At 40.3% G+C, this 144,179-nt stretch overlaps 5 protein-coding genes and 1 long non-coding RNA gene across 11 annotated transcripts in view; 4 read left to right on the top strand and 2 right to left on the bottom strand.

The window, feature by feature from the left end:
• RSRC1 (arginine and serine rich coiled-coil 1) overlaps nucleotides 1-2,774 on the top strand; it is a 368,470-nt gene extending 365,696 nt beyond the window's left edge. Inside the window, exon 11 of the mRNA XM_043493111.1 lies at nucleotides 1-2,774. This exon is cut by the window's left edge and continues 912 nt beyond it. The gene's annotated coding sequence lies outside the window, so the exon portion shown is untranslated.
• A 21,337-nt stretch (nucleotides 2,775-24,111) lies between these two features.
• Nucleotides 24,112-55,354, top strand: MLF1 (myeloid leukemia factor 1). Of its 3 annotated transcripts, none has more exons than XM_038417606.2 (7): nucleotides 24,112-24,330; nucleotides 38,653-38,815; nucleotides 48,094-48,180; nucleotides 50,082-50,210; nucleotides 51,386-51,545; nucleotides 51,890-52,022; nucleotides 53,312-55,354. In XM_038417606.2, the coding sequence occupies exons 1-7, from the start codon at nucleotides 24,278-24,280 to the stop codon at nucleotides 53,421-53,423; spliced, it is 837 nt and encodes a 278-aa protein (XP_038273534.1). In that variant the 5' UTR covers nucleotides 24,112-24,277; the 3' UTR covers nucleotides 53,424-55,354. The 3 variants fall into 3 exon arrangements, with proteins under 3 accessions (XP_038273534.1, XP_038273538.1, XP_043349045.1); XM_038417610.2 differs by lacking the exon at nucleotides 24,112-24,330 and adding an exon at nucleotides 24,350-24,569; XM_043493110.1 differs by lacking the exon at nucleotides 24,112-24,330 and adding an exon at nucleotides 25,096-25,251.
• A 13,822-nt stretch (nucleotides 55,355-69,176) lies between these two features.
• Nucleotides 69,177-117,457, top strand: GFM1 (G elongation factor mitochondrial 1). 2 transcript variants are annotated; one of them, XM_043491832.1, is made up of 19 exons: nucleotides 69,323-69,460; nucleotides 71,245-71,411; nucleotides 71,789-71,941; nucleotides 72,530-72,662; nucleotides 76,116-76,320; nucleotides 77,154-77,270; nucleotides 78,732-78,882; nucleotides 82,447-82,601; nucleotides 85,052-85,136; nucleotides 87,497-87,634; nucleotides 88,498-88,599; nucleotides 90,282-90,338; nucleotides 90,948-91,085; nucleotides 92,470-92,552; nucleotides 103,109-103,271; nucleotides 104,524-104,668; nucleotides 107,563-107,723; nucleotides 109,243-109,296; nucleotides 112,311-117,457. In XM_043491832.1, exons 3-19 carry the CDS (start codon nucleotides 71,933-71,935, stop codon nucleotides 112,440-112,442), a joined length of 2,028 nt encoding a protein of 675 aa, XP_043347767.1. In that variant the 5' UTR covers nucleotides 69,323-69,460; nucleotides 71,245-71,411; nucleotides 71,789-71,932; the 3' UTR covers nucleotides 112,443-117,457. The 2 variants fall into 2 exon arrangements, with proteins under 2 accessions (XP_038271279.1, XP_043347767.1); XM_038415351.2 differs by lacking the exon at nucleotides 71,245-71,411 and having other exon boundaries at nucleotides 69,177-69,460.
• Nucleotides 92,588-101,893, bottom strand: LXN (latexin). 3 transcript variants are annotated; one of them, XM_038415353.2, is made up of 6 exons: nucleotides 101,540-101,890; nucleotides 99,681-99,743; nucleotides 98,778-98,955; nucleotides 98,131-98,267; nucleotides 94,049-94,111; nucleotides 92,588-92,931 (listed from the first exon to the last, which is right to left on the bottom strand). In XM_038415353.2, exons 1-6 carry the CDS (start codon nucleotides 101,666-101,668, stop codon nucleotides 92,833-92,835), a joined length of 669 nt encoding a protein of 222 aa, XP_038271281.1. In that variant the 5' UTR covers nucleotides 101,669-101,890; the 3' UTR covers nucleotides 92,588-92,832. The 3 variants fall into 3 exon arrangements, with proteins under 3 accessions (XP_038271281.1, XP_043347770.1, XP_043347769.1); XM_043491835.1 differs by lacking the exon at nucleotides 99,681-99,743 and having other exon boundaries at nucleotides 101,540-101,893; XM_043491834.1 differs by lacking the exon at nucleotides 94,049-94,111 and having other exon boundaries at nucleotides 101,540-101,892.
• Nucleotides 116,021-130,985, bottom strand: RARRES1 (retinoic acid receptor responder 1). Its single transcript, XM_038415352.2, has 6 exons — nucleotides 130,390-130,985; nucleotides 121,879-121,941; nucleotides 120,851-121,025; nucleotides 119,973-120,109; nucleotides 116,713-116,775; nucleotides 116,021-116,627 (listed from the first exon to the last, which is right to left on the bottom strand). The coding sequence occupies exons 1-6, from the start codon at nucleotides 130,624-130,626 to the stop codon at nucleotides 116,463-116,465; spliced, it is 840 nt and encodes a 279-aa protein (XP_038271280.1). The 5' UTR covers nucleotides 130,627-130,985; the 3' UTR covers nucleotides 116,021-116,462.
• Nucleotides 130,986-131,787: 802 nt separating this feature from the next.
• LOC119861018 lies at nucleotides 131,788-139,589 on the top strand. Its single transcript, XR_005294744.2, has 3 exons — nucleotides 131,788-133,709; nucleotides 139,173-139,234; nucleotides 139,342-139,589. It is a non-coding gene; the product is annotated as an uncharacterized LOC119861018 (long non-coding RNA).
• The last annotated feature ends 4,590 nt before the right edge of the window (nucleotides 139,590-144,179 follow it).

The raw sequence follows: 144,179 nt of genomic DNA, 5'->3' as shown, positions 1-144,179 counted from the left end.
TGCACCTGTACAGAAGTATATTGAACAAGACTAAAATGGTCTCTGCAGTTCTCAAAACTAGATGGAGAGAGTGTTTCAGAATATAAAGTTTTCAGTTATCCAAATTGCCCTTTAAAACACGTTGCTAATGAAAGATTAGTCACATCTGGGGTAGCATTCAATTTATGAACAAATTAAATCTAAAGTCATAATATTTTGGGGAGAATGAGGGAAAGCAGTACTAATGTTTTAGTACCATTTTTTGTTCCCTCTAGTGAACACCAATTAGTGCATTTCAGAACAAAATCTGAATTTCCATTCATTGTCCAGCAACATACCAGTCAGCTACATAATTAAATGCAAAAAATGGCATTTTTTGAGGTACCTAACACATCTGTAGTGAAAATACTTGTGTTAAAGGAAGAGAAATGTAAATCTAACATCTATGGACAAATCATCTGGAAATAACCTGCATCAAGCCATGGGCAAATGCAGTCACTTTTTCAGTATTACCTCTCAATAACCCAGACCTGTTCAAAAAGACATTATAGAGATCTACCCTTGGGTAGATTATACATTTTATCAGGGGATTAAAATATGCTGAGATGCAGTTTTCATTTTTAACAACAGTGAGACAGGGACAGGTCTCATTGGGACAGGTTTAAAATAATTGTTTACTTTTAAATGTATTCAAGTCTCCTGCAACTAAATGAAGAGAAACTGCATTAATTGTCAGAGAAGCAGTGGTCAAAATGAGTATTTTCAAAAGTTCTCTATTTGGCATTGTCCTCTTTCTAATTTAACTGGTAATGTCTTTTATAAATAATAATAATGTTCAATTTCCAAGCCATGTTCAGCCCAATATTACACAGTTCTATAACGTTGTTAATGTTTTTATTTTGAGTTAGATTTATTTGTTTTATAATTGCATTTTTACAACTTCAGGGTATTTTGAAAAGTTATAAAATCATTCAGTAATGGAAAAAATGGGATGTACCTGTATAGGCAGGGCTCCTTTGCTACTGATTATCAATCTACAGTGAAATATCAACCACAAAGTCCATGTTGAATCATAATAGGGAACTGGGTCTGGCAATTGAATGGGAATAGCTATCACTAAACCTGCAATAGAAGGAAAAGAAGTTGTTTAAAACCTTGTGCTGAAGTTCCCCAGACACCATTTGGGATGATGAGCACATCATTCTACAGTTAGATTTTTATAGCACCATTTGCAGATTACTGATACAGGTAATCAACAAAATACAGTAATTGTACAAAATTCTATCGTTTTAAATGTACCCCGCTGAATAGCCCCAATAGCGAGGTGGAGAGAGCTTAAATTAATTTAAATGGCATCTTCTTGTCCTTTAAGTCTTATGATGCAGTTAAATGTTAACAGTGCACTGGGAATCCTGCTGTGCCTGACTATTGGGAACATTCAAAACACCAAGCATTCTAAAGTTAATGGAACTTTGTAAAATTCCTGTGCCAGTCATCTTTAATGCTGTCAGAGGATGAACTTGGCATATGGTTGCTGTATGGACATTTGGGAGTCCGCACCATTTTGGGATCTTGTCTACACAAGGAAGCTTCATAGCCATAATTCACCAGTGGTATAGCTCCATTTGTAGCAACAGTGGAAGCTTAGTGTAAACAGGACTTGGGCATTTTTAGCACCGTAGACAATACAGTAAAAACACACAAGTCCTGTTTACACTACAATTTCCACCATTACTATAATCAGTAGTGAATTACCAAGTCTGATATTAAGGCACGGTCTTGGATGGTAGTGAACTCACTCTGCACACTGAGTCTGCTTCTAAATAGGCAAGTAAAGTTTGCTTAAGGCCAGAGTCTGAATCCTTGGGGTCTTAATAGTTGAATATTGTGGACATGACTTAAGATAGACTGCATGAATGAGGTTGTGTAAACTCCCCATATCCTATTTGTCTTGCGTTTACTGGATAATGTTCTATGAATGATTAAATAAATTATTCATTTTCCTGTCAATGTAAGGCAGATACTTCAGCCAGCAGAAGTAATACAGGAGGGCAGACAATAACATTAGAAAGAAATATTGGTCTATTACTAACCGTGAAAGAATAAGGACTACTTTGGAAATCTTACTGATTAAAACCATTTTACAAGACTGTTCCAGTATAAATATACCCAAAATATATCTATATTCTACAAAAGTTTGGTTTGTGAGCCATTGTCAGCTGAGGGAGAAACTAAATATGCTTCCAAATCAGACAGGCTGGCTATGAATTCAGATGCACCATGTACAATGTGGGCATGAAAATCAAATAAATGAACACAAATTAAGGTCTTTAATAGTCCAAAAAATAAGTTCTTCTAACTCCCCATGTGCTTCTTTCTTTTCCTGCTGCCAGTCAGGTATCAGGTCATACCTATACCTGCCCCTGTGACCTCACTTCCTTGAAAACATAAAAGCCACCTTTCATCCTGAACCTTACAAATCTCCATTGAGAGCTTCAGTTTCCTTTATTGATCTACTTTCCTCTCTGTTTTAGTTCCTTAATGCTGCTTTTGGAGGGTGGAACGGGTTCTGGACTGAGAAAGGAAAAGAGAGAATTGTTTTTTAAATAATTCTAACTAAATTAAACCATAAGAATTCTTGGTGAATTGTAATGTCTCCTGACCCTTATCTTATATGCACTTCTGATGACTCTTTATCACCCATGATTTGTGACAATAGTTCATGTATGCTGGTCCGTACTTATTTTTTTCTCTTGTTCTGCCTTTTGGATACAATAAACAATGTGATGTGATTATATACATATAGTTTATATATGGTGTGTCACCTGTTTTAGAGAATGCATTGAAATAAACAGTGAATGAATTTAGGATTTGTGAAAGATACCAGAGTGATGGCCCTGGAGACAGAAGTCTTATATTTACTTACAAAGTGGCCATAGTATGGTGGGCAGCAGTCTAACATTCCTCACATTGTCAAACCCCAGAGTTCCTTAAACCTTACCTGGAGAAATTGCATATATAGGGTGAGAGGATAGTTCAGTAACTTTATCCATTCAGATTCTGAGCTCTCTTCTGAGACTGCCAATAAAGTTATGATGCAGACATCTATCCCTAGGAATTACATTAACTAACACATTTCACTTAAACAATAAGGAGTCCAGTGGCACCTTAAAGACTAACAGATTTATTTGAGCATAAGCTTTCGTGGATAAAAACCCCACTTCTTCATTTCACTTAGGCTACCGAACAGCCATCATAACAGAGATTATTTCCATTATAATCCATCTTGGCTGAATTTGATTAGGTAATTTTTAGGTAAAATATTCACTATCCTATTGCCAATCTCCTGACTTATCTGGTGCCTCTATAGTTCACTTTTAAATAGGTAAATTGCATGAAAATTTACTAATAGCTATTGTTTTAGTTTTAGATAGAATTGCTAACATAACAATATTTTATTTCAGGGGAATTTATGGTGGTGCAATATTGACATCTTTAAAACTGTTGTCAATGGGAAGCGGTTCAAATTCAATGGCCTGGCCCTAACTTCTAGGGCCCTGAATGGACTAAGACTGGGCGATTTTGAAGACAGTTTCTCTGACTGGAACTCACCAACAGAACTATAATCACAGGGGAGGATGAAGTTGTAAAGTTGCAGGAGGCAAAGTGAATTCAGTGAGGGGTCCTATCTTTTGAAAATCTGTCACAACAGAGTAGACTAAGCCAAGCCTTGCTATATTCAGAATACACTGTAAGCACAACCTCTTCAAGCTGTAGCAGTAAAAATAGTATCATTAAATGTTTATATTACTGCAGGCCCCCAAAAGCCCCAATCCGGATTATGGGGTTCCCATTGTGCAGAGATAGAAGAGAGAGAATTTCTCCCCAAGCTGACAACAGGGCTGCAGAGTATAGTCTCACAGGAAGAGAGAAGAGGGAAACTTTACAACAAATAAAACAAATGGTAGAGAGCCGACTCCCACTTGTAAAGTATCTGTAGTCCTTACATTCCTACATACCAAGGTGAATTGTGCACTTTATAAATACATAGCTAGACACAGACACTAAACTGCAGAAGAGACTGAAATGTTTTGTTACTGGAATAGTAATTTTTATGTAAATAGTTAAGTCCATCTAAGCAATGATGATTTACAGGCCTTTATCTGTCTTATCAACTTTTAAGAGCATGTTCAAAAAGTGTGTATATGTATTCTTTTTCTTGAATATCTAGCAAATGTGACAGACATTTGAACTGTAGTTCAGCAGGGTTTCTTCTAGCTGCCTATACAGCTGAAAAGGTCAACAAGTCTGATTGTGGTTATCACTGCTGGCCTTAGTGCCCTTCCAGGTGGGGTGCAGTTTCATTAGACTGCAAGTCTCTCTAGTCAAGCCTTCCCCTGTGGAGAAAATTGGTTGCTCTAGATGGGTTCTTCAGACCTGTCCCCATCAATTATGTCCCCAATCTATGCCTAGCCCAACCCATTCTCCCAAGCCCAGTCACATGACTCTTTGAAAGCAACTAAATCATGTTAAGTTTTTTTAAAATTGCATTTCCCTATATAGATATAATTTAGTTTAGAAAAGCAATAAGGAGGGCTAGATGGCTCAGAGGACTGGTAATGGGATGAACAGTCTTTCAGCTCTGGGTCACCAGCCCGAACACATACCAGAGTCGGTAGTAACCAAAAGTTACCATCTGGTGGCTCTTGAGTTACCTATGTGAAATGTGGTTAATGGTCTCAGTCCCATCCCTAATAGATGAGTATCCATGTCTCCCTCACCCAACGATACAGTTAGCACTAACTAGGAACTTAGTTGTAGTCTCAACAAAGAAGGCAATAGTGTGTATGCATGAAGACTGAACATGCCTTCTCAACCCTAAAGGTGATCCCTGCTGATCAGATTTGAGGCAAGTTGTCAGGGCAGCATGGAGAAGTTTGCAGGTCATGTATCTAATGGCTTTCTAGAGGACCCATCCTATAGAATCTAAGAGCTACCCAGGTAAATTTATATCTGAATGGTGAGGTTCCTAGTGGACTTAAAGAAATTCTCTGCTCTTCTCCCCTCCCTGTCCAAAGAGGCATCTCTAGAACTCTGAATCTATTGCCCATCAGAGCAGCCCAAAGGAGACACAGCCAAGAGCCAGTTTCTAGCACATTATTGGGGATGGAGTAGGGGAGAATCATCTTTCTCTGTAAACAGTAGGTGTTCACCACTTCTGGAGGCAACTTGTATATTCTCTTGTTATACACTGTGTAAGGCAGGCACGTAGTGAACTTTATTAATTTCTATTAATCAAGACAGGAATAAATACATCTTACGTTTGCAGGTATGTTGTTATGTTTGAGGCCAGCTGAATAATAATTATTGGGTAATTTTTTCAGTGACTTTTATAATATTTTTTCAAAAATATTACTTGCCTTTTTTTCCATTCCAGTTACAGAGTTGGGTGACTATATCTAAATTAATACTATTTTTGAATAAAATACAACTTTTGTCATTATTTGCTCAGCTCATGTTGCAGTTGGCATTTGACTTTCATGTTAGTTTATTATAAACTGTTCATAAATGTATCTTCACGAAACACTGTGCATTTGTCTATTGGTACAGACTGAAATTAGGATCAGCCTTCTACCAGCACTGTCAAGAAGCCCCACTATTTCTCCTGAAAGCACATTTAAAACTCTAGAAAACTCATCACATCTCTAAAGCTGGCACTGTAAAAGCACTTAGATGTAAAAAAGGAGGAAGCAAGGATACCTCATTTTCACCAGTACACTTTAAATCTAAATAATAACAGCTGAGTCCTTATAAAACTGCATGGGAATTGGGCACTGTGCTCTCAAATTACCTTCAACCTTGACTCTGACATTGCTCTGTAGTAAGTGGGAATAGGACAAAGTGGAACTGATATGCAAATGCATCTAAACTTTTGTAACTAGCAGGTTTGCAGTGAATGTTCAGAAAAGCAACCTGTTTTATAATGTATGTTAATTCTCAGTGTTTAAGCAATGGGCCTGTACTTCTCCAGACTCTTAGAAGTTGAAGGTCACAACAAATACCATTAGAAAAGTAATCTTCCTTCGGTGTGAAAAAATCCTTAGATTTTATCTCTGTATGGATGGGAGTAACCCCCTGCTAGACTATTAAAATGTGAAAATCCTGCTCTCTGTTAGTGAAAACAGTTATTTTCTATGGATTTGTACTGCCACAGAATGTAGTTGTATGACTTTGATGTTATGGTGATTTGGTCATGCACACATTTCTTGAACGGCTAGTTTCACTGTAGTGATATGATGGGGGTTAGGCAAGCACCACCACCACTTCAAAGCTTTTGGGAATGACAGCCGCCTTCTTTCAGGCTAACTAAGGTAAAAATAAACAGTCAAATGGTGTAAACTAGGCACAGATATTTTTCTACCATACTGAGCACCTTTCTGATTTTCACCCCTGGAAGTCAGGTCCTTGTTCAGGAGCACATATGCACAACTATGAGAAGCCTCTGACTGTGGTCACATTGTAGATTTCACACAAATTTGACCAGACTTGGTGTAAACCACTTAGCTGTCAAGCCCCAAAAATAGTTTTTGTTTTGAACTGCCATGAAATTTGTATACACACATAGCTGACATGTAAATCAACTCTAGTTAGCCATTCAATCTTATGGGGCATGTGTTGATGTGCTTTTTGTACTTTTGTTTTCTTGATATTACAGCTGAGGTAAAATCTTGCCCTGTGCTGCATTGGTACAAAAGAGAGGACAGTCAAATTCTCAGCTGAGCTTCAGTGGAGTCTCACCCATTTAAACCAACAGAGAATTTAGCCCAGGGAGTCTATTTTCCCCTCTCATCCCAATGCAAGCAGCACCGTAAGATCTCTACATAGCGCTAGGAGAAATAGCCTGCTACCAAGCAGGCTTGTGTACAAAGTTCCCTTGGGGGTCTGCTCTTTTGTTGCAGGGGTTATGAGGATGTATAGCCTTCTGCGTGAGCTACTGCACCTGCTGCTGCTAGCAAGAAGCATTAGTAAGAGGAGCATCAAAGTGATCCCCGCAGGGCATTGCTCCCATCTTCAAAGAACAGTCCTTCGAAATGTCAGGATGCCAATAGAAGACTATGCATTGGCAGCATTTCTTCTCTGTCTCACAGTGCCAGCCAAGACAGGATTTAACTCTCAGTATTTAAGAAGTAAAATGTATCCACCCAGAGAAGACTTTCAAACGCAGCAACTTCTATGCTTATTTTTAGAACACCAAAGGGAATGGCAAATGATCCAGCCGCTATTCAGCAAAATGAGTCATGAACTGAGTTCACCTCTCCCTAATATCTTGATGTGTGGTGCCAAAGTTGTTTATAAATCAATAGCTATCTTAGACAAGTACATTGGAGCCCATTTAAACAAATACTACTTTTGGACCAAAGCCTGGTTCCATTGAATTAAGTGGCAAACCCTTCCACTGCAACCAGGATTTGGCTTTTAAGAAATAAGAAATATTTTTTAGAAAGCTTATCTGTTTCAGTTTTCTCTTCACCAACCATAAATATATGCTGTACTGCAGTGCTGTAAAAACAAGAACAAAGGACAGAGCAAATGAAATTAGAAGGTAGAAAATTCAAAACTGATTCAAGGAAATACTTTTTCACACCAGGAGTAATTAAACTATGGAACTCATTACCACAAGAAGTTGTTGACGTCAAGAATTTAGCAGTATTCCAAAGGATTGTCTAATTATATTCAGAATTATAATAGTTAAGGATAACAAACATTTCTGAATAGATATAAAACCTCACACTTGGTCTTAAACCAATTTCTATTAAATATTAAACAGAGGAAAATTTCATGGGGGTAGATTATCCTGCATCTGCCTGCTGTGGGGTTTCTTGCACTTTCCTCTGAAACATCTGGTACTAGTCACTGTCAAAGACAGGATACGGAACTACATGAACATTGGGTCTTATCCACATTGACTATTCCTATGTTCTTATGTATTAAATTAATAGATGGGGGGGTAAACTTTCATTGCACTTAGTTAATGTAGTCAACTAGTGATCTGAGGAAGGGAACAGATACTTTACACTGATGTTTTGGGGAAACCTAATAAAATATATGTATCAAAGATTTTTTAAATTAATATCAATTTTAATTTTGTTGCACCTTTCTTTTAATAGCTTGCTTTATGTAGTTGCAGCCTTATGGATGGCCTAAAAGATACATGTCACAAGCTGGTAATCTCTGGTGCAGTCTAAAGGACATTTGTTACACTGACTGCAGTACATAAGCATTATTTGCTTGTTTGTAAATTATTGATAATACTCTAATTCATGTTCGATGGAAGGAAGTGCATTTGCAAGTGCGTTATTAGTGGAAAATCATCAAGACCCTGTAGAAATCAATGATGAATCTATCTACAGTTAGTCCCAGTATATGTTCTACTTCTGCAACAATGATTGATAATGGATCTCCTAATGGAGATATTCAAATGTTTCTTGTTTATCATGTAGGACTTTGAACCTCATAAAATGTGTGTTTCTGTGGTGCATGTATTCCATAAATTTATTTAATTTTTTTCTATCAGTTCTAAAGGAAAAAACAGCAGTGTTTTTTAATATTTAAGAATATTTTACAATTGTATATACTGAGATTCCAAGATGACTCTCAAACGATGTAAGGTATTGTGCAGCAACTTCTGGTTGGGAAAGGTACACAACACACTAAGGGAGAATGAGAGATTTTGGCTGCATTCAAGGGCAAATGTGTACCATTTTGTGAGTTCAATGGAGTTAGCCCTCACTTACACTAGAGCAGAATCAGGCCCACTCATTAGTCTGAAGACAGCAGGTTTATCTCACAATGTGGATTAGATTACAATAGATGAGGCATAAAATCTTTTACTAATGGTCTCAGTGAGTGTCTGTTCTCTGAAAAGCTTCACTCAGGTCCAGAAAGTGCTGCATTGTTCTACTTGATCTGAAAGTAGTGTAGTACCTGATGGTGTGAGCTGAGTTTTGAGGGAGCAGAATTTTTTTTAACAGAAAGCCAATTAATGAAGAGAATACTTACTCAAAACTCTCATTTAAATCCAGGTTTCAGAGTAGCAGCCGTGTTAGTCTGTATTCGCAAAAAGAAAAGGAGTACTTGTGGCACCTTAGAGACTAACAAATTTATTAGAGCATAAGCTTTCGTGAGCTACAGCTCACTTCATCGGATGCATTTGGTGGAAAACTTTTTTGGTGGAAAAGTTTTTTCCACCAAATGCATCCGATGAAGTGAGCTGTAGCTCACGAAAGCTTATGCTCTAATAAATTTGTTAGTCTCTAAGGTGCCACAAGTACTCCTTTTCTTTATTTAAATCCATAGGCATTTGCATGGAGTAAGGACAAAATAAAAGCTGAGTAGGGACTTCAGCATAACTTTAGATAAAGTTATCAGGAGGGCTGAGTGAAACATTAATTACAATCATCAGACCAGGTGAAACTCTGCTAGTTTGGGAGTACAGTACAGATTCAAGACTCAACTGACCCTTTGATCAAGACTGAGCCCTTTTCCAATGAACTTAAGCCAATTAATGGTTCGCCTCAAACCCAGTTAAACTTTGAATCCCAGAAACATAGGGCTGGATGAAAAGTCATCAAGTCCAGCTCCCTGCACAGAGGCAGAACCAAGTAAACCTAGACCATCCCGGACAGGAGTTTGTCCAACCTGTTCTTAAAATCCCCAATGATGGGGATTCCACAACCTCCCTTGGAAGCCTGTTTCAGAGCTTAAATACCCTTATAGTTAGAAAACTTTTCCTAATATCTCACGTAAATCTCCCTTGCTTCAGATTAAGCTCATTACTTCTTGTTTTACCTTCAGTGGAGAACAACTGATCACAGTCCTCTTTATAACAGCCCTTAACATATTTGAAGATTATCAGGTTCCCTCCTCGGTCGTCTTTTCTCAAGACTAAAGAGTGTTTTTAACCTTTTCTCATAGGTTAGGTTTTCTAAACCTTTTATATTTTTTGTTGCTGTCCTCTGGACTCTCTCTAGTTTGTCCACATCTTTCGGAGAGTGTGATGCCAGTGCTCCACCTGAGGCCTCACCAATGCTGAGTAGAGCAGAACACTTACCTCCCCTGCCTTCCATCTGACACTCCAGTTAGTACACCCTAGGATATTAACCTTTTTTGCAACTGCATCACATTGTAGACTCGCATTCCATTTGTGATCCATTATAACTGCCAGATTTTTTTTCAGCAGTACTACCACCTAGCCAGTTATTCCTCATTTTGTAGTTATGCATTTTATTTTTCCTTCCTAAGTGAAGTACTTCGCACTTGTCTTTCTTGAATTTCATCTTGTTGATTTTAAACCAGTTCTCAGATTTGTCAAGGTTGTTTTGAATTTTAATCCTATCCTCCAAAGTGCTTGCAACCCCACCCAGCTTGGTGTCATGTGCAAATTTTATAAGTATACTCTCCACTGCATTACCAAAGTCATTAATGAAAATACTAAATAGTACCAAACCCAGGATTGACCTCTATGGAACCACACTAGATAAATCCCACTAGTTACTTGAATCAGCACTTTCAATCTTTTTGTTTGTTTGACCCCAAATCTCAAAGTGAAATTCAGAGTACAAAGCCCACATGAATTAAAATAGAAAAAGGTTGATTTGAACCCCCTGTGAACAGAAACCACTGAGCTTCACAAAGCTCTATGTATTGCTTTATCTCAACACTTCTTACATGAGATGTAAAGTCAAAAATGTTTAAAGTAAGTGATTTATCATGAATCATTTGTATGACTGTGCTTAACTGTACACAAAGTTGAAGACACAGACATACCAAAATACAAGAAAGAAGGTATAGAAAAGGCAAGTGGGTAAAGTCTTCTATAATTTTGGCTTAAGAAAATAGATATTTGGGTACAATAAAACCCAAAACAACAACTGTTCCATTTATCATGGTAATTCCATCTAGCACCAGAAGGTGGCCTTCAATAATTCTCTCTCTTAGGCTATGTCTACACTACTGCGGGGATCAATTTAGCGGGTCGAGCGAAGACCCGATAAATTGACGGCAAAGCGCTCTCCGGTCGACTCCAGTACTCCACCAGGAATTAGAGGAGTAAGATAAGTCAAAGGGAGAGCATCTCCCGTCAACCCAGTGCAGTGTAGACACCCGCAGTAAGTCAAGCTAAGCTACGTTATTCACGTAGCTGGAGTAGCATAACTTAGGTTGACTTACCGCAATAGTGTAAACATAGCCTTACATTTGTGTTTTAAACGGTTAGACAATATTATGCTGTACTTGTGACGGGAGAGTGATAGATATTTAAGATCCATTGTCTTTATTCTTGATGAAACAAGAAAATGTGTAAATTAACTAAAATAATTCTATTCTATTCTAGCCAAGAATATTACTTTTATAAAGAATGTTCCTAAAGTGGGTACTGGCTTCCATTCTCACAGTCCTGTTATATGCTGGAGCTTTGCCTAGTTAAATATGTATGTGTATCCAAGATCCGTAATGCAATTTTCACTTCTAATTCTAAAATATCCCTGCTGGTTAAAACTAATCCTTGTAGAAAAATATCAGCTGATGAGTGTGCAGACATACAATGAGCCATTGATATATTTCAGTGATTGCACAATGTACTTTTCAGACTTCTTTTAGTGTGTTTTTCTTACCTATGCAGTTCTATTTAACTTTATTTTTTTTAGCTTCACAGTTAATGATCTGTTTTCTGTGTGAAACAAAGATAATATATCCCAAAATGACATAGCTATTGACAAGTGTTGCACAGTATGTAGAACTAAGATGAACGGAGGTATTAGTAATAAATGTTTTGGGTAACAAACTAAACAAATACTTATGGAACCAAAAATAGAGAATAGAGTATTATAAATACCAACAAGATGTCAATATGGTAAAGTGACCTTTTGTTGTAAACAAGTATATTCAACAAAGGTGCAGAGTCGGAATAAGATTTAAATAGTCCTATTACCAAAATGAATGAGAATTAAGAAGGTAAATTAATTCCTAAGGGAAATCAACGTAGATCTCATTAGTTTGGGGACAAGATACCGTAAAACTTTTAATTAAAGATAATATTTACTCCAAATGAATAAGAGTTGGCAGGTTTCTGCAGAATCTATAATCTCATTTATGCAAAGATTTCTTATATTAAGGCAAACATCATTAATCTCATTGGAGATGCCCTCCAGACTGACAGTCCTATAGCACTGAGTTGATTTCCTACAGAAGCCTTTTTATCTACACAAAAGAACTCTAACTCAAGCAGACACAAACCGTAAAAAGGTCTGAGCAATTAGAGACATTACTTTGTGCAAATAGGGAACCGACTTCATCATATGAGTGATTCTCTCATAATGAGCTCATTTATAATAGAGCCCCTCTTTTCACTAGCAACCAAAATAAATTAACAATAGCTAGAACTCATCTTCCTTATTTGTCTGTACAGAGAACTATGTCTAGTTCTTCTATGACTTGGGAAGAAATTCTATCTTTAGAGTCTGAGTTAGTCTTCATGAAATTAGATAGGCAACCCTTAGACTAAATAATCAGCAGTGAGCAGCAGCTGAAAGGCACTACAATTCCATTTCATAATTGTATGGAAGAAAATAACTGGTTTGTTCTTACATAATGAATTTCACAGTAAGGCGAGACTGTGTTCTAGCCTAATTTATAACTTGAATCTTTAGTCATAATCTATTAATGAACTTTGTATGAATTACAGTACTTATTTAGGGGAGAAGACTGCAAAATAGTATAATCAAGCTGAAACGCAAATTTCTACAGATAACTCACCTAAGAGGAGGCGAGTTTGCAGAGCTGTTGAACTGCTGCTGAACATGCCAGGTATGGCCAAGTAAAACCTACTTGCTCTGCAGAAAAAAACAGATATGTGCTAACATGCCAGTACCCTGGATACCAGTGAAATAGTAATAAATAGCAAACACACCTGCTGTAATGGATGAGGAGCTGCTTGTAGCAATCTAAGAATAATGATATGTAATCATTTTGTGATTTATGTGACCTGGTCAGTGAGGTGAAGTTATAGCATACTGGGTTAGAAATCTTTCCTGTATGCATGTATTGATCGAGCTTGAGAGGGCTGTTGGAAAAGCAATCAAGAAAGCAACACAATAGTCCCAAACACACACATAAAAGACAATGGTGAAAATGTTACCTCTGAGGACCTTATATCCTGTCTCCAACCAAGTGACAAGCCCTGTTTTGGCAGTGCTGGGACCCAACAGAGCAAGGGGCTATAAAGAGTTAAAAAGTGACTTGTTCTCTGGAAAGGAGGGTGATCAACAGGACTAAGCACCTTTTAAAGAAGACTCTCCCTGAAGCAAGGAGAGTGAACTGGTTTGTGAGTTAAGGGAAGAGAGTGTGTGACCTAGACCCCAACTATCTTTGAGAGGGAAGAGGGTCTATAGGAAGCTTAAACGTACCAAAATCCCCATGTGGACCTTTGGTAAACTAGACATGCATATAGCCTGTTTTATTGTTTTAAAATCTGATTTCTCTGAAATGTTTCTGTCTCAGATAAATAATACTTTGCATTAAGAAAGTTATCTGGTCACTGGCTACCAGTATCGTTGCTCCTGGAGGGAACAGAATTGCAGGATCTAGACCTAAAGCAGACTTGTTGAAGTAATCATAGCTGACCTACCAGGATGCGTGATTTGATCCTGACAAAGGTGATGGCTCTAGGCCTGAGACTGGAGAGAGTATGCACTTGAGGAGACCAGAATGAGTCAGAGATGCAGTTAACCCAGTAGCTTTGATTGATGAAATGGAGGACCAGCAGTGAAAAAGATAAGGGATTAGCTAATTCTAATTTCTCTGCACATTGTTGCCACTTTTTCCTTCTTTAACTTCTCTTTTGAGTTCTAATGCTCTTAGGACTTATCTATGCTCCCATAAGGCCATTTCTCAGGAGACTTCCTTCCCTCCTTCCTAGGGGAAGGATAATCTTGTGGCTAACTCAGAGGAAGGCAGTCAGCAGACTATCATTCTATTCCTGGCTCTTCCACAGACTTCCCATGTGGCCTTGGACAGGTCAATTACTGAAAACTCTGTGTCTCAATGACAAAATGGGGACAATAATAATTCTTTACTTCATGGGAAGATTGCAAGATATAACTTGAAAATACTTTGAGATCCATAAATTGAAGGGCTATAGAAGTGTAAAGTATATTATTACTATGATCATTTTTGATCACTTTTTTTCTGTTCAGAATCCAAGATGGATTTTGCTTCTGAGCAATGCAATTTAGTATAATACCACAGGTAGCACAAGTTTCTATATAAAAGAGCCTCATAACTTTATAGTTACAGTTCTGTGACTACAGAATCACAGCCCTGTTTTGTTTTTATTTGACAGTCTTTCACTAGAAATGTACAAACGATTCACAGACTTCACTTGAATAATCAGTGGGTAACCCTTTCTCTGTCAGGCCTACATGCCCACCAGTCAATCACTATACACCTTTTTCCAATAGCAACTGTTTCAACTCAGAGTATATCCTAAGGCTGCAATATCACCACTTGCCTGATTTACAGAAAAGAGCACATCAGTGGACAGCAAAATCAATGCTCATCTGATTACAGATATTTTTCAAAAATATTGCTGGCTCAGTTCATTCATCTTTTATGTCAGTTTTCCACCTAAGGCCAAATGCTGGCATGGTAGCTTCTGCAGTGTGGCTCTCAGAGCTGCATTACCCCACCATCTTCCTCACTGCAGATGAGCTATGCCAATCCTGAAAGGTGATAGACCTTTTAGGATGGCCATGTAATTCCTATACTGCTGCCCAACCCCATTCCCACCCCAGGGTCACATTCTGTGACTCTGCCCTCTTTCACGGACACGTGTAACAATTGGGGCACTGAGGGAGGACATCAGGGCAAAGAGTGCCTTCTCCATTTCCCACTAGAAGGTGCAGGATCTCCTCACCTGACTGACCACCAGGGAAACTGAATGGGTTAGCACAACCGAGAGGCTGACCGCATTGAAAAAGAATTACCAGCAGGTCCGGACAGGCTTTGCAGCCATAGAACGTATTTTTCCCCCATTGGAATATAGCTTTCCCCGTCCCATAGTGAATAAAGGGAAAGAAGAGATTCCCACTCCACTGACTTCCACATACCATCTTCTCCTCACACATATAACTGATTTGTTGGGGTTTTTATATTCCTCCGCCAAAATGGTGATACCCAGTAAGACCCATTCCCAAACAGAAAATACAAACAATGTAACAAACTGAAAATGATACAAGGTTAACTATCTACATATGTGCAGTCTCTTTCTGATGATGTTTTTATATCACCGACCCCAATTGAATTTTATTCCCATCCAAGCCCCTCTGGGAGTTTTCACTTCCTCTTTCAACCACCAAAAGGGGCTTCTTTCAGCAGCCCCTGAGGAATGCCTGTTGTTTCTCTTGATTTTGCTGGCAGAACCTGCCCATTTTGTTCAAATGGGAGTTCACCTCTATAACAACTTTTCAAGCCTCAACTTCCATAGCTACAGTCTCAGATTTTGGGGGAAGGAAGGGCTGCCAATCTGAAATCCTGGCCCCCCCAAACTGCAAGCATTAGCACCTGTGTCCAATATGAAAGGAGGTTTGAAATATGGATAAGCCAAGAGAAGAACAGTCCCAAAAGCCTTTTTCAACTCTGACAATGCTAAATCACACTCTGCTCACCACTACAATGCTTTCCCTTTTTTACTATTTGCTGCCTGTCAGAAACATTCAACAAATGAACAAGGATCAATTATTATTTCAGATTCACAAGAGCTTAGACAGCTAAGATTGTCCTGTTTCAGAGTAGCAGCCGTGTTAGTCTGTATTCGCAAAAAGAAAAGTAGTACTTGTGGCACCTTAGAGACTAACAAATTTATTAGAGCATAAGCTTTCGTGAACTACAGCTCACTTCATCGGATGCATTTGGTGGAAAACTTTTTTGGTGGAAAAGTTTTTTCCACCAAATGCATCCGATGAAGTGAGCTGTAGCTCACGAAAGCTTATGCTCTAATAAATTTGTTAGTCTCTAAGGTGCCACAAGTACTCCTTTTCTTTTTAAGATTGTCCTGAAACTCTGGGTTTCAACCACTCCCCATCTTTCTCACGCCAGAAGCCTACCACAGCATATATCTGATATAATGGTTTCTGCCCCCAGGGACAGGACAATTGGATCACTGCAAACCAATTCCAACAAACCATTTGTCTCACCTGGGCCATACCTTTAAAGAGAATTTCCACAGACTGAATTTGAAAGACACCTTTCCTGGCACTGATTACACAGTTGTTAACTATAAAGAAATCCAAACCCATTATTAGCTCATCTATTTCAGTCACCCAGACTTCTTGCTCAAGTTCCAAAGGGCCAATCTTCAAACCCAATATTTGAATGGGTGCCCTTACCCCAATCAATGTCTCAATTTCAGTCCAATTAGGTGGTTCAGTTTGGATACATGATTCCCTATACTTTTTTAGTATGTCTGGTTTAATAACTTATATTTGAGCCAGTCTCGATCACTGCTGTGCATTTTATAGATCCTATTACACGCTCAGTAGCCAAGCTCCCATTGTTCTTCCGCTGCCCAGATCAACACAAAACGGTGGAGCTGCTTTTTGTGATTCTACCAAGTTTTGACCCTTCAGCTTTGTGCTCTCCATTTTCCCAAACTGGGAGACTGCCTTTCACAAGACACTTGTGGCAGTCTGTCTTGGCCTACCTTATATTTATAACAATCCTTTCTTCTGTGGCCAATTTTGTCACATTACTAGCATTTAACTGAACTGTTTCCTTTAATCTTTGCATTATTGCAGCTTTCCCTTTTTTTGCAAACTGAATTTATCAGTTTTTTTAATCATTCAATAACGTCATGGATGAAATCAGAATCTCCTCTTTCATCAGACATAGAGCTGTACTTACAGGGCTCTTGGAGATCAGCTTAGTTGCTTCCTCTTCTGGTGCACTGTTGCAAGGAAAGATTCAAGTTCTGTGGCAAATTCCATAGCCTCTTAGAGTGCCTTTTGCCTCCTTTTACTGATCTTGATCTGCAAGTTCAAGTCCAGCTAAGCATCTATAAATTGACCAATCACCAACTTATCCTGGAAGGCCTCGCTGGTGTCTCGGTATGCCAGGAACACAAGCCTCCCCAGGTCCTCTGCCAGTTGAGGTGGGGGTTCATATTTTCCTCTCTTAGCTGTGCCTGGCCAGCTCAGATTGATAGCTAGTTCCAAACTACATGTCAATGGCTTGTACCAGGTCTGGATAACTCATTTTCTTTTCTGGGTGAGTTCTGCAGCAGCATCAGAGCTGGGCCACCGAAATTGGCTGTCCCTTTCTGTTTTTCTTCCCAGCCATTCAAATTACAATGTTGAATTGAGCCAAATAAGCCTCACAGGGAGTTTTCCCCTCAAAGATAGCAGGCTTTTGCATCATCTGAGCTGGGACAGCCTGACCTCTCCCCTCTGCGCCTCTATGGATTACAAACAGGGTAAAAAACTGTTGTAAATATCCAGTCTCACTCAAGTCCTCTAACTGGTCACTTCCACATCCAGGCGGTTGTCTTCTACTGTGGTCTGTGACCCTTTGAGTTCCTTCTGGAGTTGAAATTTCAGCTCCTTAAGTCCTTGTATCTCATCTTTCTTAGCAAGTTCCAAACTGGTGAAAGCCTGCTTGGTCTCCACTATTTCACGGAAAAACTTCTGTTCTGTGGCAGTCAGGTTGCTGGTTACCTCATCAAGCTATTTTACCATTCCAGCCTCGCTGCATGGCAGTTGATTTCCAGTTTGTTTAAGCACTTTGTCATTTCTGTTCCAAAAGGGATCTTATCTCAACCTACAAATCATCTCTGAGCTTTTTCTGGGAAATTTCCAGCTCTTGTTTTAGGGCCTGTGTTAATTCCTTTTGCAAAATCTCCAGCTCCAGTTTTAGGTCTCATTTTAATTCCTGCTGGCCATTTCTGATTTCTGCAAGTAATTCTATTATACATTCCTGTGACCCAGGGAATCCCTCAGTGCTAACTAGTAGAGGGCACACCATACCACAACTTACATCAGGCCTGATGCACTCATTGCCCCAACACACTATTGTCATAGTCTGTATCTAAAAGGTGTCATGTCAGTTTTGGGGAGACTTGGGACTGGAAGGGCTTTTGGTATCACTCTGCAAGGAGTAACTAGGTTGATGGAATCCAGGATGAGGCCCCTATGCTGTATGTTGCTGGGGTCAGAGCTCCAGGTCAAACCTGCACAGCACAAACGCACCCAGGGTTACTAAACAGGTGGTGCCAGAACCTCTTACAGGTCTGGGTGGACCCCAAAAGCATCACAGTTCCATCTTGGTTCAACAGGAATACCAGCTCACAATCTCTCTCCTTGGAAACTGGATCCTACGGTTGACACCAGTGTTGCCCCCTTTTTGATCTGAGTAGTTAGTCAAAGTTCAGTGCTCTGGGGATGTTCCAGCTGGAAGTAAAAATTGATGGAGTCTGGTCTTTTCTTTAATGCAATCTTATTTAAAATGATGTACTAAGTCCTGCTTCTCTGAACAGAAGAGAAACTAAGAACAAAAAAAGCAGTTTCTTAACTTATAGACTGAAGCCTCTTTACCTAACATCAAACCCAAAAGTGCTCTCTTTAGTATTTCCAGGGTCACACACTGTGCTCAAAGGCTACTGCTTGGCTTTCTGGCTTTTTGTCTCTGCCTCACTTTCTGTTCAGTTTGTGTGTTCTGTTTTCTCTCTCACACACACACCCCTGGTCCCAATACACAGTGGAATCCCCTGCTCACAGAGTACTGCTAGCTTCTGGGCAGAATCTATAAGTCCTTGTTTATGGTGTGGCCCCTTAAGTGTCTCTTACAAATATCCTGAATGAAGGGTGTGTTCACACATCAGTTTGAATGACTTTTTAACTCAACCCATAACAAGATTTCACCCAGATCATAACAAATCACTTCCCTGATCTACTCTTGCCCCACCTCCTAAACATTCAGGCATGCAAAGATGCTGGGAGCCCTTGCAAAGCTGTGTTTCAGATCCTTGGGACTGGATGTTTGGTGTTCAGAGGAGCTCAGATGGGAAGAACATAAAGATGGCTGATCCTCAAGCTGCCAATCAGGTCCTAAGAAACAAATTGCTTCTCTAAATTATGCCAGATGACATTATCCACCAGGGACCATTCCAGCAGCTGCAGAAGTACACTCCAGTCATGCCATCTTTTCCCTAGCAACAGCCCCCTACACTGTGAAGCTAACTGTGCAGCCTAATTCCCACATACCAGTTAAAATGGATCAAAGTTTGCTTTGTACCACAAAAGTTAATGGTATCACAAAAACTGTCATTTTTTTAACAGTAGTTTAAATTCATCACTTCCAGAGACCTCCGTGACATTTTCCACTTCAGCACCAGGGCAGCTGGGCTGGAATGTTAAACCAGAGGAGCCCTGTAGCTCTCTGCTGCTGCAAGTGGCGAGCCCCTCATAGCTCCCAGCCTCCGCCCCAGAGCTCTGCGGCAGGGGGCCCCCTGCAGCTTCCAGCTGCCGCAGGCAGTGGGGAGACGCCACAGCTCCCAGCTGCCATGGGGGGCAACCTCAGTACTCTCAGCCCCCACGGGCACCTGTGGACCCTAGAACCACAGCAGCAGTGGGTGCTGGACACCCTCCTCCCATTTTGTCACAATTATTTTTAGTTGAAGTCCAAAACTGGTCAAGGGCATACGTGAATTTTTGTTTATTGCCCATGACCTGTTCATGATTTTTACTAAAAATAATCGTGACAACATCTTAGCCTTATTTACTGTTTCATTGTTACCAATATGTTCTGTTCCTAAATAGTGATTTTTCTCTTAAGAGATCTTTGCATTAGTATGTAGGGAATATTTAGAATCTGAGAGACAATCTTAGTAACGAAAAGTACATCACAAAGTAACGGATCGAGATTTTAGAATCCCAGAGGACCCAAAAGCCTTATAGCAGCCTATAGAATTCACAGTACTTGTAGCTTGCATCCAATAGCTAAAGCCCTACTACTGAAACACTGTGTTCTCCCTCTCACCAGATAACGAAATTTCAGAATCCTTTTCTATGGAAAGACAACTTGTATGGATAAACACATATAATTTAAAAGAAAAAAACTACTAATTTTATTACCTTTACCATATATTTAGTAATCAGATCCAAGTAGCAAAGAAACATTGAAGTCAAAGGCAGTTGAGGACACGGACAGATACTACCAATTTAGGGACAGATCCTGGACCCACCCTTCATACATATACAATGGACTGATGAATAGAGAACCTATGGTAAAGGATTTCACAACCCTGGCTAGCTGAGTGTACACAAATCCTGTTGTGCAAGTTGTTACCACACAGACTTATTTGTATTTAGCTACAGAAAACCAGTACTCTGTGCAGTGCTTGCCAAGTCTCACATTCTGAGACTCAATGATTTGTTTGTCAATGTTTGCCTCTGATTACCCAATGGCGTGAGTCTTCACTGTCCATTTGTTACATTTTCAGATATCTTCATCCTTTCTCCCATGCTGCCCCACACGCTTGGAAGGTGCTCTTGGTAAATATCCACAATGCCACCTCGTTATCTGCCTTCAAATTCCTTAAAACTTTGGCATGATGCCTACATAATACTTGACAACAGTTTGACTACTAGTGTGCAAAAGACTAGCCTGTCATGTGGACCAATATTGTCTCATTGTTCCTGCTACTCCCACCATCTGTCTGTTTCCACCCGTAATGTCTTGTTTTACTTAGACCAGTGATACTCAGACCTCAGTGGTTCAGGAGCCAAATTAGCAATCAACATTACCCAAAAGAGCCACAGTAGTATGAACTGTTTTATTTACTATATATGTATATTATTCTCTCCGTAAAATGAATGACCAAGTATTATTATTTTATCAACTACAATTGGATAATAACATAATAAAAGCACCCTGACTGGTTAACAATTTAGATTGGTTAATAATTAAATCACACAGTGTTTTAATATCAGGTGCTGCAAAGAGCCACAGGAGACACATTAAAGAGCCACTGTCTTGAGTATCACTGATTTCAGAGTGGTAGCCGTGTTAGTCTGTATCAGCAAAAATAACAAGGAGTCCTTGTGGCACCTTAGAGACTAACAAATTTATTTGAGCATAAGCTTTTGTGGGTTAGAACCCACTTGATCAGATGCATGGAGTGAAAATACAGGAGCAGATATAAATACATGAAAGGATGGGGGTTGCTTTACCAAGTGTGAGGTCAGTCTAATGAGATAAATCAATTAACAGCAGGATACCCAGGGAGGAAAAATAACTTTGAAGTGGTAAGAGAGTAACAGACATGTTGGTCTGTATTTGCGAAAAGGAGTACTTGTGGCACCTTAGAGACTAACAAATGCATCTGATGAAGTGAGCTGTAGCTCACGAAAGCTTATGCTCACATAAATTTGTTAGTCTCTAAGGTGCCACAAGTACTCCTTTCCATTACAGACAGTTGACAAGAAGGTGTGAGTAACAGTAGGGAGAAATTAGTTTTGGGGAAATTAAGTTTAGATTTTGTAAAGACCCAACCACTCCCAGTCTCTATTCAGTCCTAATCTGATGGTATCCAGTTTGCAAATTAATTCCAGTTCTGCAGCTTCACGCTGGAGTCTGTTTTTGAAGTTTTTTTTGTTGAAGAATTGCCACTTTTAGGTCTGTTATTGAGTGACCAGAGAGATTGAAGTGTTCTCCTACCGGTTTTTGAATGTTATGATTCCTGATGTCAGATTTGTGTCCATTTATTCTGTTGCATAGAGACTGTCCAGTTTGGCCAACGTACATGGCAGAGGGGCATTGCTGACACCATGATGGCATATATCACATTGGTAGATGTGCAGGGGAATGAGCTTCTGATAGTGTGGCAGATGTGATTAGGTCCTATGATTAGGTCCCCTGAATAGATATGTGGACACAGTTGGCAACGGGCTTTGTTGCAAGGACAGATTCCTGGGTTAGTGTTTTTGTTGTGTGGTGTGTGGTTGCTGGTGAGTATTTGCTTCAAGTTGGGGGGCTGTCCGTAAGCGAGGACTGGCCTGTCTCCCAAGGTCTCTGAGAGTGAGAGATTGTCCTTCAGGATAGGTTGTAGATCCTTGATGATGTGCTGGAGAGATTTTAGTTGGGGGCTGAAGGTGACGGCTAGTGGCATTCTGTTAGTTTCTTTGTTGGGCCTGTCTTGTAGTAGGTGACTTCTCGGTACCCTTCTGGCTCTGTCAATCTGTTTCTTAACTTCACCAGGTGGGTATTGCAGTTTTAAGAATGCTTGATAGAGATCTTGTAGGTGTTTGTCTCTGTCTGAGGGATCGAAGCAAATGCGATTGTATCTTAAGAGTTTGGCTGTAAACAATGGATTGTGTGATGTGGTCTGGATGAAAGCTGGAGGCATGTCGGTAAGTATAGCCGTCAGTAGGTTTCCAGTATAGGGTGGTGTTTATGTGACCATCGCTTATTAGCACTGTAGTGTGTAGGAAGTGGACCTCTTGTGTGGACTGGTCCAAGCTGAGGTTGATGGTAGGGTGGAAATCGTTGAAATCATGATGGAATTCCTCAAGGGCCTCCTTCCCATGGGTCCAGATGATGAAGATGTCATCAATGTAGCGCAAGTAGAGTAGAGGTGTAAGGGGATGAGAGCTGAGGAAGCATTATTCTAAGTCAGCCATTAAAATGTTGGCATACTGAGGGGCCATGCAGGTACCTATAGTAGTCCCACTGACTTGAAGGTATAAATTGTCCCCAAATGTGAAATAGTTGTGGGTGAGGACAAAGTTCAGCCACCAGGTTTGCCGTGATGGCATCGGGGATGCTATTCCTGATGGCTTGTCGTTCATCTTTGTGTGGAATGTTGGTGTAGAGGGCTTCTACATCCATAGTGGCCAGGATGGTGTTTTCTGGAAGATCACCGAAGGATTGTAGTTTCCTCAGGAAGTCAGTGGTGTCTCGAAGATAGCTGGGAGTGCTGGTAGCCTTGGGCCTGAGGAGAGAATCTACACAGCCAGACAATCCTGTTGTCAGGATGCCACTTGCCTGAGATGATGGGGCGTCCGGATTCCCAGGTTTATGGATTTTGGTAGCAGGTAGAATACCCCTGGTCAGGGCTCCAGCGGTGTGTCAGTGTAGATTTGTTCCTGTTCTGTATGCTCAAGAAACTCCCTAAAGAAGCACCGGAACAAATCTACACTGACTTGTATTTAGACTGTAAGCCTTGGGGGCCAGGGACAGTCTTTTTCATCTGCATTTCAAAGGGCCTAACACGCAGGGATCCTGGTCTATGTCTAAGGCTCCTAGGGCTAGAGTAAAACAAATAATGAATAATTTGAAAGTGGAAAGAAGGGAAATTCTTCCCATCTCCACTTCCTACACAAATTCTGTTCCTTGTCTCTAAACAGACTATTATTTCCTAGCTACAGACTATATTTTTCCAAGTCTCTGCTATTTTTCATTGTCTTACAGTGCACTGTTTGCTTTGGCCCCTTGCCTCTGGACTTTTCTTTGGCCCATGGCACTAGGGGCCCTGTATAATAGTGCTGTGGGGATAGCACTCCATTTTGGGTGCTGGAAACCCCACATGCTGTAGCCCTAGACTTCCTCTATTCCCTAGGCCTGTGCTTCCACCCAAGAAGAGGCCCTAGGCTGCCATATGGTTATTTAGTGCCCCCGCAGCACCGTTTTCTCTAGAGCTGCTCTCTGAGGTAACCGTCCCTCAGGCCCCCCTACTTCCTGGTTTTCCATCCCTATGCTCTGGTCCCCCTAATGTTTTGGTGCTGCGTGTCCAAGTACTCATGCTGCACCCTACTTTATTGTGCTGCTGCGTCCCGACCGTCCTGTGCCTTGTCCTTGGGGCTCCCCTCCCCCTGTCATGGTGCCCTGCCCGGTCCCCCCCGCGCGTCCGTAGGGGCTCCCCTCCTGCTGTCATGGTGCTGGCCGCCCCCGTACCCTGCTGTCCTTGAGGCTCCAGCCGAGCCAGAAGCTTCTCGACTTGGCCAGAACCCACAAGCCGGGCCTTGTGTTGAAAGCGGTTGCCAGGGTAGCAGCCCCGCCACGACACCCTCCCACTCCGTTCCCCCACCCAATTGGGAGGCAGCCGAGGCCAGGGGCAGCCAATGGGACGCGAGCGGCGCCTCACGTGATTTTGGCGGGCGGCGGGCGGCCGACGGGCTCCCCACCTGCGCTGGGGTTGCAGCTGCCGTGCCACGGCGAGTCGGGAGGGAGGCGGAGGAGGGGAGTCGCAGCCATGTTTGGGGCCGGCGGGCTGAGGGACCTCTTCGAGGAAGACCCCTTCTTCCGGTGAGTGAGTGGTCGGCGGGGCGAGGCACCTGGCGGGGGCCCGGGGCTTGGGGGGGCCTGCACCGGCTGGCCGGCCGGCCAGATGTGCGCGGCTCTCTGCCTTGCCGGGCTCATCCTCCACCCAGCGCGGCCTGGAGCCGGCTCCTCAGCCTCGTCTCCTCGGTCTCCTGCCCGGGGGCGTCAGAGCCGAGCGCGGGCGGCGGCCCAGCGCTGTTTGCGCTTCAGCCCTTGCCGGGCAGGTAGGTAAGGTGGCTGTGAGCGTGATGCGCGCTGGGGAGACATAGAGGGGAGGGGCCCGAATCGGAACCGGGATCTTCGGCCCCCTGAAATACTAGTCAGAAAAACTGTGGAAAGCAAAAAGAGGGTGAAGGCGCCTGGCTGTGAGTGTTCCTGCTCCGCGCCTTTCAGCTGGGGAGGAAACCGAACAGAACCACTTTGGGTCAGGGACTTAGGCTGCAGCTCTGCCCACAGCGCCTCCATTGCTCGCAGTGGTGGGAGTGGGCTGGCTTTTTTTGTCCTTCTGTTCCCGAGATCCGCCGGTGGCAGGTGGTCAGGCCAGTACATGCGAAACATACGAAGCATTGGCGTTCAACGAGGTTGCCTCACTGTCGTCCAGATGGCAGAGCGTGTCATCTTTGTGGCTGGTTTAATGCCTTTACCTTTGTGTGAGTGTTAGATATAGCTAGATTTCTTGGTTTACAGTATGTTGCAGTAAACAGTGGGTTAATACAGCTCTTATTTTAATCTCAAGGAGATGACAGGTAAGGAAAGCATGAATTGATTTCCAGAACCATCATACGGGTGCTCTTCTTCTCGTCTCCCTGCTTCTCCCACTTTCCCCACTCGAGGCTACCCTACGAAGAATTCAGTGTTGCGTGATGGGTATTATCACATCCTAGGTGGTGAACAGTCATATCAGAGGTAACTGCCAGTCATCATACTCTCGCACTGTTGCACAATTCATTTGTATATTGCAGTCCTATTGGCTAAAATGCCCATATCTTATATTTTAAAAAAAGATTTAATCCATATTTTTATGATTTCTTAACTGCAGAAAATGTGGGTTGCCTGATGCTTCAGTTGAGCCAATGCAGAGGTGGGCAAACTTTTTGGCCTGAGGGCCACATTGGGGTTCTGAAATTGTATGGAGGGCTGGGTAGGGAAAACTGTACTCCCCAAACAGCCTGGCCACTCCCCCCATCCTCCCATTTCCCACCCCCTGACTGCCCCCCTCAGAACTCCCGATCCATCCAACCCCCCTACTCTTTGTCCCCTGACTGCCCCTTCCCAGGACCCCCTCCCTATCCAACCTCCCTGTCCCCTGATTGTCCCCCCCGAACCTCCACCCTATCCAACTGTTCCCTGTCCCCTGACTGCCCCCCCAGAACCCCTTGCCCCTTATCCAACCCCAACATTCCCCACCCCCTTACCATACCACTCAGAGTAGCATGTTTGGCAGCCATGCCGCCACATTGCCCAGCCGGCATGGTGAGCTGAGGCAGCAGGGGAGAGGCCAGGGGCTAGCCTCCCTGGCTGGGAGCTCAAGAGCCGGGCCGGTTGTGGCTTGTGGGCCATAGTTTACAGTCCCATTGGATCAGAGGTGGGCAAAGACAACTACATGCTACAAAAAGTGGTTTATGATTATACAACTTAAATATTATGCAGAGCACAGGTATTATGAAAAATCTACTAGGTTTTTTTCTTATGTACTCTACCTAAAGAAACTTTTTAGTTAAGGATCACAGTCTGAGAAGATTGTGCATCAATAAGAACATAAGAATGGCCATACTGGGTCAGACCAGTGGTCCATCTAGCCCAGTAACCTGTCTTCTGACAGTGGCTGGTGCCAGATGCTTCAGAGGTAGTGAAAAGAACTGGGCAGTTTAATCAAATGAACCCTCCCCTGTTCTAGCAGTGAGAGGTTAGGGACACTCAAAGCATTGGGTTGTATCCCTGATCATTTTGGCTAATACCCATTGATGGACCTATCCTCCATGAACTTACCTGATTCTTTTTTGAACCCATTTGTACTTTTAGTTTCCACAGCATCCTCTGGTAATGAGTTCCACAAGTTGACTGTGCATTGTGTGAAGAAGTTCTTCCTTTTGTTTATTTTAAACCAGCTCCCTGTTAATTTAATTGGGTGAGCCTTGGTTTGTGTATTAAGTGGAGGGATAAATAACACTTCCTTATTCACTTTCTCCCCACCACTCATGATTTTTATAGATCTCTAGCATAGCTCCCTTTAGTTGTCTTTTTTCCAAGCTGAATAGTCCCAGTCTTTTTAATTTCTTCTCATATGGGAACTGTTCCATACCCCCCATCATTTTTGTTGCCCTTTTCTATATTTTTTCCAATTCTGTTGTATCTTTTTTGAAATGGGGTGACCCAGAACTGCACACAGTATTCAAGGTGTGGGCATACCATGCATTTTATATAGTGGCATTATGATATTTTCTGTCTTACTCCCTTTCCTAATGGTTCCAAACTATCTGTTAACTTTTTTGGCTGTTTCTGAACATTGAGCAGAGGATTTCAGAGAACTATCCACAATGACTTTTAAATTTTGTCTGTATAGTTGGGAGTATGTCTTCCAATGTGCATTACTTTGCATTTATAAAGATTGAATTTCATCTGCCTTTTTCTTGCCCAGTTACCCAGTTTTGTGAGATCCCTTTGTAACTCTTCGCAGTCTGCTTTGGACTCAACTAAAACAAAAACACTTGCCAAAACAATCCAAATCACATCACTCTATGTAATTTCTCCCAGTCCCTTCTTCCCCCACTCCTTTTATGTCTCTTATCTAGATTATAAACTCTAACCTCTATAGAATAGATACGTATTCTTACAAATCTAAAGCACACACCCATCAATGGTGCTGTAGAATAATATCTGAAAGAAGAATTTGGCCCTACATCATTACCAATTAGGAACAGAATATTCATTATTGCATTCATTGACACTTGTAAGGATTCAGTTATCAATAAATGTCTTTAATAAAGCTGGTCAGGATGATTTTTTATTTTTGGTCTGACACTGACTGTTCATGAAAAAGGGTTGACCTTGACATAATTCTCAGTTTGTCTAAATTTTTTCTTCAAGAATTCTCCAGTGTCCATGTCCCATTTTGATATTTCTGAGATAAAAATGTCTGGGTTTTTTGTTCCAAACAAATTTTTATTTTGCAATTTAAACTAGTAAAATAAAAAGGATAAAAAATCAAAACATTTTGAAAATGTTAAAACATTTCAATTGTCCCAACTAAATTATTTATTTAAATCCCGTCTCCCTCCTCTTTCCCCCCCCCCCCCATTGTCAGTTCACAAATATTTTTGAGATTGGCTTTTTATCTGGGTTCAGGGCAGGAAACTTTTTCAAAATCTCTAAAAATGTCCGAGGATGGGACCACCATTTTCCACCCAGCTCTAATCATATCATTATAACATGATTCCATACTGGGAATTGCTGAGTGGAAGAAAAGGAAATACATGAACTTTATGAATCAGAACACCCACTAGCCTCTATATACTCTCCCACAGTTCCCCCTTAAGTCCTCCCATACAGAAAAAATCCAAATATTGCTGCTACTTTTGAGGCTTCCAGTAGCAAGTTCATGCTGCCCCTGTACTTGTTAAGGTTACTCTTTGCCCTTGTATGTGGTTTTTTTTTTTTTCCTGTAAGATTTTTTTTTTCCAGTTACACATGACACCAAAGGCTCTATTTTGAACGTCCATCATATCAGCTGTCTCAGTTCTCTGCTTCAGTGCTTGCCTACTACATGGAAATATCTTTACTTCAAAAGTAAGCAGTCAAGGCAGGAACCTTTAACATCTATGGATTTCCCCATCATTAGGGTCCTACTAAATTCATGGTCCATTTTGGTCAATTTCACTTTCAAAGGATTTTAAAAATCGTAAATTTCATGGTTTCAGATATTTAAATCTGAACTGTCAGTGTGTTGTAATCATGGGGGTCCCAACCCAAAAGAGTCATGCATGGTGGGGTCGCAAGGCTATTTTAGGGGAGTGGGTGTCACAATATTGTCACCCTTACTTCTGTACTGCTGCTGACTGCAGCATTGCCTTCACAATTAGGCACCTTGCCAGCAGTTGTCACTCTTTGGCCACCCAACTCTGAAGGCAGCAGCGCAGAGGTAAGGGTGACATGGTATGGTATTGTCACCGTTCTGCGCTGCTGCTGGCAGCGGTGCAGAAGTAAGGTTAGCAATACCATACCATGCCGCCCTCACTTTTATGCTGTTGGTGGCGCTGGCTTCAGAGCTGGGCTCCCAGCCAGCAGCTGATCTCGGCTGCCCAGCTCTGAAGGCAGCACCACCACCACCAGCAGCGCACAAGTATGGGTGGAAATACAATATAACAACCAGATTTCGTGGGGGAGATCAGATTTCATGGTCTATGACATGTTTTTCATGGCCATGAATTTGGTAGGGTCTTACCCATCATTCTAGAAAGAGTGTTTATTTTAGACATTTGGAAAGCCATGCTTCTGCTAAAAATGAAGATGCCTATGCAAATTGGAACTTATACTATAGTTTGAATATGCAAGTATACTATAACCCAAGAGCCACTGCTGCTTACATATCATGTACATAAAACGGGTTGGTTGGCTGAAGGGCTGACATACCAGTTGAAACTAGTCAAAACAAGCATTGTTTCTAAGAGGTAATCTCTAAACTCAGAGAACACAATTTAGCATTCTATTTATGTTTCTCCTGAGCTGCAGAGACAGGGTTGCACAATTTTAACATGAGGAGACAGCCCGTGTTACATTTGGCATATCTGCAGCAGGAGTTCAGAGAAACTAGAGTGGATTAGAGCAAAGAAGAAACAGAGCAACCACCATCCATTCTTCCATAAAGACAAGAAGCTGTAACCAGTGTAGCTATTTCTCTTCGGTACGTATCACTGTGAAATTGCCTCACGGGTGATCTGTGCAAGATGAGATGACATAACAGTGCTAACAATACCTTGAGGGAAGTGTTTATTGCACAGAAGAGGTTCTTAAGGGAAGGACTAACATGGTTTACAACAATTTTGGCTGAGTACATAGTTCATTGGACAAAACTGGCTGTGAAGAAAACCAAAACAAATAGTTCTCTGAGAACATCTGCTCACAGTGCTGCAGCAGTGTAAAAAAAAAACTAACAAAGTTAGCAACCATTAGGAAAGGGATAGATAATAAGACAGAAAATAGCATAATGCCATTATATAAATCCATGGTTTGCCACGCCTTGAATACTATGTGCAGTTCTGGTAGCTCCATCTGAAAAAAATAAATATAGAACTGGAAAAAGTACAGAGAAGGGCAACAAAAATGATGAGGGGTATGAAACAGCTTCCGTATGAAGAGAGATTAAAAAGAGTGGGACTGTTCATCTTAAAAAAGAGGTGACTAAATGAGGTATGCTAGCATAGAATATGCTACCATAAAATCATGAATGGTGTGGAGAAAGTGAATATAAGTGTTATTTACCCTTTCACATAACTTATGAAACCGGGGTCAACCAATGAAATTAATAGGCAGCAGGTTTAAAACAAACATAAGGAAGTGCTTCACAAAATGCACAGTTGGCCTGTGGAACTCGATGCCAGGGATATTGTGAAGGCCAAAAGTGTAACCAGTTTTGAAAAAGAATTAGATTAGCCATTGATGAACCTGTCCTCCATGAACTTTTACCCAAGGTGGTCAGGGATACAGCCTAATGCGCTGGGAGTCCTAAACTCTGGCTGCTAGAATCTGGGACTGGATGACAGGAGATGGATCACTTGATAAATTGCCCTGTTCTGTTCACTCTCTCTGAAGCGTTTGTCATTGTCCACTGACAGGATACTGGGCTAGATGGACCATTGATCTAGCCCACTGTGGCAATGCTTATGTTGCATATGCACACCTGAGAGCATGCTCTGGGCCTTATCTCCAGAAGAATATTCTTACCTGTGGAGTTAACTTTCTGTAGTCCTCAGGCTTTCCTACATTTATACTTGATTGGTACTATTGACCTCTAGAAATGGTCATACAATATTGTGTCAACTAGATGTACAAGGTTTTACAGGAACCACAAAATTTCCCCTAACAAGGATTCCCACATGAAAGCCACAATTGCTGGTAATTGTCCCATTTAGAAACTTTTCATTTATATATAAAAGGAAAGGAAAGATGAAAAATATAAAGTCTAGTTTAGCTTAGGTCACATGTTTAAAGGATAGTGGAAACACCACTGTACTTTCAACTGTCAGCATTCGTCCTTTTTTCTTAGTGTGGCTCCAGTGCTGCTCTAGCGGATGGGAGATAGTTTGCAAGGGAAAAAAAATTTTAGAGTGTGTGTGTGTGTGAGTGAGAGAGAGAGAGAGAGAGAGAGAGAGAGAGAGTGACTGCTGACGTACAGCTACGGGGATCAGCTTACTTCTTCAGCCAATGACTAGATTCACTGCCAAATTAGTATAATAAAAGGTTCCACTGCCTAACAAGGAGAGATTTTTGACTGATGAATTGTAAATAGTGTCTCGGTTAAGAGTAATATGTCTCTATCTCTAGAGAACTGGCCCTGGGAAGCACTAGTTGATCTTGGTCAAAATGCTTCCAGGAGCTAGCTGAATTTCCTTCTGAATAGCTCAGGCAAGTGCAGAAGCTAGATCTCTTCTGTTTTTAATTTGTCAGTGTGTTACATCACTCCAGCTGTTATCTTCAATGTGACTTTCTGCTGCTTCTGACTTCTCATTCCAAATCAGATCTAATGTAATTTTATTTTAAAATAGTGAATTAATTAAATAATTTAATTCCAAGTATGATCTTTCAGTGTGGATTTGATTTAAATCACTAGTGAGGAAGACTCGATTTAATCATGAATTTCTACATTAAAGTGCATTCTTGTTGGTTGTTATAACCTTAATACATATTCTCCACAACTCGGAGAAAGATGTAGGTTTCATTTTTAGAAGGTACACACTATACATTTTTAAAGTGATTTATTTTGGAAACTTCAGATTAATTTTATAGCTATATCAGAAAATGAATGATTGTTTGGTTATTTCATTTACTAAAGGTAACTGAAGCAGATATTTATGAAGTCATTGGAAGGTGAACTATCTCCAGTTCAACAGGTTAATCATTAATATTTGGAGGATTTTCTTGCCGTGCTGTATTAGGAGGAGAACGTCACCAGACAGACATTAAAATTGTTTTATATAACTAAAACAACAACGTTATGTATTCTGGATTTTTTTCTTCAACAGCAAACATAATATTTTAACAAAACAACCATATGAATTTTTGAATTTAGTTAAACATTCAGGTTTTTTAAAATTAGGTGTGTTTTTGTTAAAATTATTTTTAAGTAAAGTAGTTAAATGAAATATTTTTAAAAACAAATAGACTATGTCAGCCAGGTCAACATGAGAAACTTAAAATATTGGCTTCTGCAGCTAACTCTGTTGTCTTCACTTTCATTTTCCTGTTTGTTCATAATCTGGAAAAGAAAAACAAGCTTTCCTGCTTTTTCAGGTCCCAAACCATGTCTCAATTTGGAATGAATTAGTCCAAAGGAAAAAAATATTCTGTCTACCCTAGCAGAAGAAGCTACTGCTGTTAAAAGTGAGATTCACTTCAACCGTCTCTGAATCCAAGTGCTTAAGTGACTTCCACCAGTTCACTGGTGTGACTTTCTTTAAAACATCATCTGCAAACATGTATTTCTTGAATGGTTCACCCTTAGCTCTGAAGTTTATTATAGTTGGCATTATGTAGGGATGATTGCTGGATGTCCATGTCATAGCCAACTCCTCTTCTTCAGCAGTTAAGGTTTGACCCTGGTACTGAGTATTGAGAATATTTGCAAGAAAATGAGCTGGAGATAGTGCTTGTCCCATTTGTTTTTTTTAATGCTTGTAGTTTAACTCTGTCATTGCATATTTCTCTTTTTAAGATCTCATTCAGTTCCCTCCAAATTTCAACTGCGTCAGCAATAAAACAGCTATTTCCCTGCATTTTGTTCAAGGCTACAGAAATAGACTTCAGGGTACTCGGCATGTGTTCAACATTTCTCTTAAACCAAAAGTTGAGAACTTTGGCTGTGACAGTACCATCTATTTTGTTCACAAACAGTGATCAGATTAGGCAAGTTCTTGATATCATCCTCAAAACAGTCCACTACTGAGTTCCATTTCAAGTCTTGTGGGAGAGTTACCTTGGTTCGTCCTACTTTTTTCAGAGCAGCTGCTGCAAAGCAGTTGTTACGGAAGTATTTTACAATTTCAACAACATTAGCCTTTATTTCTGGAACACCATAGTCTTTGGCTAGGAGGTGCATCAAATGAGCACTGCAACTGTATGTTATTAGCTTGGGACTCTCTTCTAAATTTCTTCTCATCCTTGATACATTTGCAGCATTGTCTGTGACCAATCTGCATACTAGACATTTGAATTTTTTTTCACAGTTTGTTATAGCTTTTACTGCTGCTACTTGTAAGTATTCTGCTGTGTGTGCATTTCCTAATGTTTCTATAATGTTTCTGCAATTGTTTCTGTAAGGAAGACATTCCCTTCTTCTTTTGTCACACAAGTGCATGCAACAGGATCATTGTGGACATTGCTCCACCCATCAAGACTCAGGTTAACAATTTCCTCTAGACTTTTTGCACACTGGTCAGTTTCTCTTTCATACCCTTTATCCAGCAATTTGCCTGCAACATCTGCTCTGTTGTGTGGACTGTATCCTGGTCTTAATGACTGAACAATGTTCATGAAGTGTAGGTTCTCAATCATACGGAAAGGAGAGTTTGTTGCATAAACAAACCAGGCAATTTTTTCATCTATCTCTTTTTGTAATTTGCTGGATCTTATCACAAACTTATCTATGGTTGTTTCTGGATGGTGGAGATTTTTTTTCTTTTTGCTACAAGTGATATACTGTGGCGATGTGACATACATGATGAGACTGAAACACTATCATTGGCAGATAATTCTAAAACTATAGGTTTCAGAGTGGTAGACATGTTAGTCTGTATCAGCAAAAATAATGAGTCCTTGTGTCACCTAAGAGACTAACAAATATATTTGGGCATAAGCTTTCATGGTCTAGAACCCACTTCATCAGATGCATGGAGTGGAAGATGCAGTAGCAGGTATAAATACATGAAAGGATGGGGGTTGCCTTACCAAGTGTGAGGTCAGTCTAATGAGATAAATCAATTAACAGTAGGATACCACCGGAGGAAAAATAACTGTTGAAGTGGTAATGAGAGTGGCCCATTACAGACAGTTCACAAAAAGGTGTGAGTAACAGTAGGGAGAAATTAGTATTGAGGAAATTTAGGTTTAGGTTTTGTAATGACCCAACCACTCCCAAAAACTCATTGTTTTTTCTAAAACTGTAGAAAATGATGGTGATCTTGAAGGTCGATAGTCTTCAGAATCCTGTATATTGAGGATGGATTCTCTTAAACAAAATAATTCAGTGCAGTTATTTAATTATTGTCATCATACTGCTCATTTAATAGTACTCATTGCATTCACAGACACTCAGTACTACTTTAAAGGTGAAATTGCAAAAGGAGGATCTATCCATTTCAGCTATTTATTTTTTATCACAACTGCATCTAAAATGATAGTACCATAGAGTAACAGCTATATTTTTTTGCTCAAACATGAGAATTCAAGAATAGTCCAGATGGAAGAAGACAGGCAGTCCTTAAGAAAAAAGTATGAAATAAAAAAGTTTACCAACCTGAAGATCCTGCATGTTCAGGAACACTTCTCATGATGTTGTTTCATTAAGGTCTTGCATTTTTGTTGTACTGTTTGCATTTTGCACGCAAAACGTTACATGAATATATTATCTCATACTATAGAATTAGAATTTATAATCTCTATTACATGCTCTCTCATCATGGATCTTAATTAAAACTAACTTTAGATAGGTTTTTTACCTCAAAAAGCATTTTATCAAAAAGATCAGATTTTTTTTAAATAAAAAAAATCTTTTATTTTTATCCACCCTGTGATCTTCTAAAGTAATAAAAATGTGGTTATTCGGTTGAACACACATCTCAGAATAAAAATGTGTGATTAAAATAAAGAGTAGCAATAGTATTTTTGTTACCATTTTCTGAGAACATTGTTATTTTCAACTGGGAATGAGGAGCACTTAAATTTAGGAACTTCAGCCTTTGTCCTGCAAATATGTTACCTGCATGTGTAAGCATCTCAGTGAAGTTACTCACAAGAGTAAAGTTACTTGCTTGCATAAGTGTTTGCAGTATCTCGCTTTTCATTTTTAAAACGATTTATATTTTGTCTTGCTATAGTGATTATGAACTATACCTGATTAATAGTTCAGACGACTGGAGCCTCTTTGGTTCACAAAATATACACAATCCAGGCAGTAACAAGGGCTATCTTTCCTATCAACTACACCAGCTCCTGAATTGGAGGGCCTGCCTGTAGAAGTGAGACAATAGTTCAGTTCTCAGACCCACCGAATCCTTAGCTTCTCTACTGCAACTGTCACAAGGGTTTTGTCATATGAACATTTGTCTGAGAGGTGAACTGAGACCAGTACAAAATCGCTTCATGTAATCCCCTTAGCCATCAGATTGAAGAAACTTTGGGTTACTATTTATATGGGTGGAGTATGAACTGGTGTCTCAGATGAGAAAGGTTCTATATCCCATTACTGATCCTCTCAAAGTCTTAATTTGACCTTTACTGGGAATTTAGCTACCGATTCGATCATAATGCAAATGTAATTACTGCATGATAGTAGAACAACAAATTTGCTTTGCTATCAGAGTTGTCAGTGCTTCCATTATAAATTTAGTTATAGTGGCTTATAACTTTTTTTTAACATGTGACGACAGAAGCTTGGTGTGCAAGATGCTTATCTAGTAGTGAAGCTTTAAAAATAAATTTTTTTCTTGAGAAAGTCAGTCCGTTTTCAGAGCAGCAGCCGTGTTAGTCTATATTCACAAAAAGAAAAGGAGTACTTGTGGCACCTTAGAGACTAACAAATTTATTTGAGCATAAGCTTTCGTGAGCTACAGTTCAGTTTTGTAGTATGGGGTACAAAACATGCAGAACCCTCATGCGCTTAAGGGGCGTCAACTCTCCTCGCCATCACTTCATCTTCTTTCTCTCCCCACCCCCATACCCACAATCAAACTTGAGCAACAAATGAGTTATAAATATTAAAGAATCAGCATCTTCTTTCCATGATGGGTTGTTAAACTTAAATGGGCTTCTCCATCTCTTACTGTCTGATAATGCCACTGACCAGACTGTACCACTGCAAATCTTGTATGTCCTGCTAGGACCAACAATGGGCTGGAGTCAAATTTAATAAACAAAACCCAAAGCTAACTCTTTATCCCTGTAATTATGATTTGAGTTGTGATCTTCAGAGATGTAACAGTAGTCAGCTGAACATGTTGTGTCCCCCAAAATAAAGAATTGTTAGCTTTCCATTTCTGTCTTGTTGGTTATTAGCAAACCTGGAAATTTTGTAAGATTGCACCAGAAGCTCCCGTTTAGCCACATCCCAAAACAAGATCTTGTGCGTAAGTTACTGGACTGGGAGTTGGGAGATTTCTGTTTTATTTGTGGGTCTGCCACTGACTCATTGTGTGACCTTTGACAAAACACTTAACCTCTCTGTGTCTGCTTCCTAGACTGTAAAATATGGGCATAGGGACTATCTCACCTTTGTAAAACACTTTGAGATCCTTAAATGAAAAGTGCTTAAGTGCTATGTATGAAATATTTCAAAGATTCTTAGAATGCATTACTGTTATATGCACATGGTCTTGCAGAAATATTGGAGGAATGATGTTTAGAGTAAAAACGTTCAACATTTCCCACAAGGTAAGGACCTCAGGTTTTTTCATGTTTCTTTGACTTGCTTCGTTTGTAAGTATAGAGGTAAAACCTTTACCAATTGCCAAATACTAGTAGTTTTGATTTTTAAAAGACAAGCCTTTTGTTGTACCACATTTAACTACTGCATTTTTCATAAAATGTTTTCTCCTGAAAGTTATACCCCCACGGGATGGAATGGAATGCAACTTGCTAGACAAACTATACTTTTAATTAAAGTAAAACTAATATAAGTCCTGTATGTTCTTGCTTGGCACACTGAGCATATTTCATTCGGTGCTTAATAGGAAATGAGACCTGTCCTTTATGTGGGAAGGAGAGGATGGATAAAGCCTTCAGATAGTTTTGCTATGTGTTAAATTATTTAAGGAATGGTAGATGCATTTTGTATTTTGGTATCTAAACATATTTAAAGTCTGTGGAGTAGGAGGAGGCTTTATGGAAGTATATGTGTGCAATTATAAATTGTGGTGGCACTCCTATGCTTTATGGTTTTGAGAACAGGATTGTACAGGTGATAACTTACTTGTGCTTGTATTTCTCACATTGTGAGTAAGGCATTTATCCTGTGAATAACTGCCAAGACACTTGCTGCCTTATAGTTGCTTACCATGTTTAGACAGAAGCTAAAACTAGGAATCATGTGGGTAGGGTAGGGACTGCTTTTGACAATGGAAAAACTACTTCTAGACATGGAATTGCTTGTCTACACTGACATGGATGTAAAGTATATGCATAGCTTAAAGAGACACTGGTTAAAAATCATGTTTTTAATAAATAAATGTCTTCACCCAATATTACAAATATAACTCTAGACTTTAATGTAAATCTTACGTAGCCAGTTTTAAAATTGAACAAATAAAAAAAAAACCCCTCCCATGCGCTATGGGGCCTAGTGAGATGTATAGCTATGGAGGAAGGAGAAAACTCAAGGGTGGCAACATGGCTATAAGCTTGGGATGTAGGAACAACATACCCTCATATCTCAATGTCTGTACTTTGACCTGTCAACCTTTTACCCCCCATCAGGAATATTACAGATTATGTATTCGTTATGCCATCCGATCCTAAACCAAACTTCACACCCCTTGATAATCTGTACGTTATCCCTGATAACAAGTAACTTCTATGCTTCAACTCTGTACCATTCACTTTTTTAAAACATCATCTTAATAAAATTTTTAATAGAGAGTGGTAAGGAAAGAAATTAGCCTTCAGTGAGTATGAGGAGATGATTGGATGTCAGAGACGACATGCCTATGTGGCTAGGAGGGTGTTTTGGGACTAATTCACATAGAGGCAGTTAACACCATGGGATGGGTTAAGGTTTCTTAGAGCCAAAAAGATGGATTGAGGATAGAAGCCTGATGGACACACATGAAAAGGATGAGGGGAAGGATTAAGACATATCCCTTTAATTAAGCTAAAAGGAGAGGTGTAGCTACCTTGTTCAATGTAGTAGAGGAAGGTAGAAACTGGAGTGGAGGGGATCTGGAGGAGGTTAAAAGGAAGAGTTCACTGTTCAGGAATGTGGAGATACAGATTTGGAGCTTATGGGGAAAAACAAGATCAGATTTAGAGGTAAGTGAGGGGTGGTGGGAGGAGAGAAAACTCTTTCCAAGATAGAGAGGGGGATAAAAGGGCATATTTGGAGGGAAAGAGAGAAAAGTAGGGGTGAGCAGAAAGCTTAAAATAAGGGAGAATGAGCCAGGAATGGATTTAGTGAATGGTATGGGCCTCAAAGGAGGTGGGGGAAAAAAACAAACGTAGGAGGGATGGAAACATCCAAATGGAGAAGTGAAGAACTAAGCCTAATACAAAGACAGGAATATTCAAGTTTTAAAGAAATCAGGCTTTTGGTCAGTATATGGAGCAACTGGGAGACAAAAGTGGAATGGGGTGATGTTCTTAATACTGAGAGGGAATTCCAGATGTAGCAGGTGAAAGGAAGGGGAAGTGTGGCAACATATATACAGTTGATGGTATTAAAGCCTGGCAGGCAGAAAAGTTATGAGGTTGGGTTGAAGAGAAGATGGATTTGAAGCATGTGAGAGCTCAGTAAAGGTGATGAGGAAGAAAATGAAATATGGAGAGTTGAGAGCCAGAGGGGTGGTTAATGGGGAGGATGAGGCAAAAGAACTATGGGGAATAGAAGACAAATACATGGGAAATGAACAGCAGGGTAGAGGGAATAAGTGGAAAACTCTGCCTCCCTGGGGTTTATTACAATGGAACTGTCCATTGAAAACAGTTTTTGCTATCAAGGTGATGAGGTGTCTGGAGATCCATGTGTATTGTGGCTTTAGATGGAGTTCTGGCTATTGCTAGTCAGGCCTGGCCTACTTCATAATAATTTTAAATAGTTTGGAAATGGACACGTTAACTTTCTAAAAGAATATTCATGAGTTTTCTTTGTTTCTTTCTCCCCCTCCCCAGGGAGCCGTTTGCTGCGCAGCATCAATACATGCGTCAAATGCTGAGAAGCTTTTCTGATCCTTTTGGACGAGATCCATTTCTCAGTATTACGGAGGGTGGCGAAAGAGCTCGAGATCAAAGAGGACACCGTGATTCTCAGGTTGCTTTGAGAGGAAATCAGAGAGTAAGTCCTTTCATAATCTCAGGATTTTTTTCCTTTACCAGTAATTAATTATTTCAGGTATCTGGCATAACACTTCAGTTTTAGACTCTAACCTGGTCTAATGGATGGGACACTGGTCTGGAAACAGGAGATCAAAGTTAAATTCCTGGCCTTACGGTTGGCCAATGTGATGATGGTCTAGTTAATTAATCTCTCTGAGCTTCCATTTCCCTACTCCTAAAATGGGGATAATGGTACTTGCCTTCCAGTTGTAAAGTGCTTTATGATCTCTGAATGAAAAGCACTATAGAAGAGTTTTACCTAACAGCTACAAATGAGTTTTTGTGTTAGAACTGGTCATGAAATAAACACTTGTGCATGGCTAATATTTAAATAGCAGGAAAGAAAATTTTCCAATGGAAGAGTTTTCCCTAAACTTCTCTTTATTTTTACATATGAATTTCCTTTATTTCATAATGTTAAAGGAAAGATTTTTTTAAAGTGGGTATCAAAGTTATGCCTTTAATTTATAAACTCATCTCTTGGAACTATGTAATTATACACACAAATGTAGTCAAGAATTTATGCATTTAATTACTGGGAGCAGTATGAGGGTGAATAAATGTTGTTCCAGTTGAAAATCTGCCCCTAAATGTGTGTGGCAGATTAAATCAGCAAAGTTGGATGATTCATGGCTAGCCACTATCAATGTCCTTTAGCTGTCTGAAGCTACTGGCCTGCAAAGCCTCCACAAGCTATCTGCTCTTTGAAGTGGAGAGGCTGCTGTCTGTGGAAGAAGACACATAATGCTGTGGGCCCTAAGTTTTTGGTTTTCCATTTAATTTACTTACTTACCAACATCAAATGATGTTGGCCTCAGAATAGTGGTGGGTCTTGCTTTCTCCATAATTCATTTACTTATGTCTGAGCCTAAGTATTGTAATGGCTCATCATTAACTTTTAAATTTTCACCTTCGTGGGTGTAAGATGCACTTGAAACCTAGACATGTAAAATTGTTGGAATAATGTTAAGCCTTATACAATTTCTTTACTTTGAATTGATGCTTCATATTCTGCATTCAGCCTGATCCTTAAATGTCTTGCCTCCAGTTATATGGCTGTCACAATTAAGGAGGATCAAGTGAATGATATGAAATCTAAAAATCCTGGAGGCTCTCTGCAAAATAAGAAAATTGGCAACAATCTGTCTTATATAAAGTACACTTTCAACTGACGGGTCATGCAGTGACAATTATGGCAATGTTTCTGTTTCTAAATCTAATCTGATTTCTTGGTTTAGAAAGGATATATGTTTTTAAATAATATGACAAATATATTTTATGTTCAAAGAATTTGGACTTTGTTTTAAATTAGATATGAACCACTGGCATTTAGTTCAAGGGTAACACAACTACAGGGGGTTGTGGAACCTTGCCAGAATCAGTCACTGTAATTCAAACTTACATATTTGGAGCTTAATAAACATAGCTGGAGTACAAGCTGTCACCTGCAGGTCAAAAGGGTAACTGCCAGATTCTTTCCCCTATGCTTATAAACTGAAAGTTAGTTTAAACTATAGATAGAGTTGGACCCACTTGGGGTCTGATTCTGCTTCCGTTAGAGTCCGTGGGAGGAGTAGACTCTCGGGCTTCAGTTCAGCAAATGCTTAAATATGGGCTTGACTTTATTTTCAAAAAACAAAAACACAGTGGGATTTCTCACTGTCTAATCTCAACAAATCTGGGGCACAGAGGAACATGAGTTGTGGCTGGGAAGAGCTTAGTGTTTGGGGACACTGAAGTATTTTGAAAGAGCACCAAGAAAAATACATCTGCTTGGTCTTGGTGCCTAAGTCACCCCAATATACTTTTTTTTAAAAAAAAATATCCTTGTGGTTGCCCTAAAACAGTGGCCAAGTTACACAGAAAACTTAGAGTTGGATACTGTGACCAGATGGTGGTTCTTTAGCTGTTGTATAGGGACATATCAGTGTCTTTATTACAGATTTAAATTACACACTTTGAGAAGAATTAACTTATTTAAAAGCTTCAGAACTTTTTTGTCTGATTCCATGCTGGTAAATTATCCAGTCATTAATTATCCAGTCATAATTAATGAAAGTATAATTCCTACTGTATTTAAGTAAATTATAGCGCCTAAGCTTCATTTTAAAAAGGAATAAAATGTATGTTGCAACAATCTGGGAGCAATCACATTTGTTGTTTTATGATTTTAACTGTTCTTCTAGGTTTGTTTGAACACTGTTTTCTAAACAGATCGCAAAGCTTGTTTAACTTTATTTGGTGGGGGTGAGGGTGGTGGAAGAATACAGTGCATTAACACCTGCAGTAATACTCTGATTTCTTAAGTTGTCTTCAGTGTGTCTGATTCGAGCTGTATCTTTTCATATTTATGAATTTTTAGTTTCTTTTAATAAGCAGTTGGATTTTGGTTACCACAGCTATTAAGTAGAGAAACTGGTTGAGAAAAGTTCAAAAAAATTCAAAATTGCTATAGAAAAAAACCCAAAGTACTGATTTTTTTTTTTTCCATTTTTCAACCTGCTCTACTACTGAGCAAGCCACCTTCATGAATTGTCTTCAGATTTGGCTCTCTATATGTCCAGTCATAGTGCAATAAGAGCTTTTTTATGGATTTAAACTATTAGGCAAATATTAAATGGTTTTACATTTTTATTATAAAATTAAGGATATTTAATTTATAACTGACCGTGATCAAAAACTAAATTATTGTTTAGATATGAAAGGAAGTCGTGACAGTTACTTGTGCATTTTTCCGCAATACTAGCCATCAGCCTTAGCTGCAATGTATATGGCTCCATACAGTGTATAATATTCTGCAATCACATGTTTTATTCCATTTTGAACTTGCATTATTAGAAAGTGTTAACCCTTATGAGCTATGCACATTTTTTAGGTGTGCGCGCGCATGCACGTGTGTGTGCGTATAAAACATCTCATCCTTATTTCCTGTAACTTTAAATTTGTTTTTCAGCATTTGAACTGTTCTCTCAGACAGGGATATTCAAGACCAACTAGTCAGTTTTACAGGCACTGTATCTGATGGTGTTCATAGCAGCATCTATTTATGCATCTGTATAAGAATATATTTATGCACTGTGGATTTATTAGTCTTCAAACTGTCCTGTATGTGACGATAGATATACTTAGAACTTCTTTGCAATGACCTTTGAAACTGCTGACATGACAGAGTAGATTTGGTTTATCCTAAGGGATCTGAATATTTTAGAGAATATGTATATATTTCATTTTTAAGTCTACATTAATCTCTTGCATTACATAAAATGAGAGCTTATGAGTAGATCAGATGCATCACTTACTTCAATTTTTCTGCCCTAAAATTTATGCCAGCCTTTTGTAATTTAGTTATGTAAATTTGTATGTCGAGTAGAAACGGATTTGTTGGTTTTAATTAACCTCTCTGTAACTGCCTCTACTACATAAGCAGAATTAAGAGTGTGTGGGGAAGCAAGGGACGTTTGAAGTACACCTTGTTTTAATTACCTTTGGTATAAGGGTTGCTATGATACACAGATGTGTTTCTTCTATTATATTTGTGTAAATATGATTTATTCAGCATGGGTGCAGTCATCTTTTTTTATTTGGAAATAATTGTACTCCCGTGTGTACAGAAAAATGCTTCATGTTATGTTGTTTTATCTTATTATAAATTACTGAGGTCCCCTTAAATGACATTTTTTTAAATTTTACCAAAAACGTATTATTTCAGTTGCTATATGTGAAAGTGCTCTGGATTTCTCTTAAGCGTGATGCAGAACAGGTACAATAACTAAAAGGAACTTTTCTTCCGGGCAGTGAGCTTCTCCCTCATGCCCTTTGGCAGTTTTGGTAGCATGGTTAGTATCCTGAGAGAAATAGCCCTTGTAACTTTTGCTAACGTCTATATATAGTCTTTCTAACTAAAACAGGAATAAATCGTAGCTACATGGTGCTTGATAACTACTGTAGTTGCTTGTTAGAAACGCTGAGTGATATAACCAAAGAATGTTTTTACCTAGTGGGAATGTTTGTTTTTATCTAGTGAAAATGCTGAGATTGAGTAAAATAGTCCACTGATATCAAGTTTGATACTGCTGCTGAAAATTTTTCGCCAAAGTAATTTGATTTGCCCTTTTAAAAATTGATATACTTTTGTTTAATTACAAAACTTTCGAGGGAAAGATCATTTCTTTTGCTAGTATTACTAGCAGGGCAATATTGGCTCTAGGACCAGAACTTGAATTGTGCCAACATTTTTAGTTTGTTGAGGAATGTCCTCAATAGCTTGGCGGGGAGGGGGACATAGCTGGAAAAATTTTTATTTATTTTTTTTTTTTACATTCCTTGAGCACAAATATCTACACTCAAAAATTCACGGTAGTTTCTAAATATTTATGCTTTGAAATGTTGAACTCATCTGTTCCTCTATCAAATACATTTCTATTTCATCTGAATTCTTCATTCTTGCCTCTCTAACACTTATAATTGGAGCAAACAAACACACTGAACCACCATTTTTTACAAAACTCTCAGCCCCATATCATTGTCATTCTTTGGCCCTTGTAGCCAACTCAGAAGCAACATAGAACAGCTCTAACAAATGGAGACGTTTTCCACAATGATTGTGCCTCTGACACAGTTATTGCAGGATGGGTGGAATGTGCAGTACAGAAGAAAATGGGAATACTGAGTGCTTTGACAGGAACATGCACACTAGCTTGTGGTGTGGTTGGAAGTCATCATTCTGATATAAGACGTTCAAATGATACAAATTTATTTGAGCATAAGCTTTCGTGAGCTATAGCTCACTTCATCGGATGCATTTGGTGGAAAATACAGAGGGGAGATTTATATACACACACAGAGAACATGAAACAATGGGTTTTATCATACATACTGTAAGGAGAGTGATCACTTAAGATGAGCCATCACCAGCAGCAGGGGGGGAGGGAGGAAAACCTTTCATGGTGACAAGCGAGGCCGAAAGCTTATGCTCAAATACATTTGCTAGTCTCTAAGGTGCCACAAGTACTTTTTTTTCTTTTTGCAAATACAGACTAACACGGCTGCTACTCTGAAACCTGTCAAATGATACACAAGCTCCTTGCTGCTCTGCAATTAAATAGTTAATGAGGAAATGTTGTTTCCATAGCTATACCATGTTCCTGCTGATATCAATGATACTGGTTCTCCAAAAGAAAAGTAGACCGATGTAGTGTCATTAGCTTCTTCATTGATGGTGAAGGAAAATAACACTGTCAAGAACCTTCTAAGCAATAATATCTCCTGTATATGTGAGTTTGGGAGTGAATGTGAAACTCATGGCCACCATTAGACTTTCTGGATGGAAGAAGAGAGTAGAGAACTTGTGGGACCCAAAAACATTGATAACATCTCCTTTGACAAGGAAAATCTATCTCTCACTCTAAAGTGTGCACTAGTCTGATCTGCCTGTTGCACTCTTAATGAAACAGTCATGATTTTCAAATCAAATTCAAAAATGGAATTTTGGTGACAATGTATTTACTATATGGGTAAGTATTTAAATTGGCTTTGGGAATGGACATCCTTAAATTAAACTTACTCAGCCAGCATAATTGTATGTTTCGAAGTATATTTTAGGGAGCACTATAGTACCAACCTGTAATTTCTTCCCTGTCAGGACAGAGACAGATGCTTAACTTAACTTAACCTGAACAAATCTATATCACTGGATTTTCTTCAGACCCTTGACAATAATTACACCATTTGCAAAGGCTCACTTTTCTCCTTCAGGCTGTCCCTTTTGATATGGACATGTTTACTCATAAGTAGATTTTGTGCTACACTGGGATTAGCTGCTCACTTTATAGTTTTGCATTTTAATTCTGAGTCATTTGTCAGTGATGTGCAAAGATCTCCTTCCCATCCCTACTCTAGGATGACCATGAAAATCATTTTTCCATAGTGCTTTCCTGAAACAATATGTTGTGAATTATGCAATTAACTTTTAAACTGTGAAGAAATGCTTACTTATGCAATACGTATGAAACAACTAAAGCCTCCAGTAGTTCATTAGGTTAACCCAATGTGGTGCATACTAGTCAGAAAGGAGTCACTCGTATACCTCCTGCTTCTCTTAGGTCCGCTGTCTGTTTTATCCAAGGGAGATATAATGCATTTGATGTGTAAATGTAGGTCTTGTGACTGAGAATTATAAAAATTGGAGACTACTCAAAGGTCTGTCAAGCAAATGTGTTTCTTGATGTGTCTGTTTCTGATCAGAACACCATTCCACGCCTCTTTCTGCCTAATGAAGTTTAGCCATGAGTAACAAATATTGGTATGTCATTAAAGAAATGTGCTCTAGATGAAATTACTATAGGGTGGAAACACAACTGGTTGAAAGACCATATCCAAAGAATTATCAATGTTTAGCTGTCATACTGGGAGGAAGTATCTAGTGGAACCCTGTAGAGGTCTTTCCTGGTCCACTACTATTTAATGCTTTCATTAATTTCTTGGATTATGAAGTGGAGAGAATGGTTATAAAATTTGCAGATGACACCAAGCTGGAAGGGATTGCAAGCACTTTGGAGGACAGGATTAGAATTCAAAATGACATTGACAAATTCGTGAATTGGTGTGAAAACAAGATGAAATTTAAAAATGACAAGTTCAAAGTATTACATTTTATGAAGGGAAAAATCAAATGCACAACAACAAAATGGGGAATAACTGACTAGGTGACAGTTGAAAAGGGTTGATGTGGATCATAAATTGAATGTGAGTTAACAATGTGACACAGCTGTGAAAAAAGCTAATATCACTCTGGGATTTACTAACAGGAGTGACGTATGTAAGACATGGGAGATAATTGTCCTGCTCTACTGAGGACTGGTGAGGCCTAGCTGAAGTTCTCGGCACCACACCCTCAGAAAGATATGGACAAACTGAGTCTGGAGGAGAATGACAAAAATGATGATAAAAAGGTTTAGAAAACTTGACCTATGGAGAGAGGAGAAAATACTGGGCATGTTTAGTCTTTAAGAGAGGACTGAAGGGGGATCTGATAAGTCTTCAGATATATTAAAGGCTGTTATAAAGAGGACGGTGATCAGTTTTTCTCCTTGTCTACTGTTAGAAATAATGGGTTTAATCTGCAGGAACGGAGATTTAGGTGAGATATTAGAAAAGTTTTCCTAACTATAAGTGTAGTTAAGCTTTGGAACAGTCTCCACAACCACCCCTGAAAATCCCCATCATCACTGGAAGTTTTTAAAAGCAGGTTGGACAAACACCTACCAGGGATGGTCTAGGTTTATATGGTCCAGCTTCAGCACAGGGGGCTGAACTTGGTGGCTTCTTGAGGTTCCTTCTAGTCTTATTTCTATGGTTCTATAAGGAATTAAATACATTTCCTACATATTTTAAATGAGATTATGAATTTATTCTAAATTTCAGTTTGAAAATTGATCTGGTTTTGAAACCTCCTCCTTCTCCACCTCTTTGTTTTCTCATTGCCCTCTGCTTTCCTTTTGAAAAATAACTGTGTTTCATAATACACATAGATGAAATGACAGTCCACTACAGCTTGTTTTGGTTATGCATCTTTGTAAGTAAACAAGTCTATTCAAGGATTGATTTCATGTACTGCTAGATAAAAAAAAAAAAAAAAACTTTTTTTTTTCCCACTAGAATTGTTCTTGAATTAGGTATATAGAGTCTCGTTTTCAAACTTTGGTTGCCTTAGTTTGTAGTGAAGGAAATGTCTTGGCTCAAAAAAAATTTGTGGATGTCTAAAGCTATTGCATTAGTAAATTATCCTATTGTGGTTTTCAGATTTTCCTATATTAAAGAGCTATGATAGTATTAAAAATATACTGTTTGTTTTATTGAAAATGCTTCAAGAGTGTCTTTCACTCCCTCTATGGCAGGGGTGGGCAAACTTTTTGGCCTGAGGGCTACATCTGGGAATAGAAATTGTATGGCGGGCCATGAGTGTTCACAAAATTGGGGTTGGGGTGTGGGAGGGACGAGGGCTCTGGTTGGGCATGTGGGCTCTGGGGTGCAGCTGGAAATGAGGAGTTCAGGGTGTGGGAGGGGGTTGGGGTGCAAGAAGGGGTGCAGGCTCCAGCTGGGGGTGTGGGCTCTGGGTGGGGATGGGGACGAGCAGTTTGGGGTGCAGGAGGATGCTCCAGGTTGGGATCAAGGGGTTTGGAGGGCAGGAGGGGGGATCAGGGTTGGGGCATGGGGACAAGCTCAGAGAGGCGCTTACCTCAAATGGTTCCCAGAAGCAGCGGCATGTCCCTTCTCCGCCTTCCATGCAAAGGCATGGTCAGGGGACTCTGCACACTGCCCCATCTGCAGGCACCGCTTCTGCAGCTCCTATTGGAGCGCCAGGGGAGCCATTGGAGCACATAGGAGCTTGAGGGAGCCATGACGCAGCTTCCGGGAGTCACGTGAAGCAGCCCCCTACCCTGCTCCGCTGCTGGAGTGCCATAATGGGGCCATGCCGCAGCTTCTGGGAGCAGCATGGTGTGGCCCCCAACCTTGCACCCCGGCTAGAGCACTGGAGCGGGGCAAGCCCCCAACCCCACTCCCCAACAGGTCTGGCCCGCTGGCTGTAGTTTTCCCACGCCTGCTCTATGGAGTTCATAGCACTATCTGATGAGACATTTGCTGAACAACTGCTTACAATGTTTGAAGAATTTCACTGATTACATTTGGAGTCCGCTCTAGATCCTCATTCATGTCCTTTCCTGGCTGACTGCTTTATGTTTATGAATGCAACCAGTGAGATTTGCACATTAGAGGTGCTCTGTATACCTTGGGGTTCTAAGGGATGGAGAGGCATATTGCAATTCTAGTTTGTTTGATTCTCTGGATTGATTCACCAGAATTGACAGGTTAGTCTGTCACCAAAGAGAGGTTTAAAGGTACAGAGACCCCAACAATCGTATATGCCATCCTAAATGTGTGCTTGTTCTGACATTGCAATAATTTCTAGAAGCTTATGATCTTCCCTTTTTTCCTCCACAATCCCATGTTACCCATCTGTGCTTTTTGGCTTTTAATTTTTAAAAAAGGGAGTTGTTTGCACTCATTTGTGTTTGTGAATTGCTCGTAGGCTCTACAGAGCTTGTGAGAAGTTTATTTGGTTGAATCTTCAGAAACATGCATCTGATAGTCTTGTCAAAGAACAGCCTTTAGATTCACAGTTCTATTTTCATTGTGGTTTTTTCCCCCCTGTAGCTAATAATTTCTCTCCTCCAACAGAATTCAGTTTTCAAGGATCCTTTCTTTGCAATGGACAGAACTATATCAAATATGAGAAACAGTATGCTAGAACTGCAAAGAAATTTTGTAAGTACATTTCAAAAATTCAGTCTTAAAAGTATTATTTATATTGAACAATATGACGTTGCACTCTATATAATTTTATGAAAATATGCTAATGAGTGAATATAATGTAACTGGAATATGCTTCATGCAAAAGGCCTCTTATACGATATCATTACAAAGCTTATAATCTACTGAGTGCGGTTATCCTATTTGTATAAATGTATCACTCTTGTATCTGAAACTAGAAAGATGAAATATAACCCTGAGGCCCTATTGTAGTTATGCAAAGTGTGGGCCATTAATGGTGGTTTGGAATCTTGATGGCTCCCATCAACCAGGACAACTGACTATGGATGGCTCTGTTTGGTTGCAGGCCTTCCTGTGAGTCAGGCTGGGAGGAATGAGGGCTTGGAGTCTTACAGTGACATGTGATCATGTCACCTGAACTGGAATCCATCTTTAACCTGGTGCTTTTCCGTTTAGAAGGATGGGTGGGAACCCGGTGAGGGACAAAGGATTCCCGCCTTGTGCAAAACACACATAAGGGGGAGGAACAGAACAAAGGGGGTGCAATCATGAGAAATCCCCTAGCTACCATTTGAGCTGGAATAAGGGCTGTACCAGGGGAAAGAATTGTGCCCAGACTAGGAAGATGTCCAGTCTGTGAAAGAAACTTATTGAAACATCTCTGAGAGTGAGATTTTATCTGTATCCAGTTTTCTTAATGTATTAGGCATAGCCTTACGTGTTTTGTTTTTATTTTGTTTGGTAATTTACTTTTGTTCTGTCTATTGTTACTTGGAACCACTTAAACCCTACTTTTTGTATTTAATAAAATCACTTTTTACTTATTAATTAACCCAGAATATGCATTAATCCTGGGGGGGGGGGGCAAACAGCTGTGCATCTCTCTCTATTAGTGTTATAGAGGGTGAACAATTTGAGTTTATCCTGTATAAGCTTTATACAGGGTAAAATGGATTTATTTGGGGTTTGGACCCCATTGGGAGCTGGGCATCTGAGTGCTAGAGACAGGAACACTTCTTAAGCTGTTTTCAGTTAAGCCCTCAGCTTTTAGGGGATGTGGTTCAGACCTGGGTCTGGGTTTGCAGCAGGCTAGCATGTCTGGCTCTAACCAGGTAGGGCACTGAAGTCCCAAGCTGACCGGGGATACAGGCTCAGGGGTAGTCTCAGCACATCAGTTGGCAGTCCTAAGGGGTTTTCTGTGATCCAGCCCGTCACAAACAGAATAATAGTGTTTAAAACAGTTATTCCCTATGGGGTGCAGAGAGAAAATGTGTGGGTTTTTTTGTTTGTGTTTTTTTTTTTTGCCCAGAAAGTATTAATTTAAATTCTTTATACTATCAGTTGTACTCCAGTTATGTCTATGTACTGGAGTAGAATGTGGTCAAATGTGTTTAATTTATTAAAGTGCTCTGGTAAAACAGTTTTGGCATTATCAGTACTGAAGACAATAGAACACACAAACATTTGATACCCTTATCCTCCAAAATACATTACATGACCTTTTTATTATTTAAGTGCAGACTGCGTGCCTTGTTCTGTATATCACACACACACACACACACACACACACACACACACAGTCAGTTCCTTCTCTTCTAAAGTACCAGTCCTGCAATAAACTCTACAAAAGCACATCCCATTGAAGTCAGTAGGGCTATATGTGGGCAGAGGGGTCCCTTTGTGTGGATAGTCTGCGTACTCAGGGCTTAAAGCAAGATTAACTGGCAAATATAGAGGGTATTGCAAACTCAGGCTCTTTTTCCGCTATTTTTTCCTGATGTAATTCCTCAAAAGTAATATTGAGATGGAGAAGGTGTCTAATGTGGGATACCGTTCTTTCTTTCTTAGGTTATCAGCTTTAATATTTTTATTAATTTGAAGTATATCAATTTCAGGATCATCTCTCATTCAATCCAGATGCACACTCATTCAGTTCTTCTTCTGTGATGACATATTCCAAGATAGGTGATGAACCACCAAAGGTTTTCCAAGCTTCAGCTCAGACCCGCACAGCTCCAGGAGGTGTAAGTATTCTTGAGACATGGCTGAAGAGTGTTGTTAAATTGTCAGACTGTGTATTAATGCAGACTCAAGTTCAGTCTCCTTTAAAATGCTTACTGGGGTGAATCGTTTCTATAATTTAGAAAGATATGCACTCTGTTACACCATTGCTATATCTTTAGAGTAGAGACTGTTTGAAAATACTCTTTAAGGCATTATATCCTGTGCTATCCCCTACTAAAGATACTTTTATACCCATTTTCTCAAAAGCTGAATAGGTGAGTGATACAGCTACCAGTTCTGCATTTGCTGCTTTTTGAGCCAGTGTATAATGTTGTATTCCTTTTGCCTATTGGGGTATATTTACACCTAAATATTTGCAATCGTAAGATACTAAAAAAGTCTGCATTTATACACGACTTTACCTCAAATCACTTTATGTATCCATAATAGTGCAAAATAGCTACTTTGAATGATCTGTTGAGCCTAAGTACTTGACTTTTAAATGCTTACATAATGCTTCAGATGAAGATGCCCTCTCATTACCTTCATTGCAGCTGTTGTGCATCTAATTCTGCTAAGAAATTTAAATTTGAACCCTCGAGCAATGTTCATGAAAGATTATATGCAAGCAGTATGAGGCTGTTGAAAATATCCCACAGCCAATCATGTCAGAGCTCAAGCCAGCACTTGGTTATCAGAAAGGCTCTAATAATATACGTATGAACACAGTGATAAGCAGTGGACAAGAGGTTTCAGACCAGTCAACGTGACAGCCTCATAATTAGTTGCCCTTTCATGTAGAGAATACCAACACATACTTATCTGTTCTGTTGTCAAGGAGAATGTTTAAGACTCTCTGCAGGGGTTATATTTAGGCTGGGCTCTGACAGATTTTGAAACAATTAATAATAACCTGCATGCATATTCTCTTCTTAAAAAACGTTGGGTGGTAATATTATCTTTCCTGTCTGCTAACAGTGGGATGAGTATTGTTTTCTCGATACTTTGTTTGAGCTATCAGTCTTTCAACCTGTGCAACAAAAATAGATTCAATAGGAAGCATCTGTTTTTTTCATAAACTTCATTTTAAAGCAAATTTATTTTGAGTTTAAAATAAAACTCTGAAAACTAATTTGGATAATCCACTTTTTCAATTGAAGTAGCAATTACAATATAATTTCCCTTCTTTGAGCAGATCAAAGAGACTAGAAAAGCACTTAAAGATTCTGAAAGTGGGCTGGAAAAAATGGCTGTTGGTCATCACATTCATGATCGTGCCCATGTAATTAAAAAATCAAAGAACAACAAAACTGGTGATCGAGAACTAAATCAAGAATTTATCAACTTGGATGAATGTAAGTCTTCCAGCACACACCTGATTTTTTAGGAAGTGCTGATTTGTTGATCTGACCCCTTCAGTGGGTGTCAAGTTGAACACCTAAAATGTGAGGATCCCAAAATCAGCAGTCACTTTTGAAAATACTATTGGGGGTGGGGGTTGGTCATACTTGAGGGTAATCTGAGTGTAATGTTTTATGGTTTTGAATGGACATTAATATATTAAATTATATAAAAATTCCAGTTACAAAACTTGGTGTTTTAATGCAATTGCTTTGGTTAGTGATGTAGCAATTGTAGCTAAATACTCTCTCCTATGTTTTCATCAAGTTTAAACAAAAATGTTTGTAACTGTTTGCAGCTGAGGCCCACATATTTGATGAGGAATGGCAGAAGGAGATTATGAAGTTTGGAACATCTGGAGCTAGATGCAATTTAGAAGCTCCAAAACACAGAAGTAACCGTCATATAAGCAGGGAAGATGCATCAAGGAGGTAGAAATAATTTTTGTAATGGCTCTAATTATGCTGATAAGCTTATTTTCTTTTAATAATAAAAAAAAAAACCCTATGCCTATTTCATTAATAAGAACTTCCTGTTAGGAACCTTGAGAAGAAATTATATACTTACTCTCTGCTTCAGAGATTATGTAGCTGAAGTGTAATTCAGAGTAGTATTTTGATATAACTAAAATTTGAGGAAATACTAGGTGTGGCTTTCAGAAGTTTTGACCATTTAACCTATTTGGTTATATTTCGACTTGTAAATTTTACCATTTTATTTTTTTAGATAAGTATATTTTTATCTCAAACAATGAGAGAGAGAGAGAGAGAGAGAGAGAACTGATCACATGCAAATTGGGTTCACTGCATTAAGGCTGAATCCTTAACTCTTTACTCAGAGGTGGATTGGTCCATCCCCTTGAGAAAAGGAGCAGGAAAAGGCAGAAAATTTCTGTATTCCTCTCCTGGCAGTATCTCCTGTGGTGAGATGCACAGGTTCAGGAGGAGACAAGGCCATCCAACCCCAGAGACCAGGGAATCTGTTGGAAGGAGCATGCCCCATATCTATGGATGCAGGTGTCTGTCCTGCGTAGATTGTTTTCCTTGTGCTGCTCTTTTGGTCTTTTCTTATCAGCATAACTCTAGTAGGAGGTATGCTGCCTTTGTCAGCTGCTTGGTATCAACCATGGAGGATATGCAGCAAGAGTTAATGTTGACTCAAACTAATTTCTGAAGTGAGTAGGGAATACTGTGATAAGAAGCACTAGTCCTTGCTTCACCTTTTCCCAAACCGGGCAGAGTGCTTTCCATGTGTCACTTCTGCATAGTTCTAGAGGGGAAACACTGCCACACTGCAGAAGCTGCATTTGCCCCTCCTGCAGTATTCCATGGGCAAGTTGTGCTCATGTAAACTGAGACAAATCCAGCTCTTGATTACAGCTGTTTTTAATCAGGCACAGCTCCCATTCACTTCAGTGAGTTCTGCCTACATGCCATTTTGCAGCTGTCTCTTATCAAATACATAGGTACACAATAAACTCAACAAAAAGCCTAGGCTGCTAAAGTTTCTCATCCACTGAAACATGTTAGTAGTTTTACCAGCAGAGGGTGTTTCTAAGTTGTAAAACAGCTAAAATACATATAATAAAGGCTTACATAAAAATAACTAAATTATCCATTATGTATTTCATAAATGGTGAACAATATGATGCATTAGCCAGTTTTTTTTTTTCCAAGTATCATACAATGGTTTTGATTGTGTTTTTGGTTTTTTGTTTCAGGGAGAAACCCCACCCAAAACCACTGATTGCAGGATCCAGAAAACCCGAAGTTTCTGTGGAGAACCTCAATGTGAAAGGATCGCACGTCCCAATCAAAACCAGCAAAAGATAAATGGCTTGTATAATGATTTGGATGGGTTTTTTGTTTTGGTTGTGTTTTTTCAGAGAAGATAATGGTGCTGGATCGTATGTATAAGACCAATCCCTGGTTTTTAAGTATTAGTGTGCCTTGCTCGTCTAGTCATTTGACCACTGAATGTTCTTGAAGACACCATCTCTTTGGCTATTACATCTGGGTCTGAGCAGTAAAAGAAAATATTTACCACTGAAAAGCACTTTATTGGGTTATCACTTTTCTGTATACTGTAAACTGTAATATTTTGCCTTCCAAGGCTTTTTTCCTACAATTATGTTAATCTCTTAAACTTTTCAGCAGGCTTGGTGGTGAAACTACATCTATTACCCATGCAATACAACTTATACAGGAACTCAATTCACTTTTTGTAAAGTTTATTTTTTGTGACTGAAGCAATACCGGTGTGGTTTTGGTGAAATTAGATTTAAAATTACATTTTCAAATTATTAAATAGCATATAATTTACATGCTATTGTACAGTTGCTGGATTCATGGTGATTGCCCTGATTTCAGAATGTTAACGGAGTCTAAAAATAAGTAGTCAAGTAACTTGTTTTTAAGTAAAATTTAAGTTTATCGATGTTCTGATTTATCACTTTTGGATAGTTGATTTTCTGTACATAGTTCATTAATTTCAGTGGCTTTATATTGTATCTCCTATGTGGTTTTACATCCTTTGTGTATTTCCACTGAAGGTGTGACCCATTATTTTTCACCATTGCAGATTCTCCAAACTAGGGCTAGAGTTAAGTAGCAGGATGGGTTTTCTATTTTCTGTGGCAATATACTGTAGTTCCCTTGTATGGACAATAGATATGACTGTTGGCATTCTTAACCAGATTGGTTTGGGAATCAAATTTGATTGAACAGACTGTAGAAGTATATGAACTAAATGCTGAATAATTACACCATTCACTCTGTAAATGATAGTTTTAAAAATATATGTGCAGGAATGCTACTTGTAGTCATTCTTATTCTTCTATCAGCTAAGTTTGTGGCTGTGTTGTATCATTTTGTGTCCTGATTTTTAATTTAAAGGAATCCAGGATCTGGTAAACATAAAAATTGTTGAGCTGCCTTGAAAATTTTACTATTTCAAAGTTCTTCCCTTGTTTGTACTTTTTGTTTCTTTTTTAAAAGTTTCCTTGGCTTAAAATTATTAGGTGAAAACAGACTGAATGATTTACTGGGAAAAGTAAACCTCTTAATGTATGTTATCTGTGTCAAAGTTCATGCACCATTTTGTTACTTGGAAGGAATTGTAGATGATATATAAATATAAGCCTGAACAATGAATCTATTAGTATTTTTAAGTTACAGCATTTGACTTCTCATGGCCAAGATGTACACTTTTTAATCGTATCAACCTCCGAGGTGTCTTTTTAAAACCTGTTTACTCTTAAACCATATTGATTTTTTTTCCCCTGCAGATCCCTAAATTATTTAATATTATTATTCTTACATATAACATGCCCTGTTTAATTGTATTTTTGGAATGGAAGACTCCGTTTTCTCTCTGCTTGCTTAATGCAATAAGTTTTCTTCAAGTATTGTAATAAAATCCAGTGTCTATGGTTTAATGTAACTAAGACCCATTTGTAGTTCATACATCTTACAGTCAGATCAGACTTATTTACAGATAATAGTTCCTAATCTGAAAATGTACTGTCCTTATATACTAAACAGTGTACAAATTTGAGGCCTGATCCTGCTTTCGTTGAAGGTAATGGGGCTCTTGCCATTGATTTCATTTAGAGCAAGATTAGGCCCTTAATGTATGTTTCAGTTTTGTCACCTAGATTCTCTAATAACAAGCAATGTAACCAAATGCTTATACATTAGAATTGTAATGTAATATTAAAATTAAATCAGAAGGAAATCTTCTGTTTAGGAGATTCTGTAACTTCGTAAAAAAAATTTCTACATCTGTTACAACCCTATACTTGACCTTTTCTTTTTACATCTTTTATGTGTGTACTTGAAAAAGAAACATTACAGACACATACATAAAGTACTTCATTCTTTATTAAATAAGCAGATACTATGATTGTAAAGAAGCAGTGGAGGACTAATACACATGGCTGAATTTGATGTAATGTTAAATAATAATCTAAAAGTTAATGCAGGAAAAGTTGTTTCTAAAGGTAATAAAAATATAATTATTTGGTTAATAAAGAGTTGTTTATTCTTTAACCTTTAGTTTGTACCACAATGTGCATTGTGTTTAGTTTGGGCTTATAAATATTTTTTCATACAGCAATATTCTGGAGGGAAGTAAATATGCTGGCTGCTAAAAGAAAAACATGCAGCTAAAAAAATGCAACAAGGAAAAGATAGGAAAACTATTCTTACTATCTCTGTGCAATGACTAGAATGGATTTCAGACAGATGATTCTTTCAGTTGGTAGAGTACTCTTTAGTATCACTGACAAATGCGTGTCATCACAGAAAAGATTCAGATTCAAGCTGTCCAGTGTTACACAGTTCTTTGCCTAAGTCAAGGTAAGTGAAACATCTCCTGTATTCAGCTTAGTTTCTCACCTGGCTGGGTTTTGTTTTGTATTTTTCTTTCTGGTTTCACCAGGTTGTCTGGTTTCTAACAATCTTTTTTTTTATCATAGAGATGCTTATGCATTAGCTCAGAGACCATTAACTCTTTTTGCAGCAACCACTGAACAGCTTTCAAATGGTTGTAACATTTGGGCATTACTGACCTGAACTTAAATTTGTAGCCTCTATGTTGCAGGCTCCATATTCTCGTATCAACAATCCCTTTAGCTATACAATTCCCCAACCACAACTGCATTAGTGCCAAATGCAGTATCCAGCAGAGGCCAGGGATTGCATAAACATGGACATTGAATTACTGCCTTGTCCTAGCCATGCAGGAATAAAGACAAGATATGAGGAGTGTGGTTTTAATTAGATTGCAACTTCATTAGTTCATTTGGGAAATATCTGGCAATGAACTATACAATGCAGGGCATTGTATCCTCAAGTTTCCACCTCTTGGGAGGCATCATCCCTCCTCCTTTCCAGCCTAGTCCTTCACTGTTGCTGGGACCCCTCGCTCATAGGTCATGATTCAAACACATTGTATTGGGCTCTACATGTTACTTCAGTTCAATTTAGCAACTTTCATGAGGACTCTAAAAAAGAAAATGAGCAGATACCTTTGTGTATATTTAAAATATACCAGCAAACGTGCCAACTCTTCCACAAATTTTCCTGAGGGTGATTCCCTGTACTATTTTTCATTTTCTAAATATTCTTAGGGGTAGAGACACTGAATGTGTCAGAAACTCTAATTCAGTTAACGTTGTCATGTGCAGAGAGGTTCTAGAATAAAATTACATATTCCAACAAGTTCTCATGCCACAGGTCTTGTTTTCACTCTGTGTGAAAGCTGTTTGAGGATGTCATCTCAAAGTTTTAAAGCCTCAGAAGAGAAATTTAAGTCCACACCGAAATCCAGTTTGCCCCACTAGCAAAGGAAGTAATTCCTCTGATCATGAACACCCTGCTGGGTGATGAGAATTTCCTGACTAGTGCTAGGATTGAAAGAACACTTTGCTCAAGGATGTGGTATAAATGAAAGTTTCATTGTATAAAAAGCCTTTTGTCCATGACACTAGAATCTTTTGCTCTTAAATGTTTTCCTGAAGTGACTAACCAAAGCAATATTTTAAAATGTACAAACCTAGAGATGGAGTGATGCTGCAGGAATAAGAGAGGAGCAGTGAGGCAGGAGAAAACATGTTTATTAGCTGAACACTAGCATTCACCCAAAGTGAGTCTCTGTCTTTTGGAGGATTTAGTTCTGAACTATTTAGCCATATCGAGAAACACTTGTTGGACATTTAAAAAGAAAAATTCCCTGGTGAAGTAACAAATTTCAAGAGCAACATCTGTCTGTAGTTACTTAAACTTATAAATCTGATACCTATCCCATTCTTTGCATACTTGTAAATAATTCTGTGCTCTTGAAGATGGGATGGTTGAAGACTATTCCTTTGCATAGGAATCCACTTAGGTATAAAGTGCTCTACATGAGGTTATGGTTCTCATCAGAAGAGGGTTACACACCCCATCCTAAACCCATCCTTGACTAGTGAAATCTACACTGGCACAGTAAAAGATGACACACTGGAAATAAGTTTCACTAGGGAAAGAACCTGTTCTTCTACCTGCCTGGTGAAAGATTTATGGTTGAAGCTGCAATGGTTGGGATATGTAGGAATTCATTTCCCTATGTAGTGATTCCAGAGCCTGTGACAACCCTACAGTATTCTGTTATTAAAACTCAATACTTAGTGCCTAATTTTCACAGTAGCCTCAGTCTGGAGTCTGAGCTTTGGTGCCCAACATTCAATTTATATGTATATTTGCATATACCATTAACCTAGCTAGACATCTGTGAGACTTGTGCATCTAAATTTGAATTTTACATCACATTGAATTTTGAGTCCTCAGATGTATCTGTGCAACTGAATGCCCAGGCCCTGAGTTAGCAAAGCACTTAAGCATTAGCCAAGAAGCTTATTATTATTGGAAGGCCAAATTACACCTGCCCTACTTATAAAAGCAATCCAGTTGGAGTCAGTAGAACTTCTTGCAGGATTAAGGTGACACCAAATTAGATCACAAATTCTAAAGACAATATACCAGTTTGACTAGATGAAGTATTGTATTACAGTAGCACTTAGAGGTATCAACTGAGATCAAAAACCATATTATGCTAAGCATTGCACAAACACATAAGAGACAGTCCCTGCCCTGATGAGTTGACAATTAAATAGAAAGACAAGGAGTGGGAGGGGAAATCTGCACAGAGAAGTGAAGTGACTTGTACGGTGTCACACAGCTGCTCTGCAAATTTTTCTCAATGTATCAGCGCACTTGGTAGATGAAGTTTTGTTTCCTTAACAGTAATATAAACTAACTTAGTCAAATTCTGCCAGTTCAGCTCCATTGACTTGTGGGAATACAAGAGTATAATTAAGGGCAGAATTTCATGGCTTATTTAATTTCTATCAAGGTATTTTTGCTTCCTAGCTGTACATTAATGTACACCTGACAATTAAGCAGTAAGTGCTCCAGTAGTTCCTCTACCCTCCTTCCCCCCGCCAAGCATATGTTAAACTTCAAGGACAATAAATCATGTAATTGACATGGATGGTAGAACAGCTGACAAAGGCTTCAATCAAAAGAATTTCCCAGACATGGATGCTGCTTGCAAGCTTTGTGTTGTATGCAGCCTGGCATATACATTTTGTACGTATCTAAAATTACCAATCAATTTAGGAATGCCAAACAAGGAAGTACAGTACAGAGAGGTGTGGCTACACGAATGTATGAATTATTTGGCTAAAGGCCAGAGTTGGTTCTTTTAATAACTCTGACCTCCAGACATACTAAAGAATTAAAAATTGAACTAAAATAACGAGAATATGTATTCCTATCCAAAGAACCAAACAGGGATTTTCTGCATTCCTTTGGAAAAAGTCTGTTCAACTTGCTGAAGTTCAAGTTGCTGTTATTACTAGAATGATCTAAGGTTGTTTGGAACAAACTGCATATGAAGTAGTGATCTATTTTAGCAAACTTCCATGATGGTTGTAACGCTGATAACTACTCTAGAAAAAAGGAAAAGTGCAATGTAACTTTTTTCATTGGTGAATAGCAGTGAATTAAGGGATGGTACTTATAGGATAGCTATTGTGACAGTGTTTTAACCAGTTTAGGTCACTAGATGTTCAAATTGCAGTCTTATTGCATCAAGCACGTCTGCCTGCCCCCCCCCCAGCGCAACATACCGCATTAGAAATGTTTAAACATCTCTCCTTGCCATCATTAATCCCTGCTCTGAAGTACAGATCTAGTATACTCTGAGGCAAATTTCACAGCATTAAAAACCAAATTAAAGTTTTAAATCTTCCACTTCGGCACATATTTATGATTTGTGTTCAGGGTGTGATAACGGCTTATAAGAGGTGGCAGAATAAAGCAGAAGGTAATGCATGTGTTGTGCTTATGCACCAATACATAGTACAATCAAAAACTATATAGCTGTAACAGTACAAGCATTCTGAATGTTTCTGCTTCCTTGCTGCCAAAAGGCCACCACAATCGTATCCCCTGATAAAATAATTATTAGAGTTTAGCACAGCCTAGCTTTTAATTTTCCTCTGCCCTCTTTGAAAATGGTTTAATAATTGTACACTGGGGCTTGGAAAATCAATTTACCATTGGCAAGTGGGGAACTTTTCTTGGTGAAGGAGGTTGCATAAGAAATAAATTACTGGAGAATGTATCTTTTCATTTAGAAAAAATCATTTCCTATATTGTGAAGACAGCTATATGAATGTCAACTAATTCAGAGCTGTCTTCCTGCTGCTATCCAGCTCTAGTGTGTCTGCTGCTGCTCAGTGTAAGTAGTGACACAAATATGGAGCAGTGAAACTGACATATTTGTCAGTTTTACTTCTCCACTGCAAGACAAAGTTTTGAGAACCTCTTGAATTCCAAGGAAGGAGACGGGGATGCCTCCCAAATCTACATGCTTCTCTCCCAGTCTAAGGGGAGGAGCCACTGGATCCAGGTCTCAACTAACATTGGGAAACAAATAATGGAAAACAGGAGTGAGGGTTACAGGGTCAGAATCAGGGATCCAGAAGAGGACACTGAGCAGAGAACCCTGGACAGCACCCACTGCTCCTCGAAGGAGTCCGGGAAGCCAGTGGATGCAGCCCAGAAGAACTTTTCCCGGATACCTGATCTGAGGGAGGAGCAGAAATAGCCCCCACAGTTGCACAGCACCTCTCTGTCTAACATCCTTCTCCTGTATGGCAAGTTCTGAGCAGCTACAGAGGCAGACCTTGGAATTACTAAAATAAAAGGTATGCACTGGTGACATCTTTCCCTCCATCCATCCACAATCCCTTGCCCACCTTCTCTCTCCCTGCACAACAGCCAAGAGACCAGAGAAGATTGGGGGAGGGGAGGGGAGGGGACGGGAGAAATAGAATAATGGAGACTGCCCTCTCACAGCATGCAAGTGAGCTGTAGCTCACGAAAGCTTATGCTCTAATAAATTTGTTAGTCTCTAAGGTGCCACAAGTACTCCTTTTCTTTTTGCGAATACAGACTAACACGGCTGCTACTCTGAAACTTGGGGAAAGACAGTAGTAGATGGAGACTTATTTCTATCCTTCCCTCAGTCAGGAGGCCAGGGGAGGAGAATAGAACATCAGAGACAGACATCCTGCCTTCTTATAACATCCAGGAAACTTTGTGTACAGAAGAATAGGTGGAATTCTCCACACTTGCAGTAGAGAAGAGCCTTTCTTGGGAAGAAAGAAAAGGAGTACTTGTGGCACCTTAGAGACTAACAAATTTATTAGAACATAAGCTTTCGTGAGCTACAGCTCACTTCATCGGATGCATTTGATGGAAAAAACAGAGGAGAGATTTATATATACACACACACACACAGAACATGAAACAATGGGTTTATCATGCACACTGTAAGGAGAGTGATCACTTAAGATAAGCCATCACCAGCAGCAGGGGGGGGAAAGGAGGAAAACCTTTCATGGTGACAAGCAAGGTAGGCTAATTCCAGCAGTTAACAAGAATATCAGAGGAACAGTGGGGGGTGGGGTGGGAGAGAGAAATACCATGGGGAAATAGTTTTACTTTGTATAATGACTCATCCATTCCCAGTCTCTATTCAAGCCTAAGTTAATTGTACCCAGTTTGCAAATTAATTCCAATTCAGCAGTCTCTCATTAGTTACCAAAAGAAACTACAGCATTTGCTCAAGAAACTCCCTGAAAAAGCACAAGAACAAATCCGCACAGACACACCCCTAGAACCCCGACCTGGGGTATTCTATCTGCTACCCAAGATCCATAAACCTGGAAATCCTGGACGCCCCATCATTTCAGGCATTGGCACCCTGTCAGCAGGATTGTCTGGCTATGTAGACTCCCTCCTCAGGCCCTTCGTTACCAGCACTCCCAGCTATCTTCGAGACACCACCGATTTCCTGAGGAAACTACAGTCCATTGGTGATCTTCCTAAAAACACCATCCTAGCCACTATGGATGTAGAAGCCCTCTTCACCAACATTCCACACAAAGATGGACTACAAGCCGTCAGGAACAGTATCCCCGATACTGTCACGGCTAACCTGGTGGCAGAACTTTGTGACTTTGTCCTCACCCATAACTATTTCACATTTGGTGACAATGTATACCTTCAAATCAGCGGCACTGCGATGGGTACCCGCATGGCCCCACAGTATGCCAACATTTTTATGGCTGACTTAGAACAACGCTTCCTCAGCTCTCGTCCCCTAATGCCCCTACTCTACTTGCGCTACATTGATGACATCTTCATCATCTGGACCCATGGAAAAAAAGCTCTTGAGGAATTGCACCATGATTTCAACAATTTCCATCCCACCATCAACCTCAGCCTGGACCAGTCCACACAAGAGATCCACTTCCTGGACACTACGGTGCTAATAAGCGATGGTCACATAAACACCACCCTATATCGGAAACCTACTGACCGCTATTCCTACCTACATGCCTCTAGCTTTCATCCAGATCATACCACTCGATCCATTGTCTACAGCCAAACGCTACGATATAACCGCATTTGCTCCAACCCCTCAGACAGAGACAAACACCTACAAGATCTCTATCATGCATTCCTACAACTACAATACCCACCTGCTGAAGTGAAGAAACAGATTGACAGAGCCAGAAGAGTACCCAGAAGTCACCTACTACAGGACAGGCCCAACAAAGAAAACAACAGAACGCCACTAGTCATCACCTTCAGCCCCCAACTAAAACCTCTCCAACGCATCATCAAGGATCTACAACCTATCCTGAAGGACGACCCATCACTCTCACAGATCTTGGGAGACAGACCAGTCCTTGCTTACAGACAGCCCCCCAATCTGAAGCAAATACTCACCAGCAACCACACAACAGAACCACTAACCCAGGAACCTATCCTTGCAACAAAGCCCGTTGCCAACTCTGTCCACATATCTATTCAGGGGATACCATCATAGGGCCTAATCACATCAGCCACACTATCAGAGGCTCGTTCACCTGCGCATCTACCAATGTGATATATGCCATCATGTGCCAGCAATGCCCCTCTGCCATGTACATTGGCCAAACTGGACAGTCTCTACATAAAAGAATGAATGGACACAAATCAGACGTCAAGAATTACAACATTCAAAAACCAGTTGGAGAACACTTCAGTCTCTCTGGTCACTCGATTACAGACCTGAGAGTGGCTATACTTCAACAAAAAAGCTTCAAAAACAGACTCCAACGGGAGACTGCTGAATTGGAATTAATTTGCAAACTGGATACAATTAACTTAGGCTTGAATAGAGACTGGGAATGGATGAGTCATTACACAAAGTAAAACTATTTCCCCATGGTATTTCTCCCTCCCACCTCACCCCCCACTGTTCCTCTGATATTCTTGTTAACTGCTGGAATTAGTCTACCTTGCTTGTCACCATGAAAGGTTTTCCTCCTTTCCCCCCACTTATCTTAAGTGATCACTCTCCTTACATGATAAACCCATTGTTTCATGTTCTGTGTGTGTGTGTATATAAATCTCTCCTCTGTTTTTTCCACCAAATGCATCCGATGAAGTGAGCTGTAGCTCACGAAAGCTTATGCTCTAATAAATTTGTTCGTCTCTAAGGTGCCACAAGTACTCCTTTTCTTTTTGCGAATACAGACTAACACGGCTGCTACTCTGAAACCTTTCTTGGGAAGAGAACAGATAGTGAGGTTCCTTTTCCCTTTCAGGAGTTAGAACAAGGAGGAAGCTTAACATTTGCTACATATGCCAGTCAGTGACATATGGAAGATTAAGGCCACAAGCAGTTTCTGGGCCAGCACCCTAGTAAAAATCTCAGAACCCTCCAGCCCTTTTGTTGCAGCAGGCTTCTTACCAGGATGTTGTCCTTGGACCTGTCTGGTGCCTACCTTCATCCTCAGTGTCAAAAATTGGAGTACAATTCAAGAGCTCCTGGCTTCTAGTCCTGTGCTGACACCCGTAGGCCAGGCCTCTCACATTTGGCTGCTATGTAAAAAATTAGAATGTTGTATATCAGAGGGAGCATTGTCTAGTGGACTGTGCATGAGGCTGGAAGTTGTGATCTTGGCTCTACCCTTGAATTGCTGTGGGGCCTTATGAAAGTTGTTTAAATTCTGTCTCCGTTTTCACATTTAAAACAATAATCAAACCATAGTGAAGATTAGCTCATTAATATTTGTTCAAGACTTTGAAAAATGTAACGTTCTGCAGAAATATGAGGTATTAATCAAGAACTATATAATAAACAAATGGTAGTATATGTTTAAAAAAAGGCTTGGATAAAAAATGTTAAACATGTTCAATCACTGCAGGACATACTTCGATACTGAATGTCTGTATACATTGGTTTCAGAGTAGCAGCCGTGTTAGTCTGTATTCGCAAAAAGAAAAGGAGTACTTGTGGCACCTTAGAGACTACCAAATTTATTAGAGCATAAGCTTTCGTGAGCTACAGCTCACTTCATCGGATGTATTCATCGGATGCATGCATCGGATGTATACATTGTGTATTGTAGTGTGTTGCCTGATGTCCGCCATTTTTAGTAAAAATATTCTTGTGATTAAAGCACAATTAGCTGGCTGGAGACCTGGGATCTTGTCCTGGACTTTGTGTCCTGGAACTCTGAGCAAGGCAATTCACTTCTCTGTAGCTCATTTTCCTCAATTGTAAAATGGGGATAATACAACACTGCCTAGTTAATGGATATTTGTAGAGATTTGTTGGAGATCCTCAGATGGAAGCCACCTGACAACTGCAAAATATTATTTATAATATTATTATTTATGTATTTTTGTTTCTATGCAAATTTTTATGTTTCAGTTCAAGAATACAAACCACTATCTCTGAAATGTACATTATTAGGGTTCAGCTTTTGTCTCATTGAACCAAAGAAGGTGGCAAATATGGCAAGGCATGCAGTCTTTGAAAGAGAAATCCATCCAGTGATGTACTGTAAACGCCCCTTGATGCTGTCTGCCATTCACCAGGACGAGTTAGGATAGATGAGTCAGAAGGTGGCTGATAGTGATGTCTGAAGGACAAGATCAAGTTGAAATCTTGGTTCCACCAAAGTCAATGGGGCCAGGATTTCATGCCAAGAATATGAATTTGAATGGATGGGAGGCAGTTAATATGAAATTCCACTTGTATTAAAAAAGACATTGTTTAAGTTGGTCTCTGGGATGTTTTTCTTTTGAAAACACAATGGTGTGGTATCACTTACTACTTTTAATATCTGGTTATGATGTTTTTGAGAGATGTATCTCAGAGAAATGACAGAAAAAATGTCTTTTTATAAAGAATGAAGCTAGTGTTTCTCAGAATGATGGAGATCCTGAAAACTGAGGAGGCTAAACTCTGGTATTTATCCAGGAACCAAGTACCTGGCTGGAGAAAAATGCTGGCTTTGCTGCACTGTTCCACCTGTTTCCCCCAACCCTGATTTGAAAGGCTAACCTTCTAACAGTGCCAGATTTTTTTTCAGATAATCTGCTCATCCAGTCCAGCAAGGATATCTAGAACTTGAAAAATATATTACTGAGCTTCAAAAATCCCATACAGAATTTCTTCTCTGCCTTCTTCCCCTAAAGAATTACCCTCAAAACACACACACTCTCTCTCTCTCTCTCTCATTTAGACACGGTACTTCTACACTAACTTCCTGGTCCGAGTACCATACTAGCTTAACTAAAAGTTGCCTCAGAGCTTCTAGTTGCTACAGTACTCATGTGTATGGTGTTAGTGGGGCCTACGCCTCTTTTTAGCACAGATTTTTGGATTTGTGGTGTACTTTGCAATGTTGCCAATAGTCCACAAAGATCTACTGTGAGTTTATACCTGCAAACCATTTTCTTCAAATCCTACAGAGCCACTTACTTGGAAAAAGTTTTACTTACTCACATCAAGGCTGAATCTATCTTGGAGATTTAGGTAAATTAAAAAGAAAAAACTAAAAAAGGATTTTTGTGTTTATTTTCATATCAAAATAATAACTACATGATAGCTGTATATAAAATGTAAAACAGGAAGATGAAAGTGAGACAATGAAAAAGCTGAAATGGAGGAGTTCACTTGCTTTAGTGCTGTCTTCTAGTGAGAACTTTTTCCAGTGGATAATCTTCTTAACCTCTCAAGATTAAATACCTAAAAAAAGAAAAAAAAAACACAACACATGAACCTTCAGCAGGGGTGACAGTAACTTAAAAGACTTACTGGTACACAGGGGGGCTGGGCTCCTGGGCAAGGTGTGGGGTGGGGAGGCTCTGGGCTCCCAGAAAGGTCAGGGCCTGGGGCGGGGTTGGGGCCAGACTCCCCCAGCCAGCCCTTTAGCACTGCCCCGCCCGCTCCACCCAAGGCTCCGGCGACTGCTGGGAGTCTTGGGCCCTTTTAAATCGCCAGGCCCTGGGGCAGCTGCCCCTTTTTCCCCCACCCCGATCAGCAGGCCCTGCCGGTATGGTGTTTAAAGCACAGCCGTGGCAGCACTTTAACGTCAGCTGTGTACCAGCCCATACTCACAGCCACTTTCTTACCAGTACGCTGTACTGGCTTACTTTCACCTATGACGTTCAGATGGCAAATTTAAATTTTATCCCCCTCTTTTTCCAGGTATAGTCCATTTATTAGGCCATGTCTATACTACGTACTTAAGTCAATTTAAGTTACGTCCATGATCATAAGCTGCTGTAATTACATTGCTTGTTCATGTTCACACAACGCTCTTTATATCAGGAGAGCAGATCCACAGTTGGTGCTCAAGCATTGTCAGAGAGAGCAGTGCACTATGGATAGCTATGCCACTGTGAAATTGCCACCTTCTCTTGCTATGATCACAGTGCATCCTGGCGGTAGGCTTATTACCCGGCGATGCAGTTTGCTCGGTCTCATCATTCCAAGGGCTTCCGACTGCATTTCGTGCCATTTTTCGACTGCACCTTTAAACTTTGCCCACCATCTCTGCTCACCAGTCTTGTGATAAGCGTTATGAACAAAACATGGCTGATCCTGCAGTATTTCATGAGCTGCAAATCTGAACAGAAATCTGTGGTGCCTGCCCTGCTGTGTGCCATGGAAAGAAACAAAGAGCAGCTGCACATAGTGGACCATTGCTATTGGGCTCAGAAAACAAACACTGAGTGATGGGACTAGATTGTGACACAGGTATGGGATAATGAGCAGCGGCTGCAGAACTTTCATATGCGCAAAGCCACCTTCCTGGAACTCTGTGTGGTGCTCACACCCGCCCTCTGGCGCAAGGACTCCAAAATGAGAGCTGCCCTAATGGTGGAAAAGCGCTTGGTGATCAGTGTGTGGAAGCTGGCAACTCCAGATTGCTACCAGTCAGTCACAAAAAAGTTTGGAGTTGCAAAGTCACCATGGGGGTTGTGGTGATGGAACTGTGCAGGCACAGGCTCTGATTCCGTGGGTGCTCCGGGGCTGGAACACCCATGGGGGAAAACTGGTGGGTGCTCTGCACCCACCAGCACCGCACCGCCCCCGCAGCCCCAGCTCACCTTCACTCGGCCTCCTCCCTGAGCGTGCCACGTCCCTGCTTCTCCTCCTCGCTCCCAGTGCTTGCCGCTGCGAAACAGATGTTTCGTGGCAGCAAGTGCAGGGAGGAAGGGGAACACAGCACACTCTGGGAGGAGGCGGGCGGGGGCGGAGATTTGGGGAAGGAGTCCAATAGGGGCAGGGAGGGGGTGGAGTTAGGGGTGGGGACTTTGGGGAAGGGGTTGGAATGGGGGAGGGGGAGGGGCAGGAGGAGGCAGTACAGGGGTGGAGTCAGGGTGGGGCCAGGGGCGAGCACCTTCCGGCACTGCGAAAAGTTGGCACCTATGATCCCATCCCTAGTACATCAGGCTCCGGCTAGCAGATGTTTGGTATATTTTTCAAGTCTTCTATGACATATTTATAGCACAGTTCATCCCAAATGATCTGCGAAGCAGTACCGCTGAAATGCACCCACCTGTTGGTGGACAATAACATGCACTGCAATATTGCAGGAGGGGTATTCAGTAAGGTACTCTCAGGTATACATGTTTCTTAATCAGTGCAATAGACCTTAATTGTCTACAAAGAACTGACATAGCTTTAATTTTTAAGATTTTGTCAGAAAGACACACAAGCCCCATTCTCCTCCCTTTCATGCACATTTATAGTGCATGGTATGGTATGATATTTTCCTACTTTAGAAAGACAGTAAGTGGAGTTTGTTGCAATTTGAACTTATGATGCCAGGGTGTCTTAAGTCTTCATACCTGGCTTATGCCTTTAAGCCATTCCCTCCTGTTCATTTTTGGGACTGCATTCTTCCTATTACTGAGAACTGCTCGGCCGCCAATGAATAGTCTTTAATATTCCAGAAAAGTCCTATTGCTCTAACTATTTTTTGTATTCCACTTATATCACAAAGAGGCCAAACATGATACGGTTTCTCGGGGGTACTGTACTATACATAAAATAACAAGTATAAACACTGGTTTCAGAGTAGCAGCCGTGTTAGTCTGTATCTGCAAAAAGAAAAGGAGTACTTGTGGCACCTTAGAGACTAACAAATTTATTTGAGCATAAGCTTTAGTGAGCTACAGCTCACTTCATCGGGTGCATTCAGTGACAAAATGAATGCATCCAATGAAGTGAGCTGTAGCTCACGAAAGCTTATGATCAAATAAATGTGTAGTCTCTAAGGTGCTACAAGTACTCCTTTTCAAGTATAAACACTGCATCACATTATTGCTGTGCCTAGATTTTGGGTTAAGACATTGTTTGCTGCATTAATCTCGATATTTTAATCAATGTGTCTGGGGGTGAGGAAGGACACTGTATTAAAAATATATTTTATACAAAGCACTTCATATACTACACAGCTGCAGTACCACTGAAACGCAGCCCTCACTAATCTGGAAAGTGCTGGTGGACTTTCCACAGTTGGACAGCAAAGGGAATTCTCTCAATGTGGTTACTCTGTCAACTCGCATGATATTTGGTGTAATTCTTAAGCTCCAGCTCCTGGAATCAAGTGATAACATGAGAATCACAGCTTTCATTTTTAAAAATTATAATGTTCTAATCTTCATGGTTGAGGAAAAGGAAGCTTGAAAAATGTCATTCACGGGCACCCAAAGGCTCAAAATCCAGAAGGAAAATACACAGAAACCAACCTTTATTTTATTAATACTACTAATAATTAATACATATTTTATTATTTAAAACATTGTGATTTTTAAGGCAGTTTCATCAGCATCAAATCCTTGGGGCTGGCAAGCCTGAGGACACCTTTCCTTATGCTGCCACTGGGCAATTCACCGCCTCCTGCCTCAGTTTCCCCAGCTGTAAAAGGACGCTAAGGATACTGGTCTCTTTGTAAAGCTCCGCGCGCTCCACTGATGGGGCGTACTAGGAGAGTGCGAGGCGCTCATTAACCATTTAAACCCTTTTTTCCACCAAATGCATCCGATGAAGTGAGCTGTAGCTCACTTCGCTTATGCTCAAATAAACTGGTTAGTCTCTAAGGTGCCACAAGTCCCCCTTTCCTTTTTTCATTAACCATTGTGACTGCTCCCGCCAGTGGGAAGCGCCACATGAAGCGGAAGGGCCTGGCTCCCCTCCATACAGACCCTCATCGCCCCCTCCTGCCCTGCAGGTGGCGCTGTCAGGAGCCGGCCAAGTGCACGGCCGGGCTGGTCCCCTCAGTGCCCCGGAAGTGTTCCCGAGCCGGGCCGGAAGCGTGCGGGCAACAGGACATTGGCGGTCAGAGCCGGAGCGGGGGCGGTGCGCCTTGTCTGAATGCGCCATGCTGCAGCTGCTGAGAGCCGGGCTGGTGCTGGGGCCCCGGCGGCGGTGTCAGGGCTCGGCGTTGCTGTGGCAGCAGGTACCGGGCTAGGCGAGCCGCCTCGCTTGTTTCCGCGGGGCCGAGCTGGCCGGGGGGGCCGGAGCCTCTCTGGGTGGGAGAGCAGCTCCCGGCCCGGGGAGTGTCGGCAAAGGGCCAGCTTCTGCCCGGCCGCTCGGGGGGGTTGCCGTCGCGCCGGGGGCGGGTAGTGGGAGATGACCACGATCCTTCTGCCCCTAGGTGTAAATACATCCATACTGCACTACACAGACCGGCTGACTCGGGTCTGCGTTTTGAGATGCGTCCACATTGCAAAACGACAGGGCTTGGGCCTGAATCACAGTGGAACTCTGACTCAAGCCCCCCAGAGTCCTAAGACTCCGGTCCTAAGTGCTCAGTGACTTGAGGTAGACTGATGTGTGTGGATGGAAGGGGGGGGTTAGGGCTCAAACCTGAGTCAGAGCCAAGCTTTAGAGTGCAATGTAAACAAACCTTAAACTTGTGGGCTCCTCAGCAAAAGTATGGGATTAATCTTTGTGTATTGACCAAATTACATGCTAATGACTCTTTCAAAGATTTCAGTGCAGTTTCTAAACATCCACTAACGTGGACAAGCTAAAAATCTTACCTTAAAAACCAAGTTCCTTACCTGTATTCTTAACACCATGTTATCTTATTTAAAACCCATCTTCTCTTATTCTAATGCACTTTTCACTGCTAATGCTTACAGCTTTTTTTTTTTTTTCATGTAGTTTGGCAGGTATAAGTAGTTTAGTCAGTGGTCCTTTGTGGCTCTCGAGCACTAGAACAATCCTGCAATGATTGGGTTGCAAACCCCACAGGATAATGTTTAAATGAAACAAAGAATAAAAACTTTTGTTGGAATAAAAATGCACTTAATAATATATATTTAAGTCTTTGTTCACAAAACTTAAATTTATGTCTGAAGTGATCTGAAAGTGTCCCTGTAGACCTTACGTGCACCCTGGTGAGGCAGGTAAATATTATCTCAATTTTACAGACACCAGAGTATGACTTGACTGATTTAAAGGCCATGCGGACTCAGTGATGGAGCTGGAAACAGAATTAAATAATTTTGGCTTCTGTACCTCAGCTCTAATCACCAGACAAAGCTTCCTAACATCTTGATAATTACATTCTACCAACTCGGTACCCCCCTAGTCTCACTTGGATACCGAATGTTGCTGCTTCTCTTCTACTATTGTATTGTATAGTAATACAATGTTACTATGCAATGCTTAACCCCCCTCTGCTTTAGTTGAGGGCTCTAAATTGAGGAACAGGTCCCTTCTTCCTGCAGTTGTGGTTCGTATTCCTTAAGGCTCTGTAAGTGCTGTTGATTGTATTCCTAGTCCCCTCTTGTTACTGACCTGCCTTTGCACAGAGCTGCTCTATGCTTATTCACCTTTTCCCAGATCTGCCCTCCCTAAAGGTTTTGCCTCTCACCTGCAGGTTATTGGCATGGGACTTCATCTGTACAGAGATTACATTTTTTATTTAAGCCTCTTACCATTATTGTAATAGTGATGTCAGTAATGGTGGGAGCACTACCATGGCCACATTGTCATTGACTAGAAATTAAGAGGAGAAGAATGGAAAAAAGAAAACTAAATGGAGGACAGTATCTTAGAGCGTGGAAAGTAAGACTGAGGGACATAGTAGGTAGACATAGAGAACAGAGTGTGGAATGAAGGGATAGAAAAGAAGGGAGACAGTCTATAAGTGTCCAAGTTCTCAGTTTCACACACACAACACTTTTAGGGATGAACTTGCCAATAATGGCTATCTTGTCTGCTCATTTTCAGATGTTCCTGATCTCTCCTGTCACCTTGTGACCTACTGTCTTTCTGCTGCTCCCCTTAGGCATAAAGGGAATTTGCTTTCATACATTGTCCAAAAACCCCTTAAATCCACACTATGGCCCTCCTCAAAACAGGAGAGCTAGAAGGTGGCTTGACTGAATTAATAGCTGGTAAATGCAGGGAAAAATAAGACTTCTACTTCACACAATGTCTTTGAATGTGTACAGTATCTTCCCTCATATCCCAGAAAGCAAGAGAGTGCAGGGAGCAAGTTTATCTGAAACCTCATTGCAGCATCTCTCTCTGCTTGCCCAAAGGATGGCAGACTAAATGCAGGGTTGATTGAGCTTTGGGTTGAAGGTGGGGGTTCTGGAATATGCTTAAGGATGTTTGGGGATTAACTGATTTATTTCCTATCACAGTGAAACAGAGGAAAGAATCGCTTTATTGGTCACAAGTTACCTTCCTTGAGGCATGTTTATGGTGAGCCATTGTTGTTCTGACATGGACAAAAGGGGCTGAACTGCCTTCTGCTCTTGTTTTTCAGTTTCTCTTGAACAGCTGCAGACAGTGTTCTTCAGGAATAATTCCCAATGAAAAGATCCGCAATATTGGAATTTCTGCTCACATTGACTCTGGGAAAACAACATTAACAGAAAGAGTCCTTTTTTACACTGGGAGGATAGCGCAGATGCATGAGGTTTGTCTCTGAAATGCTGGTATGACACTCATTTTGGTGGTGAGGGGATTTTGAACGTTACATGCAATGATTCAGCTATTGAGTTGTCTAGAATTGTTGAACCACAGAGTACCGAATGGAATAAGAAGGTTGTGCTTAAAGGCTCAGTGATCCTGTTTAAAGTACAAGCCAAATGGGGAATCCTAGAGACAGAGAGCACCATGAGAAAGCTGACTCCTCCCTAAAGTCACACACATTTGCTGTCACATACACTCCCCCGCAAACAAAAAATCCCAACAGACCCACCACCAACATAAATGGAGAACTTCTCCATACGGTCAAAGGTGAACGCTCACTGGCTTCAGAAAGGTTGGCTTATAAAATTCATAGTGAAATTGTTTGCAATGGCTTTTTGATCACCAGGTGGTCTTCAGGAATGATATGCAAAGGAAAGAGCAAAGCTAATTAGGGTTGTAGACTTGTGCCGCTAACTCAGCTGAATTTTGTTGCCTGTGTGAAAGATGCTTAGTCTGTGTTTGTTCAGGCAAAATTCTCATTCAAGCCAGTGGGAGATTTTCTTTAAGTAAATGCTTTACCTTTTGTCTTTAGGTAAAAGGTAAGGATGGAGTCGGGGCTGTCATGGATTCTATGGAGCTGGAACGACAGCGTGGTATCACAATTCAGTCTGCAGCAACATATACCATGTGGAAGGACACCAACATCAACATCATAGATACGCCAGGTAACGTGAACTCGGAGAATTCTGCAAGTGCTATCCTAACCAAAATATCTTGTGTCCAACGAAGACATCAATTCTCCCCCACCACTGTGTTACCAATCTGATAACAGTAATGTAGCTGTTTATCTGAGCTGATCACACAAAGTGTTGCACTGAACAGAGACTTCCATGTGTTTGTTTCTGTCTATTCGCCAGTGTGGAAGACAAAAGGAATCAACAGAGCAGAGGAAATTCGGTATGTAATTGTTTTGGGAATCATTAGTTGCCTGACCAACTGTGGATGCAGGTTTGTCCACAGTCTTTTTGCATCTTGTTTCAACGTAGTTTGTAAGCTCCTCAGGCCAGCGCACGGTCTTCTTTTGGTCTATAAATGCACATTTATGGCACCATCAAAACAATGCATAATAAAGGGAGAAAGCTATTACAACTCTGTTCCCAGCAGCCTTTTCCAAGAAGTATTTGACGCTTTTGCATGTTTCTACTGTACTTGGGGGTAACCATGTAAAACTCACTGCTCTCCTGGAGTCTCTTGTTTGAGGGTTGAGTATGATGAACATACACACTTAGATTCTCTTCATGACAGTCATCTCTTGTAGAAAGTGGTTGAGAAGATTAGAGTAAATGGACCAAATGTTTATCTCAATCCCAGTTGAAATGGTTTAAGATACAGAGCAATTCATAAGGTGGATAGAAAGCTGGCTAGATCATCGGGCTTAACGGGTAGTGATCAATGGCTCTGTCTAGTTGGCAGCTGGTATCAAGCGGTATCAAGTGCCCCAAGGGTCGGTCCTGGGGCTGGTTTTGTTCAATATCTTCATTAATGATCTGGAGGAAGATGTGGATTGCACCGTCAGCAAGTTTGCAGATGACACTAAACTGGGAGGAGAGGTAGATACGCTGGAGGGTAGGGATAGGCTACAGAGGGCCCTAAACAAACTAGAGGATTGGGCCAAAAGAAATCTGATGAGGTTCAACAAGGACAAGTGCAGAATCCTGCACTTAGGATGGAAGAATTCCATGCACTGCTACGGACAAGGGACCGAGTGGCTAGGCAGCAGTTCTGCAGAAAAGGACCTAGGGGTTACAGTGGATGAGAAGTTGGATATGAGTCAACAGTGTGCTCTTGTTGCTAAGAAGACCAGCAGCATTTTGGGCTGCATAAGTAGGAGCATTGCCAGCAGGGACCGGTGGTCGGCATCGGTGAGGCCTCATCTGGAGTACTGTGTCCAGATTTGGGCCCCACACTACAAGAAGGATGTGGAAAAATTGGAAAGAGTCCAGTGGAGGGCAACAAAAATGATTGCGAGGCTGGAGCACATGATTTATGAGGAGAGGCTGAGGGAACTGGGATTATTTAGTCTGCAGAAGAGTAGAATGAGGGGGGATTTGATAGCTGCTTTCAACTACCTGAAAGGGGATTCTGAAGAGGATGGATCTAAACTGTTCTCAGTGGTAGCAGATGACAGAGCAAGGAGTAATGGTCTCAAATTGCAGCAGGGGAGATTTAGGTTGGCTCTTAGGAAAAACTTTTTCACTAGAAGGGTGGTAAAGCACTGGAATGGGTTACCTAGGGAGGTGGTGGAGCTCCTTTCTTAGAGGTTTTTAAGGTCAGGCTTGACAAAGCTCTGGTTGGGATGATTTAGTTGGGGATTGGTCCTGCTTTGAGCAGGGGGTTGGACTAGATGACCTCCTGAGGTCCCTTTCAGCCCTGAGATTCTATTATTCTATCTCTAAGGCCCCCTTCTTGGCAGGAGCCTCCATTCAGGGGTCTCCCACAGGAAGCTCATTGCAATTAGGGGCTTTTGATATTGACTGAAAATGCTTAAAGTCTTTACCATTCTTCAGTGTCCTGTGAAATGCACTGGCAGTTCCTGGCTTCTGGTAGACAACTGTGATGGTTTTAACTATGTGGACAATTTAGCCTTTTTGTTGGCAGTGTTAAGAGAGACGAAGGACTGAATAGCCATGGGCAAAATGTTGTTACTTTTAACACTGATCCCTCCAGAACAGATATGAACCTCGTTTCTGGGACAGAGGGGATGACTGTTGGTACCTAAGCAGTACCTAGTAAATAGGCAAGATACGATACCCTCACCTTCGCTTCCAATAACACCTTGAATTGCTGAAACTGGAAGCATGGTAAATACAAGATCTGTGTTTCACTCTTTACTGCTGTTTATATCTTGCACTTCTGTCACTTTAGTCTATGAAAAATAAACTCTTATTATATTTGTACTACTATAGCACCTAGGAGCCCTGGTCTTGGACCAGGACCCCATTGTGCTAAGTCAGGGGCAGGCAAACTTTTTGGCCTGTGCCTCCCCAAACAGCCAGGCATGGCCCCACCACTGCCCCCATCCGACATCCTCCTGCTTCTTGCCCTCTGATGGCCCCCCCGGGATCCCTGCCCCATCCACCCCTCCCTGTCCCCTGACCGCCCCAGACCCCCCGCTCCTGACTGCCCCATCCAACCCCTCCTCTCCTTCCTCACTTCCCGTCCCAGGACCTCTGCCCAATCCAACCACCCGTTCACCCCTGACTGCCCCCCGCCGCCCCATCCAACCCCCCCGTCTTCTGACTGCACTCATTCAACCCCCCCGTTCCCCGCCCTCTGACTGCCCTGACCCCTAGCCACACCCCAACTCCCGAACTCCCCTGCCCTCTATCCAAGCCCCCCGCTCACTGCCCCCTTACCGCGCTGCCTGGAGCACCGGTGGTTGGCGGCACTACAGCTGCACCACCCAGCTAGAGCCAGCCACACACAGCGCAGCTCAGAGCACCGGGTCAGGCTGGGCTCTGCACTGCACTGCCCCCAGGGGCTCGCCGCCCAGAGCATTGTGCTGGTGGTGCAGCGAGGTGAGGCTGTGTGAGAGGGGGGACAGCGGGGGAGGGGCCTGGGGCGAGCCTCCTGGGCCAGGAGCTGGGCAGGAGGGTCCCACGGGCTGGAGTTTACCCACCTCTGTGCTAGGTGCTAGGAACAAAAAGACAACCTCTGCCCCAACAGCTTACAATCTTAAGTGTTTGGGCAAGAGTCAGCAGATACAGAGGGAGATGGGAAGCGCAAGAAAACAGTGAGACACTATTAGTCATCACGATCAGCAGTGGTATCAGTGGTTGTCTGTTTCATTATTGTATATACAGTAGTCTGCTTCAAATCAGTTTTCTTTTCTGGCTTTTTTGCACTAGTATAATGTTGTTGTGTTTTGAGTTGTAGTCACTGTATGGAGATTTCTATCTGATTAAAATCAAAACGCTGTCCTATGGAATTCCTTTAAAAACAATTTCTCAGAAATATTTATTTTTTTTCAAAATCTAATTCTTGGACATAATTTGACTTGACAGTGTCCATTTCAGCATAGCTAAAGATTTATTCATGTGGATACAGAAAACAACCCAATAGAGCGTAATTCCCTGCTGCAGCTTAAACCATCACAGAAAATTGTTTGTCTCATTCAGGGCATGTGGACTTCACAATTGAAGTGGAACGAGCGTTAAGAGTTCTTGATGGAGCTGTCCTGGTGCTCTGCGCCGTTGGAGGAGTCCAGTGCCAAACAATGACCGTGAACAGGCAAATGAAGCGTTACAATGTCCCATGTTTAACATTCATCAATAAACTGGACAGAATGGGCTCAAATCCAACCAGAGCTGTGCAACAATTGAGGTAACTAATGTGCTTAGCTTGTTTGCAGTGCAGTTTCAAACTGTTTGTGTGATGTTTCTTGATGTTCTGAGTAGATGTTAATGAGCTTGCTTAGCTTGTATGGTCTGAGGTAACAGTTCAGAGAACAATGCATAGCTTCAGGTTACATCAGATGGTAGCAAGGTAACAGAAACAACTCTTCTTTAATGTCACCATAAGGTGGTACCAAAATAACTCTCCCATTCATAAAACAGCTGTCAATGTCAGCTTAGGTTATGAAACTTCCGTTTCCCCAAAAGAAGCCAGTTTCATGGCTAGTGAATTAGGTCTGTGGCTCATTTGGACTCATTATGATAATGGAGATGTTTCTGGAGTTATTTATAAAGTTTAATAATAAGATGATAGTGCTGCAGTGCGTCGTTCCAGTATCCCAGAGAGGAGGAGTAGGGACCTAAACATGGGGCAGGCGGTTGCCTTTAGCCTTGTATCTCATGCAGGTACTACTTCTTTTCCCCCATCCTCTTCCATCCTCCAAGTCAGTGCATAGATTCGTTTGTAGTAGAACAACAACTGGCTCCAAAGTACTAACACACATGAGGGAGAAGTAACCTGGATTAAAATTACTATTGAAAACAAACTAACATGAGTGAAAGCAAACCTTGATGATCTGCTAGCGTTTCGATTTCACTAGGGCTTTGATGCTATGACATGAGCAAGTGAGGCTTTTCACTTGAGTGAAGAAAGGCTAGGTTATTAGTCCCGGGGCCACTATTGAAGGACCCAGGTAAGACAGATGAGTTAAAATGCTGCCTTGTCTTGTACTGAGAACTAATTTGTAGTTTTAAACTTTTCAGATCCAAGTTAAATCACAATGCAGCTTTTATGCAGATTCCCATTGGCCTGGAGGGAAACTTCAGGGGGCTTATTGATCTCCTTGAGCAAAGGGCCATATACTTTGATGGTGACTTTGGGTAAGTGGTTGAAGGCATTTATTTGTTGAGGCTACTCCCTGTTTGGTGAATGCTGAAACTGAGTAGAAAATTGTTCCTGTTGCACCCCCGTCCCCCCAAAAGTAAGCAAGTAAATAAATAATTACAATTATTTCTTGGTAGTGAGAGAGGTAGTTAGTGGTTTGCCTGGGAGGTACATTTGGTTGCCCAGCTTTGGTAGCTGCATCCCTTTGATGGCCACCTGAATGTGGCTGAGAAGGTAAAACAGCACTGTTGTTCACTAAGGATATAGGGAATGCAATTCGATTGTGGAGCCCAAATCTTTGCAATCTCTCTGGTTGTGGGCAAGGTGGGAAGACAACACAGCATTATCTGGCAGAAATCTGGAGCAAGATTTTTGTTCTTGTGGCCATTGGTTAAGCTTGTTGGGTGAAATCCTGTCCCTATTCAACACAGCGGCAAGACTCCCATTTACTTCAGTGCACCTGGATTTCACCCATTATCTCTCATGAAGGTGGAGTAGATAGCCAAGGATCCCATTCCCCACTTCGTGTTGGCTGTGAATAAAATATCCATCCATGACTTAATGGGGGATGAGGCCCCTAACGTTGTATCTTTATTTAAAACCTGTTGAGATGCCAGTAGGGCCAGTTTAGGGTGCAGTGGTAGCTGCTGGAAACTTGGTGCAGCATAAATCAAAGCGATCTGACATTACAGCTGTCTAGAGGACAACAATTCTGTTTTGTGGGAAGTTTTGAAAATAACTTTTGTTCCCCATTGGAAACAAAACAAGACCTTTCAAATGTTTTCCCAAAAACAACTTGGTTGAAATGTCAGTTTTCAGACTAAAACCGTAGCTTTTTGATTTGGGAAGAAAAGTGTGTCTGTGTGTGTCAGTGTGATTCAGAATAGAGCTTTTCATCCCAGACCACTCTGAATCAGGCAGAGCGATAGCTTGAAGCACATCCCAGGCAAGTGCCCTAACCACCAGGCTAGAGAGCATGGCAGTCTCTCTCTCAACCTTCCCAGTCAAAACCAATATGTCTCTGCAAAATGTTTTGGCTTTGACAAAACAGGATATTTTGACAAAATTTCATGTAGCCAAAAATGTTTGGATTAGCTCTAGTGGCCAGGCTGGTTGCATCCAACCTAAAGAGTAGGAGATCTCCTGCTCTGAAATGAGGTCCGATAGTGCCTGTTTGGCATGTGAGTCTTGGAATAAGCTAACGGTAAGGTGGAATTGAGGCTGATGTACAGATTGTTCCAATGCACTGCAAAGCCCCAGCATGAGCTGTTGAAGTTCCTCTCTGCTGTGGTGTTGGAGATGCAACATGGATAGACCTCAGTAAGTTTATTACTTACCTACATGCCGAGACTGTTGAACTGACTCAGAATTTCATGGCCACTGTGGTGCCCACATGGTTGAAAGCTCCGCTCACGTGGCTGTCCACAAAACTTATCGTGTTGTTTTTGCCTTTGTAGCGAGACCATTAGATACGATGAAATCCCAGCTGAATTTAGAGCAGAGGCTACAGAAGGACGCCAGGAACTAATCGAATGTGTTGCTAACTCAGATGAACAACTTGGGGAGCTGTTTCTGGAAGAGAAGATCCCTACAGTTACTGATTTAAAGGTAAATGATAATTCTTGTGGAACATGTATTATTTATTAGCAGTGAGATTTTTTCAAAGCCTCCTAAGGGATTCGGGTGCCTAAATACCATTACAGTTGTTTTTATATCACCCAAAGTGTGCCAAGTGCCACATATTGCAGGGCCACTGTTACCTTGTAAGTGTGCCTTTACCTAGAGAGACAACCTCCCTTGAGTGAGAGGCACCTTCGCTCCCTATACCAGCTCAGATGGCTAACAAGGCTGCCAGATGTGTTGGTGGGTTTTGTAATGTGGACAGGGAACTGGACTGACACCGCCAAAAGGCCATGAGGTCTGGAGTGAATTTGAACTTTTATGTGCCCTTCATAACTCTGATAGTCTGTATAAGTATGTCCACACTTCATGCTAAGTCCAGGTCTGTGGGACTCAGGCTTGTGGAGTCAGTGTTTCCAAGCCAATCCTTGAGTGTCCACACTGCATGGTAAACATGGATTTCCAATTGCTGGACCCAGGTGTCTCAGCTGTGCTAACATGGCCATACTGCACTACACAGAACTTGTGACTCAGGTCTCTTGATGTGACCTGCTTCCACACTGCATAATGACAGGGCTTGAACCCGAGTTACAGCAGGACTCCTGTTCTGACCCACCTTCTAGCAGGTTCCTAGGTCCTGAGTCCTTCCTGACCTGTGTCAAACTGATTTTGTGTGTGGACAGAAGGGAGGTCTGGGCTCAAACGTGAGTCAGACCTTAGGTTTGGTGTTCAGCGAAAACATATTCTCTATGCCCTTCTGAATCCTTGAGCCATCTATCTAGTCACCCAGGTTCTTTAAGCATGAGTCTATCACTGTTACAGATGGCCATACTGATATTAAAACATAGAGATTGTGACTTGCTCAAAGTCACACAGCAATCCAGTAGCAGTGCTGAGAATATATACATACTCCTGAGGGAATTCTGCACCAAAAGATTCTGTGCACAATATTTTAAAATTCTGCATATTTTAATGGTCAAAATAAGGCAAACACAATATAATCACACCATTTTCAGTTATTTGCAGACAAGTATTTTGATATAAATTACCAAAATAATTGAAAATGGTGTGATTATATTGTTGTTGTGTTTGCCTTATTTTGACCATTAAAATATGCAGAACTTTGCAGAATTTTAAATTCTTTAATTTTTTGGTGCAGAATTCCCTCAAGAGTACCAGGGTTCCAGGTTTGAATGTATTTTCAGTATTTCAGGAAAGTGGCCAAATGCATGCCCGGATGGGATACATGGGCACCGTTTCACTGAATTGAACTCACTTAGGCTAGACTGAATTTGACTCAGACTTGATCATGGAAATCATAACTTTAAAACATAACTTTTGGTTTAAAAGTGCCTTTGTCAGCATTTTTTTGACTCCCTTGATATCAGAGTAACGTGGGATTGCCATTTTGTAATGGTTTCCTGTTCTATTCATGTTCTTATACTGCACTCATCACCATAGGAAGCAGCCCTTTATACCTGCTATTAATGGTATATTATGGAGGCACAATAGTGACTCAAAGTTGGATGCATTGAGAGTTCCATTGTAAACATTATTTGGATGCTCTGGGCCCCTAATTTTTGGTTTGAGTAAGTAATTTGTTTGATCCTTTTATGTATGTCATGCGTATTAGGATTGAAAGAATATTGATTTTTGGCTCCATGGAGCTTTAATGATGATTTTTGTTGTCCAGCAAGTGCTTTGGCTTCAGGAGCACTCGGAAAGTTTATACCTCAAGATGCTATTAAAGCATGTCCCATGATCGCTGATTTTTCGGAGGTGCTAAATATTTGTTGCTCCCATTGTCTTCAGTGAGAATTCTGGGTGCTCTGTACATTTGAAAATCTGGTCCACTGTGCTTTATTTGATGAGATGTAAAGGCAAGAAAAACTAACTGGCCCACTCATAAAGCACCCCCTCTGCTGAATGACTAAGATAGTCCTTAATAGTGGCCTTAGAGAACTGCACAGCTCTTCTAGCCAGAGGAGGGAGTGTTGCAGTAGTCTTTGCACTCTGTTCCTGTTGTGATTTGCTGTAAGAGATTCTAAGAGCTTGTTGTTGATAGTATCCAGTGGGATGTCTGGGAAGGCAGTCTGTTACAAAAGTAAATTAGTCTATTCAGAGTGGCCTTGCTCTTATCTCCTTTCCTGAAAGCAAATTAATTACAGTTATTTAATAGCTGTGACAAGGCAGGTTTACTTATACTAACTTTTTTTCAGTGGCAGGCAGCCAAGTTCTTGTTTAACATATTTTTTTCTTGCAAAACATGTTAGCTATCAATCCTGAAGGTCACAGTGTTAGTAGATGATCGTTAAGGATCAAGTGCTTAAATAAATAAGTAAATTAATTAAATAATAAATACATTTGGTTCTCTGGCACCAAAACATTATTTACAAGAAATGCTGTCTGATGTGCCCCAACTCTTTTTAATGGAATGAAAATAATCTTCGCAAAAAAAAATAAAATTACTTCTGTATCTCTAAAAAAAAATTATTGCTGATGAGAATTGAATGGAGCCATACATTTCCAGTGTTTCATTAGGCTGTCAAAATAGGAATAATAGGCATTAACATAATTAAATAGGTTTCCAAAACACACACACTCGATGACTAGTTAAGCAGAAAAGATGACAATGGAATCTTATATTTTTGTGCATAATTTTGTTATCTTCAAATATTTTAAAAAAAAATCCAGTATTTTTTTCCAATTCAAGAACTGTTAAGTTTTTTTTCCAGTGTCCTCCTTATGAACCATCTTGCAATTTCAAAATATTCTTTCAATCAGGAGAGCTTAAAATAAACTGCAAGGTGGATGGTTAAGAGTTTGTGCTAATGGAAAAGGCAAGTAAAATTATTTAACGTAGGCGCCAACAATCCTTTTTTGCAAGTAGTTTGGGTTTTAGGATATTTTATAAAAGTCCTGATTACATGGAAGTGCTATGTGTATCTGTAATGCCTCATGCTTAGGCCTGACCTCAATGCAAATTGACTCCAGCCCTTCATTTAAGAGAGCTTGAACCTCAAGCCTAAACGTCAGATCTAAATTTTCAAAACTGACTTGTGATTTTTGGGGTGCCTTAATATGAGTACTCAGTAATTTATTTAAATTGAGCAATCAAATCATTAGACTATATTTTCCATAATTGACCTTAAGTGAATAGAGCCCAAAATGGCCTTCACTGGTGGTGTGTAGGGTATAATTTTGCTTTGGGGAAGGGGCGGGGCCTTAGGGAAGGGGCGGAGTTGATCTTGGGTTACCCTTAAATTCAAAAAGTGATCTTGGGTGTAAAAAGGTTGGACACCACTGTGCTACATACATCATTAATGCTATAACAATGCTTCCGGTCCAACCCTTTCCCTTTATAAATGATTATCATTTTTTGTTCTTGTTAACCATTTGCTTGGCACCTTGCAAGGGATAAGTAAAGACACAATCCCTGCCCAGCAAAGCTGCCAATCTGAACTGCTACAGTGTTAAAGGCAACTACCTTTGGTTCTATGTATAATATTGGAATTGCGACAAAATTTAAGTAATTCATAAATGTTTTTCTAGCTTGCAATCAGAAGAGCAACACTGAAAAAATCCTTTACGCCTGTACTTGTGGGAAGTGCTTTGAAGAACAAAGGAGTACAACCTCTTCTGGATGCTGTTTTAGACTATCTCCCAAATCCATCTGAAGTCCAGAACTATGCTATTCTCAACCAGGAGTGAGTGCCAGAAGGAAGAGGGTGGGGTGGACAGATTTATTTTTATAAATAAATATAAAGTGCTTATAGAATCAGGATTTCAAGCAGTTTCAAAACAGAGCTGGAAATATTAACAAAATGCATAAATAATACAATTTATCAGTCATTTTAAAGAAAAAACATTTATAGTAGTGTGGTGTAGTAGGCTTGCATGATAATTAAAAGATGACAGATCTCTCCATCAATGGGGCATTCTTTTCACTTGTAGTATAACATTGTTTTACTTCCTCTTTAAATAGTAAAACTGACAAATATTTAGTGATCTAGTCAGATCTTATTTGTAAGGATACATTTATATTAATATCTTAGGTTGTATCTAGGCTAGGAAATAAGTCATGTTTAAAAATGTCAGGGCATGTTTTAAAAAGTGTTTGCTATTTCTTACTATAGATATTCCCTAATAGTTTAAAAACAAAACAACAAAAAAACTCAGCCAAATCTTCAATGCTAGTATATATCCTTTTGTGTATAAATGGTGGTTTGAGTAATCTGTACATATGTGCATATTTTCAGACATCTCTTCATGTAGAAATAAATCTTAGAAGGATTATAGGTTTCTCTTGCTGTATTTGAGTTGCTCAGATAATGCAGTGATAGGTAAAATGTAAAACCTTTATACCTAGAAATTATACTAGTAAATATTGTTTACCACCCCCCTGCCCTGAGCACCAGTATTTTTCAGTTGACTCCTCACCCCTTCCCTATCATGACCATCCTTCTGTGTTAGAAAGGTTAGATAAAGTTTCTTATGTGACCCATCAGTGTTACTTCTGAGCTTGAGAGCAGTTGCTACTGAGGATCCTCTCTGCCCTTCTAGCATCCAGGTTGGAATGTTTTCTTTATAATACTTCCATTCCACAATTGTAAGACCAAACCCAGAGGCTCTGAGGTTAGAGCCCCTGAATTTAATAATAGCATATGGTGCAACAGCCAAGCTAACCCATTCTTGTACCCTTATTGGTACTGAAAAGTTGAGTTTTTGACCTGCCAGCTGTAGTTGAGGTAGTCATGTGCTTTTCCTCTCTGTTCTGTTCTCATGAATACTCCCTATGTTGACATTTATAAGTACACGTCTCTGCTGCATGTGCAGGAAGAGCATGACATGTGGAGGGGACACTTGGCCGCAAAGTCCATGTCCACACTGCAAAAAAAAAAAAAAAAAAAACCACCCGCAGCAGTGAGTCTTAGAGCCAGGTCTTGTACTCGTGCTATGGTACTAAAAACAGCTGTATAGACATTCCTGCTCGAGCTGGAGTTCAGGCTCTGAAATCCACAAACCACCTATCCCCATCGTATCAGACCCTGAATGGGAGTATCTACATGGCTATTTCTAGCACCATAGTGCAAGCCTGGTCTGTAGACTCAGGTTCTGAGACTCTCTGTCGCATTTACTTTTGGTTTTTTCCAGTGTAAAGAGAAATGTTCTGCACTGTCTTTCTTACTAGGCCCTGGTCTACTCTAGAAAATTAGGTCAGTTTAACTACATCGGTCGGAGTGTGAAAAATTCACTCTCCTGAGTGGCGTAGTGAAGCTGACATAAGTCCTCATGTAGACTGCACGAGGTCAATGGAAGAATTCTTCCATCAGCCTAGCTATGGCCTCTCAGGGAGGTGGATTACCTACGCCGACAGAGTCCCTCCCATTGGTGTAGGAATTGTCTACACTAAAGCGCTACTGTGGCGCAGCTGTAGCATTTTAAATGTGGAAAGACTGTCGGTCTCCTTTCGGAGTAGAATCACACTTCAGTAATATTAACTAGTCTTCAAAATACCTGGAAGAGGCAATAGTGTTGTCTCCATCCTACACATGAGGAGACTAGAACTTGGGAGGTTAAGCCAATTTTGCCCAAGATCACAAAGGGAGTCACTGTTAGAGTTTGGATTTGTACTTGAGACTTTTTGGCTCCCAATTCTGTGCCTGACGCACACCTCTCTGTAATGATGCTTGCTTTTGGGATCAGGTGAAATCCTGGCCCCTTTGAAATCAACAAGGGTTTTGCCATTGACTTTAAGGGGGCCAGGATTTCACTCTACGATTTCTGTCCCTAGTGCTTTAAAAGTGCCATCTTCCATGAAGAATGAATTATGTGTAATAAAGCGTTGTGCTAGCCACTTCTTCCAGTGGAATTTTAGTGAGATGATGTGAATGCTGGTGATAAATGTCAGTGCTATGGACCTCCACTTCTGTGATGGCTGTAGTTTGTCTGAAGTTGTCTCCAGAGGGCCTGGTCCTGTAAGGTGCACAGATCCTACTGGGAGGTGCTGAGCAGCACTTTGCAATTCCCAAACAAATTCAGTGGGAGTATAGGGCACTCCAGCACCTAGCAGAATTGAACACACATTCAGGAGAAGTTGCCATGTATTGTCTCATCACGTTAACGCCCCCTTCCACCCCCCCCTTTTTTTTTTAAGGGATTCTGAAGATAAAACCAAACTGCTGCTGAACTCGGTCAGAGATGACTCTGAGCCCTTTGTAGGTCTGGCTTTCAAACTGGAGGTGGGTTATTAATGTTTCTTTTTCATTTGAGAGGAATTTCTAGTTGAGCAAGAACATTGAGGTACAGGGCATTTCCTGGGAGAACTGATGGATTAAGTAAGATTTATCTGCACTGGGCCATTAATGGCAGCTTGTCATTAATCCCCAGGAAATGTTCTAGGCAGGGATGGTTATTGGAAATGGTTTTGAAAATGAAACATACTAGAGTTTTGTTTAAAAGTTTTCTGGTAAATATGTCTATTTGCGCATATGACGCGTTTGTTACTTCATTATTATGTTCATGACGTGGCTGAGCTAAGGATTTCTAGCAGATGGATGGCCGGTACATTAGCCAGTTGACTTGCTTCAGTTGTTTGAGTTTTTCATTTATCTCTTTCATGCTGCCAACATCTGATCCCAGCTGACTGACTTAAGAGTGTTGAATACAGCTTCTGTTAATCACCTTAAAGACATACTGTACCCACATTCATTATTTGTGACCTGAATAGAGAACAGAGCAGACAAAACCAAAGGGATTTGCCATAATGTATATAGCTCAAATCTCTCAAAAGGGGCAGAGGGATAAGAATTCTTCCATTCTGTACGAGGTAGAGCTTTAATGCTGTTAATATTAGCACCCTGCGTAAGGCACCACATGTACTCTGGTTTGCTAGCAAAAGAATTTGACTCTTAACGTTCAGTATGCACTGAATTCCTCGGGATTGACTTTTAAACCAGGTTTTCATTTCATGAGCATAGCTTTGATCTCAAGATGAATTGCCAGGAAAAAGCATTAACAAATGGATGTAGGATGGGGTGAGATGGTGCACGTATAATTAATCTTGCCTCAGAATCGGGATGATTTATGGACTAGATGACCTCTTGAGGTCCTCAGCCCTAAATTTCTGTGATTTTAATTGTGGGTGCAAACATGGATGGCCTCTAACGTGTACTACTGTATCTTACCAGAACTGGTAGATCTTATGAGATAGAAGGCAAAAAATAAGAGACATGATCAGGAGGTAGGAATAAAATGACAAAAAAGCTGATACATTAGGAGGAGAATAGCAAGGACATTGGTTGTTTCTTAGGACAGCCAAGGAGGTGGTGATGGCCTCTCATTTTGTCCAGTTAGAACATTTTTACTGTCTGGAAAAAGGGATAGTGGTGTATTGGTAAATGGCAGGTCCTGGTACATGGTGATGACTATGAATAGAATGCTGACAATAGCCCATGTGGTGATGCTCCTGTCCATTGCGTTAAGTTTTTCCACAGAAAAATGCACAAAACAATTGTTTGTTCCAGATAGCTCTCGCTTCTCATTGCTTTTCATCTTAAGATGATTCTGGTTTATTGCAGTAACAATTTTGTAGCTTCAACAAAAGGCTTGAAAACCCCTAATCAGTTCTTTTAGTCCAGACAAACTCATTTAGCCCATTTCTTTGACTCCATTCTGTGCTGTCTTTCAACCTCCATTTTTATACCTGTGTTTGTGACCTTCCTTCCCCCTTTCTTCCATTTTGGCTCAGAAAGACTTATCTTAAAAATAGCTGTGTTGTAACGTAACATATTTGTGGGGTCAGCAGCTATCCTGGCTCCCAAAGCCCCAAGGAGCTGCTGAGCTCTGGTCTCAGTGCCACAGACTGAGAAGTAAATCTTTTAAATGGAGATCTTGCTATCAGAGATCTAATTAATGACTGTTAGACAAAACATTTCTTTATTTTAATAACTTTTTTTCATCCTGCTGTGTCTGAATGCATCTAAACATGGGTGAATTTGGAAATTTTAAAATGGTTTAATTCCTCATACTACACACGTTTTTTCAAAAGGATTTGATTTTTCCACTTTTTCTGGGTTGAAAGGTGTTACCTTCCTTCTCTGTGGTTGGAGCAGAACTGTAGTTGAAAAGTTTTGCGTTCCTTTGATTTATCACCGATATTTTCAGAGGGAAATGTTATGTTCCTGTGAAAAGCTGGAAAAGGGGGTGGGTTTGTGCATGTGTGAGAGGGAAAATAAGGCTTAAAATGAAAACGTGGTTGCATCTTTAGAGTAGTGACAGAGACCTCTGTCATATGAGACATTACCATCTGGATTGTTGCTAGGATGCTGTGGCATACATTTTAGCGGGCGAGTTTTTGGAATGGTGAGTTGGGGAGGCAGGAAACTCATCAGGAGATGCCAAATTCTACCCCAGAGTTGAGAAAAGGTTTGACTGTTTTAGAAATTTAGACGAAATTCTTTTTGATGTATAGTTTCAAACTAATAAACCCAAATTAATGGTCCTTTAGCAGCAGACAGAGTAGCGTGCATGTAGAGTAGCAGTGCTGTTGACTCTCATGGTGGTTCTAACCTTTATCTCCATTTTTTAATGCCATTTGCAGGCTGGCCGTTTTGGGCAGCTAACGTACATTCGAGTTTATCAGGGGATGTTGAAGAAAAGTGACTACATTTACAACACCAGGACAGGGAAAAAGGTGCGAGTGCAGAGACTGGTTCGCATGCATGCAGACTTGATGGAGGTAAGTGTAGGAACTAGAACTAGAGGAAAATATTTGGATGCTGTTATCTGTCCTTCAAGCTTTTTTGAAAAGTTGAGGTGCTTGTTCAGCATCTCAAAATAAAGCAACACAGGGCAAAATTCTGCTCTTACTTGGTCCATGTTACCCTATTTCCTTCAGTAGAGTTCTAAAGGTAGAACTGGAAATTAAAATCTTCTCCATTGTATTTTTTTTCCCCATTTAGTTGGATAATTCTCCACATGTATCTGTTCTCCACCCCTGATGCCTTACAACATGGCTCTTCGCCTTCTGGCTGAAGAAGGCTAGATGTCACTTTCTCCTTTTCAGCTTCCTTACTCATATCTGTTTTTCCAGGGCTATTTCCTCTCTCTCCCAATGAAATAGCTCTGCTGTGAGGTTTTTAATATAATTCTCAAACTAAAAATTAGCTCCCAAAATGCTACAAAAACTACACCATTCAGAAAACGTGCAGCTGTGGAAAGCAAGTAGGTTTGCTTCTAGAGTTCTTGCAACTGTGATACTATGGGCAAGTCAAGACTGCATGAAAGTTAACAAGCGACATGTTTAGCACGCTTTCTCTTGGGCTAGCTAATATTGAAACTGAGACCCCCTTTATGAAATTGCACTGAAGATCTTCATGTCAAGTTTGTATCCAGCTGTTTACAGCACATTTTTATCAAAGCTGGAATGTTAAAATAGGTAGACTCTTAAGCCCCTTTTGCAAATTCCAACCCAGTCCTTTTTATGGTAGTTCTTTCCACTTGAAACCAGATGTAGCTGTGTGTGTATATAGTAGATATTATTTGCCATTTCTTTTTAATACCATGTACATAGCTAACCTGATTTTCTCTTTCTCTTCTTAGGATGTAGATGAAGTTTATGCAGGAGACATATGTGCATTGTTTGGAATTGATTGTGCTAGTGGGGATACATTCACTGATAAAACCAGTACTGACATTTCCATGGTAAGTATAACTTTTTTCATGGACCTGATCCATCACACCTTGGGACTTTATTGGGTTTTTAAGCCACTTTTTCCTTAATTTAAATGCTCTGTTTATTCAGACAAAGGATATCTAACTGAAAATAACTTTTAGAAACATTTCTGATGCCAGTTTAGATTCCTTAAAAAGATGCAAACGTGTAAAATTGTGGTGTGTATATATGTAGGCATGTATACAAGATATTATACACACACACAATATCAAATGTCAGCTCTCAGGAGTAACAGTTGGGTATAATAGGTAAAATGGGGTGGGTGGGGGTGTGTGTGTGTGTGTGTGTGTGTGTGTGTGTGTGTGAGTGTACATATAAAATTTGGAGTTAAAAACATGGAAGCCAAACCATTTAACTAACTAGGAGACCCACAGTCCAGAAAAAAGGTAATTTCACATTCAAGCAACAGTATTAGAAATATTTTTCTTATAATTACTATATATATATTAGAGTACAGTTTTGTCAGTCTTGAGATGAACTAACAATTTAGTAAGAAAATGGAGAAGGAGTTACAGTGCTTTGAAAATATCTGATAAGGTTAAGTGCTTTAAAGAGAGAGCTGTAAAACTAATGCAGATATGTTGGTGGTTTGTTATGTACAATATATAAAATCATTTATCATCATCATCATCACTCCCATAACCGCATTGGTTGTTGAGGCACCATCATTGATGAGCAATCAACCATTAAATCATTGGCTTCAGATTTTAAAACCTTTTTGATATACATACAAGAATTGTAACTAGTCAGTTTTCTTTACTGTATTTGAAATGATGTTAGGTCAGAAGGATTCTTGGTTCTAATACATATCCACTTGTGGCAATGTTTTTCCAGTTTTATAATTCAATAAAAAAAAATCCTCCCCATCACCCGAAACATAAACTTGTACAAATATCACTCACTCATGCTTGCAAAAATAATTGAATACATTGTATATATGAATGTGTCATGCTTACCTCATCCCACTGTCCTTCAGCAGTTATTGCATAAGGTTTGAGCTTGGCAAATGGGCAAGTTCTTATCCCTTTCCTTCCACCTTAGTACTCTTCCTTTCTTCCTTCGGAGGGTTGATGGTGATCAGGGTAGTATTCTAGTATAGATTTGGATCGCTTCCATGCACACCCTTCATTCCCAATGCTGTAAAGCTTGAGCCCAAACTACACACAATAGAGAGTGGGTCAAGGACAGAGAGAGAGCCTTAAATCTGAATTTTCCTGGCTTTGTGATTGTAAGAAAATTACATTATTTTAATTTAACTTTTACCTAGGGATATGAATATCTGTTTAAAAAATTAAACGTTTAAATGATTAAAAGTATATTGTTTAACTGCTTAACTGATTTAAAAGGAGAGGGGCTAGGGCTGCTGCAGCTGGAGCTGCTCCGGCCACTGCTGCTGGGGCGGGGCTGGGGGTTAATGGTTAGGGTCGCTTAATCGGGAAGACTAATGCTTACCAGTTAACCATTTAGTATTTTGCATCCCTACTTTTACCATGTTAGATGTAAATCTGAACAAAACCATGTTATAAAAACAGTCACTTTTGTTTGGAACGCATAATCCCTGAGACCAAAACTTCAGTTTTCTGCTATGATTGCATTGCCAGCTGTACTGAAACTTGTTTATTTAGTAACTGTTCCTTTTTAACTACTACAGGAATCGATTCATGTCCCTGAACCTGTCATTTCAGTAGCCATGAAGCCTTCCAACAAGGTAAGAGTCTGTCAATCAAATTTATAGCCAATAATACAAAACTTTCTGTCTGAGTTCCCCTCCCCTATCATTCTACTCTTGTCATTTTGCAGTTTATTGAGGGAAACACTCTGGATTTGTCTGTGCTGTGAAAATGAGTGGTGTCTTAAAACACGTTAGCTGATGCATTTATCAACATGCTACTCATATTGTTTAACATATGAATTAAATGTGTTAGCTGGCCCTGATTAACTGTAGGGATTTATCTACATTAAGAAAAGGCTATCTGCTAAATCGAAGTAAAAGGTGACAACCTGCACATTCACTAAGGAAAAGATTGGGGTTAGCTAATGCTGACCCAATCATGACCTCTTTTCCTACTGTAGAGATGTTCCTGCTTTGTGGTATGGCACATGCAGGCACATTTGCAAGAGTTTGGAGAATAAACCTGATTATATGTTTATGGATCTGTTTGGGATGGCAAATCCATGAACCTCTTATTGGGAGGAAACAGTGCTAGCTAGTTAAGATGAACTTTTCAGACCTTTCTATCATCTGCTGTTTATAGAATGTTGAATAAAGTGGTTAATTTTGCATGTGTGTAAATTTTATATTTTTTTTTATTTTTAGAATGACCTAGATAAATTTTCAAAAGGCCTGAACCGGTTTACAAGAGAAGATCCTACCTTTAGAGTCCTCTTTGACAATGAGAGCAAAGAGACCATTGTTTCTGGAATGGGAGAACTGCACTTGGAAATCTATGCTCAGGTGATTATAAAAACTGAATCTGAGATGCATGCAGTTGAGTCTTGGTTGGGGAAAGTATTGCTCTTTATGTTCTGCCCTAGGATATTGTGTAGTGTTGCTGTGCGCTTTTAAAAACATCTGCAACAATCTTTCATGTAGGTGGGCTAAGTAATCACAAAATATAGGCCCTGATTCTGCAGTTGTGAATCACTATGCTTGTGTGGTGCTAACAGGTAGAGTTTGGGTGGAAAGCTGTTTTGAGATTTCAAAGATTTCCCACTGCACATTGGGATAAAACGCATCTTTTGACATGTGTTGCCAAAAAAAGTCAGCAGCCAGTAGCCTGGTAGTTGGGACAGTCACCTGGGATGACTTGGGCATAAGTCTAAATTCATGGCGTGAATTAGGCAGGCAGAGCAGGGATTTGAACCAAGGTCTTCCACATTCTGGGTGAGAGTCCCAATCACACCCATCCTGGATTTGAGAAACCTTGATGAAAGTATTGTCAAAACTGACCTTTTCCTGTGAAAACATCCATTTTGATGAATCGGCATTTTCCAATGAAAAAAACATTTCATTGAAAAATTCCTGACAAGCTGTACTACCAGTGCTCTGCAAAAGTGCACGATTCCACTTGTTTAGATCCAGTGGAGGGTTGGGGCCACAGTTCATAAAGGATTTTTGGATCTCCAGAATGAAAAGCACTAAAATATTAATGTAAATAATTATTGGCTGCTTAAGGTCGGGATTTAATAAATGTTTAGATATAGATATTTGTACATTTCTTAGTAATCTTTTATGGGCATTAATAGTTTTAGTTGAAGGCTTTCTATCATCTTAAAAATCAGACTTTGGTACCTATTAGTACCAACACCACCTAAGATTCCTATAATTAAAATTTCAAGAGAGCACTTTCTTCCCTATTTCCTCAATTTGTACATTTGACAGCCTTTTGTTTACAGTGAATGTCACCACAGTCAGCGTCCCCTGTTTAGCAACAGAAAGAAGAAAAAGGTCTAAAAACTATAAAGGAAAATGGGTTGTAAAACTAATTGGCAGGAAGATCTGTAGTCTGTATGGGGTTATTCCCTTAAAATTAGTTTTGACTTGGAAAAAAAAGTATGGTATTTCAAGATGATAGTGTCCGTTTAACAATTTTATATAACAATAAATGGAGCTGGCATTTTAAAGAACATAGAAAATCTTGTACAGCTTAAATCTGAATAAGAATATTGCTGTTACCTGTATTGCGGAACACTTCCAGATCAGAAGTTACTGTTCCTAAATAGGGATTATATCAAAATGACAGTGACACGCAGTTTGTTTTTTCAAACTACTTCAGTGACAGTGATCAGACATTGTCACTGACAGGAACAGTCCTGAATTTTTTCTGCTTTCTCTGCAGCGAATGGAAAAAGAATATGCTTGTCTTTGTACCATGGGAAAGCCTAAAGTTGCCTTTAGAGAGAGCATAACAGCACCTGTACTGTAAGTATTTTCTCTATCCAGCATAATACACCAAATTAGCCAAGCACTGAGACATTTTATTATACCTTCATCACAACATTTACACTATAGAGAAGAAATACATAACATTTATTTTGATTTGTTTGGGCATGAAGTAAATACACATGGTAGGAATAGAGGGTTTCACTGAGTGAGTGAGGCTATTGTTCATCTCTTAGTCTATCTATACAGCTGTCTGCTTATATGACTTCTCCATCACCATCACTTCTGAGCATCTATTATTGCCATACTGGATATGCTTCTAGTCCTGCTCTGCATGTTTTGGCTGACAGCTGTTCTTTATTACTTTAATTCCATGCTGTGGATGCCAAAGAACTTGCATTTGCCAAGGAATAATTTCCTGTGAATAAAAAAAATACATATCGTACTGGAGAAGACTGGAAATTTTCTTAGAATTTTAGAACTTAGAACAATACTGAACTAGAATACCAGTTGCTGTTTAAGAAACAAAAACAAGTGCAGGACTGCAAAAGAAACAAACTGTGCTTTGTACTGCAGTTAGTTGGCTAATTCTTCTCAGGACCTTCCCTCCCCACAGATGACTAAAGTATGGTGTGTACACGCAATGCAAATATTAATGAAGATGCAGTGGGTGTCTGAATGGTAATATTTGTAATGAGAGGGGAATCTCTTGTTTGTGTATGATTTAATACTAAATTGCAGTATCTAAAGCTTTGAGTCTAAAACTTTTTCCCTTAATCAAATTATTTTCTTTGTAAAAAAAAAAAAAGATTTACCTGGGACACAGTAGTGTGTAGTAAGATCGTGCCAGGTGTAAGACGGTGCCATTTTGGGAACCTAAGGTGCTGCTGCCAGTGCCATGCCCAGTGTGGAGGGCAGCTCCATGGCCTGATCCAAAAGCTCTTTGTGAACCTGGCTCTTATGCTGGTTGGGTACTCTGCTTTCATTCCTCCAGGCTATGGAGGATCTAGCCTCTCCTTCATGTCTCTGGTCATCTTGTTCTGTGCCCAAATTGCTCCAACACATGAGCATTTTGGTCCTTGTGAGGGCATTAAAGCAGATTAGGATGATTTTGGCTCCTTCAGACATGGCCAGAAAGGGGAACGGGTCTACCCTAGCAATAATTTCCCCTTGATGGAGAGATCTGAGAGCAGCTGCTCAAAGAACCTCTTCCACCTCACAGGAAAGGCCCAGGAATTTCACCCTTTTCTCTTTAGTTTTTGTAGTCAATTAGAATTATAACCAAAGAATTTAAGATCCCTGACATAAGCGGAGACCCTTGGTCTGCTACCTGCATACAAATAGAGGCAGAGTACTCTGGAGAATACAGAGTGGAAGGGGTGGTCTAGCCCTGTCATCCAGCCAATCTACTGGTCCAAGCACCAGGGTGAAGGGGGAACACATCACTGTCAGTCTGTCTAATGTGGAGGGTTCTAGAAAGACAATTCATAGGTAGTAATCTTATTTTCCCTTTTGCTTGACTATAAAACTTTTACCTGTGACACAATATCATGAAGTAGGACTGTGTAGTCAAATTCCAAGTAATCATCGTTTCTTTTCTAGAATCGTATAAAGACAAGACAATAAGGACTGAGATTTTAAATTACCTTTTCATTAATAAAAACAGTCACTTAGTTGTACTTGGCAGCAATAAAATGCCCAAAATATTACAAAAGAGTAATGAATAAAACAGATGAAACGTAGTTTTGCTCTATGCTGTACTTCATTTAACGACAGAATAACATCTGAAAGGCAGAACACAAAGTCTAACTCCACACTGATTGCTCAAACAGCTCTGTTTACAAAGTCAGGCATGACTAATGTAATGTTCTCTTTCAGGGGAAATACTGGGTTTATTTTCCAAAACAACTTAACTTTTTTAGTGTTGACTCATTTTCCATTTACTTATGTTGCTATAGAGACTCTTCCCTTTTGTTGTGTTTAGATTTTTTTGACTAATAATTTAGGGTTTGGGCGAAGAAGCAGAGTAGAGCAATTGATCATTTAAGAAAATCCAAAGTTACATGGAAATGGTAAGCAGCAGAAGCTAGTACATATTTTAGGGAAAGCAAATCTTGTTACAAAAATACCTGATTTGGGAAACTAGCAGCTGCAATCAGTTGGATTAGTCATCCAACCACAGGTATTGCTGTACATAATGTAATCTTGGATGGGAGAACACTATGCCAGATGGGAAGAACACTATGCCAGATGGAATCCCATAGAAGTTCTGTTTCTGTTGATACTAAACCCTTTTACCATACATCTTGTTTCAAGTGTAGCAAATGTTTGCACATGCCATGGTCCAGTCAATTGGGGCAGTTAATCACTATGTCCATAATATATGAATATTTCAAGGCCAGATCTAATCTGAAAGCGTGTTGGAATTCAGAGAAATTGTATCCTCTTGCATAAATGTTGGGTATAGGTATTTGAACTTCACCATGCAGAGATATGAAAAAATTGTTCCCTTGGGTGAAGAGGTTAAAGGAAGCACGGGGATGTAGCCTCCCAACTACAGGGATCTGTGCGAAAGGGAACTCCCTTATTGCTGCTCCTGTGGCCTGTCGTCAGCCCCTAAGACCAATCCCTACAGCACATGCATTTCTGCAGGTTTCCAAGGAAAAGGGAAATGATACTTCGGTGTTGGCATTCCACACACTCAATAAGGATCTCTTCTGCTTGCAAGAAGAGACAGTAGGGCCTCAGTCTCTTTATTACTCTTTCTGTACAGATGCATTTTTGCACCTAATAGTGGTGAACAGAGTGGGACTTTTCAAAAGCGCTTAAATGAGTTAGGAGCACAAATCCCACTAATTTCAAGATCTCAAGTCTCTAAGGTGTGCTAACAAGGAAAATAACTTGTAAATGAAATTATGTTAATAGGATGAGACCTGACAGGCACTGCAGGAAGTCTCACCATGGTAACATGTTATAAGAGATGGGTGTGGAAAGCAGAATACACAAAAACAGACTAAAATCTAAGGTTAAAGTGAAACCTGATAATTTCTATTGCCAATAATTTCTTAGCTCTGTATGAAAGGAACACAGCACAGATCTGAAATTTAATCTAATTTGTTATATAGTGTCTGCTTTTTCCTGTTCTAAAATTTATCTGTTGCAGACAGTTGTGTTAAAATCCATTCCTGCTCCAAGTCAGCCATCAGAGGGAGAAAAGCTAATTAACAAATTCTGTTCCTAGAATGATACAAACATCACTGAAGTGATGATGCTCAGGTGATTAGTCTTTATCCCCATTCTGTGACAGTTTTTCATTCCCAAAGTGAGTTTGTGACTGCATTCCTTTCGCGCACACAACCTCAGCTGCGTTAATTGGACATATTGAATATCCAAGGCTGGGCTTTGAAAATGTAGTCTAAACAATTAAGGGACCATTGTACAACAGTGTGATCCTAAATGATATGCCAGTTGAGGTTATTATGAATGTCAGGTCCTGTTCTGCATTTCAGTGTCCAGGATTAATGTGTTTGAATTTTAAGTTCTCTCAATAATTGCAAAAGAAAATCCATATTTCTTCTCAGCAAGCAGACAATAGAAGCAGGGAGTCGACAGATTTCCACTTGCCTAAACACCATCCATGGTTTTCCTAAGGAAACTTGTACTCAGACAAATTGAGTGAAGTCTCTTTCTGGTAAGAAATCCACAGGGTCTTTTGGTTGTGGCAGATGGATTACTTTTGACTAACTTGAAAAGCTATAATTTGTTTTGGCAGCCACAGGTCATGTACTTCTGAATGGTTTATGGCACATCAAGATCAATTCAGTAAGAAGAGATTTTCAATGGGCAATCAGAGTAATAAGGATAAAACATGAAATAACATCTACATGTTTTGGCCCTTCCCTTAGGGACCATCACCTTGCTTTTCCTGCATTTTATTTTCTTGTCAAACGTAATCAGTGATCGCTATACCATATAATCCTGTGAACATTAACTAGCTAATAATGTACTGCTTTAACCAGCTGGATGGCTGCTTCTGCAGCAGAAGTAATTATAATATGAATCATATTAATAATGGCCCTCTTTCAATTTTATAGTTTTAAAAGAGAAGAATTCAGAGGGCATTTCCCAACTATATAACTCTTTCAAGGTATGGGCTGCTTGAGTATTCTTTTAAGACACGTGCTTTAGTGAAATGAAATATACAGAAATTAGTAAAAGCAAATATAGCAAGAGCAAGGTTAAAAATAATATTTGGTGATACTAAATTAAGAATTAAACTGAGACTTGATCCCTTCTTTGAATATCCTTTTAGGTAAAGTAACAATGGTTGAAGACTGGAATGTTACAAACCAGTACAAACATAGATGGATTTTGATCTTATTGGAGTTGAGATGAAGCCCACTGCTATTTGTCCAAACTCAGATAGTATAGAGATGTCAAACAATATTACTGTGACTGATTGTGAGACTGTAGTGTAGACTGAAAGATAAAAGAGTATTTTGATATTGTGCAGATGTAAGACTACTGTAAATTGGACCTACAGAGAAGGGAATGGAATGGGATATATATGGATGGGAATATAAATGAAGGAAAGGAAAGAAAAGTAATAGAAACCCCTAATCAAATGAAATGATTAGACCAGAGATAAAATGTCAAGACTTGTAACTAATAAACTTGCAATACTGTAAGTACCAAGAAATTGTATGAGAAATGGAGCAAAATTAAATTAATGAAGAGAAGATCTAGGAGAACACTCCAGTCATCAAGCAGGTGCATTGTTTTGCATGGGCAGACAAAATATTTACTGGTTAAAAGTGCAACAGTCCAAGAAATTCATAGGAATGGTTTAAAATAGAAATTCGTTTAATTACTTTTGCTTTGACTCAATCCTAGAGGTATACTTTTCACATGAGGGGTATGGATCACAGGTGTAGGTTGGCCTGTGCCATAAAGCAGTTCAATTTTCTGCCTGGAGCATGTCCTTTGACATACTAGCTATTTGGGGGGATTAGGAGTGGGCAGGTTTGCTCCTTTATTGATGCACTCTTAGATAGTGATATCTAATTGCATCCATTGTATGAGTGCTCCTGTAACACGGTCAAAAAAACAAGCAATCACATGAATGTGCATGAATTCAAAAATTGGGACACTGAATATTAAATTCCAGAAACACCTTGTACTAATACCATGATGATTGTGTCATACCTAGAGAGAGCAAGCTGTCCTGTTATGTTCAGTGTCCTGAATTTTTTTTAGGTATTGATATGTAAATGCATATCAATTTTGAGGTGCAAAGGATAGAGAAAATAAGGAATAGGTCAGTCAATATGCACATATTTGACTGCTATCTTATACCCTAATCAGGGTAGGAAATTGCCTACACAATTTTGTGAATGGTGGGCAAAGAACCCATTTAAAATCTTGATATTGTCCAAATCTCAGTCGGATTCACAGAATCTATTCCACTGTAGACCTTAAATCTGAATGTGTATGTGTCTACTTATGCTCCAGCAATCTATAGTTTTAACAATGGAGTATCCTGACATAGCAACTTCTCTGAATTTATTCCTAATTATCATCATCATCATCCCAGTGCTTTGATAGGTGCATTACTTACCACCTGCCTGACATCTCTGATTTGAACCAAATTGTACAACGTGTTTTCAGTTGAGTTCTGCCATATTATATAACCACAGGCCATCCGAGCTAGATGGCTGATGGGCTCCATTTCTGGTGATATGTTGCCATAATTGTCTGAGAACCAAAGCAAATAATCTGTATTAAATGTGTGAAAATCTGACTAATTGAAACTCATTCAATCTCACCCTAGTCGGTAGGATACTGGACTAGGAGGCAGGAGACCTGGGTTCTATTCTTTGCTCTACTGCACACCTTGGGCAAGGTCTGTTTCTCCTTCTACCCTTTTCTATTTAGATGGTAAACTAACTATTTAGATGGTTCAGAACAGGGATTATCTATTCCAGTGTTAAAGTACAGAGCTTTGCACAATGAGGGCCTGGTCTCAGTTGGGGCCTCCAGTAGCTACTGTAATGGTTAACAACAGTAATGAGCCATATATTTTTAAAGCAAAGCAACTAGCCTAATAAGTATTCAGGGAAAGAGCAATTTAAAAAAAAAATTGAGTCAATCTCAGCACATTCAAAACAAATGAATGCTTGCGGCTGCTATGCTTTACACTAGAGTTTGAATGAAGGAGGTGAACGTTTCTGCCAAAATCCTCCCCCCGCCCTCCCATCTTCATACCTGGAATATTTTGTGCAACCAACGGTTCTTGAAGGCTCTTGATTCTATTGTAAAATTTGTTATCTGCTTCATCTGTGTTCTTCCCAAGTTCTCCTTCCACTGTAAAATGCACTTGTGGTGCAGTATGTTGATTGCCCACATGACAAAGAATTTCAGCAGTGCAGTTAATGGCGTTGTCCTGGTACAGAAATAGTTATATGGATTTAATCCATTTTAATAAAGTAAAATAGACAGTTAATATGTAGAAAACTCCACAATGCATCTATTTTATTGTTTTATGTATTAGCCATTTTTTTTGCAAGTCTGATGTGTGGGAGGATGTGCAGACTATTTCATTAACATTAAAGCAGGGTCAAAATCATAATTATCCTTAAAATATATTCACAAACTTTCTGTGTAGTTTATCTAGAATATATCAAAGCTATATATTTAGTGATGGTGCTTTCCCTTTTATATCAATTTGACACAGTATTCTGCTTGTTATTTAGCTAGAGAAATCTATTCAAATGAGGTCTGTAATTTGAAGATGTTATCTAACTCACAGTGGAATACACTAAGGCATCCTTGTTTTTAATATGCTAATTGCTTTTCTCAACCAATTGCCATACCATGGTATTGTACAGCAAAAAGTGACTTTTCAGGGCTTTCATGGTGCAAAAACTGGCTCTTACTTTGGTTAAATCCAGTCCTATGGCCTCATTAGCAATGAAGAGAGCTCTGAAATGTGTGTATTGTGCTCCAATTTTACAACCAGATCACTTTCAAATGATTGTTTACTGGTACTGTCTAGAAGCCCCAACAGAGAGCAGGGCTCCATTAATCTACGTGCTGTCTACATGTATAATTAATAGATGATTCTTGCCCTAAAGAATCCACAATTCAAGTATATAAAGCAGAACTCACCTTGAGGAGGAGATCTTCTATTGAAAATGTAAGGTGGTATTTGTGCCCAACATCAGGAATGTCCTAAAGTGAGGAAATATTTTTTTTTAAAGTTAAACTGTTCTGTCTTTAATCCTCCTTATTTCTGTACCTAATGGAGATTGTTCAGGTTATTCCTGTGAAGTATGACAATGCACAGTGCCACTCTGTACAGTACATATTTAATTCTTATCTTTTGTGTACATATGACCAGACTTAAAAGTTAGTAATTTAATATACAGCACCATCGTTCCTCATGTCACATCTGGTTGGTTATCCATGGTCCAGCTTATTTAAAGTCCTATCTGGTGAAATAAATCCAATTCAGAGGAAACATGCAGGGTCCTATCTGCCACATAAAACCCATTCTCACTGCTCATAAGCACTACAGTATTACAAATAATAATAGCTTTGTGAGGACCATGTGCATTGGGTGACTTTCACCCTCCAGGAATTAAGAACTGTATATGGTTTTAAAGTATTTGAGCTGTAAAATGAAAACACTACAGAATATCATAGACTTATCCTCAAGTCTAAACTGTTTGTGTTCTGGAACCTGGTACAGTCTCAATCAAGGACTGCTCTGTGCTGAGAGAGTCCCAGCTGTTCTGATCATAACCATGATACTATCTTTCTAACTAAGCATGCTTAAATGAGGTTCTTGGTGGAACAATGACTTAATCATTTGTTAGTGCTTTATGGTGACAGGTAGAATGGATAGGGGAGCTGATCTTAGTGGAGAACTTGAAACCAAGTCTCCTAAATTCTTAGGCCCTCTTCATTGTTGTGACCCAAACAGGGCAATAGCTTGGCTGGCTTTCAGTACTGACAACGCCAAGCATTGAAAAATCCTGAGCCAATCCCCACTGAAATCCATGAGATTTTAAATTATAAATTTGGCATTCTTTTTATTTGTCTGGTGGTGGTGGTGATGGCTTATGTTTCCAGGCTTTTCTTTGCAACCATGAAGGCTGTGTTATTTTTTTTTTTTTAAGGAAAGCTGAGAACTGTATGTCTCCAGGAAGTGAGGCTTTAGGCAAAACACCAACTACAGCAATACTCGGGATAAAAGCAAGAGCTAGGGTAACAGTAGTTTTACCTGTGTGGATGCTTTTTTTTTTTTTAGCCATAGCAGAGAACCATAATTTAGCCTAAATCCTCCTAGGTTAAAACTTGGTCTTGTATGGGATCAATATTTTAACATTAGAAGCTTAAGTCTATGAGATTTAAAGATATATTTTAATGTCCTGACCGAGGGATAGCTCAGTGGTTTGAGCATTGACCTGCTAAACCCAGGATTGTGAGTTCAATCCTTGAGGGGGCCATTTAGTGATCTGGGGCAAAAACTGAGGATTGGTCTTGCTTTGAGCAGGGGGTTAGACTAGATGACCTCCTGAGGTCCCTTCTAACCCTGATATTCTATGAACTCTATGAACAAGAAAGACTAAAGGAGACTATAATATGGCTATAATATAGCTATGGCTCTTAATATAGCTGTGGCCGGCTGGTAAATACTCCGTTACAGTACTGCTGAAGTTCTACTGCCCTTCTGCAAAGGAACATCTCTGGTATGAGCCTGACGCTGCTCTGAGACTCCCCCGGGATGGGAAACAGGACTCTCCCTGCCCAGGCTCTGAATCAGCACTGAGCAGAGGAGGGGGAAGTGGCGCTGGAGCAATTCCTTACACCACAGGCAGCATGGAAACTAGCATAGCTCCGCCCTACATGCCCTCAATGCGCTGGCCTGTGCCCAGCTTTCCAGACCCGGACTAATTCGTTCTAGTTCACGTGTTTCTACGCAGCCCCTCGTCGCAATGCTTTTCCCCTCCTCACCCACTCACCTCCCTGCTGGCTTTGGTCACCTTCTGCACCATAAAAATCTTGCTGGGGCTGCCGTGCTGGTAGTTGATGTAGTTCACCGCTACGGCGGCCGCTCTCGTCGCGGGGTAGTGGGCCGGGGGGATCTCCATGGAGCAGGGCGCTGTACTCGCTTGCACAAGCGGGAAGGGTGAGGCCGGAGCAGGGCTCGCGCAAGGCGCAGAGGTTGCGGGTGTAGGGATATCCCTTCAGCTGCCGCTGCAGCCTCCGTGCCCAGGGGCGCGGCTGATGCGTGTGCGCCACTGGGCACTGCGGGTCACCGGTTAGTCGCCTTGTTTCGGTGGAACGGGAGCAGCTGTGTTTTACTTTCGCTTTTGCGGAGGAGCCGCAGCAGCTGGGACAAGCTGATGCGGGAGGCTGGAAGGGGGGGGGGGGGTGTGCGCGCGTGCAAGCCACTATGCAGCACAATCCTTCTTCGCAAATACTGCCCCTAAAATGAACCCTGCCACTGGGCTTCCAGTAGTGAGACTAGGCACGTCTGTGACCAGCCCTGTCCCAGCTTCCCCTTTAGTGCCTGTTTCATAAATCCAGTCTCTGCTGTTACATGCTTTGTTAATAATGCATTTTATTATGCAAATTCACTTTTGGAGCTTATTCTGCCACTAGAAGCCCCACCAGTGCATCCTTGTTAGCATGGGGGGGACGACCTGGATCATCCATGCTTAAACAGCTAGTGCTTTATGAAAAATTCAAATTTCTGTTTCACAAAAATGTCTGTATTTTTCTTCGTTCTCTGTTATGTGTCATTTGCATGGCAACTGTCTTAACAAGTTAATCCTGTCAAGGTTTTCTTTACCTATCTGAACATCTCGGACATTTATTGACATCCCAGTTTTTGCATCCAAAAAAAACTTGATGTCACAGTTGAGGATTATGACTTCAAGTGGAGATTAGACAGCGAAAGAAAATGAATTTGGGGCCGCAAAAGAGTTCTGATTTTTGTGCTAATATCCCATAGGGCCTTGCATAATGACAGGTTTCAGAGTAGCAGCCGTGTTAGTCTGTATTCGCAAAAAGAAAAGGAGTACTTGTGGCACCTTAGAGACTAACAAATTTATTAGAGCATAAGCTTTCGTGAGCTACAGCTCACTTCATCGGATGCATTTGGTGGAAAAAAAAAGTTTTGTTTTGTTTTGTTTTGTTTTCCACCAAATGCATCCGATGAAGTGAGCTGTAGCTCACGAAAGCTTATGCTCTAATAAATTTGTTAGTCTCTAAGGTGCCACAAGTACTCCTTTTCTTTTTATCCCATAGGGGTGTCTGTCGGCTATGTTTTGTTTTTTAATATAGACTATTTTGGAGCATTTGGACTGCAGTGACCTATAAAGTAGTATCCTGTCTGTTTTTACTCTCGTGTGGGTCCTTGAATATTTTTGGCTATTGTTTCAATGATTAATAGAAATATGTAGCCATTTTGGTTATGCATAACTAAATAGGATAAGGCAAAATATCAGTAAAGGGACATATTCCTTTGGAATTCTGACGAGAGCATAAGCTTCTATGATAGATAACACAGTGTTTTGTCTTTTTAGGTTTGACTATACTCACAAGAGACAGTCTGGTGGGGCAGGCCAATATGGTAAAGTAATAGGGTGTCTACAGCCTCTGGATCCAGAGAACTACACACAATTGGAGTTTGAAGACAGAACTATTGGAACAAATGTCCCAAAGCAGTTTATACCTGCTGTTGAAAAGGTGACAAATATTTTCTAATATTTTGTATTTATGATATAACAATTGCACAACTCTTATCTTCCTCCTGTTGTCATCCCTGAGGAGACCAATCTTGCCCCATTGGAGGGAATGAGAGTTTTACTGTTGATTCAAGTTCAGGCAGGATCAAAGCCTAAAAGTGATTTTGCTGTGTTTTGCCCAATTCCTAAGACTTCCAGTTTTCTATGTAATTGAGAAGGGCTTGTTACTTGTATTACTAAAGACAAGGTAAATAGATCAGTTTCCTCATCTTTGGCATGTGATATTCAGTGTAAGACAAGAAACAAACAAAAAAGAACAAGTTGTTTTTCAAATGTTTTAATAAAACAATCCTACTTCCATTGAGACTGGTTTTCGAACATCCCCTTTCCTGAATGTACCTGCTTTTGGCTATGTCTAACCAGCAGCAAATTCTGAAAAATGTAGTGTGTCTGCGACATATCTGAGATCTTTTTGTGCAGGAAACTCCAGCTAAGTTAAATTTCCTGAATAATTTCCCAAATTTCTCCACTGTGCGTGTCTGTTTTTATGTTGCTGTATAGTTTAGTACATATAACTTTTAATATTACCATGTTAATGGCAATGTCTCCATCATAGCACTGCTGTACCATTTTATGTTGCTGTATTTCTGAATCTCTTGTTGATTATGCAAAGAGGTCATTCTTGGATACTTCCGTTTTGCACCCCTAAATTCAGTCGCCCAACAAAAGAAGGATTTTGGCCAACCACTGCCAAGAAAAAAAAAAAGGATTCTATAAAAAAAAATGAAGGTGACATCTTTACTGATAGTATGCCTCGTCAAGCCATTCTCTTTCTATTCAGGATGATGCTTCAGATACCACAATCATGGGCAATCTTATAAAAACGTAAATAGATTATTTTTAAAAATAAAACTTGCCCTGAATTCCTCACCTGAGCCGTCTTTCAACGTGACAGCAAATCAAAGTCTAAGAAAATGCCAGTAAAGAACTTTCAAACCCTTCTGAGGGAGAAACATTCTTTCCTTTACTGTATTATGTTTTTGGGTCTTGTTTTTTCTTCTTGTGAAGTAATAGGATTAGAATTCATAGTTTAGGATTATGCTTGCTGTGAAGCTCTCTTTTTCTTAGCAAAAGACTTGATGCTTAGTCTCTGAAGGCAGTTTACTGTTCCTTACACACTACCATTAACATTATCCTTTTTTAAAGCTATATTTTGAGGTGAAAATTGCTAACTTTGAGACACTTCTCCACAGGGATTCCGTGAAGCATGTGAAAAGGGTCCTCTGATAGGTCACAAGATTTCTGGAGTCCGGTTTGTCCTAGAAGATGGTGCACATCACATGGTAGATTCTAATGAATTCTCTTTCATCCGAGCAGGAGAAGGGGCCCTCAAACAAGGTATCTTTGAAGATGTGCTGTTTTACATGTTCATAATTGAATCTTTGTTCAAACCAAATTAAGCTATTGATTTCATTTTTATGCTCCTTGGTTGCTTCCCTACTCATATACCTTTCCCATTCAGAGGCAGTCAGCCAAATGTAACCTGTGTTGAATAATGGATGTGTAAGATTTGTAGAAATTCCAAACAGTCATTCTGAGGAATGTGACCTCACTCTTGAAAGAGACAATGGACCGTTTTTTCATAGATCTTTGTGGGAACCACCCCTTCCGTAATCATAGACGCCTGTAAGAGTAATTATGTTTGGACAGTCTCTCCTGGAATGTCATGCAGAGTAGGTAGCTGCTACAGTGGAACATTGGTTCCTTTAATGGTATAAAAATTGATGCTTTAGAAGTGCTATCATTAGCTGATAATAGACTTTATCAGAATGATTCACAGAATTGAAGAACAGAAAACTCAGAAGCTCCTACCTAGACAGTGGGCCAGACTCTGATCTTGTTTGTGCTAGTGAAACTGAAATCAAAATCTGGCCCAATGTTTGTTCATTTACATCCTAATTCATACTCCCTGAATGGCTCCATCTGGGCTTATATTCATCACTAACAAAATTAGATTGTACAGTTATATTTGAAAGAACATATACTCCGATATTGTAATGGTAAACTTAATCTTCCCTTATATAAAACGTCACAAATTAGTGAACACACACGACATACCAGCTAGGGTAGGAGATTGGCAACTTTTGAGAAATCAGTAAAGGGTTTCTTCTAGAAGCTGGTCTTCCAAGAGTACTAAGAAGCTGTTGATTCTAAATAGCACTTGGGTTAGAAGGGATGTAAAGATTTCATAGCATTTAAACTCTGCAGAAATAATAAAACACTTGTCATAGGAACCTGCCCTGATCACTCAGTTGCAAGCAATTGTAATCGATTAGATTTAATTTCAAAGTTAAATACAACATCTCTACACTGATCTCTTTTACGATGGGTTTATGTCTCTGCTTCTTATACTACAAATTGTGATCATGCCTCCTCCCCAGCCCTAAAACTAACAATTTCAAATGCTTGTTGAAGAAATTCTAAATGATGCTGCCAGATGTTTTCTGAATCTATCAAGTCGAAACAGCAAATAGAAGCCCCTTCTAAGTAAAACTTAAAAAGTATGATCGATCTATGGGTCAGACCTCTGTAGGGAGTTGTTAATTCCCCAAGGAAACAGAGAAATTTTTAAAAATTTTTTCTTAAGAGTATCTGAGATGGTATTTGGCTGAGCCTAAAGTAAAGTCAGGTTATTTAGAAGAGAAGGCATCTTGAGGAAATGGTTCCTCTTTCCCCATTCCTAATGCCAATTCAGCAAAATACCCCAAATTAATTATTCATATGGGGTAAACCTCACCATTGAATCTGCACCAGCATTTTCTAATTATCTGCCTCTATAATAAAAGTTAGTCCTATTGTGTAGAGTCTATAGGACAATCCTGTGTTTTCAAGGCATTCTCCTATTAGCAATAGTTGCCAAAAAATTCACATTATGACTCTGTAACGTGCACTGAATCATATGAAGTTACATTATGCCCTCAGAGATTTTGACGTTCTGCTTGCATCTTCTTGAACGAATATATTTTCAGTACTTTTTTATTAATTCTCAAGTAACAAGTCATGTCAAGCTGGTTTAGGTGTACACATAGCTATTATTTGAAAGAGAGCATGAGTCAAAGGGCATTTTCCGTAAAGAATAGATTCCCTTATCCATATAATGATTATTTTAGAAGTAGGAAATATCTGATGGCACAGTAACTCAAGCTTCTAAATCAAGTATTTCAAGACTAAAAGATATGCTATAGTTCAAACTGAAGTTATGGACATGATGGAGTAATAACTGGGTGCAGTTCTGTCACTTGTATTATGCAGCAGGTTCTGTGGCCTGTATTATGCAGACTAGACCAGTGGTCCCCAAGCCCCCTAAGGAGGCACGGAGGAATGTCTGGAGGGGTTGGGGGGCCTGAGCCAGCCCCCACGGGGTGGGGAGGGCGTACTACACAGCCCTGCTCTGCCCCCAGCCCCTCTCCAGCCCCAGCTGCAGTTGTGATCCCCCCAGTTCTGCTGCTGGCCCCCTGCCATAGCCCCGTTCCTGGCCTGTGGCTGCGACTCAGCCCCTGGCCCTGGCTGCAGCTCCAGGCTGTGGCTCAACCCCTGGCCCTAGCTGCGGCATCATCCCCTGGCTTGGGCTCCGGCTCTGGCTCCACTCCCAGCCACAACTCTGCTCCTGGCCTGGGGGGCGGCGCGGACACATTCCATTACTGATAAGGGGAGGGCGTGAGAGGAAAAGTTTGGGCACCACTGGACTAGATTATCATAATGACCCCTTCTGGCCTTAAAATCTATGATATAAAGAGTGCAAGTCCTCACTGAGGGAGGTTGGAAGTCAAGACGTTCTTCTCCAGTAATGTAAGAAATACATTTAACATTAATCATGAAAGCCCTTGACATTATTGTGCGCCAGAATATTATGAATATCAAGTCATCACAGCCAGGATTCTCCACTAGTTCCTATGATGGTCCATGCACAAGTATAACTTAGAGCTAAGTGTTACCTTTCAAAATTGCCATGGAAATCTTCAAGCCCAGGTGCAATATCTGTTTTCTCACCCTTTACTGTCATGATTATTATAATGGGAAATGGACACACTTGCCTGTCACTTTTGGCCTTATCCAAAGCACTTTGAAAAACTAGCATTGATTTCAATGGGCTTTGGATCAGGTCCTGTGGGCTAGTGGTTGAATATAATTTTGCATGCCTGAGTTAGATCATTTTTGAAGAATGTGTAATATGCATGGATGAGGGAAACATAAGGATGTGACTGTTCTACTTCATCTTCCTTTTTATCCAGCTGTGGAAAATGCAACTCTGTGTATACTTGAGCCCATTATGTCTGTGGAAATTGTAGCACCGAATGAATTCCAAGGAGCTGTGATTGCTGGAGTTAATCGTCGTCACGGAGTGATCACAGGACAAGATGGAGTAGATGGTTATTTCACTCTGTATGCTGATGTATGTGCTGTTCAATGTGCCTAAACCTGTTTCCCCTTTCAATGACAGACCTAAAGCTGATTTATAAGAAACTTTATTTTAATATTTAGGAATTATGTTATGAACAGAAGCAATTTCTTGTTTCCTCTCCTGCATTATTATTAAGTCTATGGCTGCTTTTTCTGAGCTCCAAATTTGCCCATATTAGTCTGATAAGTAAACCATATCCGAGGGATAAGTGTGACCTGGTGGAAGAAGTTAAATGTCATTGTATAGCAACATGTAGAATAGTACTATTAAACCTATTGTAAGTCTCCGCTATTTTAGCAAAGCAGTTTCAGGCAGTGGATAGAGCATTAGACTGGGACTTGGGGGACCTGAGTTCTATTACCTGCCCTGCCATTATATAATCTTGGGTAACTCTCTATGCCCAGCAGTCCCATCTTAAAAACAAGGATATTGATACTTCCCCTGCTTTGTGCATTGAGAGGTATAGATGAAAAGCTCTTCACTAAAAGGGACACTCTCTACTTTTTAAAACTAATAATTAAGTTTTCTAGTAGAGCACACTTTAAATAATATGTCCAAACGTCTTTTTTTTATTATTTTGTTTGTTTGTTTTTAAAAGGATTTTTCCTCTCCTCTGTTGTTTACAAAGGTCTTTTCAGCCAGGGGAAGGGTCTGACCAACTAACTATACAGTGGAAGCAGTGAAACCAAATTATACACAAAGTCCTGGAAGAAGCACAGAGTAAACTACCTACAAAGTAGAAGAAATATTTCTTCCTCTAACTTCTTCCAGTTATAGTAACCTGTAGTGTCACAAGTAACAATTGCAGATTTACAGACAAATGAGATTTTTTTTTCAAGCTGATTAGCGTCCCTTTTTTACATTTACTTGTCTTGCTAGTTCAGGTTAAATTTATTTCTGAACAGTTGTAGGAGGTTAAAATACCTCAGCACAATTCCTTATCTCTGGCTGCCTGGTCATTCATTTTCATCCCTTACCCCCCAAAAAACATTTTTTTTAATCACCTTGGCTGTACTTTATCTCCATCTGTAGCTTTGTCTACCTAAGGAAAAATAATCCATTGCTGACAGTGCCAGTAACATGTGCAGCCGAATCACTGCTGAACATGGTTTAAATGCAAGTACAGCCAAGGACAAACCTTTTCAGTGCTGTTACAGAAATTGTGGTTAAAACCTGCAGCCCTGAGATATTTCCAACTGGGACCTCTTGTGTGGTACTACAGTGTACTGAGGTTGTGCCATTAAGCTAGCTGAGATGTCCTTAAACTGAGAATGTCCTTGTTTTCCTGCTGAGCATAATGAAAATTAATGCTTTGAAATAAACACTGTTTATAAAACCATATAGAAAATCAATACTAAACGCAAAGCATAATTTTTAAAGTGTTACCAACTGGCTCTTTTGATGTCATAGTAAAGATTAGGAGAATGAAGCCTTTAATTCAAAATTACATTGAAAAATTCCTTGCTTGCACAAGAATAACATGTATAATACAATTTCAATTGGATTTCAGGTGCCACTGAATAATATGTTTGGATACGCCACAGAACTGAGATCCTTCACAGAGGTAAGTCAGCAAATAAACTCTGGATACTTTTTATTGAAGTATATTGGATTTGCAGAAATAAGCATCTGAAGATGTGTTGATCAGTGGGTCACAATGGTGACAGCAACAATAGAAAAGAGAATCCAAATAGGGAGTAGAGTCATAATATAAACATTTGCATAGCTAATGTAGTTTATTCAAGAGTACTCAATTTTATTAATTTCTACAGCAGTCAGAAGCTGTACAGGTGTAAGATGCTTTAGGACAAAAATGGGCCAAACATGCCTGCAAAAGTAATTTATTATCTAATATTAGACACAACACTTGTGAGTGAGAGTAATAATTGGTAGAGGGGGATGGAAAAAAGGAAGATGTGGGTTATGGCAAACTGATCTACAGTTGAGCACATGCACGTTTTTGGTAGTAGGGTTTTTTAATTACTATTGGGGCAACACAGAAGAAGGACTTTTGGGGTGGGGGGAGGGATAGCTCAGTGATTTGAGCATTGGCCTGCTAAACCCAGGGTTGTGAGTTCAGTCCTTGAGGGGATCGTTTAGGGATCTGGGGCAGAAATTGGGGATTGGTCCTGCTTTGAGCACGGGGTTGGATTAGATGACCTCCTGAGGTCCCTTCCAACGCTGATATTCTATGACTCTTAAGTAGTAGTTTGAATTAAGACAGGTAGAGACATAGAAGAATAGAATTGGGAGGAGTTTCATTCATGGAAAAAGGTACAGAGATGGAAGCAAATTGCACTGCCTCGCATCGGGCTATAGGGGGAATGGCTTAGCCATACAAACAGCCAATCCCCTAGGGTGTCCAGTTAACTGTGAAGTTCCAATAAGAGTTACACATCATGTACACTGTGGCATATCATGGCAATATCTAACTCGACACCATTCTGGAGAAGGGCTCCAGTTTCAACAGAAGCCAGGTCTTCTAAAAGGGGAGACCTCCCCAGAATAACCAAATTTAGAAAGGCCTGTGCCCATTCGTTTGTCTGGGTCGATGGCAGTTTCCACAGAAAACAACACAACCTGCTGGCAATTGTATGCCAGTAATTAATAGCAGCAGTAACTCTTAGAAGCAAGGTCTGTTGAGAAGTTTAGAAAGGAGGTGAAAGACTAGATCCTTGTATAATGCATTTGTACTTAAAATAGTTATCATCCAAGGCTGCTATGTTCTTGCCAGAGTTTCATTGCATGTAAACTTCCTGTAGCATTACGTTCTTTTAACAATAATAATTAATGATTTTAGAAACATTAAATGTTTACAAATTGGCTGATATTCAAACTGCAGATTCTTGGAGTTCTAGGAGATGGAAATTTCTCTCTTCTAAGCAAAAAAATGTTGGTATTGTTGGATGGTTGAAATAAAGGGCCAGATCTTCAGCTGATGTAACAACAACAGTTATTTTGAAGTCTGCATCCGATGAAGTGAGCTGTAGCTCACGAAAGCTTATGCTCTAATAAATTTGTTAGTCTCTAAGGTGCCACAAGTACTCCTTTTCTTTTTGCGAATACAGACTAACACGGCTGCTACTCTGAAACCTTTGAAGTCTGTGGAGCTATGGTAATTTATACCACCCGAGACTCTGGCCCATAGTTTTCAGCTGATTAGAATTTACAGTAAATGTACAGGTATTGTCTCCTTTGTGAAAGAGAGTCAGGTAGGGGTACCATAGAGTACTAAAGGAATCAAAGCAACATATTTCATACAATCTGAATGAGAAGCCTAATATTTTTAGGGCACTTTTTTCTTTTAGAAAGGAATGGAAAGTATTTGGAACAGTATAGGCAGGACTGAAATTTGGAGAATTCTGCCATTTTTTTCTCCCAATTAAGTTCTGATGGCCCTGGTTCAAGAAAGCATCCCTATTCCATTGAAGTCAATGGGATTTATGCATGTGTATAAGTCCATCCTTATTCTGGAAGTGCTTAGCATGGTCCAAAAAAATGTTTTTTTTTTTAAATAGAGCTAATAGAGTATTGCTCCCTGCGCAATTCCACTCTGTGCCCAGGATGCAGGGTATCAAGAAGGGGGAATATGGGGAAAGGGCAGGGAGACAGTTGTCAGGGCAGGGGAAGTGAGAATTGAGGAGAATAATACTGCCTCTTTTGAACGCCAGAGCACTAGTATGTTGTGCAGAAACCTACATTGTCTACGTAGCTGAAGTCATTGCCCCCAGCAAGTGTTGCTGTATAAATGCATGTTTGGTGGGAAACAGGAAGATATGTTAAACAGGAGGACACCTCCATATTCTACAGTCAGTAAAATGTGTTTATAGATGGGTGGGCTTTCACTTATGTCTTCTACAAAAGACAAATAATAAATATTGATACACTGAAAGTGAGAATCTAAATATGGATACCTCCTAAATATTTGCTATGTCATTGCAGACTAATGATTTTCACATGCTTTGGAAAAAAAAGTCTTCCCTAATCTTAAGTGAATTTAACACTCTTCTTAGTATCTGTCAGAATGGAAAAGCTTGGGCATAGAAGCTACTTTCCAAGTCCAATATGTGTTGCCCATCTTGAATTTCTGTGCAGGTAATGCAGATCTTTGAAAGCAGCACTTCAGCAAGCAAGATCTCCATGTTTAACAATATGACTTTTTAAGACTGTATGTTGACTTAATTACTAGAGTTAGTCTTCCCAAGTGAGATTTTCTGTACATAAATCAATCACAAATAGCATCTCAACATTCTGTTACATGCAGGTACTTCTACCTGTGAGGTGTTGAGTGGGTCATTATTAACACCAGCATCATTCTTTTCCAAAAAAAAAAGGAAACAAAATTATAACCCAGTGATGGTCAGTCGGTTGTTATAAAACTATTTGTCTCGGCTCCTTTCCAAGAAAAATATATGTGAAATAAATCTGAACTTACATTACAGAACGCTTCATTGTGTGGCTCTTCATGCTTTACTGGCAGTTATTACTGCATACTGCTTTGCAGAACACTGCAATCTAACTGTCATGTATGTGTGTGTTTACAGTGTCCCTAACTTTGATTTTTTTTCCCCCCTTCAGGGAAAGGGTGAATATACAATGGAATACAGTAGATACCAGCCATGTTTACCTAGTATTCAAGAAGACCTAATTCACAAATACCTAGAAGCAACAGGACAACTTCCCGTGAAAAAGGGCAAGGCCAAGAGCTGACTTGCCTCCTCCTGAGTGTTAATTAGCAGCTTTTCACAATTTTCCGACAAACTCTTTCTCCTGCGAAGCTCTGTAACCTCAGTGACTCAACACCTCCAGGGTGAATAGATGAATTCAGACTGTATCAGGACCTAAACTTTATTAAAAGCTCCTTCCTTTACGATACATTCAGAAGTTGCCTGGCGATCACGGCTGAAATGGTCACATACAGATTTCATTCATTTGCAAAAAAAAAAAAAAAAAAAAAATCTGTTTAATTATAATAATAATTTGTCTTTTGAATTTTTTGTTTTAAAGCGCTTGTATTAAAATGACACGGTAATTATTTTATTTTGTTACTTGGGAAAATATGACACTGTGACTATTGTGCCACAATGTTGAATCTTCTAGGGTCCCAATTCAGAGGACTAAGTTTACACAGCTTGATGGGCATCAGGTGGATGAATTCTTATCCAGTAGAATGAAAATGTGTCCTGGAAGGCTGTTCCCAAACAGATCCCTTTGCTTCTGTAAGTCACTCATTAGCAATATATGATTTCAGGGAGTGAACGTGGATATTTATTTTATTCTGATTCCAAAACAAAATTCTAAGATCTTCCAAAGTCATAAATAATCTGCCAGCCAAATTTATCTGTCAATGCAATTTGCTGCTCACCAGCGCTGCTCAGGACAGAGGAGCCCACTATAGCAAATTTGAAAAAAATTGCCTGGGATTTAGGATTATACCAGCCTTAAATAGAATTAAAGTGAATATCCTTCATAAACTGTAATGTTTTATGGATTTAATTACTATTTCATTTGCTTGCCTATCATCAGGTTCTCTGCCTTTCCAATGGGATCTTTTTGTGACTGAAAAACAAACAGGCAAAAACAAAGAAAGAAGCTGTGCTAATTCTTCCTCAAATCTCATATTCAAGAAGGTAGTTTTATCTACCATTGAAATTGGCATCAACAGTGATCCTCAGAATCATTTAATTGGTTCCCATCAGGTGGTTGCACGGAGTAAAAGCCAGGCTATTATAATTGGGCAGGCTATTGTTCATGTGCTTTAATTAGAGTTTTTATTACCTAACCAAAAGAATAACTTTGATTTTCTCAAAAAGAAAAGGAGTACTTGTGGCACCTTAGAGACTAACAAATCTATTTAAGCATAAGCTTTCGTGAGCTACAGCTCACTTCATCATAGCTCACGAAAGCTTATGCTCAAATAAATTTGTTAGTCTCTAAGGTGCCACAAGTACTCCTTTTCTTTTTGCGGATACAGACTAACACGGCTGCTACTCTGAAACCTTTGATTTTCACATGCACATTTGTTCATCCCTGACCACTGCAACTCCTGTTATGCTTACAATATTCTCTGCAGATTTTCAGTTAACAGGCTATGGGGTGGGGATGGGGTGTGAAGCTCAAAAGCAAGAAAGCTTTTTGGGACAACGTTCCTGGCACCTTGTTCTGGTTATCCAGACACAGAACAGAACTGTAGTGACGTGCTTTCCATTAGCATTCACAAAAAGATAGCGAAGATGGTTATTTTTAAATAAGTATTTTAAACAAATACAATTTCAAGGATTTGCCAGGTGCACATAGACACAAAACAGATGCATCTACCTCCATGCACACTAAACCTCATAGGATCAAATCCTGCTTGTCTAGCTCCTGTATGCAGCTATTCTCAGCTGGAGTACTCTTGTGAACAAGATCAACTGGATTTGGCCTTTAAAGGTGCCCCACACTTTGCTTATTCCTTTTTAATCAAGTAAAATAAATGTTCTTCCTTTGCCACAAACAGATAAACCCCCTCATAAAAGTAATAAGGATATATTTGAGAAAGTAAAAAAAAATAGGTAATTGTCACTTATTTTCCATATATTTGTGGCCCTCATTTTGTCCTCTTATCAGAGAATCACTTTTTTTTTTTTTAAACAAATAGCTTACATAGACCCAGATTTATCAATGTAAAGGTCACAAGAGTTTCCTGAATTTAGGTCAAAAATCCCTCTGCAGGAATACAGTGTTATGTAGTTATTGAAGGGACTGACAAAAGCTGGTAGGTCAATACAAGTGGCCTTAGAATAAGGCTCAAAGAGAATTTAGGCCCTAATTCTGATCTCGCACTAGTGTTAATTGGAGAAACTCCATGTTAGTGGAATTACACCAATATAAACCTACGTGAGTGAACAAGAATCAGACCCTATAGATTTCTTGGTGGTCTGGTGGGGAAAGGATGGTGTCTTGCGCAAGTTTTGTTGGATCTGTAACATGGTAACACACCCTGTATAAGGAGTTTAGGTAACAGTCCAGACCGCTCCATTGTTTTCTGTTTGAGTAGTAACCATTAGTTTGTTCAGGAATTTTGAGGGGTCACTTCTATCTTTGTATCTGTCACCAATCTCAATTTTTATGGAAAAAAAGGCAGTGCTCTTACACTTTCAGTAAATGAATAGTCCATTGCATCAGGTGGGTGAATTTCAGCTGTTTATGGGTTTGTGAGGCAGCTGTCCTCTCAGGGAGAAAGAACAGGAAGGACCAAAACGTTCTAACAAAGTGGCAAAGCTTTGAAAATAAATACTGTGTTGAATCTGGGCTTACTGATTAAAATACTGTTATATAAATTACCCCCCCTCTCCGTACAGACTGAGCTTGATGACTCTCATTAAAACATTTGACTGGGAGAATTTAGCTGAGAATTTAGACCACAGTATTTCACCTATTGCAAGGAATTCCTTTAACTTGTTATAAGTAAAAATGCTGTTTTCTTTGGTATTAAGACAATCCCAGATAGATTGGCATAGATTTAAGAGTGGGAGGTGAGGACACCCTACTTGCCCTAAACCTAGAACACATGGCTTAGGGCAAGGAATTTTGAGTGAAAAACTATGAATGTTCTTACAAAAGGACTTTAATATGTTTGGGATGGGGCAAAAAGGCAGCAGTAGAAAAGACAGTCTGAGAGTACTAGCTGGGTAACTTGAAAACAGCTGTTTGCTGGAGCCCTGCTGTAGGGATACAGCTGTACAAAGCTTTTTCTGTTCTATCCATCTTTGTTCAAGGTAATAACAGGAACTCTGTGCATATTGTAAACAAAAATAGATTAGGAATGACCATCCTGGGCCTTTGTCCTCATTTTTCTTCTGAAAAATTTGTACTTCTCCAAGCAAATTGTTCCAGGCTGTCTGCACGCTGAGGAAGATGACACAACATCAATTTTTGCTCTGTCCATATTTTTACAGTTGCCTTCATAACCATGAGGGCTAGAAACTTTTTTTTTTTAAATGAAAGCTTAGATAATGGAGCACAATTTTGTGTCAAGGAGTAGCTTGTGCACTAAAAATGTTGAGGTCATAGAACAGTGGAATACACCAGGTTCTTCTTCTTGGCTTATGTTTAGTTTAGTTTGTGATAGAGAATGTTTTCTCTGCCTTGCCTGTTGCTCTTTCCAGAAGTGCTGCCTAGGCTGGTCTGCAGCCTGTAATGGCCATGGATTTGGAACCAATGCCCACAATGGAGATTGCTTGGAGTTGCTGAGGATAAGGAATGAATCAGCAGTGTCATGCAAAAATAAAACACAACTTCCTCACAATGTAATGGTATTTATTTTACTGTAGATATAAGTTAAAAGCTAACATCATTTCTGTTCAAAAATTTTAAAAATTAGTAGACAAATATTTTTCTTATGGAGATGGAAAATTAACACTTTTCTCAAGACTTTCATCCAAATATATTAACTTTGTTCACATTCTGAGTTACAACTAAGTAACTTAGTGAAATAAAATCAGCGGTGTGTGTGTATATATTTATTTCATAAGAACATTTTTAGGTAGATAGACAGATATAATGTGTGATTTCTTTCATTTAAAAAATTCTACAGAGATTTATTTTTGGTGAAGGTTGACTAGTTAAAAGGCTTTGAATTCATTGCAATACAGTTTGTGTAGAAGAGTTATCACAATACCAATTGGAACTATTAATGCAAGTTTTTTTCCATTTCAAATCTTTATATAAAAGCCAACATTAATGTTTTTAAATATTTGCTTCTTTCTCATTGAAAATTCCATTAGTAGACCCAGATTCTGTTCCAGACCCTTCTCCAGATTCTGACCATTGATTCTCTGACAAGCAGAAGTACTTCACTTTCAGGGGATGACCAGGAGTCCAAATGACACGGAGGTGGCATGAAATCATTTCCTGGAGAGCAGACAAAACCAAGGTTATCTCTACATTGTCTTTTTTGTTGATGAAAAGAGATTTCAGACAATATGTGTTTTTGTACCTGTGTTGGAATTTCATGTAGTACAACCGAGTAGTCAAAGTCAATCGAATCATCTTTAGTTATCTGGATGCACACAAAAGACAACGAAAGAGGTCAACCAAAATTAGACTAATGTTCAGAAGCAATTCTTCCTGGCTCCATTAGTAAGGCCAGTTAGATATTTAATACATGCTGTAGCTTTTTGATTCATTGTGTGGGCTTTTCACACAGCTATGGATGGACTCTCCTTCATCCCAAGCTCTGAACTAAGGAACACGCCCAACAGGATCTGTGTGTTTTCCCATCACTCCTGTGCCCCTTCCTTTTCCCCCTCCTAGACCAGCATATAACACACACCTAACCAAAAGCATAGCCCTCCTTGAGAGTTTCAGCCTTGCCCTTTCTTCCTCTCATATAGTAGGGGATATCCTACTGTCCTCTCCCTTGAGCCCCAGACTCTTCACCTTCCCAAAGCAGTGGGGCTGCACCATCCCTGAAATCTATACAGCTCAAAGATCCATTGTTCTTGAGTTATCTCTAGGAAGGTTTTTCTTTACTAGCAAATGAGGTCATGATGAAATACGACATTGAGAGTTGTGGTAAAAACATGATGTAAAACGCAACTCTTTGTTTACCCATGAATAGTTGACATGATGCTAAACGTGACTTGTGATAAGATCATAATGGCCATACTAGGTCAGAGCAATAGTCCATCTAGTCCATTATCCTGACAGTGGCCAATGCCTGGTGCTTCAGAGGGAATGAACAGAACAGGCAAATATCGAGTGATCCATCCCCTGTTATCCACTCGCAGCTTCTGAGAGTCAGAGGCTAGGTACACCCAGAGTGAGGGGTTGCATCCCTGATCATCTTGGCTAATAGCTATTGATGGACCTATCCTCCATGAACTTATTTAATTCTTTTTTGAACACCATTATAGTTTTGGCCTTCACTACATCCACTGGCAATGAGTTCCACAGGTTGACTGTGTTGTGTAAGTAAATACTTCCTTTGGTTTGTTTTAAACCTACTGCCTATTAATTTAATTGGGTGGCCCCTGGTTCTTGTGTTATGTGAAGGAGTAAATAACACTTCCTTATTCACTTTAGCTAATCCATTCATGATTTTATAGACCTGTCATATCCCCCTTAATTGTCTCTTTTCCAAGTTGACTAGATCAGTATTTTTAATCTTTTGTCATACAGAAGCTGTTCCATACACTTAATAATTTTTGTTGCTCTTCTCTGTATCTTTTCCAATTCTAATATATCTCTTTTGAGATGGGGCAACCAGAATTGTATGCAGTATTCAAGGCATACCATGGATTTATATAGTGGCATTATGATATTTTCTTTGTCATTATCTGTCCTTTTCCTAATGGTTCCAAACATTCTGTTAGCTTTTTTGACTGCTGCTGCACGTTCAGCTGATGTTTTCAGAGAACTATCCACAACTCCAAGATCTATTTCTTGAGTGGCAAAAGCTAATTTAGATCCCATCTTGTGAGATCCTCTTGTAACTCTTCACAGTCTGCTCTGGACTTAACTATCATGAGTAATTTTGTATGTTCTGCAAATTTTGCCAGCTTACTGTTTACCCCTTTTTCCACATCAGTTACGAATATGTTGAATAGCACTGGGCCCAGTACAGATCCCTGGGGGACAGTACTATTTACCTCTCTCCATTCTGAAAACTGAACATTTATTCCTACCCTTTGTTTCCTGTCTTTTAATCAGTTAACAGTCCATGAGAGGACCTTTCCTCTTATCCCGTGACTGCTTACCTTGCTTAAGAGCCTTTAGTGAGGGATGGTGTCAAAGGCTTTGTGAAAGTCCAAGTACACTGTATCCACTGGGTCACTCTTGTCCACATGTTTATTGACCCTCTCAAAGACTCCAAATAGATTGGTGAGGCATGATTTCCCTTTACCAAAGCTGTGTTGACTTCTCCCCAATAAATGTGTCTGATAATTCTGTTCTTTACTATCATATCAACCAATTTGCCTGGTACTGGAGTTAGGCTTACTGTTCTGTAATTGCCAGGATTGCCTCTGGAGCTGCAGGCACCAAGTACCACCTGTTGAAATGGCTAAATGTGGCCATGGATGCTGAAGGGTATGTCTTCACTGGAGAGTTAACTTGCTGCTAACTCCCTTCCACCCCACATAAAAACCCTCTCACCGAAGTGTGGTGGTGTGTTTTCAGCCTGAGCTAGCTGTCCTTGCTGGGGCTGTCGGTTAAAGCTCAGATGCTGCTTTCACTTGAGCTGGTAACCTCACTTTGAAATGATGACATCAGCTAAATCACTCCAATGCGGTCCTCCAGTGTGCTCCCACAATTTCTCCCATGTAACCAGAAGGAATGACAGTTTCTCTCACAATTCACTGGGAAAGAACCACAGCAGCTCATCTTACTTCAGCACAAAGAACCATTGGATGTGCCCCAAGAACTCCTAGTGATATACATGGCGGAGTGCAGCACCAGTGAGGACACAGTAACTTGGATAAAAAGAAAAGGAGTACTTGTTGCACCTTAGAGACTAACAAATTTAATATGGCTTTGCAGTTTGGCTGATCACAACTGGGCTAGGTGAACCCAAGATGCTCAGAGCTGGATGCTGCTCACCTGAGTTAACTTGGCAATAAAGACTTACTCCAGGTTCAAGAATTCTACCTCATCAACCACTGGAGGGTGCCACTGAAAAAAGGATCTTTCATCTTCCCATAGTTTGGGAAGCCTTCCCATAGCCTTTTCTTCTGAAAATCTGACCCTTAACACCCAGGACCAAAAACTAAACACATTGTGCATATTGATCATAGAAATTAGAAATGGAAAAAAACTATTAGATCACAGATTTCATACCCTCCAGATACAAGATATAGTCCCCTAAGAGAGGGCAGGTCAAATATTCAACTGGCATTATACTTAAGATTAGCTAAAAGGCCAAAAGACAACTGGAATGAGTTAGTATAAAGTCAGCATATTACAGTAACACGGGGTCAAATCCTCTCATGTTTAGTCTTACGGAAATCAATGGAGGTATTTGCATAAGTAAGGCAAGCAGGATTTGGCTCACACTTTGTACTAACATTTTTTGCATAAATTCTTGGACAAAATAAGTCATTTTTGATTGAAATACTTTCACTTTGGATACTGAGATCTTGTATGAATCTGATATTTGATAGTGATTATGAGCTGCTGATTGTTGGTTTATTATGTATTGCTTATTGTGAGATGATGTGTTTAACCTTGTAATGCAGATTTAATTTCAGCTTCACTTACCCACTGCTTCACATTCTTGACTTGTGCCATGAAATAGCCTAAGTTCTCTGTTGACTTTTCCCACATTAGGTAGCTGCTGCCAGCAACTGCCAAAGCCCACGCTGGCTCCAAGGCTGGTTCAATATTTCCATAGCTGTCTGAGAGGAGAAGTAAAAGACAGTGATGTAAAAATAATTCTGCTTTTACATCAGACACACCCAAAACCACTTTTGCACTGACATTGGATTATTCCCAGGAAGTAACTGTTTCCTCGAAATCTGTTTTGCAATATTGAATGGGGAGGGTAATGAACTGATAATAAGCTTATTGTAGTTATAGAAATACAAAAGCATGGGCTGACCCTGGTGGAGTTGAGTTTGGCAAGCAACATTATCCACTGGGTCCCCACAGCGAAGAGTGAAATGGGAAACCCAATCTCCATGATGACAGTTAGGATGAGCCTATCCAGAGTGGGTGAATGACTGAGACACATTATCACTCTATTTCCAGTATACAAATATTCTACTAGTCTGTCCCCTATGTGCCTCCTCTCAGTTGAGGGAACACCAGTGGCCTAAGAGATACTTGTTAATACTCTGACTTCCCTAAAAGCAGCTAAAGAGTGGGTCTTTCATTGCAGAATTTTGCGCAGAATTATTGTTGTCTAATCATACAGATATCTCTAGTCCATCAAGTTGTCTTCATCCTGCAAAGCCCCAGCAAATTTTTTCAGAAATCTTCTGGAATGTTAGCCCCTTTTTAAAATCTCTTTGTTTTAAAGCTGCTATTGTCAAAATAAATATCTTTAAAAGAAGTTTGTGCATATTTGCTTGATTTTTGTAGTGGTTACAAAAACTGTTTAGCACAAAATTTAAAATAATGACTGAAAGGGAATGTACCAGGAATATCATTTCCAATGATTGGTTTGGTTTGTTGCCGCATTTTTTTGTAAAAGCTGTAGTCATCTTCTCGGGTTTGCTTCTGATCTTTGGTATATGTGCAGTTTATATTAACGGCAGGTCGAGGTTTCCTCTTCAGGTAGAACACTGTAGCAAGGCAAGTCCCAACGTTTTGCTAAAAACATAAATATCAAAGCTGTTATCTTTCACTCCATGTCTTTATGTGCATGCATCATGTTTTAAAAACAAAACAAAAAAACTCCATTGTGTTAATCTCTGAGGCAAAGTATATACAGTAGGCATGTTATGTGAAACTATATAGGATTTGTATAGGGTTAGGAGGATTGGGGCAAAACGCTTATGATTTATCAGTTTTTGCTTTTGCATCTCTTGAAGTAAACAGTGTTCAGAAAAAATACAATAAGACCTGTCCTGAGCAACAGACAAAAATTAGTTGCTTAACAGAGCTGGTCTTCTAGTACAGGGGAGCAGAGCTGTCCACGGTACACTTGGGGATACTTTGGGATAGTCTCTCTCAGAACAGGAGATTAACTGATAAGAGAGCTCTTTTGGACAGGTTTTCCCTGTATCATAAATATGGACTTTATTCAGAGAAGAGCCAGGGATTCATTTTAAAAATCATTCTGTATGTTGTAGATCTGCCTGTAATGGAATCCCAGATGCATATGGTGAAATCAGTAATGATAAATCCGCAGTAGAGTGTAAGTGCAGTGAGGGTTATAATTTCAACAAGTTCATCAAGTAAGTATTCAGATTTTGGAGCGTGGACACCACAGGAAGTACATTTGGATAATGAGGGCCATACTGTGCCATTGATTCTGAGATCAATAGGAAGTTTGACTTAAAAGCTTGATGGGACAATTAGCTCCTCGTCTGGATTATCCTCAGGCATTGAGCAAAATAAACCCTATGAAGGAGCCACTCACAAAAGCATTGAAATGAGCTGTGTTTTTAGGGGTAAGTATTGTACTTTGTGTAGGAAGGACCATCTTACATTACAAACTTACACTGCTTTTGTAGTCTTCTGTAGTGAACTGCAGGTAGTACTTATGTCCAATTCCTGGGATAGTCTAGAAGTGAGAGAAACAAGATCTTTATAAAAGGGGAAGTTCAGATTGTATTTTAGCACATATTGTTCTGGTTGCATAGGTAGGTCATCATTAAAATATTTACTGATTTATTGCTAAATACAGTATTCAGGTGATAGCACGGAAACCCACGCTGTGGATTACCCTTGTATCCAGTGTGGGCACTACAGTATGATGTTATGGACAAGACAGCAATGCATTATTAGAGGTGGTGTCTGGGGTCACTTTTGCCTTGCTTTGGCTATCCAATCTGAAATTAAAGATTGCATGGTACTACTTGAAATGATGAAGGGATAACCTGAGTGTCCTAATGACTATTTCTGCTCTTATTAAAACCACTTTTATAATGTCCATGCTATGAATAAGCACACAGGACTTGATCCAGCTCCGAGTAATGGAAATGGAAAGATTCACATTGACTTCAATAGTAGCAGCAGCTGATCCATAAATGGCTGTTTTATTTGCTTACACAATAACTACTCTACTACGCCTAACTCTTTAAGAGGTTTAGATATAAAGCATTACAGTGAAAGGCACCGTCTACATTACTAACACCAATGCCCAGAAAGGTTTCAGAGTAGCAGCCGTGTTAGTCTGTATTCGCAAAAAGAAAAGGAGTACTTGTGGCACCTTAGAGACTAACAAATTTATTAGAGCATAAGCTTTCGTGAGCTACAGCTCACTTCATCGGATGCATTTGGTGGAAAAAACAGAGGAGAGATTTATATACACACACACAGAGAACATGAAACAATGGGTTTATCATACACACTGTAAGGAGAGTGATCACTTAAGATAAGCCATCACCAGCAGCAGGGGGGGGAAAGGAGGAAAACCTTTCATGGTGACAAGCAAGGTAGGCTAATGCCCAGAAACTGTTCATAAGATACATTTTTTTTTTTAAACATGAAGCTTGAACTAGCTTGGCTTTACCACCAATTGAAAGGGGTGTAATTTGGTGCATATATTTTTAGAAAGATGTTTGATTCTCCCTCCATGCTTCAGAAATTTAGTTATGCCCCATTTCTACTCGAAGCAAAACTGTGCCAACTGAGCCAGCTTTAAAAATCAGGATAGTGTAAAACTAAATTCTGCTGTTCTTTCTCCATTCAATTTGTTCAATCTATCAAAAATAAAACTTAATAGTACACCACTTCTACTATGAAAATAGGTTCTATTTTAGTTGCAGCTATGAGCAATGGAAACCAGATGCAGTCAGGGGAGCACAAATATGTATATGCATTTGTTACAGAACAATACAAATTGCTACTAAGGACCCTATCTGGCCCAAAGACATCTATGCAGCTTCAAGTCTGCAAAGGCCCTGCCAGTCTGCAAATGTTTCTGCTAACCTACAGTCATTGACTCTGCTGCTTATTCTGAAGGGCCATGGAAACCAATTTCAATTTTGTGTCTGCCTTTGTCTGTTCTGTTCCCAGGTCACAGTCATACATGGTTGCTGCATTTCCAATGACCTAGAAACCAGGTGAGTTCTTCCTTGGCTGACTTTCAGATGGATCTCTATCAGGAAGAAGTGATGATCAGGGCCCACTGGACAGACGAGTCTTCCCTCCTCATTATACTGAATGCCGAATTAGTGTGAGTCCACTCTGAATTATAATAAATTATTACTGATGATGCTGTTATCACAGAGTAGCAAAGTAGAGTGTGCAAAGACTACTTCCTTCACTTTATCAGAAATAATATTCTCTAAAAATGTAACCCAGACTTCCATTTGATTATGGTTTTTCATGTGATAGATAAGTAAAAAAGGAGATGTTTGACAAAGAAAACAGCACAAACCTTCCAAAACAACTGTTAGATATGGACATAAGGCTGATTCACGTTGAAAGTGCATACAGCCTAAGAGCTGTCTTTGCAACAGTCCTGCAAAGACTTGTGTATGTGCTTAACTTTATGCACCCACCAGTAGTCTCATTGACTTCAATCAGGTTCTGCTCACGGTGCATAAGATTAAGCACATGTATAAGTCTTTGCAGGATCTGGGCCTTAGAGAGGTGCTGAAGAAACATGCAAGTATGTTCACGAATCATTCTGCCTGGCTGTTTGTAGTCTCCAAAATTAATTCAGACTGTGTATCATGTAGCTTATGTATTTTACTGAAAAGTTAGAAAAAACAAAACATTGGTCTGAAGATGGTATAGGAGTACAATACTGGGCACAGCATTCCATCCCAAAATTTGGATCTTAGATTAAGGAATGTTCTAAAGCCAGGGTAGTACAGATTAAGATAGTTTAGATTCAAAAGAATGAAACTCACATCTTCAGATCAGTGCTGGAAAGACAAGGTGGAATTTTTAAACATAGGCTACAGGGGTTCCCTTAATTACATACAGCTTAGTTGTCTGTCATGTTGCACACTGATTTACAAGTGAAGACTGAGTCTGTCATGCCTGAAGATGCTAGCAGGTAAGAGACCCTCACATCTCATCAGAAGTTTCAGTTGCTAAAAGCTATGACTGAAACAAAAAAGATTCAATTCTTGCTGAGTGGAAATAACCAATGGTACCACAGTTAGCACACAGGTTCAGGAGACTTTTGAAAACTGGAAAATTTGAACACAGAGGTGCTGGAACAATTTGTAAAGTGGGGGTGCTGAAAGCCAATGAACCAAACTGTTAACCCTGTATATGATGGAAATCACTTCAAGCCAGGGGGCGCTGCAGCACCCCTACTTCCATCACCTATGTTTGAGCCTGCACATTTGAAATGTGGCATTTTTCAGATCTGCAAATCTTGTCACTGTGGTTTAACATTGCAGTCCTTCATGATGATGATTGCTGACTGAAATGGTTCAGTAAGATTCCTCAGTGGATCTTTACAGAAACACTTCAACTAACAAGCTCTAATTCTGATGTGGTCTGCTTAACCACAGAATATCCTGGGACAAAGTGCACTCAAGTTGCACAGAAACAAATATTTTAGGGTCAGATTCTGAAAAAACACTATCATGAATAGTCCCATTGTACCACTCAAAGTAGTAAGTACTAAGCCTGGTAATAAGTATTTGCAGGATCTGCTCCTTCCTTTGCTAGTTAATCACTTATCCTCCCACCAACTTTTGTATTTTTCATTTTTTGCAAGCAGGGAGTTTGAATGGTTTGGGAGCTAGTGAACATATACAGGTAAAGGGTGTTTACAAATGAATTATCTATTGAAGTCTTGTTTGTAAATTAATATTTTGCATCAGTTGGCATGTTTGCACATTTTTCTTTGATAATATCAATTATAAGAAAATCAAACCAAATGAATCTATTTGGATGTTGTCATACAGATTTTCACTTAAGGGGTTGTCTATATTGCAGTGCCTAATTATTTTATTTGAGTGTGCTAGTTGTTTACCAGATGTGTGTGTTTAAATGTAAAGGTAATTACTGTATGATAGCAAAAATTACTACAATTAGTTAATCTTACATTTGTTTTGCATGTGATACTCTCCAAGTGAACAGCGAAAAGAATTCTGGTTGTTTGTACCATGTTAGAGGTTAGAACCTTGAGCAGATGTGCACATATTTTACTTATCCAAACTTGGCTCTCCTTACACACACAGACGCATACTTTTTTTTTCCTCCAGGCAGCTATTACTATCAAATGTTTGTAAAATTTTACTAGGAGAGCAAAGCTGTGGGCCTGGCACCTGCCCTATGTATATACACTTGGTTATATACTTCAGATAAGAGGTGACAGTGGATTAGCCACTTACACAACTTTAAAATAGCTTGTATCTTTACAAATAGGAGAGTTTGGCCTCAGATCACTTTGGGGAGGGCAGGGAGACTGAATGTGGACCCTCATAATCTGCTTTTCTTTTCTTTTTCCTTCCACTTTGAGCCCTAGCTAACAATGTGTTGTCCTTTTGATCTACTCAACCATCAAGTCAAAATGACAAAGGCTATTAAATGAACAGGCATTCTTAATATAGTAACAAAGTAGCTGCCTGGAGTTTTATGAGCGACTTAAAAGGTGTTATAAGTGTTTGTGGCATAGAAACCAAGACCCAGTATTGTGAGGGATTGAGCACCCTGTTGGAGGCACTCAGTACTAAGGAGAGATGGACCCTATGTCAGCTTGCAATTTAGCCTTAAAGGGACACAGGGAATTATTTTCATATATTGCATAGCAGAAAAAATATTTTAGGGTCCTGTGTTAACACAGATAACATGAAATAATTACCACCAAGGGGATTATAATACTTTTCAAATAGAAGAAATGTGGGTTTTAGACTGTCATTGACAGTGAGTGGGGGGGACTTCTGAACCCTCGGGGAGCCTCGTTAAAAGTCACTGCAGCCTTGCAGAGATGCAGCAGTCTGCCTGCATGCTTTGAGGGTTAAAATACTTGCAGTAGCCACTATATAGTTAATCCAAAACTTCCCTATCAGAAATGTCCTAAGTCATATAATAAGTGCTGTGTTTTTCCTTCTATGATGCTTATCCTTAATGGTGGCCTCATCCCTTTCTGTCTCTTGAGAAACATTTTCATTTTATTATTATTACTGAGATAACTTTAAGTATGACAATCAAATTTCATGACAAAAACTGCAGTAGTTTCATTTTACTTGTTTAAAATAAATATTAATGAAAGAAATAAAATCTATCATAATTTTGTATATATCTGTTATCATGTAAATATAGAATTATATGCTTCTTGAAATGGATGTAATCTCTTTATTTGTAACTACACCATCTGGTACATGGGTATTTAGAAAATGTTCAAGGGTGAGCTACAAAGCTAAAGTACAAATTGACTTAAGTAGAGAAAGATGTGTTGAAAGATTTCCCTATCAACACAACGGGGGCAGCATCTGGCACAGAAATAAGTTTTTATTTTAACTAGCCTTTTTAAAATTTTTACTTTCCTGCCTTCTAGGAAAAGATTTTCACTGTCTTCACTTTCACTCTCACTTCCAGGTTAGCTGATGATATCCCAGAATGCATTATTACATGACCCCAAGTCCATGGGTCAAAATGAGACCGCCAGTATATAGGACATCAAACAATGTATGCTGGGTTATTGTCAGCCAACCAGGAAGTCTCTGGAGGATTTCAGAAGAGGAAAGAAAATAGTTTAACTGTTTAAGTTGACATTTCTCTGCTGAATGTCTGGGCTGAAAGATACCTAGCTTATGGTTGGGATAAACTTTATCCAACTTCCATGATAGATTTTCAGTTCTCAGTATACTAGAAAAACTGCTTTAGAAAGGTTCTAGACAGGACTGCCAAGTATCATGCACCTTGTGTGACACACGTATACCTACCAGCCCTGTCATTATCCCTGCAAACTAACTGAGATGTCAAGTGTTCTGCTGGGCTGTGGGGATAGCCAGCAACTGTTACTCCTGGCTCTGTCATGCTGCTCCCACGGCTGACTCCCAGCTGGGAAGGAGCAGCCAGCAATAATGGCAGCAGCAGCTGTGGGAACAGAAGGTGAGAGGGACATAATACTGGCCCCAGGTTTCCCCCAATCTTTGCACTGTCTTCAGTGGGTTCTGGCCCAGACTTAATTAAAACAAAGTATCAGTCATACACAATGATCATCATTCTTATAATTGTAAGAAAATTAAAAAATACTTGTTCTTCTTGGGCCAGGAAATGTATGTTTCTTTGTAGCCCCTAAAGAGTTAACTTTTCTTCTGTTGTCTTTCATTTAGAGTAAAGATTTCTAACACAGGAAATTATACTGTTCAGCATCATGATACATTTCTGAAGAGACAGCTCAACCCTTAGAACTATATGCTCTAATAATGCATGACACTGGAATTTGAGCAAGTGCTGCTGCTTGGTCAAAAGATTAGGAAGTTTTACCTTTATTGTCAGTTTCCCTTTTCCCATTCAAATACACTTTCTAAAATTATGGGGCGGGGCTGGAATCTAATCATAGGTTTTATAAAACTTTTTTCTACTATATTTTGGACATAAACTACTTAAGTGTTTGTTTAAGCCAGGAGCACAAAATGAAATAGAGATAAGATTTCAAGGTTTTTAAGTAGGAAATCAATTATTTCATAACATACACTTAGTGTATCCATATGAAATTCTGTTACAAATATTGCTATCGAAAGAAGCAGGAAGGTCATTTAACTAAGTGTATTAGAATGGAGATTATTTAGCCCTGTTTACATGTCTCCTTATTAATTTGCTTTTCTCTGGCCAGGTGGGCTAGAGCGATTCTCTGTAAAATCTACTCAAAGCTGCTCCTGAGTGTCAGTTTTTTGGGTATTGCTTCAGTGTTGTTCCTGATATGGTGGGTTGTGAGTGCAGAATTTTAAACCTGAAGTGATTCAGGCTGTGGCCAGCCTCGAGGAAGGAAAAAATGACCCACCGAAGAGACTGAAACATACCTGTGTTTTCAAAGCACTGGTTTCTCTCAACATAGTGGCCTCAGACCAAACTTTGTCAATTTCAAAACCTTGTTTTTGACAGAGTCCCAGAGCTGGATCCTTTAACCTGTCCGCATGCTCTCTTAGGCCTGTCTGTTTTATGATTGGCAACTAGGAAACACCATCAAGAGGTAAAAATGTAAGGCACATAGGACAGTTAGTGTTTTGAGCTATATGATAGCTTGAGGATTGTCCCAGCCTATTTACAGAGTCTTGAAAGCTGCCAAGAAACAGCACCAATTTAATTTCAGATGATCTAAAATCCTACCACATCTCCACCCCTTGACTTTAGATTTCTTTCAAGGCACAAACGTGTTACACTGAAGAGTCACTCTGCTTGTCTTCCACTAGCTTTAAGCATAGGACTTTCGTTGTGTGCAAAATGTCATTTTATGTATGTTCCAGAAGAGGCTGACACCAAGGTAATATCTTTTTAACATAAATAGAGAAATAAGAGCTAAGGCTGGAAGCACTGACCTAGATTTCTTGTTTAGCCCATAACATGCTAGAATGTAAAAGCACATCCAGGGGCTATGCCTGTTTCTATCAGACACCATTGATTTCAGTACGATTAATAGCCATAGGGCAATAGGTGTTCTCCTTTGCTGTACCTTTTATTCTCTTACAGGACACTGAAATTGTTCATTTAATCCAAAATGTAATCTAAACTGTACAAGTTTAAGGAAGTAGATGATTTTTCTCTCTTGCAGTCATAGCAAAAGATACTATTATAATCACATATACACTGTAAACCCTTTCTGCCAGTGAAGTTACTCATTTAGCAGCCTTAGTATTCTATGTTTGCAAGATGAAGATTGAAACAACAAAAGAGGCCATTGTACTTTTCAGCAGAAAATTCTTTGGAAACATAAGTTTGGAAGCAGTTTAGGTATTTTTTTGTTCAAAATTAAGTGTTAGCATAAAAATTAGCATGAGGTCTGCTAAATCTGAAGAGAATTCAGTTGCTGTGACCAATAGACTATTTCACAAGGGACCAGGGCATTTTAAGAGCTGTTTTAATGTTAATGAAGTGTGTAGTAGACTGCCTGCCTTTGTTCTTCTGGGCTGGCTTGGGTCGCAGAGAATTGATGAATAGTTGAACTCTGTATGTACTGGCTATTGAAGTGCTTCTAGACATATTCAGGGACTAGCACTGACCATTTGGGAAATGGCTGCTATTCTAGCAGCTCGCTCAGGAGCCCGTGGCCAGGAATGTAATTCGTAATTTATTAGAAGATTTGCTGCTTGGGAGTACCAGTGGGCACATTTGAGGGGGGAATATTGGTCCCTCTCACAACCCTTCTTTCACCTTTCCTTTGGAAATGGTTCCTCCAGCCTCCCTTTGCTTGTCTCTTTTACACCTTCCAGCCCCTGACACACAAGAATACTAAATCCAAGTCTTTCTCCATCGTCTCCCTATGAAAACGGCTGAGGTGTCAGGGTCTGAAATGTGTGCAATGTGCTATTTGCAGGTGGGCTCACTGTATTACTCTTCGCTGTGTGCATTATCCCAGTACCACACACTCGGTGCAATGCCTTTTTCTCTGTGCATTATCCAGGGAACAAGTGGGCTAGGGGCATTGCTTTTTGCTCTCTGTGTTGCCCTGAGCACCAGCGGACTCTGTGTCATACCCTTTGCTCTGTGTGTTACCAGGGAACAAGTGGGCTCCAGGGTCGGGCATTGCCCTTTGCTCTGTGCATTGCCCAGGCACCAGCAGGCTCCAGGCACTGCCCTTTGCTGGGGGTGGTATTCGGGCTCGGTGCAGTACCTAGGCACTGCCTGGCTCGGGGCTCTGCCCTTTGCTCGGTGCGGTACCTGGATATTCCCCGGCTCCGGGCTCTGCCCTGTGCTCGGTGCGGTACCCAGGCATTCCCCGGCTTGGGGCGCAGCACTTTGTTCCTGCAGTACCAGGCACCAGCGGGCTCTGGAGTTGCCCTTTGCTCGGTGCGGTACCCAGGGAACAAGAGGACTCGGGGCGGCACCCGACACTCCCCGCCTCGGCGCGCCGCGCTGCCCGGCTGTCCCTTACCTTGAGCGTGGCTTTCCGGACCCGTCCCAGCGCCCGCAGCGCGCTGGGCGACCCCAGGCGGTAGTTGAGGTAGTGCAGCGCCACCCGGGCCGCCTGCCCGGCCAGGCGGTTGGAGGCTTGCAGCTCTCCGTCTGCCCGGGGCGGCGAGGGGCCCTCAGCCCACGCCAGAGGCAGCAGGAGCAGGAGCGGGAGCGGGAGCGGGAGCGGGCCGAGCCGGGCTGCGCTTCGCCGCTGCATGCTCAGCGATGCCGGGCGCTCGAGGTGCTGCGCGTCCAGAGGCTGCTCCGCACTGAGCCCGCAAGCGCCTGCACAAACAGCGAGGGTAGGGCCGGCTCCCCGCCCCTTCTGCCCCGGCTGTCAGTGCCGGGAAGCGCTCGAGCACCACCAAGGAGGCTCCGTCCAGTCTCCGGTGGCGACTTCTCGCCTTCCCCTTTTCCCGCCCCCGGCCTCCCTCCCCTTTCCTTCCCTCCTGCCCGAGCTCCTTCCTGGCGTCCTCCCGCCTGTCTCCTTGCCCCCAGAACCTTTCTCCTTCCACCCTTCCCCTCTTTCTTGCCTCTTCTCCTCCAACCCTCCTCCTGTTCTCTCGTTCTTCCCCCTTTCCTTCCTCTGCTCAGCCTTCACCGCCAGAGCGCCCAGCCTGCTTGGGAGGCAGGCAGCTCTCAACTCGCCCAGTTTGCACTCCCAAAGGCTTTCGGGTGCTGGGAGGTAAGAGAGCAGCTCGTGGAAGCCAGCCCTGGTGCTCTGTAGAGTTCCCACAGCCTTTCCTCTTCTCTTCTTGCTCTCTGGCTGGTCTCTTTCTCCCTTACAATTGTCTCATATCTTTTGATGAGCGACAGACACCTTGGTAGGTTAAAGAGACAAGTGGGTGAGGTAATATCTTTTATTGCACCAACTTCTCCAGTAAAAGATATCGCCTCACCCACCTTGTCTCTCTAATATCCTGTGACTGACCAGGCTACAACTACCCTGCATACAATTTTGTTAGGTTAACGTTTTCATTCCTTCTGACTGAAGTGTCTTACAGTGTTTGAGATCCCTAGGAGTCTGGCTGAGTGTAAATCTAGACCTGCCAAAGCTTGTGATGCATATGAATGAGGAATCTGCACAGTCCTACATTTAAACAGAGGAGGAATTACACATGCCAAGGGGAAAGCAAATCCACGGCACACTTCCCTGAATCTGGGAGCAGTCTTGTTCCAAAGGAAATAGGAGTTGCCACAGACCATTAGTCAAACAACACAGGAAACATGGAACACTAACAGACGTGCAGGCTCAGTTATGGCAACACACAGCTGTACGGCACCAGATAAAACCAGACAAAAATGAACCACAGTGTAATAGCAGAGGCATTGGACAATCATGGACTACGGTTTATAAATAAGGAATTCAAAAGTCTTGTGTTACAACGGGGAAAAAAGTAAAACACATGTTTATGAATACTTTTTGGTCTGATTTCCCAAGGGGCAGAGCATCTATTGGTGTTCACAGTTCTGAGCATTTAGCTCCACTGAAAATCAGGTCAATACCCTGGCACCAGCGGGCTTCCAACGTTGGTTAGTAGAGAAGGCAAGGGTTTGGAGGGAAGATTCCCTCTCTCAAAGTTACTATTACTATTTGTACTGCAGTAGTGCATAGGAGCCCCAATCAGGGATGAGACCCTCATTGTGCCAGGCACTGTACAGACATATAACAGAAAGATGGGCCTTGCTTAGCTCTGAAGAAATTAAATTTGAGTATAAAATAGGAGACAACAGGTGGCTTTAACAAACCGGTGAGGAGAGCACAGGGCCGACTCTAGGTTTTTTGCCGCCCCAAGCAAAAAATGTGCCGCCCCCAAGCTCCGAGAGCGCAACTGCCTAAGCAAAAAAAAAAAAAAAAAAGGTGGGAAGGTGGGAGGTGGCTGGAATGCCGCCCCTGGAATTGTGCTGCCCCAGTTTCGTGCTTGCTTTGCTGGTGCCTAGAGTTGGTCCTGGGAGAGCACCAGGTAAGGAGACAAGTCTAGTCAGCATGAGAAGTGGCAGTCATTAACACCCAATGCTTAACCCTTGTTGAGTTTTTTGTAAGCATCACAGCAAAGTCTTTAGGAGGTATTAGCAAGAGAACAATGAGGTGGTTTTGCAGATGTTTATGGGTAGGTCTTCCTGTGCATAAGAGGCGGCTTGGAAGAAATACCGTGGAATATAGAAATCCTTCAATACGAGAATGTGACTCAAAAGTGCAAATGCTGGTGGAGAGGCGATCAATTGCCTTGCTCAAAACTAATGTTAATATCAAAGACCACAGTAGATATAAATAATAGACCAAAAAAACCCAACAATAGATGAGCGTTAGAGCTGCATCTTCCGAAGTTAAATAGAAATGGCTCTGATCCTGTGGAAAGTCACTTAGACGGCTTGTGGCAAGTAGGTCCCACTCACGCACAACTGAAGCACGCAAACATGAAATACTTGTATACAGCAGAGGACTATTCAGCATTTTATTTTTATTTTGCGAGGGTAAATCTATATATTCTTTGTAGCCTTCCTAATCCCATTTCCTGCATCTCTTCTTAAACCTCCTCTTCTCACCGCTGTATCCCCCCACAAGTACATCTCTGCAAACATTTTGTTACAAACTCGAAAATTTCTCAAGAAATAGCACTTCCCTCCCCAAACCAAACTGGCATGTTCCTGGGGGGAAATTTTATAAGCAAAGATGGCTTTTACAATCCAAACCTGTAAAAATGTGCACTTTTGGGATTTTTTTGGTGCAAGAACAGTCATTTTATCAAAATCGTGCTAAAGTGAGATATGTGTATGTGAAATGATACTGTGCAAAATGGAAGTATTTTCCATGTGGAATTCAGACAAATAAAACCCACTAATATTGCTTTGTTCCATCCCTTTCTCACTCTGCCTTCCCTTCTGATCCCCAGTGTGTCCCCTCTTCCAACTGCAGCCCTTCCTCTGAAAATCCTGGTCTACTCCATACCCAAACAATGAGCTATTCTGCTCTCTTCTCACTTTGCCTCCCCTTCCCAGCTTCTCCACCTTTACCCATTCTGATACCCCCTCAAAGGCCCATCTGTCCCTGGGAATTCCCCCACCCTAGCCAGAACTTGTGCATTTATCAGGAAAAGTTACCAATTATTAACTCTGCTGTGAGACTTCAGTAAATTCATCAGTCAGTGGTAAAGGATAATTATGTGGCTTGTATATATTTCCAGTTATCATGATATTACTATTCTTTTTAATTATGTGCAGAATCCTTTTAAGAGAGTAATGAGGAAGGGGAACTTGCTTCGCCTACCCGATAGTAACCCAGTTATCACAACTGAGCAGGTAAGATACATTTAAGCTTTTTCCAACAGATGAGGGGACAGTCATTGCAAGTGGGTGAATTGTAGTTTATGAAAATGCCTGTTTTAAGTGAAGACACTCCACCATTTTATTTCTATTACTTTTGGGCAAAGCAAAGCTTCATTCTAGAAGCTATAGATTACAGCAGTATTTTGCCTTTAGGCTTCAAAGTTACCGTGTTCCATTAAGAATATCTTTGAATTTTATGCATGTTTGTTTATTAACTCATACAGTGGACTAAATCCCTTGCATCTGTTACAAGGGTCAAACCTCTCAGCTAACCTTGGAGTTACCTAAACAAACTGGATGGAAAGTTTATACTTCTGGAGGTGTCAGTAAAGACTGAATATTTGATTAAAGTCCCTCTGTTTTCACAACCTAATCACTTATTTAAATTTATGTCCAAATTGGCATCATAATTTTTCAGGGAACAATGGAGTCTTCCATGTATGTTTTTATTCTAAAATGTTCCCTTTTAAATGTTTTTGATGTTTGGCTCATGTTCCCTTTGATTTCCTCTAGCTAAACAGCCACACTCCTACAAACTCCAACCTTCTCTCTCACATGCATACTCTGATAACATCTCGATATAGGCCACTTTAAAAATTAAATACAAAAAGTGATTCCCCTTATCTGGCATAAGTGATTTGAACTATGTCGGGTGTTTCCTGATGCTACCTTCTTGCTTCACCTGCTCCACTCTGCACAGACACCCTTGGAGGCAGGATGGGCTGCAGCAGCTAAGGAGATGGGCTCTGCAAAGCCAAGCAGGTGAAGGAAGTCAAGGCCAATAAGGGCATTAGGGGTTGAGGAAGGTTTTGGACAGGAAGGGAGATTGAGCAGGGATGGTCTGATGGGAAGAGGATTTTGTGTAAGGGAGACCCTAGAATGGTGGGGAATCAAGGCTTTGCAGGGACCCTGGTGTCCTATTCCAGGATACTGGTGCATCAAGGGTTCCCCATAGTGCAGCTACCTAGTACACCAAAGGCTCTAAATCACCAACACTGGGAAGCCCTACAATCACTGATGCCACTAGGCTCACCTCTACCCTAGCATCCTGTTTGGCCCTTGACCACTATAAGCTACTGTGCTCTTCCCCTGCCCCTGCTCTCTTTACCATCATCATCAGAGTTAAGGCTATTCACTTGCTCCCAAGTATGGCAGAGAAGGTATGTACATTGTTAGTAGTGGATGGTTATGGGTGAGTATGACAAGGATAGAGAACCTATACTGTGAAGTGGGAAGAAGGAGGACTTGCAGTGCTGATTTCTTAGATTTTTAGAGATCACAAAGGTAACATTTGCACTTGAGCAACCTTGATTCTAAATTAACAAAGTGTTTTGATTTGAGAAATACAAAGCTTGAATGCTGAGCTCATTCACTGGTCTGGGTCTGGGTTAGGGAAGGCCTCTTTCGTACATCAAAGCAAAGGCATTTGCGCCTTCCACAAGACTGAGACAAATATACTCACTTAAAATCTGGTTGCCAATGAGTGGTCCTTGAGAACTGAGGGAGCATTCTGTAGCAGCAGGTTCTGAAGGTACCTATACTCTGCTCATTTGGTGGAGATAACAAGGAAATCTGTTTAATGTCTAATGTCTGATAGTAGGAAAAAGATTAGTTGTCTAAATAAAAAAATTCCCTCTACATATTTATACAAGATGATCAGAGGCTGTAATATGTGAGTTTGTATCTTTTTAGAGTACATGTTTACCTCAGTTCACACAACTTTGACCAAATGTAGAGGTAACATAAATGGTGATGTAAGTTACATGCTAATAAATCGGAGTAAGTGTGTCTTATGTAACAAGGTAGATAACCTTCCAGGGCACTGAAACAAGGATAATTTATAAGTCAAGGGTGTGTTGAAAAACAGACACAAGGATGGTGTGAGAAAATCTAAGATAAAGGTGAGAGCTCATGGCTTGATTTGTTTTCACCCTTCTATTAACCACTTGCCTTGTACAACCTGTAAATTCCACACATTTATCCTCTATTTACCATTGTACAACTTACACCACAATTTTGTATCATCTCTGACTCTGTCCCCTTAGGGTTTCTTATAATTGAAATGGAAGCAGGAAGTGTTTTGGACTTATTGAACTGTTAGTGTACAAAGCAATCTGAGATTTTCTTTTTCTTACAGCTGTTTCTCATGCATCAAATATTTGTTTAGCAACCAGTTATTTTAAGTTATGTCATATTTGAAGAATATTGGCTATAACCTGTATAAAGCTTTTACAACAGACCACACAGACTCATAATCACTAATAGATGCCTTTGCAATGGAATGGAATGAATTTGGACAAAATTGTGTATATTTTCTTTTACAACTTTTCCAGTTCAGTTCTGACTTTGGCATTTCACGGTAGTTTACAAAACAAGTTCTTTATGGCCCCATCATGTGTTTTCAAGTAAATAATGCATGGCATTTTGTTTTATCCATCAATAACTATGGCCTGCTTATTTTTCTTTTCAACAATTATTCATAGAGGAAGTTTTAAAAAAATTTTATAGTCTCCAAAATTTGTTGTTGGATAAATCAAGTTCTGAAGAGTTGATCTTTTTAATTATTCAAAGCTGAACTTGCTTAGGGTAAGTTCAGATTTTTTTTAATGTATTTACCATTAGACTGAGTTTCATATCAGGAACAAAAGTTGTTGTTAAAGGTCTTTTACCATTTTTAAACCTTTTTGGGTTAGATTTTTAAAAGGCAGCCTGTACACATGCACACATTTTGTACCACTGAGGATAGATTCCATTCCTTGCACACACAGGTAATAGACTTCTCATTCACAAAATGTATTTGTCCAAATGGATTTTGTGCATGTAAACCACCTTGCTTTATCATGCAGGCGATAGTGATCTAAAAGTGTTTGTTTGGTGTGTTTGCATGCGAAAGGAGGCTGTACTGAAGCATACATTAGGCCTTTAATGTTTTAAGAGTGTATATTACAGAAGTGTAGATGTTCTGTAATAGTTTTGGAATACTGCGGGCTGATCTTGTTGTTGTGAGGTTTACTGTATGAATCTTTAGATTTAGTTTAATATGAGGACTGTTGGAAAAAAGAAGCTGGAAAAGAAAGAATGGCTCAAGATGAGCCACCATCCAGCAAACATTAGAGGGCTGTTAAGGGACGATGGCAGAACCATTGGCTCTGGGGACTGTGGTTCACTATCCTGCTGAGCCTGTAGGACTGTTTTTATGTAGAAGAGCTAAAGCTTAGGAACACAGAAGGACTGTAGTAGCTTTAAAAAGGTCTCTCTTTCAAGAGAAGGTGGAGCTGTTTGGGGTAACCAGATTGAGACAGAGGTGCCTGCTGGGGTAGTCTGAAAAAGATAGATCTATGTAGGTTAATATCTGGAGATGGTAAGCCTTTAGGTGAGATAAACATGCATGTAGACTTAAAATCTTTCTTTTTGAAATGTTTTGTTCCTACTGTTCAAATAAACAATGCCCTGGTGTAAGAAGGATGTCTGATCACCATATACCACTGGTCACAGACTTCGAAAGGGAAGAACCGCAGGTGTATGAATGTAGTCAGACTTGGACTGGCTGGGTACGTGAAGTTTACACACAGGGTGCTGCAGCCCAGGGCCTGTTCTAAGAGTGGAAGAACTGTGGAATTCTACCCAGGACAGATACAGGCATGAGGCCTGACACTTGAGAGATGCACTCAGACCACAAAGGGGACAGAAGTGCAGCTAGTTCTACAACTGTGCCAGTGTGTATATTTTACATCCTTTACATCACAAAATATTTCAGTAGTCCATGAGGGAGAAATACAGAGGAATTTATGAATTGCAGATGATTTCTGGGATACTGAATCCTGCTTAATAATAGTACTATACATGAAATTTACAGTATTAGATCAGATCAATCGTCAATACACTACCCTTTAGGGCAGGGGTTCTTAACCATTTTCTTTCTGAGCCCTCCCACCAACATGCTATAAAAACTCCGCAGTCCACTTGTGCCACAACAACTGTTTTTCAGCCCCAGTGTGGCAGGGCTTGGCTCAGCCCCACCACAGCTTGGGGCTAGGGCTTCAGTTGTGGGGCTCTGGCTCTAGCTTTCTGCCCTTGGTCCCAGCAAGTCTAATGCCAGTCCTCCTTGGCAGACCCCCTGGAACCTGCTCGCAACCCCCTAGTTGAGAACCGCTGCTTTAGGTGACTGCAAACCTTATTTACTGATGACCTCTATAATGCACCTAGTTAGTCATGCAGTGTTTGTACACAGAGAAGGGGAGAAATTCCTTCCTGACCTCTGTCATGGTCAGATTAGGCTCTTTAGCATGAGATTTGATTGTACGCTTGCAATAACTATAAATGTTAGTGCTCAGAAAACGATCCAATTCGTTATTAAATCCAACCGTGAACACTTCATTTCCCTTTGCCAGTTATATAATGACAGTCTGCACCTAATCCAGTTGGTTTTAATGCCCAGTGAGTAGGGCAGAACAGCACTAGTTCAGGCTTCTGAAGGAAGAAAGTGGTGGTGAGTTTGATAGCATTGTAAAATGTATTCTAGTGAACTGAAAATTTGTGTAGCTAAGCATAACACTTGGCTATATGCTATGAAGATGCTTTTGAATCTGCTTGGGTTACAAGGAGGCAGAAAAACTTCCAGTATTTTGCATTCAGACCTATTCATTCCACTCACAGGGTGATCTATGGAACAAAACAAAGCAATGCAATTAGTCAGTGTAATGCAACAGAGGTTCCCTTTTTTATTATTCAGAGCTCTATCTGATTTGAGATCCAGCTACTTCTCCTAAAAGGGCTTTGGGAACAAAGAAAACAGATATCTGTTAGAATCCAGCAGTACCAGTGTCTGCACAGGAAAATGCAAGGTCCACCCTTTGTTACCTACCATTTTGGCAGAAAGAACGTGTTTCTGGCATGTGAGGCAATACACTACCTTCCTGATTTTGAAGCATAAAGCAAAAATATTTTTGAATCTGTTCACAAAATAACACTGTGTAATATGATCCTAAGTGTATTTCCTGCTTCAAGAAATCTGGGAATAGATTTGCAAATAGACTTCCAGTAAATGCCCTCTTGGTCTCTGTAAATAATATGTTATGGAATGGTCAAGGTCAGGCAATGAGCAGGAACAGGATTTTGAAATTCTCTTTGTAAGTTCAGGGAGCTGTGTGGATGATACTTCTGCATTAGCCAAGATACCATGTGTGTATAAATTATATGCAATATAAACTTGGATGTAAGATTATGTAAACTGTCAGTATCTTCTATGGTAATAAAAACTTTTTTGGTCTGAAGAAAAAACTCAACTACAGTACTGTATCTCAATGATCTTTTGTAGCAGTGAGTTTCATAGGTTGAATATATATTGCATAAATAATTATTTAACTTTTTATTGGCTTTAAACTTACTGCCCTTCAATATAATTGTGCTTCCCCTTGTTCTTGTCTTAATGGACAGGCTAAGAGAGACGGCCCAGATTGCCAGCTCTGAACCTTCTCAGATTCTGCTGCGTGTTAGTGGTGAGTGGACCAAAATTAGACACAGTCATTCATATGAAGATAGTCAATTGATTGATAGCTCATTATAATATTTTCTGTATTTTATATCCCTTTTAAAAATATTTCAGCTTTCAGTGAAACTGAAAATGTCATGATTAGGCTTCAGAGAAGTCTTTTAACTGCTGCTGCACATTGGGCAAACTTCTCCATTGAATTATCCATGAGGACTTCTGATCTTTTTTCCTCAGAGGATCCTGCTAGTTCAGAGGCAGTAAGTATTGATAAGAAATCTAACTATATTTGTCAGTGTGCATAACTTTTAATCTGCCCTTGTGCTGTCCAATCTACTTTAGTTTTGATGAATAAAAACAGTGGTCTGGAGCTTGCAAACACTGAAGCCCAAGAGTAACTGTGTGAACTCAATGAGACTATTAGCATGCAAAAAGTTATTCACACAGGATCAGAGTTTTAGTGGAGTCAGCTGATTTAACAAACTCAGTGTTTCCTTTCATCCTCCAAAAAGTTAATAAATATATTAAACAGTGATCTCAATATAAGTCGTTTTAGTGTCAGTTGTAGTTATGCTATATGTATGTAATTTGGGGTCAGTTTCTCTGTTTGTTTAATAATGATACCATATCATAGTGGTGGAGTTCAGAATGAAACTGTTTGTCTACCCTTGGACAGCATATGTACTGTTTCAAGATTACTAATTCAGTACATGCACTAATCTGGAGTTTTAAAAGATTCTTTTTTGTGGGGGTATACTTCATATCAATGCCACATTTACAGGTAACTGCCTTAGGAAATGGTCACAAACTTAAGAACCACCATCTTTACAACTCTCATTAGTTTCTTAATACTTGTAGAATATCAGGTGTACATACACACTGAAAGAAGACATGGTAAGATGCGAGCATCTCTTGTTTCCTGTAGCAGAAAGGAGAGCTTCACTGTGTGCTGGTCTGAAATACTCAGAGTGGATACAGTCATGGTATATCCTTGGCTTGTAGGTGGAAGGTTAAATTTGTAAAAGTGAGATGAGCTCATACCAGAGATCTCTAAAACATAAGGCACTAAAAGCAGAATATCTAAGTTTACAATGTAAAGGCTAATATAGTGCCCATCTTTAAAAAAGGGAAGAAGGAGGATCCTGGGAACTACAGGCCAGTCAGCCTCACCTCAGTCCCTGGAAAAATCATGGAGCAGGTCCTCATGGAATCAATTCTGAAGCACTTAGAGGAGAGGAAAGTGATCAGGAACAGTCAGCATGGATTCGTCAAGGGCAAGGCATGCCTGACCAATCTAATTGCCTTCTATGACAAGATAACTGGCTCTGAGGAAGAGGGGAAAGCAGTGGACATGTTGTTCCTTGATTTTAGCAAAGCTTTTGACATGGTCTCCCACAGTATTCTTGCCAGTAAGTTAAAGAAGTATGGGCTGGATGAATGGACGATAAGGTGGATAGAAAGCTGGCTAGATTGTCGGGCTCGATGGGTAGTGATCAATGGCTCCATGTCCAGCCAGTATCAAGTGGAGTGCCCCAAGGGTCGGTCCTTGGGCCGGTTTTGTTCAATATCTTCATTAATGATCTGGAGGATGGTGTGGATTGCACCCTCAGCAAGTTTGCAGATGACACTAAACTGGGAGGAGAGGTAGATATGCTGGAGGGTAGGGATAGGATACAGAGGGCCCTAGACAAATTAGAGGATTGGGCCAAAAGAAATCTGATGAGGTTCAACAAGGACAAATGCAGAATCCTGCACTTAGGATGGAAGAATCCCATGAACTACTACAGACTCTGGACCGAATGGCTAGGCAGCAGTTCTGCAGAAAAGGACCTAGGGGTTACAGTGGATGAGAAGTTGGATACGAGTCAACAGTATGCCATTGTTGCCAAGAAGGCCAATGGCATTTTGGGATGTATAAGTAGGGGCATTGCCAGCAGATCGAGGGATGTGATTGTTCCCCTCTAGTCGACATTGGTGAGGCCTCATCTGGAGTACTGTGTCCAGTTTTGGGCCCCACACTACAAGAAGGATGTGGAAAAATTGGAAAATGTCCAGCGGCGGGCAACAAAAATGATTAGGGGACTGGAACACATGACTTATGAGGAGAGGCTGAGGGAACTGGGATTGTTTAGTCTGTGGAAGAGAAGAATGAGGGGGGATTTGATAGCTGCTTTCAACTACCTAAAAGGGGTTCCAAAGAGGATGGATCTAGACTGTTCTCAGTGGTAGCAGATGACAGAACGAGGAGTAATGGTCTCAAGTTGCAGTGGGGGAGGTTTAGGTTGGATATTAGGAAAAACTTTTTCACTAGGAGGGTGGTGAAACACTGGAATGCATTAACTAGGGAGGTGGTGGAATCTCCTTCCTTAGAAGTTTTTAAGGTCAGGCTTGACAAAGCCCTGGCTGGGATGATTTAGTTGGGGATTGGTCCTGCTTTGAGCAGGAGGTTGGACTAGATGACCTCCTGAGTTCCCTTCCAATCCTGATATTCTATGATTCTATGACTGCAAAGAGAAATAAGCTAGAGCAATGTCTGAAGAGTGTACTTTCTTAAGAGGCCAAAGACATGCTAACATTATTCCACTTGGGATCATCTCTAATACATGATTACATTGTTCTTCCTAGCACTAAAAGTAGCATAGAATATCTCGCTAACCAATTCTTAGGTAATTTTGTTCTTGGTCACGTAACAGCTGTTTATTTGGAAAATGTGAGGACCTTTAGTTTTCTTCCAGATGGTTTGGATACACTTCAGGGAAATCTCAATTTATAGACCAGCTTACTCAAACAAATCTCTTGAATGCCTGAATAAAACATAAATCACCACTGAGTCAAATACACCAAAATTAAGTACGAAACACCCATCTAGTTCTGTGAGAAGTGAAGGAAGTGAGAAAACAATCCACTGACTTGCAATGAGGAAAAGTCTGTCCTTATGAAAGTAGCATTGTTGAGATTTACTAGGATGGAACAGCCTTCTGCCATTCTTCCAAGCTCTGGGCTCTGCCTTTGGTTGTTGCACAAACAAATAAGACTCTTTCACTCGGAGGACCTTAATATGAGAACAAATTGGCTGCTGCAATCCCAGCATTTTGACTTGGATTTTTTTATATTTAAGGGACTGTAATGCTCACAAAAAGTGCCAGAATGGCATCTCTGATGTTCTGTTTAACCGTAGAACATGTATAGTAAGCAGTGCCGCTTCCCTACTCCACCATTATTTGTCACCCCACAGCTCCTCTGATTTGGCCAAATTGTGCAACAGGAAGAGGTGAACATGTGAATTTCTTAAATGTGAAAGTTCTGATGATGATTAAAAACTGTACCGAGCAGCAGATGACTGGAAAGAAACAGGAAGACTAAGCTAGTAAGAAATATTCCACCCTCAAGTGTTGAGAATTTGTGCTGGTGCAGGAATTAACAGAGAGAGAATTATTCCTAATAATTCAGGCTAAGTTTTTTGTCACAGGTATTTTTTAGTAAAAGTCACGGACAGATCACAGGCAATAATGAAAAATTCATGGAAGCCCGTGACCTGTCCCTGACTTTTACTAAAAATATCCATGACAAAATAGGGAGCCTGGACATCTGCTGGTGGGCTGGAGCTCCAGGGTCCCACTCCACTGGTGGCTGTGAGCTGTGGGGGTACCCCCCTACTGCCTGCAGTGGCTGGGAGCTGTGGGGGTCTGCCTGCCACCCATGTGGAAGTTGCAGGGCGGGTACTCCACAGCTCCTTGCCTCCACAAGCGGCAGGGGACCCTGCAGCTCCCAGCTGGCGCTAGCTGAAGTCATGGAGGTCTTTGGAAGTCACGGATTCCGTGATTTCCGTGACCTCCGTGATTAAATCGCAGCCTAACTAATAATATCAACAGAACCAGAAGTATTAGATTTTCAATACAGTGAGTCATGATAAGGGAAATACCAATCTGTAGCCTATGTATTGTAAATGTAGCCTAAATTGTATTTCCCAGCTGCAAATCTGAACATTTTTGCCATGTGCACTAATTAATATAATGTGTGGTATGTGCTGTCCAAAACATGATAGAATCAAACTAGTGTTTGCATTCTTTTAACATTTGCTCTTTATATTAAAAACTTCTCATAGAAACGGATCAGATAAAAATGGGAATTGTTTAATGACATATAGACACCATGCTTTAGTTCATGTCTGGAGCTCTACTGTGTATCAAACATGTAAATTAAGCATAAACTCCAATTTGTTCATACATTTCTAATTTTTCAGATTTGTGTGTGTGTCTGTGTACTGATCTCTCCTTTTACTTGCCAGAGGGTTGCTAGGTTTGGGCATTTTACTGTCAGGAAGGATGATGTTAAATCAATGTACATTTTTTTTCTCTGGCAATGATCAGCATGTTGCTACGGATCGGTGGTAGTTTGTGCCAACCTTCAACAAAAATCACAGAACTCCCATTACTGCTGCATAAATGGAAGCATCACTGTAAATCTTGTTGACAGTTGCTTCTACATTTTCGTTGGCAGGCCTGGGCCCCAGCCAGACAACATTGTGCACAATCTGTGCACTGCAGCTAGTGCACATTGGTTGTTGCCAGGTTCCTCCTGCAATTAGTAGAACACATTATTTTTAACCTGGCAAGCAGCCCTTCCAAACATTGGTTGGTGCTATCACCAACAAAATGCAGCTAATTCATTAGTTAAGTTCCTTTCAACAGAGGCTACAATGTGGTCTGACAAATAGTTCTGCTGTTTCACTAAATAAAACTGAAATGTGAAGGATTTGGGTTTGATACCCTCGAGAGTCTTTAAGGAAATGCAACTACAGCAGGAACCAGATTAATATTTTGTAGTTCAGAGATGCAAATTTGACATTTTAAATTGGCAGATCTTTGTTTCTCATGCTGAAACTAATACATTAACAAGAAGAAAAGGAGTACTTGTGGCACCTTAGAGACTAACAAATTTATTAGAGCATAAGC

Source organism: Dermochelys coriacea, chromosome 9 (assembly GCF_009764565.3).
Source record: "Dermochelys coriacea isolate rDerCor1 chromosome 9, rDerCor1.pri.v4, whole genome shotgun sequence".
Classification (NCBI taxonomy): Eukaryota; Metazoa; Chordata; order Testudines; family Dermochelyidae; genus Dermochelys; species Dermochelys coriacea.
This window is presented reverse-complemented; position numbering and strand designations above follow the sequence as displayed.

Bases quoted from the DNA above. Each gene is read 5' to 3' on its own strand.
- GFM1 (XM_038415351.2), top strand. From the start codon at position 69,383: ATGCTGCAGCTGCTGAGAGCCGGGCTGGTGCTGGGGCCCCGGCGGCGG. The intron at 71,942-72,529 runs GTTTGTCTCTGA...TTTTGTCTTTAG, and splicing joins GGATAGCGCAGATGCATGAG to GTAAAAGGTAAGGATGGAGT. The intron at 107,724-109,242 runs GTATGTGCTGTT...ATTGGATTTCAG, and splicing joins ATTTCACTCTGTATGCTGAT to GTGCCACTGAATAATATGTT.
- LXN (XM_038415353.2), bottom strand. From the start codon at position 101,668: ATGGAGATCCCCCCGGCCCACTACCCCGCGACGAGAGCGGCCGCCGTA. The intron at 98,956-99,680 runs GTGAGTTCTGCT...TTTCTGTACCAG, and splicing joins TAGAAGATCTCCTCCTCAAG to GACAACGCCATTAACTGCAC. The intron at 98,268-98,777 runs GTATGAAGATGG...TTTGGTTCTCAG, and splicing joins GGTTGCACAAAATATTCCAG to ACAATTATGGCAACATATCA.
- MLF1 (XM_038417606.2), top strand. From the start codon at position 24,278: ATGTTTGGGGCCGGCGGGCTGAGGGACCTCTTCGAGGAAGACCCCTTC. The intron at 48,181-50,081 runs GTAAGTACATTT...TATCAATTTCAG, and splicing joins TAGAACTGCAAAGAAATTTT to GATCATCTCTCATTCAATCC. The intron at 50,211-51,385 runs GTAAGTATTCTT...TTCTTTGAGCAG, and splicing joins CCCGCACAGCTCCAGGAGGT to ATCAAAGAGACTAGAAAAGC.
- RARRES1 (XM_038415352.2), bottom strand. From the start codon at position 130,626: ATGCAGCGGCGAAGCGCAGCCCGGCTCGGCCCGCTCCCGCTCCCGCTC. The intron at 121,942-130,389 runs GTAAGGGACAGC...TCTCACTTCTAG, and splicing joins TCCGGAAAGCCACGCTCAAG to ACTATCCCAGGAATTGGACA. The intron at 121,026-121,878 runs GTAAGTTTGTAA...TTATGTTTTTAG, and splicing joins CAGAAGACTACAAAAGCAGT to CAAAACGTTGGGACTTGCCT.